Source organism: Eriocheir sinensis, chromosome 27, assembly GCF_024679095.1.
Source record: "Eriocheir sinensis breed Jianghai 21 chromosome 27, ASM2467909v1, whole genome shotgun sequence".
Taxonomy (NCBI): Eukaryota; Metazoa; Arthropoda; class Malacostraca; order Decapoda; family Varunidae; genus Eriocheir; species Eriocheir sinensis.
The window spans coordinates 7,560,389-7,704,567 of NC_066535.1; the positions used below are offsets into that span (position 1 = coordinate 7,560,389).

Here is a 144,179-nt window from a genome sequence, read left to right on the forward strand (position 1 = left end):
TCTTTACTCTCCGTTCTCTCCCTCACTCTTTTCCTTGATATTTCTGTGCCTTAGTAAATAAGATGTTTTCTGGATGAAGTAACAATGGCACATGTGATTTTATAGATTTCATTAGCAGCCAGTGTCTTAGTCATATAAACTGGAGACCCGCGAACTAGAAACATACTCACTTAATTGTGCTTAATCATGGTAGACCACAGGCACACACTCACACGCGCAGAGATCTGGGAAGGAGAAAAAGAGAGAGGGGAGATAACACAATTAAGCGGCCGCATCCAACACCCTTTCATTAGAGTTTGAAGTAATCTATCAAAAAAGTTATTTCGTAATCTAATAAGTATTTTATCAACGCTCCCATCACCTCGCGAGTAAATTCCAGCATCGAGGAGCTACAGAGAAGTGTGTGAGCGAGTTTCTTTGGCGCCGATGCTGATTTCACTACACCGTTGCGCAACCATTGATGATTTTACTCTTTGTTTTTTCGTTGTATCATTGCAGAGTTGTTGGCAGAGAAACTTTTAGTCAGTGGATTCTAGACGTGTTGACCTTTCACACAGTAACAGCATGTGTGTGTGTGTGTGTGTGTGTGTGTGTGTGTGTGTGTGTGTGTGTGTGTGTGTGTGTGTGTGTGTGTGTTTACCTATTTGTATTTACCTATTTGTAGTATACAGGGTCTGAGCTAGCCTCGGATAGTCCTGTCTCTTTGTCTACTTTTATCCAATCTTTCTTACTTTTATCCAATGTGTGTGTGTGTGTGTGTGTGTGTGTGTGTGTGTGTGTGTGTGTGCGTGTGCGTGGACTGCTGCCTTGCCCTTTTCTGTTCACCGGAAAAAAATATGAAACCAAATAATAAATTGTGGTAGGTCCCGAGTTGTTTTTTCCCTAGTTGAGAGAGAGAGAGAGAGAGAGAGAGAGAGAGAGATGGCACGTTCCCCTATTCAGCCTCGTGACTCATCAAACTCAAGATCTTAAAACTGTTCAAGCAAGAGTCTCCTTGACGATGTTTACTCTTGTTACCTCACCGCCTCCTCCTCCTCCTCCTCCTCCTCCTCCTCCTCCTCCTCCTCCTCCTCCTCCTCCTCCTCCTCCTCCTCCTCCTCCTCCTCCTCCTCCTCCTCCTCCTCCTCCTCCTCCTCCTCCTCCTCCTTCTCCACCTCCTCCACCACTTCCTCCACTTCCTCCACCACCTTTAATAAGGGGGATATTCATAAGGTTTTGTTGGTAAGAGAACAGGGTAGAACACGTAGTAATGGGTTTAAACTAGATAAATTCAGATTCATCAGGGACATAGGCAAAAATTGGTTTACTAACAGAGTGGTGGATGAGTGGAATAGGCTTAGCAGTCATGTGGTGAGTGCCAATACAATTGTCACATTCAAACATAGATTAGATAAATTCATGGACAGCGATATTAGGTGGGGTTAGATTCACGGGAGCTTAGGTTCAAAGGAGCTGCCTCGTACAGCCCTACCGGCCTCTTGCAGACTCCTACGTTCTTATGTTCTTATGTTTTCCTCCTCCTCTTCTTCTCCTCAGTATGGGTGATGGGGGGTGGAGGAGGGAGAGGGGGTGATGGAGATGAAGTGGAAGGCGAGGGGTGAAAGAGTTAGATACTTCCTTCTCGTGACACACCTCTCCACCACGTCCATCACCACCACCACCACGTCCATCACCACCACCACCACGTCCATCACCATCACCACCACCACCACGTCCATCACCACCACCACCACGTCCATCACCATCACCACCACTACGGTAACATTCCAATGGCACAATAGTAGTGACTGACAGACCACCAAACTTTCACTATTCCTACCCTTTCCCACACCACCACCATCACCACCGCCACCACCATCACCAAACTGAATAGTGGCTGGATGAAAAAAAGGTGAGTTGTGTAGTTAATGATAATGAGACTGAAAGGTTTAAATATAGGTTAGATGGATGTACAGAAGTTGAATGATGGAGAATATCTAGATCTCAGGAGCACTTATATGTAGGTCGATCAGTCTCTTTTAGTGGCCTTATATCATTGTGTATATCTATGTACTTTGGCTATAGTGTGTGTAGCCTCGATTACATGATGTGTAGCCCTGTGTAGTACCTTGATTACACGGTGTTACATTGGGCAGTCTGCGGGCTCCTTCTGAGTTCCGACGCCCTTACCACCCCCACCACCACCCCAGCCGGCCACCCCCTTCTACCGGCGCGTGACAGCCTTGCCTTAACCCTGACCCCTGGTGCCCATAACTGGTCCTCGCCGCGGTCACTGCCAGCTCTCGGCCGCGCCAAAGAAGCGACGCCCGGCTGTGGTGCCACTGTTTACCACCTCCTCATCCCGCCACAAGTCCCCGCCGCCAGTGCTATGCTTTAGTGTCATTTTTCATCCTCCCTCCACCATACGTCCTGTCACCGGTGCCAATATCTTCTATGTAATTACTTCCCCACCACCTTCATCCACTACGTCTGCTGTCCGTCACTTCACTACAGGTGCCAATATCTTCTATGTAATTACTTCCCCACCACCTTCATCCACTACGTCTGCTGTCCGTCACTTCACTACCGGTGCCAATATCTTCTCTGTAATTGCTTCCCCACCACCTTCATCCACTACGTCTGCTGTCCGTCACTTCACTACCGGTGCCAATATCTTCTCTGTTATTGCTTCCCCACCACCTTCATCTACTACGTCTGCTGTCCGTCACTTTACTGTTGACATCCACCATCCTCTGCATTTTGTCAGCGTACGTTCTCCCATAATTATTTTTCACCCTTTGTCATTGTCATTCCACCACCACCACCACTACCAAGATTGGCGAAAAAGAAGAGCAGTCATGAACATTTATCCTTGCCCAACCGCTATCACAAGCCCTAGATAGTAATTGAGTCCACGTGTGAAGAACGGCTACCCAAGAGTCTCTCATGTGGGTGGGGCTATCCATTTTCTTTTCCTGTTTTGTCCCTCCTGATAATGCAAGAGTTCACCAGATTCTTAATTCCTTCAGAGCATTCATCGTTCCCTCTTTGTCATCGTTATTACCACTCATCACCATCATCATTCATCACAAACATCACCATCATCATCATCACCATCATTCACCACAATCATCATCATCACCATTGCTCAGCACAATCATCATCATCATCATCATTCATCGCTCCCTCTCTGGCTCCATTTTTAAAGTTATAAGCCGTCGAGTCTGCCTCAGGGAAGGTCATATTTGTTTTACTGACCACTCACTCACCGACCCACTCCTTCCCTTTTTCACTTACTCACTCACTCCTCTCTCTTAACGGTGTGGCGAAGCTGGATGATGCGGAACTGACGCCAGCGGAGCAAGGTCACGGCGAGAGAGGGCCGGAGGCAAGGAGAAAAGGGTGGGGCGGCGGGGGGAAGGGCTGAGGAAGGGAGGCGTGCATGTATTCACGCTCACAAAGAACAGATAAGGAAGACATAAAGGAGAAGGAAAACAACGGTGATAGAAGATGGGAAGGGAAGCGACGGGGAGAAAAGGGTGAGGTGAGGGAGACGTGCTTGTATTCACATCCACAAGGAACCAAAGAAGGAAGACGTAATACAGGTGGAAAGCCCCAATGATATAGAAAGTGGAAAAAAGACGTAGATAGGGAGGGGCAGGGGAGTGTAGGGTTGAGGAAGAGATATGCACCTGTATTGAGACTTAAAAGGAAACAAGGAAGGAATAATCAAGAGAGAAGGAAACCCCCAATGATGGAGAAAGTGGAAAAAATGACGTAGATAGGGAGGGGCAGGGGAGTGTAGGGTATAGGGAGAGATATCCAGCTCTATTGAAACTTAAAAGGAAACAAGGAAGGAATAATCAAGAGAGAAGGAAAGACCCAATGATAGAGAAAGAAAATGGGAAAAAGACTTACGTAATGCATTGGCGTGAGTTGGAAAAAAAGGTGGTAAGAGATGCAGCCCACTGTCGCAGGAAAGCAAGGAAGGGAGAGTAAAAAAGGAAAGTATCGCCAACGAGAGAGAAAGCCGATGATGAAGAAAGGGTTGCATAATACACATTGCCAGAGTAGAAAGGGAAGCACCAAGGATAGAGAAAGGGGGAACGGAAAGGAAATACGAGGAATGGAAAAGAAAAAAAGAAATGAAGAAGAAGAACGCAGAAAAGAAGGAAGTGCCGAAGATTTGGAACAGGAGGAAAAGAGAGGAAGCAAAAGAGAAGTCGACGAAAAAATGAGATAAACCAGAAGGAAGCAAAGAATGAAGACAAAACGGAAGGAAGCACCAAGGATGTGGACAAAAGGAAGGAGGAAGCGAGACCCGTGACACGTATTTACCTTCCAAGAACAGACAAGGAGGTAACCAGGGAACGAGGGGGAAAGGAGAGGGGCGAATATGGGTTGGATGTGAAAGTTGGCATTTGTGGAACTCAGAGACGGCATTTGATCCTCCATGCACGTGGCGCCTCTCAGACACGGAGCAACAGACAGAGTGAGGGTCATACTCCTAAACACCTCAGCGCCCAACCTCACATATTTGACTGGGCTTTCGTATGTGTTGTGAGCATTTCCTGAGTAGTTTTAGGAGTCTGGTGGTAGGCTGACCCTTCTTCTTTACCTTGAACCTAAAACAATGCTCATTAGAACCCGACTGGTCTCTTTTTGGCCCTTGAAAATAGTTGATGTGAGAGGTTGAAGCGTTTGAGAGTGCCGCCCTTTGTCCCATTGGTAGGCTTGTCAACTTTTAGAGAGTTAACTTTCTCTTTCATTGTCCTCCATCCTCACGCTCTCTCTCACCCTCTCTTTCTGCCTCTTTCATTACCAACCCACTCTCTCTTTTTCCATACTTTCTCTCTCTCTCTCTCTCTCTCTCTCTCTCTCTCTCTCTCTCTCTCTCTCTCTCTCTCTCTCTCTCTCTCTCTCTCTCTCTCTCTCTCTCTCTCTCTCTCTCTCTCTCTCTCTCTCTCTCTCTCTCTCTCTCTCTCTCTCTCTCTCTCTCTCTCTCTCTCTCTCTCTCTCTCTCTCTCTCTCTCTCTCTCTCTCTCTCTCTCTCTCTCTCTCTCTCTCTCTCTCTCTCTCTCTCTCTCTCTCTCTCTCTCTCTCTCTCTCTCTCTCTCTCTCTCTCTCTCTCTCTCTCTCTCTCTCTCTCTCCTTACCCTCTATCACCCTTTTTCATTACCTATCAAACTCATCCCTTACCTCCCTCCGGTTGTCATTACTCACCACCCTCACCCTCCTTATCTCCCCCTCACCCCCATTTACTACCTACCCTTCCCATTTTTCTTCTCACTTTCTCTCTCTCCTTCGTTACCCTGCACCCTTTCTCCTGTTTCACCTTCATTATTAACCCGACATCGTGGATAATATAAGCCTAATATAAGACACACACTAACACCAACACCAACACCCATGCATGTAAGAGACAGAGAGAGAATGAGGGCATAGATATAGACAGAGGTAGGCTGAGACACAGAGACAGAGGGACAGAGAGTGACAGACATAGGAGACGAAAGTGAAAATGCCGGGTTGTTCTGATCTGTCTGTTCACATCTACACACATATTCAAGTACAAGAGAAACACTGAGGATAGAGAAGGAGAGTACAGATGCATTGGAACAGAGAGTGACAGAGATAGGAGACGAAAGTGAAAATGCCCGGTTGTTCTGTCTGTTTGTCCACAGCTACACACATATTCAAGTAAAAGAGAGACACTGAGGGTAGGGAAACAAAGATAGGCTGAGACAGAGGGGCAGAGAGTAGCAAAGGTGGATTTCGAAAGTGAAAATTCACCCAATATAAGACCGGCTGACCACGCGCCGCCGCCCCACATCTTCAAGGCAAAGCTGAAGGTCATATTTCTTTGTCGGAGCAACCAACACCTTTCTTTCTTCCTTACTACATTCTCTCTCTCTCTCTCTCTCTCTCTCTCTCTCTCTCTCTCTCTCTCTCTCTCTCTCTCTCTCTCTCTCTCTCTCTCTCTCTCTCTCTCTCTCTCTCTCTCTCTCTCTCTCTCTCAAAAAAAAAAGAAGTAATGGAGCCAGGGGATAGTGTCGTAGGGAGGACGGGCTAACGCTCCCCCTCTCCTCACCCTTTCCCTCCTCCCCTCAGGCGTATGGCTCCGTTGTTTGTTTGATCTTGGCAGCCTCTTTAGTTTTTGTTTTTATCGGAGGAACATATCATGGGGATCTTTATCAAATATTTTTCATCACAATCTAAAAATTTTCAAGTACGTATTTTTCATCACGATCTAAAAAGGGGTTACGGACGACTACATACACAGCCCTCTTATGCCGTGCTGTTTGTTGTTGTTGTTGTTTATCTTAGTTTAGCTTTCGTTCAGGGTGAGTAATACTTCTATGAGGAGGAGGAGGAGGAGGAGGAGGATAATAATGATAACGTGTACTCTTCTGCCATTCTTTACTGGAGCAACATATCATGAAGAAAATGCGGGCTGCTGGCATCACTCAGTACAAAGCAGCGTGATAGGGGACTCTGAATGTGACTGTGATTCAAATGGTACGTCCCCCTCCTCTTCCAACTCCTCCTCCTCCTATTCCTCTAACCACAACCTACAATATTACCTTTCCTTGCTCTTCCCTCCCTCTTCTTCCTCTTCTCCCTTCTCCTCCTCCTCCTCCTCCTCCTCCTCTCATCACAACCTACAATATTACCTTTCCTTGCCTTCCCTCCCTCCTCCTCCTCCTCTTCCTCCTCCTCCTCCTCTTTCTCCTCCTCCTCCTCTCCCCCCCTTCCTCTTCCTCCTCAATTTAAATATGGCGCACGTTTTCCATTTTCCTTTTTTTTTTACAGTTCAATGGACCGATAAGAAACGAACATGTGTGTGTGTGTGTGTGTGTGTGTGTGTGTGTGTGTGTGGAATATAGAGACCCAACGTGCTTATCATCCTCTCCGTTAATTTTGTTGTTTCATGGGACTGAGTTTATATTTAGCGTGCGTTTTGGGACCATAAGAGCTGGAGAAGGAGGAGGAGGAGGAGGAGGAAGAGCAGAAGAAGAGGAGGAGGAGGAGTAATATCAAAGTGAGATGTATGAACCCGTCACTTCACCCTCAAGAATAATGACGACGGGCTGTCAGTGTTGCCAGCTCGGCCGTGAATTCTGGCGCCCGGCGATGGTTGAGTGGTTAGCGTGCGGGCCCCGCATTCACCGCGTGATGGACGACGCGGGTTTGAATCTGCTGCTACCACCTGGGATTTTTCAGTCACCGCCGAGTGGCTTAAGACTACCCACATGCTGTCCTGAAGACCACCCATCAACCCGGACTCTAGAGGAAACCGTCCAAGTGAATCAAGAACGAACTCCGGGGCCGCATGAGCCAAGAAAAGATGGCGCCACTATAAAAAAAAAAAACTTGCCCGCGCCATGACGGGCTGGGGCCGTCTACCATCCAGGACCCTCAAAAAACCCTACTGGCGCTATAGGCTGGCACGTAAAAAAAAAGAAAAAGAAAAAGGAAGCAGCGAGTGGCGTCACGTCAGCGCCCGCTCAGAGATTTTCATTCCCACTGAGTCTTATGTTGGTGCCTCGTTTTCACCATTCACCGACGAGAGAGAGGTGTTGAAACTCCGGCAGGTGGCCAGCACTAGACCCGCAGCCGTGACCACCTCAAGAGAGGCAAACCTTTTTTTTTTTTTTTTCAAGAGTGGAGTATCAAGAAACTCTGGAGCCAAACTGATAATCTCTTTTTTGGCTTTTTCTGTTACATTTCCGAGAGTAGCAATTTTACCGCTAAGAATAAGAAAGAAAACAGACATCCAGTCCTAATGGAAAGGGGGGGGGAGGGCAGAGCTTGGGAGAAATCTGAAATTGCCTTCGAATTGAGATCAGCAGCCAAGAATTTTATTGCCATCATTCGTACAGAGAAGCGAAGAAATAAATATAAAAACTTTCTTCGACAGTGTTATGATTTGGTGCACTAACATAAACCGGCCTCTCGCAAACTTCTTATCTTCTTATGGTAAACCGCCAAGTCACTAGCAATTTGTCGACTATGTGAACCATAACCCTACATTGGGGAGGCGGTGACTGAATGGTTAGCTTTCCGGCGCCGCGTCCAGCGGGACGCGGGTTCGCGTCCCGCCCGCCGAAACAAGATGGGATTTTTCAGTCACCTTGAAATGGCCTAGACTACCCACATGCTATCCTTAAAACCACCTATCAACCCGAACTCTCTTTGCAAAGAGAGGATCAAAGATGAGCTGCGGGGGGCAGCATGAGCCAAGCGAGATGGCGCCATCATAAACACTTGCCTGCGCTCCAGCAATCAAGCTCTCCTGTTTCGAGGCGTCACCTTTGCGCTCTGAGGCACGATGCTGATGCTCAGCTGGTGTTGAAATGCCTGAAAAGGTAAAAAGTAAGCAGTCAGTGTGTCAGGGTCAATACAAGTCTTTCGCATGCCCTCAACGTTCCGCTCCACCGCTTGCCACTAGCCCGCGCCAGCATCATAACGCACACCCTCGCCCGCCACGCTAGGCACAGCCCCGCCTCCTCGCTGGGGAAGGAACGGAAACTATACGGAAATAAAAGGATAAATATAAAACTAAATAGATTTAAGCAAAATATTCCTAAGTTAATTACATTTTCTTGCAAAGCTAAATAATTAAAGGTATTTTGTTACCTCTGATAAGTTTTTTTTTTTTTTTTTTCCTTCTTTTGGTGCAATTTTTATGGGAACAATTAACGTGGGATTTTCCTCTCGGCTGCCGCTGCTATTATGTCTTGCGCCACCCAGGAGGCAATTGGGTTTATGTAACGCCATCACCTTGAATTTCTCCTTATAGCAGCAGTATAGCTCCAACATTACGGGTTAATACATATATTTTTTATACCTATATCATTACTATTATTATTATTATTATTATTATTATTATTATTATTATTATTATTATTATTATTATTATTATTATTATTATTATTATTATTATCCTCATTATCATTATTATTCAAACCAACTTGTTCACGGAAATTTGCAACTTCACATCTTAGTGGCATATTGTCAGCATTACTTCTTGAATAGTTGCTACATTCTTCGCATTTCAGATTCGTGGAAAAGTGCAAGTAATGGTCTGAAAACATCATCAGATAAAGCTCTTAGGAATTTTACAAAGCATTGTATGAAAATTTTACACTATTATTCTGAACCGTTTCCTCATTTGTTTTACGTTAAAGTGGCTGGAATAAGAGCAGAACTAAATATGTATGAAATAAATTCGTACATGAGAACAGTAGATAATGGCAGAGTCGACGTAATGACTGTGTTCACGTGATAACGAGAGCGCCGTGAGTGCAGAACAGTGACTGTCCACCAGACACACGCAGCATTCTTGATTATCTATTATGGCCAACAACAAATTTATCGTCTAAGTTTTTTTGTTTTTTTTTTTTTGATGATTTAGGACAGTTTTGGTGTGCTGAATCTAAAAATCACATTGGTTTTGCTCAGTCAGGTCAACATTTTTTTTTATCTATCGCCACCTGATTTTTTTTTTTTTTTTACACGTACGGGTATTTTCTATTTATATGAGGCAAAAAAAAAAAATCTTTAAATAAATAAACGAATCCTATAGAATTTACATGCTCCAATTTTTTTACCAACTGATAGTTTTTGTATTCTGTTGGGACGGCAGTCCAGGTTCACCAAGTACCCGTGCTTTATGTGCATGTGGGATAGTAGGGACAAAGCTCAGCATTACACGAAGAAGGACTGGCCAGTACGGGAGGAATTGGTGCCTTGCAGAGCAGGGAACGTCATAAACAACCCTCTGGTGGACAGAGACAGGATACTCTTCCCACCGCTGCACATTAAGCTCGGCTTGATCAAACAGTTCACCAAACCTCTGGACAAGGATGGCGGCTGCTTCACTTACTTGTGCCACGCTTTTCCAGGATTGACCATGGAGAAATTGAAAGCTGGCATCTTTGACGGTCCTCAACTCCGTCAGCTCATCAGAGATCCAGAGTTTGAAAACTCAATGAACGAAGTGGAACTGGAAGCGTGGAAGGCTTTTGTTATTGTCGTGAAGAACTTTATTGGCACCAAGAAAGCCAGGGACTACGCAGAACTTGTCACCAATATGCTGACTGCTTTCAGAAACCTCGGATGCAACATGAGCATCAAAATGCAGTGCTTATTCTCACATATGGATTGTGTCCTGAGAATCTGGGATCGAGCGACGAGCAGGGGGAGAGATTCCATCAGGACATGAAAGAAATGGAGACCAGGTATCAGGGACGCTGGGATGCAGTCATGATGGCTGATTACTGTTGGACTCTGAAGAGAGACATCCCTACCGCTGAGCATTCTAGGAGTTCGAAGAAACGGAAGTTCATGCCCTGAATTTTGAACAATGATGACATAATCTCCAATTTACATGTACTTACCTTTATCAATGTCTTCTATTCAATGTACACTTATCAATTTATGTAACATTTGTTAAATGAATTGTGATAGAAAATTATTTTTTTATCTTAAAAACCTACTTCGGATGAGCAACATTAACAAAAATCAACCGAAAATGTTAAAAAATGTAATCGATTTAGTTATAAGATTGGATTTTTTTTTAGATCGACTTAGCACAAAACCTTGACCTGATCGAGAGAAACGGGTGTCATTTTCGGATTCAGCGGTGGAAATTTGCCCTAAATCAGTTAAAAAAAAACTTAAGAGAACTTATAAAAAAAAATATTTTTGTAATCCATTGTTTATTTTCGTCTTTTCTCCCCCTTTGCCTCAGCGACTCCACGTTACTTTTTCCTAAACGTGTCTTACGGCGAAATACTTCTATTTTAAGCATTTCATACACAGCCCATTTGAAGCCTCTAGGGAATGCTAATCCGTGTGTGCCTCCCTCCGCTTGGTATCGAGTTGTCTGTCTGTGAAGTAACAAAACAGCTGCCAGACTAAACCAAGAACTGCTCTGCGTTACTGGGGGGCAGGCTATGTAATGGGCGGCCCACGCAGGGGTGACCGACACGCCCCACTCCCTCCCTACTCTAGCCTTAGAAAACTGAGTGATTTGTGTATATTTCTAATCCTAAAGCGTCCTTATTTTTCCATATGACGTTTATTATTATCATTTTCTTATCATTATTGTTATTTTTACTTTTTTTTACTTCCACTACTACTAAGACTAATAATAATAATAATAATAATAATAATAATAATAATAATAATAATAATAATAATAATAATAATAATAATAATAATAATAATTCTACTATTACTTCTACTACTACTACTTCTAATACTACTACCACCAATAACAACAATCACCACCACCACCACCACCAGTACTACTCTTTCGTTTCCATTCCAGAGGGAGAAGGTTCTTGGTAATGGCAGAGCGCAGGAACTAATACTCTTGCTCTCCTTTTGGGCGGAACCTCGGCGGTCGTTCATTACTATACAAGGTGAGAAGAGATCTGCATTCCTGCCTGAGCCGCGGAGAAGACTCGCTTCCTCCTCGCTCTGATTACCCTGATGCTATGGGAAAACACACACACACACACACACACACACACACACACACACACACACACACACACACTCTCCTCCTCCTCCTCCTCCTCCTCCTCCTCCTCCTCCTCCTCCTTCTTCCCACCCTTCCCCCGCTGAAGGAAACACAAGGCCTCGTGTGGTCTGGCTGGTCTGCTCTCACTCGCTTCCTCACCTGTTTCTCCTCCTCCAGTAATTACTTCCCCATACTTCCTCCCGCCGCCGAGTCTTCCGGGTCTCGCGCGCTTGTGTAATGGCCTAGACTGGCCTTGTTTGCCATTTTGCCGCCCTTGAAAACACGCAAAATATGTTAAAAGAGCATCCCTCGCGTGTGACTGAAGCGTGATTGAAAACGAAAGCGAGCATGGCAGCGTCGAGGAAGTACGCGGATGCATTGCCTGCCAGTGAGCCGCGGCACCGCACTTTCTTTCTAAGTGAGAGGCATGCCGGGGCGGAGGCTCGGCCCAGGAGAGAGTTAGTGAAGCTCTGGTTGTGGTGACGGCAGGTGCGTGGCGGCGGCTCCCATGCTTCAGTTGTGCTATTTATTGCCCTATTTCTGCTCCAACATGGCCCCCTGTCACCGTGTCCATCGGTCAGCGCCGGCAGGAAGGCTGTGAGCGGGTGGGGGGCACATTGGCCAAGGAGCGGCACGCGGCACAGCACTCCACCGCAGCCATGGTGAGTCATGGCCCCGCCGTGCAGCCTCACACGCGAGGGAAGAGGTGCTGGCGGGGCTGTGGTGGCAGAAGAGAAACAGAGATGGGTTTCCTTGTAGCTTCCTGTGGGTGTGGGACGCCGAGGTCAGGAGGCGGCCTGAATGGCGCGATTGGCTGGGAGAGCAGCCTTCCGGGCGGTGAGCCGCGTGTGTCCTTGGACAACTCGACCGAAGTATTAAATCCTGGCAGGACGAAGAGCACTCGCAGTGTAGCTTCAACTGGCTCTGTGTCGTCAACAGCGTCGCCAGGATAACTTAAAAGTGAGTTGACCTACTTAGTGGCGTGGCGTGCGTAGCCCCTGTGCGTGGGACTGACGAGCTCACGACGGTGTTTGGTGTTGGTCTGTGTCTTTTGTGTATTGCTGTGTATTGGTTTTGCTCCTTTAAGTGTGTGCATCACGGCAGAAATGTGTTGTGGCAACGATGTTCGTGGATTACTCTCTGTGGAAGCATCGTGACGGCTCTGCAGCCTGTCCACGAGACTTGAGTTTCCCTCGCTGGGGTGCAGCGAAAACCAGTCGGTGCACTTTCTCATGGGCTGCCGCTATGTGTTTGTTGGTCAGTGCGGCGGACCAGCGTGCCTTGGAGTGCTCTGCCTTACTTCCTTGTTTACCGTGACACAGCTCCCCACGTGCCTCTGTGGATATGCAAGCACGTGCGTGCGTGATTGTGTGTGTGTGTGTGTGTGTGTGTGTATCTTCGGTGGGCGTGGGCGGCTTGACGTGGGGCGTGACTTAGAGGAAACTTACGAGCCGCTCAGCGCGTATGATGCCCCGCGCCATGAATGAGATGAGCCTTTCATGCCCACGCCCTCGCCTTATCTCTCGGGGAAAAAAATTATATAAAGGTTTCCTTTCATTTGGCGATGTATTGCATATTAATGTACTCTTTTGCTATATTACCTGTGGGAGGTTGGCGAGGGAAGTGATGACGGTAATTGTGGTGGTAATGTAATGCGATAATGTGGTCGTGCAGGTGTAGTTGTGATGTCGGTTGTAGTGGTGTGGTGGTGCGGAGGTGGAGAACATTGAGGGGGGGAAGAGCTCGGTGAAGGAAATTATCCGACCCAGCCCTGTTTGTGAATTGCCTCACGATGACCAAAGATTAGGTGTTACAACGCCGGACGGTGCTCGGACCGGCGCTGAGGGGCCAGTTTGACAGATACAAGTGACAGCTGTGGCAGTGTGTGTAACCACCCGCCGCGCCCCACCCCGCCCCGCCCACCCCCTTTGCGCTGCTTCTCCGTCACCCTTCAGCCTTTCAGTACCTCAGGAACCAATAGAGACTAATCACAAAGTCCTTATCCCGATGATCCCTTTGGGCAAACAGCGAGAGGCCGTTACATGTCTCGTTTGTAGTGTTAATGTTCCCATCGCCTCAAGGTGTTGTATGCTGCTGATGGCCTGACGTGACACTCTTCCACTGTCCTTGAGCCCAAAGAAGGTGGTCACACACTCGGGTTGGGGGTTCTGTTCACTAGAATTGACCCTGTTATAACCTCGTCATCATCTTGCTAAATGCCGCCTCCTCGCACGGAAAGTCTTCTCCACGTTCATGCACGTCCCCGAGCTTGAGCCTTTGCGTGGTGTTCCCGTCATCATCGTTGAGGAGACAGCGGTGACCCCATTAAAGTCATGTTAAGTCACGTTAACAGCTGCCGCCTCGTATGGAAACTGCAATTGCTCACGCCTCCCAGCTGACTCCTTTGATCGGTTTGATCAGCATCGTAGAAGAAACTACTTTGACTCCGTTGCATGCATGTCATTAACGTTATTTATTACCTGCCTCCTTTTATGGAACTGCTCAGCTGCACGCACCAACCCCAAACCTGAGCCTCTGGTTGGTCTAGTGTTCCTGTCAGCATCGTGAGGATAGCTTTTTTTGCTCCATAACAGCCATGGCATCGCATTAATAGCTGCCTACTCGCTTGGATCGGCCTCGCTGCACACACGTCCCTCTGGTTGGTGTGTTACTTCCTTCAGCATCTTGAGGAGAGTTTCTTAATCATAACAGCCATGGGATTACATTAACATGCAGCTGCCTCCTCGCTTGGATCGGCCTCCCTGCACATACGTCCCTCTGGTTGGTATGTTACTTCCTTCAGCATCATGAAGAAGCAGTTTCATGCATGGGAAACGATCGTACAAGCTGATTGACTTAGACTGAAGGCCGGGCGGGACCAGCGTGGGAATGATGCCATGAGGGCGGCGGTGACTGTGAGTGCCGAGTAAGTGCACCGAGGAGGCTTGCGTCACCGGCGACAGCGGGGCAAGAAAACAGGAACTAGTGGCCTGGTTGGATGCTGCCCGAGGGGGTCTGAGACAACGTGCACTGCTGACGATGTGTGTGTGTGTGTGTGTGTGTGTGTGTGTGTGTGTGTGTGTGTGTGTGTGTGTGTGTGTGTGTGTGTGTGTGTGTGTGTGTGTGTGTGTGTGTGTGTGTGTGTGTGTGTGTGTGTGTGTGTGTGTGTGTGTGTGTGTGTGTGTGTGTTTCCTCATTTACAAGTTCTATTCATATCACCGGAGAGCTTCGTTGATAATACTAGAGAGTACTTTTAATGGTACTGGAAAATACCTTTGATAGCTCCGGAGAAAACATTTAATAGTACTGAAAATTACTTTTGACAGTACTGCAAGGTGTCGTGGGTAGCGGCGCCAAGTAGCTTCAAACAGAGAGAAGGAAGGGAATCTAAAATGCTCTCCCTCTCACCCTTCATACTTGTCGACTTTTTGCGGGCCCTAAACTATACTTCCCAGAACCATTGTCGAACGAAGAATGATATTTTACGCTGGAGTAGAATGACGACCACTTTTCCCTGTCCTCTAGCATCGAATATATTTATCAGCAGGTGCTAAGGTGGTGGAGTTAACATGTGTGTGTATAACCGCTTGCAGGAGTATTGATATATATTATTATATGGATAGATGCGTTTATGACGTCATGAGTGCGAGTTATAAGAGAGGAGGAGGTGTTAATGCATAGAAGAAGATGTGGGATATGGAACTAAGGACCTGGGTTTGATGTAAAGGCCCGAGATGTGGGTGATGTATAGTTCCTCACGTGGTAGTAACGGTGGTGGTGGTGGGTGAGCGGTGGATGCATAAAAAAGGGAAAGTCTTGGTCTGGATATGTGGATGTGGGTTTCGAGACTACAAACTAAAGAAAAAAGGAACATCGTTATGAGTAAATAAAACAATACGGCGGCAAACTACAAAAATGAAAAGCAGATGATAATATGAAAAGTGAAATAGAGAGAGAGGGAGGCGGTAAAAACATCCTTTCTCTCACTCTCACTCTCTCTCATACCTTAACAAGTCCCCCATTCAACCGTCACACCTTCTTTGACCACGACCAGCATTCCTTCTCTTCCTGCTTCATGGCTGTCAGGGCTGCGGGGCACGGAGAACGGATGGGCGGGGCGTGGGAGGGCGTTGGCGGGCGGCTTGGGAATAGTGTATATACTGTATAGTTGAGGGTGCGTGGGTGTCAAGGATGTGGGTTCATGCACGGGATTCGAAGTGGGTACGTATTGATAAGTATGTTGGTGGATGAGTCTGGGCTAAATGAATGATGTTTTAGAGCTTTGATCCGCTTGGGAATTTCGGTGGGAATAAGGATGTGTGGATTCCATGTGACAGCAAGAGAAGTGTGGTGGGGTGTATAGGATGTGCAATGGAGTGGTGTTGGAGGATGCGAATGAGTAAGAGGAGGATCTAGGAAACTATCTTGGTGTGAAGGCTGAGTGTGTGGTAGATGAATAAGACGTGACGTGGCGGTGGTAGTGGAGAAGGATATGAATGAGTTGTGTTTTGAGAATGTGGTCTGTGAAGGGATCAGGAAGAGGGGGACCATAAAAAAAATCGCATGGTGTGAAAATGCCATGTTGGTGAATCGATACAGCATGACATTGGCGACTGAACTGGAGGATGTGGAGGAGTTGGGACACGAGAATGCGGACTTGGATTGTTTTAAGAAGAAGCATAGATGGAGACAGATTTTGGGACTAAGGTTGTAGGTGGGATGTGAAGGCGAGTGTTGGTGGTTGCATAAGTGGGTGTTTAGGTATTAAGGAATCTGGCCTTGTATACGTTAGAGGCGTTTGTAGAAGTGTAAGGCGTAACGAGGTGGGACTAAGAACGTGAAGGATACTATGAACGTGAAATTCAAACATATTGGCACGAAGAGGATCAAGAGAAAAAGCAAGACGGTGAAAGAAGGTTTGAATGAGTCAGAACTTAAGAATGTGAACGGAAGGTATTGGAAAGAGGAGGATCAGGATATAAAACAGACAAGGTAGTAATGGGAGGTTAGAATGTGTTAGAACGTAAACTGAAGGTATTGAAATAGGAGGATCAGGATAAAAAGAAAAGGTATAAAGCTTGGGATGAATTAGAGCTTAAGAATGTGAACTGAACGTATTGAAAAGAAGCCAGGATAAAAAGAAGTTTGAATGAGTTAGAGAATAACAATGTGAAATGAAGGTGTTAAAAGGAGGAGAATCAAGAAATATAAACACTTGTATGAAAGCAAATATAGACTCTTGGTAGGAGACGAGGGAAGGAAGTTAAGATCTCAGGGAAGGAATAGCAAGAGGGCGGTTTGGGGCGGGGCTGATTCCAACACCAAGGCTGCTGATGTTGCTGTTGTTGTTGCTGTTGTTGCTGTTGCTGTAGTTGTGGGTGAGGGAGGCGCGGGTCCACATCCTGGTCTTCCTGTCTCATGTAGATAGCTGTTCAAGCGAGGAGATGTATGTGTATTTTTCTCTTCTTTCCTCCTCGCATCCTCCTCTCCTCTTGCATCTCTTCCTCCAACCTTCGATCTGCTTTTATGTCGCAGTCTCTTCAGCCTCGTTCTTTTTTTGCATATTCATAAACTTCTTTCCTCACATCCTCTCTTCTTCCATCTTTGTCCTATCTTCATTTTTCTTTCATTTTAGTCTTCCATCTCGTGTTCTCATATATCTTTACAATCTTCACTCCTCTTCCGCTCAAATTCATTTCATCCCTTTTCCTCTCTTCTTCACCCGTTTTCCTTTCATCTTACCTCCCTTCCATACTCACTTCCTCTTCCATCTTCGGTCCCTCTCACCCCTCCTCTCCTTCCATCTCCCTTCTATCCCTCTTACACCAAATACTCTCATATCCCTCCACCTTTCCCTCACGCCCACACTCTTCATCATTATTTGTTCCCTGTCTTACGTTCCATTTAGTTCCGTGTTTCAGTTTCACACTCGGTAGTTCTAGTCCAGATAAACACTATTCTTATCGTTTATTTTCTCGTCCTATTTCTGTATTGTATTGTTTTGTGCCCTGGAAAGATGCACACCTCTTTTTTTCTTCATCTCTCTCTCTCTCTCTCTCTCTCTCTCTCTCTCTCTCTCTCTCTCTCTCTCTCTCTCTCTCTCTCTCTCTCTCTCTCTCTCTCTCTCTCTCTCTCTCTCTCTCTCTCTCTCTCTCTCTCTCTCTCTCTCTCTCTCTCTCTCTCTCTCTCTCTCTCTCTCTCTCTCTCTCTCTCTCTCTATCTATCTATCTATCTATCTATCTCACTCATTCATTGACAGGCCTCCAAATCTACCTTAAGTTTCCTTTTCTCCCTTTCTACTTATCTATCTATCTATCTATCTATCTATTATCTATCTGTCTATCTCACATATACATTAGCAGGCCCTTTAATCTACCTTACCCTTCTTCTGTCACCACCAGCATCCTCCCATCCCTACCTCGCTCCGCCATTAAGGAGAAGAAAGCCTGAGCGAGCGAGGCCTGGGGATGACGGAAGCTGTTTCACGTGTCCTTGCATTAAGTTTATTTTTAGACGGCAATTGGCGGCGTATCGTTTCGTTTCTTTTCCTTTTCTTCCTCTTCTTAACCCAGCTCGATTGGTTGGTTGTTGCTGTTGTTGGCTCGTCCTTCCCCTCTGCAGGGTAAGAAGGTGCTGTGTGTGGAAATCTCTGAAGTTTGGTGTCTTATTTCAGGGTAGTTAAAAAAAATAATTTTGATGTATGGCTAGTCACATTTAGGTCTTAAAGTTGTATATCGTCACCTTTATGAACAAACTGCTTAAGTCTTTTTTTTAGGAAATCGGAAAGACCCTGTCAAACTCTAAATTATCATATCGGCAGAAATATTTAGGCCAACTCAAAAACACTCACACCCTGGCCTTACCCCAAAATCTGGAAATCGCTGAAAAATGACTGGCAGTTTCTTTACGAGGGTGTTGATATGGTTTTAAATGAAAATTGGAAGCTGAGGTCTATGAGCATCCAAATTTTTAACTATCTATCTCTATGTATTAATGGATCAGGCGGGTTAGCGCAGGAAAGATGGCGGCTGTGTTGCTGGTACTCACATCTGCATTTTTACATAATATTTGGGATCACTCTTCGGAAAGCTACTTTAGTGGGCGTGGGCGCAGGTGGGAGGGCCGTCAGGGGTGAAGTTACCATAATGCGTCGGTAACCTTGGGACTGCGCCGGCATGCCTTCTGTGGTTGTGTCCGTCGTGGTCGATGACCCAGCCGTGGTAGGCGTCACGGCACGTTGCTCTACACACAAGAATGGTGCAGAGGCGGGTAGCAGAAGCAGCAGGAGCTCGTTAAGGGTGCCTTTTAAGGCGTGAGAGGAGTGCATATTCATGTCACTTCGTACAGTTTCAATATTCTCGGTTTCTTGGTTTCTTCTTTCTTTCTTGGTTTCGGATAGCAGCCATTCTTTGTTGCAGTTTCAAGCAAACTTCAGGATGGGTGAGTGTTGTCTTGTGAATGTCCCGAGTCTGCAGCACTTAAGCTCTTCTCCCGCCAGTGTTATCAGTTACAGTGTCTGACACGATGCACGAGCGATGTCCTTGCGGCAGCGGGAGCGTGTAGGCAGAGTAAATGTCTGAGAGTCATGAAGTTGACACGACGCGGAGCGAGTAACATGAGTAGGTAGGAAGACACCTGCCGAAACGGGCGTAAGCTACTCCCGGTGAGGTATATATGGGGAAGCGAGGAGGGTGCTGAAGCCCTCCAAAGATCCTTCCCATGGCGATGCTTCAGGCATTTTGCTTCAGCTCGGTGGGAGAACCTGAGGATGTATTTTTCCGATTTCCCGTGGAATGATTACTGCTTCCATGAGAGAGACCCCTCTGTGTGTGCCCAGCGCATCACAGAGGTGATTGTCTCTGGAATGGAGGCACACATTCCATGTACTTTCTCTACTTCTCATGCTAAAAACCCTTGGTTTAATTACGCTTGTTCTCGTGCTATCCAAGATAGAGTGGCAGCTCACAAAAGGTACCAGAGCCTTCGCACTCCTGCTAACCATGATCTTTATATTTCTTCACGGAATCGTGCCGAATCTATTGATCGACTTACCAAAACCTCTTTCATAAATAGAAAATGTCAAAACCTTGCTTTTTCTAATTCTTCCCGAGATTTCCGGCATCTAGCTAAAAACATCATTTCCAACTTCACTTCTTCATATTTCCCTCTTCTCCTTAACCCTGACGGCACCACCGCCGTCTCATCTATCTCTAAGGCTGAACTCTTCTCTCAAACTTTCTGTAACAACTCCACTCTGAACGATTCTGGGCATATTCCTCCTACTCATCCCCCTTCTGACTCCTTTGAGCCTATTATTAAGATTCTTACGAATGATGTTTTCTATGCCCTCTCTGGCCTCAATCCTCAGAAGGCTTATGGACCTGATGGAGTGCCTCCTATTGTTCTTAAAAACTCTGCTTCCGTACTGACACCCTGCCTGGTCAAACTCTTTCGCCTCTGCCTGTCAACATCTACCTTTCCTTCCTGCTGGAAGTACGCCTTCATACAGCCTGTTCATAATAAGGGTGACCTTTCCTATCCCTCAAAAAACCGTCTTGTTGCTTTATTTTCTTGTCTATCTAAAGCTTTTGAATCAATCCTTAACCGGAAGATTCAAAAGCACCTTTCTACTTCTGATCTTCTATCTGATCGCCTGTATGGGTTCCGCAAGGGGCGTTCTACTGGTGATCTCCTTGCCTTCCTAACTGACTCTTGGTCATCCTCTCTTAGCCGTTTCGATGAAACCTTTGCTATTGCGCTGGACATATCAAAAGCCTTTGATAGGGTCTGGCACAAATCTTTGCTTTCCAAACTACCCTCCTACGGTTTCTATCTTTCTCTCTGTACCTTTATCTCCAGTTTCCTTTCTGACCGTTCTATTTCTGCTGTAGTTGACGGTCACTGTTCTTCCCCTAAACCTATTAACAGTGGTGACCCGCAGGGTTCTGTCCTATCTCCCACTCGCTTTCTGTTGTTCATTAATGGTCTTTCCAAACCGAACTGTGATATCCATTCTTACGTCGATGACTCTTCATTACTTCTTTTAATAGAAGACCCACCCAACAGGAACTGAACAATTCCAGGCTAGAGGCTGCAGAACGCTTAGCCTCAGACCTTACTATTATTTCCGATTGGGGCAAGAAGAATCTGGTGTCCTTCAACGCCTCAAAAACACAGTTTCTGCACCTATCCACTCGACACAATCTTCCAAACACCTATCCCCTATTCTTCGACAAAACTCAGCTATCACCTTCTTCAACACTAAACATCCTCGGTCTATCCTTAACTCAAAATCTCAACTGAAAATTTCATATCTCTTCTCTTACTAAATCAGCTTCCTCTAGGCTGGGCGTTCTGTACAGTCTCCGCCATTTCTTCTCCCCCGCACAGTTGCTTTCCATTTATAGGGACCTTGTCCACCCTCGTATGGAGTATGCATCTCACGTGTGGGGGGGCTCCACTCACACAGCTCTCCTGGACAGAGTGGAGTCTAAGGCTCTTCGTCTCATTAGCTCTCCTCCTCTTACTGATAGTCTTCTACCTCTTTAATTCCACCGCCATGTTGCCTCGCTTACTATCTTCTATCGATATTTTCATGCTGACTGCTCTTCTGAACTTGCTAACTGCATGCCTCCCCCCCTCCCGCGGCCCCGCTGCACACGACTTTCTACTCTTGCTCATCCCCTATACTGTCCAAACCCATTATGCAAGAGTTAACCAGCACCTCCCTTCTTTCATCCCCTTCACTGGTAAACTCTGGAACAGCCTTCCTTAGTCTGTATTTCCTCCTGCTTATAACTTGACCTCTTTCAAGAAATGTATCAAGGCACCTCTCCACCCGAAACTGACCTCTCTTTTGGCTACTCTTTACTTTTATCTTTTATGGGAGGGGCGAGTAGCGGGGTTTTTTTGTACTCTTTTTGTTGCCCTTGAACCGTGTCCTTTGATGTAAAAAAAAAAAAAACAGTTATCCGCCGTGTCTTGCCATTTAACGGATCTTGTCGCGGTTTCCATGCGCGACCACTCAGTAAAGTTGCAAGCAGTGTTTATAGCTATATATATATATATATATATATATATATATATATATATATATATATATATATATATATATATATATATAGAGCTGTTTTTATATATATATATATATATATATATATATATATATATATATATATATATATATATATATATATATATATATATATATATATATATATATATATATATATATATATATATATATATATATATATATATATATATATATATATATATATATATATATATATATATATATATATATATATATATATATATATATATATATATATATATATATATATATATATATATATATATATATATATATATATATATATATATATATATATATATATATATATATATATATATATATATATATATATATACACACACACACACACATATATATATATATATATATATATATATATATATATATATATATATATATATATATATATATATGATGGTCGGTCCAAGGCTTTTTTCCAGGTCCTGATGGTCAGGCGCAGGCGAGTGTTTATAGTGGCGCCATCTTGCATTGGCTCATGCTGCCTCCCAGAGCTCATCTTTGATCCTAGAATCTAGAGTCCGGGTTGATAGGTGGTCTTCTGGACAGCATGTGGGTAGTTTTAAGCCACTCGGCAGCGGCTGAAAATCCCAGCTTGCACCAAGTGGATTGAACTCGCGTCCTCCTGAACACGAGGCCGTTACTTTGACGACTCAGCCACTATATATATATATATATATATATATATATATATATATATATATATATATATATATATATATATATATATATATATATATATATATATATATATATATATATATATATATATATATATATATATATATACACACAATGAGTGTGTATGCGTGTGTCAATAGGCAAGATTTGACATGGCCCCTGCCGTGGTCACCTCATCCTTAGTGATCATGAAGGGAGTCATTTACCCCGAGGTTTCCGAGTAGCCAGTCACGGGCACGCTGCCCCTTGCTAATAATATGTTAATGCATCCCCTGTGATGGACGGAGTCATCAGAGGTGTGTAGGGGGTTCGATCAGAGTCTGGTTCTTATATGCGAGCATGTCCGTTTCGTAAATATAATTTATTCTATTGAATGTCCCAAAATTGCCAACTCCACAGTCCACGCACATGTGCATCGGATGCAAAAGAATATCTTGAAAACTTTTCTCTCGACCTTGATAAGCTGAACTTTACGAGGCGAGACGCGTTGTTTGTGTCACGAGACAACACTCACTCGTTTGGGGTGGAAACAGTGAGGCGGCACACCGCCACCCCGGCTCCGCCCTTCCCCACGTGTCCTGGCCTCGACCCCGCTCAGGAAGAGGCCTTCGGCGGCGTAAATGAGAGGAGTTCACCATCAGAAGTTTCTTCACCGTGACAGATCACCGCCTTACTCACCGTCGCAGTAGCGAACCATCTTGTCACTGGGTCTCACCACCAAAGGACCGACATAAACCCTTCGCTACGCACAACAGTTCCCGTACGAGGCTACTATGTTTTTGTGTTCCAGGATCCATCATCAGTGTCTTCTGGAAAACCGCAGCATCCGTGATCACAAAAAAAAAGACAAACTGTAGTCTGGAGCTGACGAGGAGGCGACCACCAGCGCCGCCAGTCGAGTGGAAAAAAATCTTTCCTCCTCAAGTGTTGCTGAGTCGCGCTCCTGCTGTGTTGTGCCGCTTTCTTTCTTTTTTTTTCACGGCACGCGAGTCATTGCTTTATTTTCTCTTCTCTTACGGTCTTTTTCTCGGCGTTCGTGCATGAATGTTATTGTTACTTGCAATGCAGCGTTGTGGCTGAAATTATACGTCGTGTGTGTGTGTGTGTGTGTGTGTGTGTGTGTGTGTGTGTGTGTGTAATTCACCACGGCCTGATCACAAGTTGGACTCGCAATCGCCAGTAAGTACCCGACACGAGCAAGCTCATGCTCATTATAGTCGATCTCTGGGTATTTCCTGGACCTCACACACCACACACCCCATCCCCCTTGCTCAAGGGGGGAGTGTAACCACTCCTAGTCAACGGAAAGAATCCGGTCTGAGGGGGCTCGAACCGCCGCCTGTCAGACCGTGAAGCCTTGCAACGCAGCGCTCTAACCGATTGAGATACCGGAGCGGAGTGTGTGTGTATGTGTGTGTGTGTGTGTGTGTGTGTGTGTGTGTGTGTGTGTACAAGCTTACCTGCCTACACACACACACACACACACACACACACACGCACGCACACACACACACACACACACACAAAAAAAAAAAAAAAAGTCATCATATATTATTACTATATTATATTTTTTGCACTTCGTCGCCCACCGGGAAAGTCACGTTGGGCGTAACCCGAAAGGACACAACCACCTGCACCACCCACGGCCACGCACCGAGAATTAACCAGTTACCTGTGCTTGGGAAGGACAGGAAGGGGAGGAAGAGAAAGACAAGCTGGAGGTGTCCGCGAGAGGAAGCCGTTTTCCACGCAGCTGCCTCGAGTAAACACTGCCCGCTCGCCTCTCCTGGAATCACTTAATTATCTAACCGCCTCGTACCTTTGTCCGTGAGGGTCTGCGGCGCGTGTATCCCGTCTGACTGTTTATATTCCTTCCCGTAAGGTATTTACTGGAGGTTTTTCCTCGAAATAAAAAAAAATTATAGACGTTCTTTGCAGTGAAGGAGACAGACACCATAAACAAAAAAAAATTTAGAAAACAAAAATGTACTCCTGGAAAGAAAGACAGATGCCGACTGAGAATGATCAGGGTGTAGGGTATCTTTTTATCTTATTTTACGGTATAGGAGAAAAATCAAACGCTAAATAAAGATGAATACAACAGTTCCCGTAATGTGCTGCTCCTATAAAGAAAACAGAAGCTGAGAAGAAGTTATAAAGCAAAAGTGATCCTGTAAAAAAAACAAGCCGAAAAATAATCAACAATTTGCAGAAGTGTCCGGATACCTTTTTATTTTACGGTATAGAAGAAAATCAAAGCACTACATTTAGATATATACAATAATGGCCGTCATGTCCTGCTCCAGTAAAGAAAACAGAGGCAAAGAAAGAATGATCAACCTAACTTTCAGAGGTGTCATGATTCTCGTAGGAAGGCGCATTGGACATCGCCTCCTGTTCTGCGACCCCGCCCCGTGTCCTCGCACCTCCCCCTCCTCCCTCCACCTGAGAAAAGCAGCGTGTCATTCCCTGATGCTGGAAACTCTCCCGAACAAGTATGAGAGGGAGGCTGCGGCGCCGCGTCCGTGCTCCCACACTCCCTCACGCGACGCACGCAGCCAAATGTCAAGCCGTCACGCGTTGGCTGACACACTTCGCATGGGTCCATTTCGTGGACGGCAGATTGATTGAAAAAGCCTATCATCCCCACGGGCCTCATCAACACCCACTCACCCGCCCCCTCATCTACCCCTCCCACACGCGCAAACACTTCGCCTGGGTCTGTTTCGTGAACGACAGATTGATTGAAAAAGCCTATCATCCCCACGGGCCTCATCAACACCCACTCACCCGCCCCCTCACCTACCCCTCCCACACACACACAAACACTTCGCCTGGGCCTGTTTCGTGGACGGCGGATAGACTGAAAAGGCCTATCACCCCTTCATCCACAGCCTCACCCACCCACCCACTCAGACCTCCCTTCCCCCCCCACACACACACGTAGCAACACACACACACACACACACACACACACACACACACACACACACACACACACACACATACACACACACACGTACCAGCACACACAATGAGCAACGCGAACCGAGTCGATTATGTATTGTTTCCCGCTTTCCCTTGCTTTCCTACGTATCTAATTTGGGCTTTTCCGATGACACTTTCTTCTTACTCATTCATTCTGATTGTCTGCATCTAGCCAGTCATTTAGGTCTGTTGGACATTTTTTTCTAGTTACTGTCTTCGCGGTGAGCAGCAACTGGGTTTGTCAGTAACAGTAATATTGCAATACTACTGGATGTCTTTTTATCGTGAAGGAATCGACTGTATTTAAGAACCCTTGGATAGGTAAAGGGGAGAGAGCGCCATACATTGTCACCTACAGTAGTATATACGACAGGGAGGAAGCCAGTCTGTTAGAGATGATGGGACCTCTCAGTCTACCTCCAGTCTGTGTGTGTGAGGCCAGTCTGTTAGGAATTGTGGGACGTCTCAGGCCCAGTTTCACAGTTCCCCATGATTGGTTAGTAATCTCCCAAACCAATACCAGAAGCTTCGAAATTTCCACGTATAGTGTCTGGTGTTTATATTTAAGTTCACAAATTTGATGAAACTATACAGGAAAAGTCTTGTGTATTTAGTTTGGCATCGAAGACCTCACCATGTTGGACTGTATGGGATTCTATAGTTTGGTTCAGGCTGTTACGAAGACTGTATTGGACTGTGAAATCGGCTCTCAGTCTACCCCCAGTCTGTTAGGGATTGTGGGACCTCTCAGTCTACCTCCAGCCTGTTAGGGATTTTGGAACTTCTCAGTCTACCTCCAGTCTTAGAAATTTTGGAACCTCTCAGTCTACCTTCATTCTGTTAGTAATTGGGGAACCTCTCAGTCTACCTCCATCCTGTTAATAATTGTGGGACCTCTCAGCCACCAGTTTGAGCTCTTTCTACTTGTTCCTATCGACATAACCTTCAACATTCTTACCTCGCTTGGGTGCCACGCTTCGGGTCACTGGGTTACATTTTGCATAGTCACACAACAACAAATTGCTTTTCCCACCTCTCCCTCCGCCAGTGTGCCAATAACCAGCCAGACACGAGTTTAAGTGTTGTTTGCAGCCAGGTATGTGGTCATGATACTTTTACGCTGGGAAGGAGAAAAACTTGTAGCCTTTGTGTGGGAATGAAGGTTAGGGAAGCGGGGAGAGGCGAAAAGGAGGTGGAGCAGGTGGGTGGGGGTGTCTAGTACGTAGGTAGAGCAGGTGCATTTACATTCGTGGTCGTCCAGGCAAACTCAAGGCCTCCCACAGTCTCTTGTCTAGTATAATAAACAGCAGGGGAAGGATGTTGTTGTTAGTGTGGCCGACGGCAACGCTGGGGATGGTACGAGATGCAATGTCTTGTTTGTTTTGATCTTGTCTCGTGTCCTTATACTGTGTTCTTTATGTATGCGGGGGAAGGGTAGAAGGTGTGTGTGTGGAGGTTTTTTTTTTGTGTGTGTGTGTGTGTTTGTGTGTGTGTGTGTGTGTGTACTCGCATGGTTACCTGGCTGTGGTCGCGGGTCGTCTGACACAAGATAAATCCACATCCTTCCTCCCCTACCACCTCCCTCCGCCCCTCCTCTCCTTCCCTCTCGTCCCTCCTTTCCTTCACCCCCCACCACCCGCTGCTCACAAGTAATTGGCAGGCCATTCTTGTCACCTGCTCGCCACGTCCCGGCGGCGGAAGTCACGCTCACACAACAGACACCTGCACAGCCCCACGGAAGGACAAACACAGACTCAGCCTCCTCAAGAAACAAGGAAAAGGAAGTTCTTGCTTTAAATCTATTTCCTGAGTGAACCGAGAGGCTGTGTGAATACCGTTTTCGTCCCTTGTTATCTGTGTCTTGGGAACAACGTAACACGGAACACGACACTCATAAGAAATGCTGAAAATTGATACTGATAAAATACAATAATACTGACACAGGGAAGTCCTTCATTCTGCCCGGTGCTCTTCAGGAACTGGGGATTTTGAGGAGGTTTGTCATAATATCGCGTCCCCCCCTCCGCCCCTCCCGCGCTCCACAGTAATGCGTTAATGTCAGTCGCCGCGTCGTGAGTCACGTGCGCCGGGTTAAGGAACGCCGCGTGGAGGCCGTGGCCGGGTCCCGTGACGGCTGGGAGTGTCCTCTTAACAGGCGTGCACCGCGTTTTGCTTGGCGTTCAAATTGTTAACAATCTCTAAAAGCTGAAACTCTAGTTGGATTTTCAGTTCATTGCTTTAAATTTTCACTGGACTTTACTGAACCTGTATCATCTTGAACGACCTGACACCAATACCAAACCGACCCGCGCGTCTGTCAAGTGCTGAGATGACTGTGTGTGAGGAGGACAAAAGCTTCAGGCAGGAAAATTTCGGTTTTGTGAATCCCTGTAACGGGAGATTCCTCGTCATGCCCGCGGGATTCCGACCACGAGTCACCCTGGCGCTCGGCAGACCTTCAATAGCCTTTCTCTCAGCCTTTCGCCTGCCACACCACCGCACGCCTCGTCAGGGGGGAAGGAGGCTGACGCTGTGGTTCTCTTTGTTACGCATGGACTGGGAGACCCGCCACGAGCACCATTAAGGCAGTAATAGACCTTGAATGCGCCTATAAGAATGCCCTGTTGTCACCTCTAAGGCTGGAAATACACTTGTTGATATACGAAGGAGATATATAATTAAGTTGTGAAGACGAGCGCGCGCGGACACACACACACACACACACACACACACACACACACACACACACACACACACACACACACACACACACACACACACACACTTAGTTGTTATAGTCTGAATTTGTACCCTTTCCTTCCTCTTCCTTGTACCCTGGTTCGTGTGTGGAGGACTGGTTTCCCGCCCCCCTTGCCTTCCCTGCCGCCCATCCCTCTCTCGTCAAGCAAGGGTGAAGGGCCTAAGTCTGCACGTGGAGTTTGAGGCTCAGTGACACACACACACACACACACACACACACACACACACACACACACACACACACACACACACACACACACACACACACACACACACACACACACACACACACACACACACACACACACACACACACACACACACACTCACACGCACACGGAAGTCTTCAGATGTTGCTGTGAGGGTTTTTTTATATCTCTTCTACTTCGGTGACCATCAAAATAAGCACAAGAAAACCAAGACAAAAAGTTGATTGTGTGATGTCAGTAAAGAGAGAGAGAGAGAGAGAGAGAGAGAGAGAGAGAGAGAGAGAGAGAGAGAGAGAGAGAGAGAGAGAGAGAGAGAGAGAGAGAGAGAGAGAGAGAGAGAGAGAGAGAGAGAGAGAGAGAGAGATGTATACCCACACATGTCCACGTGCTCGCCTTCAAAAAAGCCTAAAAAAAAAAACTCCTGTCCTGAGCCTCTCCCAGATCCACCCACCAACTACCCCTCTCACCTTATGTCCTAACTCGTTTCCGCCACAAACTCCGGCCAGAGGGGAGAGGGAGGAGGAGGAGGGGGAGGGAGGCAAGACGGTGAAGCAATATAAGGGATACGTGAAGGGAGTCCCGCCACGCCACGTCAGCCGCTTCGAAATCTTACTAATGGGACTGTCCGCGGAAGTGTGCGCGGGAGCGAGTCTTTGCTCTAAAAACGAGGCCCTGATAAAGGTTAAGCAAAAAAGGGCCCCAGCTGGGAGGTGAGAAATCTGACTGCATGGCTGACTGGTTAGGAAGGGACTGGGAGGGGGAGGGAGAGATTGGCAGGGTTGGGAAGGGGCTGGTTGGGTAGGGAAGGGGCAAGCTGGGTAGAGATGGGGGCTGGTTGGGTAGGGAAGGAGCTGGTAACTTGGGGCTGGGGCTGGCGGGTAGAATTGTTGTCTTTTTGTAAGGGGGAAGTCCCTGGGAAGCCCTTTGAGTGTGAGGTTGTGTGTGTGTGTGTGTGTGTGTGTGTGTGTGTGTGTGTGTGTGTGTGTGTGTGTGTGTGTGTGTGTCACTTGTTATTCTTCCACTCCATCTTTTTTCTCTCCTCCTTCTCCACCTCCTCTCTCTTCTCTTCCTTTTGTTTCTTATTCCTTTCTTGTTTCTCGTTCTCCTCCTCCTCCAGTTTTTCATTTCTTTCTCGATTTTCTATTCTTTATGCTCCTCCTCCTTTTCCTGTTTCAGCTCCTCCTCCTCCTCCTCCTCCTCCCTCACCCACACTGCCTTCCTTTACCCGAGTAACGGTGTCCGCTCCGGGAAGCAAAACAAAAACTTGCATTTATAATCGATTTTCTGACCCTACGTTTATGTTTTCTCCTTGTTGCGCGACCTTTAGTGACTTGCGTTTTGTTTTTACGTACGCTTGGTCAAGAAAATTGCTTAAACCTAATATATCAGAGCGAGGAAAAGCAGGCAGCGACATTTGAGGTGCTACGAGAAGGCCGTCCGTGGGTTGTTCAACTAGAAAAAAAATAGAAAAGAGAAGGGCGGGACATGGCTTTAGGGGGCACTAGTCTGTACCTACCGCCGCTAGACGAGAGAGACGGAAGAACAGCATTTGGCTAGATAGGTTTGGTATGTGTACACACTGGCCGCCTACTTGATATTCTGACCCTCGTTACTTCCTATTACGCTCGTTGCCTCAGCTTACCCAAGAGAATAACAAGACAAGCAGGGCAAGGGATTCTCTACATGCAATCGACGCACCCTAGTGTTAAGCAATGAAGAAGGAAAAAATACATACACACACACACACACACACACACACACACACACACACACACACACACACACACACACACACACACACACACATAGACAGAGAAAGAAAGAAAGAAAGAGAGAGAAAGAGAGACAAAGACAGAGACAGAGAGAGAAAGGATATAGAAGATAAAAAAAGAGAAAGGGAAAATTAAAGGAAGGGAGTAAGAGTAAGCGAGAGGTGGGAGAAACATTCATACACGGTAATGTACACACCGTTAGTGCTGACCCCGACGAGCCGAGGTGTGTGGGAAAGGAGGAAAGTGGTGGCGGTGGAAGGGGGGGGAGGGGGGAGGCGTTGGTCGTTGCACAAGACAGATGCTGAGTGACAGAAGGTGTTACTGCCCCCCTCCCTCCCTCCCTCCCTCCCCCACCACCACCGCTCATCTTAGTCATTATTTTTGTGGATGGGAGAGGGGGGGAGGGACTAAGGAGGACGGTGACCCGGGCCTGAGTATTCTTCCACAAGGGGATACAGAAAGAAAGAAAATGAAAGAGAGAGGAAGGAAATATCTCCCCGTATTGCAGATTTACTGTAGCACGGAACCCCACAATACATACAGAATTACGAGAAAATGAATACCAAATTAATCGATCTTAACTTAACCCAAGATCACTGGACTGTCTTTAAAATGCACATGAAGGTATAGAATGCACGAAACAACACGATATATAAAAAGGAACGAGGAAATATATGATACCAAAACAATCTATCGTGACCTAGCCTGAGATCGATGGACGGATTACAATGCACATCAGGTTATTTAAATCGATGGACGGATTACAATGCACATCAGGTTATATAAATGAGTCGAGGCGAACACACAGTAGGAAAGATATTATTAGCTCTCAGGGTTGTGCTGGTCACCCCGAAACAATATGACGGGAGCAGTAATAGGAAAGACATTGTTAGCTTGATGTTTGTACTGATCACCGTAAACAATATGATGGGGAGCAATAATAGCATATATATTGTTAGCTTGGATGTCTGTACTGGTCACCGCGGACAATATGAAGGTGGCATTAGTAGAAAGAAGTCATTGTTGTTGGCTTTGATCATCGTACTTTAGGCAAACAAAGAAGAATAAGAGTGATTGATGGCAATGCTAATGACGTGTTTTTTCTCCCTCTACAGGTAAGCATCGTTGTGTTGTGTTGTGGAGGGATGGAGGGGCGCCGCGGGGCTCCCCAGGTGCGGCCCGCCAGGTAAGTGGGATGGGCAAGGGGAGGGAAGGTTTCTCGTAAAGGAAATACTATTTTTAACCATGTTGAACCACTCTTGCATAATATAACGCCTTCAAGATGAACTGGGAACACCCCGTGAGAGCCTGTGCCTTGCTGTCCTCTGTTAAGTACCACAGTAAGGACACATATTTTTTTTCTCAATGGTACTTGACTCTTGCATCACACAACGCCTTTATTACGTCACTCGCACATAACACGTTGGGAAGGCCCCCGTGAGTCTGTGCCTTGTCGTCCTCTGTTAAACATCCCTGAAAAGAAACACATCTTTTTTAACAGTGGTACTTGACTCTTGCATCACAGAACGGCTCTAGTAAGTCACCATTGCACATAACGCGTTGGGAAGTTACTGTACGAGTCTGTGCTTTGCTGTCCTGTTTCAGTATGTGGGTAGACAGGAACCCTCGTAAGATATATACACTGACGTGGCTAAATTTGGAGTTCCTATCATTTGGCAAGTCTTCCTGTCCTCTGTAATACTTGTCGGAGCAGCGGGTTGTCTCATTCCTTTTCTATTACAACAAAGGAAGCAGCTCATGGGCAAAAGCAAACAATAAAAGAGCCAGCTAAGTATTGTTCCTATAAAAGTTAACAGATTTGAGTGGCCAGAAGAGAGGTCAATTTCGGAAGCTCTCGAACTATCCCACTCTGTAAAACAAAGAAAACTACCTCGCGGGTGCGGTAGGCAAAAACAAACAAAAAAGAGCCTACTTAATACTGCTCCTATGAAAGTAAACAGAATTATGTAGCCAGAAGAGAGGCCAACTGCAGAAACTTTCGAACTATCTCACTTCCATCAAACAAAGAAAACTTCCTCGTGAGTGGGGTGGGAAAGGCTGGCAGGAGGCGGCACGCAGCGGTAGGGTGTCTGGACGTCCTGGGAATGCCGATTAGGTCTGTTTCGTCGCCTCTTGATTGCACATGAAGCGTAACTCAATCAGACCGGTACAGCCTGAGGGAGCGGAGCAAGTGAAGGTAATGACTCGCATGGGGATGATGTTTTATTCCCCTACCGTAATAGCAGTCGGTGACGGGGAGATGCTGTGTACCGGAGGAGGGGAGGGGGGTGATGGTAGGCAGCCCGACACTGGATCGCCGACTCTTGATCTCCTCTCCTTCTTCCTCGTTTTGTCCCCCGACCGTAATAGCAGACGGTGACGGGAAAGGGCTAGATACCGAAGGAGGTGATGAAAGATGGCCTCTCCCCTTCTCTTATTCTCTTCTTTCTCTTCATTCTCGTCCTCCTTCTCGCCGTCTTCGTCCTCCTTCTCGTGTTCATCTTGCTCAGTATGAAGTAATAACGGCGAAAATGCAGCCACTTTATCTATCATCTCCCCAATCTCGACTTATTATGGGAATGTTATAAGTCGTGATCTGTATATAGACACTAAGCATTACTCTGTTTGCGTAAAATTTCCCATAGCAAAAGTCACGTATACGATTAGGAGAGTAAAGTAGCAAGAAGGTTAGTTGAGGGAAGAAGAATGGGAGGCAACACCACGCCGTCACCTTCGCCTTCGTGTTGGCTAGGAAGAAGACTATGACCGTAGCATCTGGTCGTCTCAGCCTCACTTCTCCCCGCCTTGTGTGTGTCGAGCGATGACCTTTGCTGCATGGAGATTGAGGGCGCCAGCGGGGCGAGGGAAGGAAGGCCCACGGAAAACCCTAGCCCACCGGCAGGAGCGGCTCGGTGGTGTCGACGGACGTACCCTGAACCTGCTTTCGTTACCAGCTCAACAGGTTAAAAGAGATATATCGTCGCCCTAATAAAATAATCGCCAAAGTCATTTTTCAGCAATTTCCAGGTTTTTGTCTACATCAATTTTTCAGCTTGTGACGCCCATTTTTGTATAGTTGCCTTCGTCATTCAGGGTTTGAGTGTTCTAGAATTGCCCTTTTCATTTCTGCCTAAAGCTTAAGCCAAATGAGATAATGACGGTTCTTTTCTGATTTCCTGAGAAGTAGAAAATAATGACTTAGGCGGTTTGTTTACGAAGGTGACGATATGTAGAAAAATAAATAACCGAAAAGCTGCGTCGTAAACCTGTTGAAGCAAGGCCCGTCACCACGCACCATAGCCCTGCATGGGTGTGTCGCGCAGTTGCCTACTTTACCTTTACCTCATCTTCGGTACTGACTTAGACAATGAAGAATAACAGGATGGCCTCCCCCTCACAAGCAACCTTGCCGCTGTGGAGTAATCGGTATGTTCACCAAAGAGTACGCATCGTTCCATTTAGTACTCACCAGGAAAAAATAATACTCTGGAAAATCGATCAGTGGTAAACAAAATTGGCTGATTCTCAAATAACGATTGGTAAGCTTTTTTAAAGACTGGATAGTTCATTTTTATACATCATTTCAATTTGCAGAGTGCTTTTGTTTCCTTTTACCGTGATATGCGTACAAAATGGAAGGACGGTGCGACAGATAGACGTCTCTTTTAGCCCCTCATCTATACTTTCTTATCTAGGAGCAGTGGTTAGCGGACTGTTATTTATCATTTGTGTGTGCCCTTGTGCTGCTTTCTTTAATGTGCTGAAAAAAAAAAAAAAGAATGCTGACCTTACCTATCCCAGCCATGAACCGAAGAAGAATTAACAGGTTTCAGGTGCTTCCGTCCGGCCAAACACACACGGCGGAACAAAGACAATTTCCTCCGTCAGGGTCTGGCGGAGTAATGGCCACTCGAACCGCGAAGGGGAACCCCCAAACGGCGTAAAGGGATGCGGTAATGATCGTCCATCCATCAGGTGTGGGGGGGTTGGGGGGGGGGGGGGTGAGGGGGGGGTATGTATGTATGTAAGAAATGAATAAGGGGGAGAAGGGAGGAGTCAACAACAAAAAAGTGGAAATTAAATTAAATAAACACACGAAAAAGAAATAAACTGTTGCAATAAGCACAAGAAAATTATATAGAAATACTAATTCAATGACTTCGACTGTGTGTGTGTGTGTGTGTGTGTGTGTGTGTGTGTGTGTGTGTGTGTGTGTGTGTGTGTGTGTGTGTGTGTGTGTGTGTGTGCGCGCGCCCGCGCGCGCGTGTGCATGTATTACTTTGTGATTCATTTTTGCGTGTTTTAGTGTCTTCGTAACTTATATTTTAGAATCGAACAAGACTATATATTTTTTTTAATCATTACTATGGTACTCACTTTCATCAGTTACAATATTCAAGCTATCAAACTGAACCATATAATTGGTATAGAGTGTGTATTTTGCTTCTCTTACACGGTAATATCTGCGGCTAATGTACTATCTGCCAGTCTAACTCTGCATGTCACGGGGAGGAAGACCTGTTGGACCGGTGTTGTGAGGAGGAGGGAGTCGAGATGTGAATCAACGTTTATTAATATGACTCCTTGATGTACGTTACTGAGCTAGTTTTTTATCCTTCTTGAAAGAGTAGTGGGTATGAGCATGTTTGACTGGAGGTAAGGGAGCAGAGGAAGTATTGAGAGATGGGATAGGGCTCAACGTTTGATTGGTGAAACAAATATACAAGTTTTGGAGTAGAAAAGAAAAACAGCGAACGGAATAGGGCTCAACGTTAAATGGAAGGTGAAACATATAACATACGAGCTTTGGTGTAGAAAAGAAAAACAGCGAACGGGAAAGGACTCAGTGCTTAATGAGAAGAGAAACATATACCATACAAGCTTTGAAGAATAAAAAAGAAACGTCGAACCAAGACAACAAAAGAAAATACAAGAGAGAAACAAACCACAGAGGGAAAGAAGGCAGCTACAAGACTATCTCCCATACCCTCAACACCTATACTGAACTAAAAATATCACACCTGCCAGTTGATGATAAAAAATATATATATAACTGGGAAGGCGTACTGCAGTTGATGAAGAATCCTTACTCATTAGCTCACGATTCAGTCACCTTCGTCCACGCCGCTGCTTGAGGTTATGGTAATACAAGTTTCCTCACCCTCCTCTACTCCTCACTCAGATGATTTTTCCTTCTTCGGTAACTCCTGATTCCAGCCCCAATCCAGGATCTTCAAGTAACCCCAACTCCAGGAAACTTCCTCATTCTCGGCCTCAGTATCGTCGTATTATCAGTTTTCCTCTTTCATGACCCTGTTGCGGTGGAATTTCCTGTAAACTTGTTGAGAGCCCCCAGCCAACCACCCAGCCTCAGCCAGTCAGCCTCTCCACGCCTCCCGGCTATCTTTATCTGTTTTTTTACCTTTCTCTTTCTTTCTTTTTCTCTTTCTCTCTCCCTCTCCTCCCGTGACTTGTCGGGGGGAAACAAACACACACACAATAAAACATATATTTGGTTATTCGTATCGCCACTTATATCTTCGTGACTTCCTACTTTGTCTCCACTCTAATACTAAGACATTTATATCGAGGACTGGTAATTGTTCTAGTTCTGTGCCTCTCGGCGTGGGTGGAAGGCGGCCGCGGGTGGAAAAAAGCCTTACAGAAATCAACCAGCAATAAATTCACAACACGCTACCTGCCGCTGGCTTGTCTTTGGCTGCCCTGCGGGAGGGAAAATCCAGAAGAAATCAAATTAGCTCGAACCGGAAAATAACGAGAAAAAAAGAAAAAAAGAAAAATAGTAACGAAGAAATAAATATAGATGATCCGTTGCCTCGATGTCTTCCTGTCTATATTTTGGGGAACAACATGCGGTGGTGGTTGCTGATGTTTTTTTTTCATAGTTTTGTTTTGCTCTCAGGCTCACTCATACCGTAAAAAGCAAAAATAAAAACTCAGCATCTTCATCCGCCTATCTTTTTCATCCGCTTATCTTTTTATCATTATTAACGAGAGCTGCGAGGTCCTCTTCGTCGTGTAATATCCAAATCATCTTGTTTACGGTAGTTCACCTTTTCCGTGTACTTGGGAGACTGCGCGGACCTTCTGAAGCGCCCTTTTGAATCAAGGAAAAGTTACCACGTTCCAAATGCCACTTGGCGCCCGTGTGTTTAGTAAAATTATCCGAAGCAGCACCGTCATGGGCAAGGCGGAGCAGCCCTGGCCAACCCCTCCGCCCCAGCCTCCACCCCCCCACCCCCCCCACCCGGACCATCACACAACTGCCCTTCAGAATGTTTTCCTGCCGGATAACCTATCTCCTGCAGGGAAGACTTAAGGAAAATGTTGCAATCAAGTTTCCGTGTTTACTTTGATGACTAGATAGCGTTGCTGTTTGATTAATTTTGTATGATGTATTCGTTGAATTCATTGAGTCATCGTTTTTTGACACTAGAATTTTATGTTACAAGCTTTGCGCATCATGACTTGCAGAAAATATTGTACTACCACTACTAACACTTATATTAATACTTACATGTCGTCTGACAAGTAAGGTTATAACTGGATCAGTCTTAACAGGATATTCTTACTACTCAGAGTCTTAGCGATTATTTAGACCCGATATGATTTTGTGTTCTCAGTCTCGTGCATCGTAAATATGCTGTGACATTAACTTTTTGCCCCCACGAACTTACCGACGCTTCATGATTCTTCATTATTCAGTTTATACATTTATTTTCCGGCGCACCAGAACGCTAACCTTTTCAGAACACGAGCCTAGATGTTGCCTCTCGACACACACACACAAAAAAATAATAACTCGTGGTAACCCAAGGCCTCGATGTGTCTTCTGATTGATCGACTGTCAGAGCCGTGTCAAGAAACATCACCTTGAGAATGAGTGGCAGCAGGAGAAAGCCGACAGACAGAAAGACAGACCACCGCTAATTGTCTTTAAGAGAGGGGAGACGAGGGTTGAAGGGGGAGGAAGGGTCCTTAGAGGGGCAGATGGTGCACAGACGAAGCAAATCAGGGGAGGTTGGAATTTATGTGTGTAAAGCGAGAGACTGAAATTGAAGAGGTTAGAAGAGATGCTGATGGTCCACGAGCGAAAATAGAAAGGTGGAAGAGACGAAATACGGTGAAATAGGAAACGCAAGGAAGGGTAAAAACAAACAAGAAGTGAGAGATATGGTTACGTGTGTTTAGGAGAATGGCGTCGAAGGCTGAGGGTGGCAGAGGGGTAAAGGGTGTATAATGGAGAAATAGGAAACTGAAAATGAGGCGTGTAAGGCAAGAAAAGACAGCGAAATAAGTAGTGCAAGGAGGAGGAGGTAGTGGTAAACTGAGGAAAAGAAGGGCGAAATAAAACATTGAAAAGATAATTGAATGAACATATTGCACTTGAATAGATAGATGAAAAGAATGAAGTCAAGAGGGAAGAAGCACGATACGGAAAAAGAGGAAAGTTTATAGGATCGAAGAGAAAAAAAGAAAGGGGAGACACAGGTGATGAAAGTCAGTAGGAGGGAAAAATATATAAAAATGCTAATTACGTTTTAAGAAGAAACCGGTCGTTACGAGACGGAAGGGAAGAATGTGAAAGGGACGAAATGAAAAGTAGGAAGAAAATACTCCCCGGGAAAAATGACGTAGGAGAAAAGTACCCAAAGAAAAAGGTTAAGAGTAAGAAGTGAAAGTTTGTAGGAGGGGAAAAAATCATTGCCAGACGGAAGACGGAGAAGAGGAAGAAAGGACAAAATCAAAGAGCAGGAAGAAAATACACGAAGGAAAGGAAGACAATAGAAAATTACCCGAGAGAGAGAGAGAGAGGGGGGGGGAGGGGAGTCACAGGAAGAAGTCAGGCACGTTTATAGGAAAAATTTAAGAAGAAAAAAAAGAAAAAAAAGACATGCACGTTTATAGGAAGAAATTAAGAAAAAAAATCATACACGTTTATAGGAAGCAAATTAAGAAAAAAAATCATACACGTTTATAGGAAGAAATTAAGAAAAAAAATAATCTTCAAGAAGGAAAAAGGGACGCAAATGTAAAATAGGAAGAAAACACAGCCAGGAAAGGGCACGGAGGAAGAAAGTACCAAAGAGAGAGGTCAGGCCTTGGTCAAGAAACCTACACTTTCATGAATCCTGACGTCACCGCTGGCCTAGAATCGTGCAGGTGGTCATGGTTGGGTTGTGAGGAGGAGTTGGTGGCAGGAGGTAGGGAGTAGCGGTCAGAGGAAGAGAAGAAGGCGCAGAGGTGGAGGAGTACGGGAAAGTGTCAAGTGATTGGGGCTAGAGGGCAAGGATTAAATGGTAAAGGGCTTGGAGAAGAAAGTAAGAGAGAGAGAGAGAGAGAGAGAGAGAGAGAGAACAAAATGGAATGAGTAAGGAATAGAAAGCAAAGGTAGACACAGACACAGGCTAGAGGATAAAGGGTCAGGATAAAAGATAGGGGTTGGAATAGGGAGTAGAGTGTTAAGGAGTAGGAATAGATAATGGTATAAGTAGGATAAGTAAACGACTTGAGTAGGGAACAGAAAGTAGGAGATAAAGAGCAATAAGGATAGAAAATAGAGGGTAGAATGTAGAGAATAAGGGATTATGATAAAAGACAACGGGACGGTATAGATAGTAGAGGATAGGAGTAGAAATAAGAAGCAGTGGATAGGAGGATAGAAGGTTAAGGATAAGGGATTAGGGCAAAAGATAAACGGTGTGGATAGGGAATAAAGAAAGGAATAGAGTGTTTGGGAATAGGGATAAAGAGTAGTTAGTTGTGTGGTAAGAAATATATTGGTAGGGAATGGAGTGAAGAATAGGGAGTGAAGGAGAGCGAAGAGAAGGAAGGGTAGGAGGTAATGAATGATGAGTGGTAAAAACAGTAGTGGGTTATGAGTAGAGTGTGTAAGGAGTATGGAATAAGGGGATAGTAAAGAGAAGGAAAGGAAGGGGAAAAGGGATAGAGAGTGAAGGGTAGAGGAAACGGAGGTAGGGGAGTTGGTGGAGAGATAAGTGGAAGGAAGACGAGGTGGATGGAGAAAGGTAGTGAAGGCATTCCTGAAGAGCGACGTCACCACTTTTTTTTTTTTTTTTTTTTTTTTTGCAGAACAGGAAAGTGATTGGGAGCATAACTATCGTCTCTCTCTCTCTCTCTCTCTCTCTCTCTCTCTCTCTCTCTCTCTCTCTCTCTCTCTCTCTCTCTCTCTCTCTCTCTCTCTCTCTCTCTCTCTCTCTCTCTCTCTCTCTCTCTCTCTCTCTCTCTCTCTCTCTCTCTCTCTCTCTCTCTCTCTCTCTCTCTCTCTCTCTCTCTCTCTCTCTCTCTCTCTCTCTCTCTCTCTCTCTCTCTCTCTCTCTCTCGGTTACACTCATTTGGCTCCTTTTTAAGTTTGAGAGAGTATGAAAAAAAAAGGCGAAAAACAGAGAAATATTAACTTTAGTGTGAGGTCAAGTAAAGTAAACCGATTAAAAAGTAGACAAAAAAAATAGTAGAATTAGGTGTGGAGAAACTTTTGACACCTGAGAATGAGTGTGAAATGTATTAAAGAAAGGAACAGGTCGGCATAAGGAGAAAGGGGAGGAGGAAGAGGAGGAGGAGGAGGGGGAGGGAGAGTAAGAGGGGGGGCATAAGATAAAAAGAAATTGGAAGTCGAAGAAGGGAGAAAGAAAGAAAGAAAAAGAGAAATTAAGAAAGGGGGTCAAAAGGAAAAAAAAGAAAAACAGCGAGACAGAACAGAAACATCGATGCGGTAGTATAAAGTAATCCTCAAGGAGATTTCGATGCGGCAGTATAAAGTAATCTTCTCGCTGCCTGTATAGCCAAAGTAGGTGTAGGATAAAAGAGAGCAGAGGTTGTAGGATGGATGGAGAGTTTGAAGGAAGAAACAAGAATCAGATGATGTATGAAGAAAACAAGACTGAGAGAATAACCTGAGGAGACAGAGAAGGAAGCTGGAGAGATGACGTCCTAGGGGAGGTGGATGGGAGGGCGAAAAAACTGGCAGGGCGAGGTGCTTGTATGGTCGCTGCGGGTATCTGGACTAACCCACCCAGCGACAGGGAACGTCCCAGGATGCCCCGATTAACTTTAAAATTTCCTATTTATTTTTTCGGAAAGAAGAAAAGCAAAAAAAGTTCTTCCTGCAAAACTGGTTTTCATTATATTCCCAAGATCTTTTTTCCCAGTGTCTCGTTCTTATGACGTTGAAGAGCTGGAGGAGGAGGAGGAGGAGGAGGACGAGGAGGAGGAGGAGGAGGAGGAGGAAGAGGAGGAGGAAGAGGAGGAGGAGGCTGGGAAGGAGGAAGAGACACAGAATGAATAGAAACGGAGAAGCAAAAGCAGATGAAATTGGAAAATAAGCAGAAGCAGGAGATTAGGGCAATAAAGAGGAGGAGGAAGTGGATGAGTTAGAGCAGAATGGGGAGGATGAAGAGGAGGAGCAAAACCAGGAAGAGAAGGACGAACAGCTGCAAGAGAGAGAGAGAGAGAGAGAGAGAGAGAGAGAGAGAGAGAGAGAGAGAGAGAAAAGGGGGTGAAAGAGGAAGAGAAGTCGGCGTGAGCGTGGGTTGGTGTTTCTGGCGGGCCGACCTGGGGGATCCCCGGGTCTGGCTCCCCTAAACGTGAACCTCTTCGGCCATTCTTACCATTAGTCTCCGTCACGGGAAGAACCTCCGAGGCGGCCTCCTCCTGTTAAACCTGACGCTCCTTGGCTCGGCTCAGTAATAAACTATTCACTCACGTCGTTTCCTTTATTTGATTTTATATTTTTACTTAAATTTATTGTTTTCTCTTTTTATTCATGCCTCAAAATTACTCTTTTGTTTACGTCATTTTATTTGTCTCTTGTTATTTTGCATTTGGAAAGGTCTCAAAATTACTCTTTGCGTTTTGTTTATCTGTTTTTATATATAATTTGAAAATGCCTCAGTCTTACTTTCTTGCTTAAGTCGTTTTATTTACCTTTGTTTACTTGGAAGTTTGAAATATTTTAAGACTACCTTCTTTCTTAGATCCTTTTCTTCTCCGACTCCACTCAATACAGCGTTTTCTAACACCTTCTATTATTAAATTCCTATATGTCTCTTGATGACTTTGTTATTTAGGTTCTTTTTTTCTCATGGACATGATGTCAATGTGGTTTTGGTCTGGTTGTGGTGTAATACTTTCGAGACATTATTTTTCTTACCTACTATTCATTATTTCATCATCCCTCAATAATAGCTTTCCTCTCCCACTTTATTTATTTTTTTCTTGTCTCTCTCCTCATTATCTTGGCCTCGACCGTACCTACCTAAGCCTCTTGTCCATACCAGCCAGTACCTTATCCATTATTTCCTCCCCCCCCCTCTTTCCCTCCTTTCCCTCCCTCCCCCCCCCCACCCTCTTCCCTTCCTTCCTCCAGTTTTTCATATCCCTTTAGTTCCCCCTCCATCCAAGGCCTTCTTAATAGGTCCTCTCCATCCCTCCCTCTCCCCCTTCCTTACTCCCTCTTTCCTCCCTCCCTTCACTTATCTCCATCCCTCCCTCTCCACCTTCCTTACTCCCTATTTTCCTTCCTCTCCTCCCTTCACTCATCTCCTGTCGGTGCTCCTTCCACCTTCCCCGCCACACAATAACCATTTTCTCGGGGCTCACCTCTGGGAGCCCGTCATCCCTCACCTTCCTACCTGCGTGAAGAAAGTGGAGGGGATCATCCCACGGAAGTTTTCCTCTTTACTCGCTGACCCACTGAGAGGAGAGAGGGCGGCCAGCTGCCCCTGCCTCCCTTTGAGTAGGAAACACGTCGTTTTTTTATAGCGTTCAAGCTCTACATTTAATTAATACGATAAATTCAGTTTCCTCGATGAGAAGGAATGGAAATTAGAAAAGCAATGAACCACAACTAAGCATTAATTTAGCACACTAAAACCCTCCTTCCCCACCCGCCCAGACTTTAAGTAAACCTTTCCCTGAGTGGGAATGACAGCACCGCGACGGCCGAAGTCTTCCTGCGAGGCGCAACGAACAGGAAAACACCCAAGTTGCTCGACAGCCTCCCCACTGGTGAAAAAAAATGACTCTGGCAGCCGCGTGGTGGCGGTGAGACTCGCTGGTCACTGGACTCTTATTGGTCGGCTGATGTTGCCCAGAGGAAAGACACTACAGTAATGGAATAAATATTACGAAGTCGTGTCCTACGGTTTTATATCTGAGGTGTTAATCAAATGCAGTGCTTCCATCTGAGCGAGAGAACAGAATGATTGGATCTGACCATAATCCTGGCTACGTACCCCCCTCTCCCGCCAAGCCCCCACCCGCGGCTATATGTACGTCACGGTTACGTCACTACCCTGAGTGGCCACGTCACAATTTGTGGGCGGCGCGAGGCAGCCTCACGCCTCACGCGCGGCACTGGGGAATCCCATTACAAGCTTGCGCGGTTGACCTCGGCAACTGGGACCCGAGCAGGACAGTGTTGTGCCTCGCGCCCTGCCATCAACATCACCACCCCGCGCCTCGCACGCAGCCTCCACTCACCACGCCGCGCGGCACACACACCCTCCCTTTTATGGTGCTCCCAGTTCCTACCTCCTGGGCACGGAATATTTACTTCATCTAGTCCTTACTTAGTGCTACCGGGACTGAAGTGGTTTATCTCAGAGACGCGTGTTGTCCTGGGCCATACGTGCCGCATTTCTTGAAAGTCAACAGTGAAAGCAGGTTCCGCCGGAGGAGCGTCGTCACTGTCGCTGAAGGCTGTCACGACAGGACTGGGAAGAGCATAACCCGTGAAGGTAAGACCGTGTCCCGCCCTTCTTTTATCAGTTGTCTTTCGCCCGGCAAGGAGTTAGGATGTTGCGCCCACTCTCAAGAGAAGTCACACAACACTTTGAGCGTGGTACGTTTCTTTGTTAAAGTGATCTTTCTTGCCAATCTTGCTCGACGTATAAAGTGGCTCGTTCGGTTAGTGGCCAGTCACCTCACTCACGAATTAGCACGCGCCGTTCACTCGTCATTTAGTGAACTTTTTGTCTTTTCGATGGTTCAAAATAGTGTTTGCAAGTCGAGACAAGCACGTTATCCTGTTATCAGTGTTCTCTTTTTGCATACGTTCAACTTGTTTTTTGTTGGTATTGAGTCTTATGGCTGAGGCAGGGCGTGTGTTGCCCCGACACGCATCATGTCCTCCTCACCTCCTGAAGTCCCTCAAGTTGTCAGTGTTTGCCCAGCGTCCCAATACCGCCGTTCTTCGGGCAGTCTCATCTCCTACAGGAACCTCGTGACTAAAATCAAGCAAACCCACGTTGTTATGACTGCCACCGCAGCAGACATTGCTTTCCATGTTATCAATTCTCGTTTATGAGTTTGTTCCAAATTAATCTCATCAATGGAGATTTGATATTTAACCTTAGAGGCGCTTTGAGCGTGACAAGGTGCCGGACTTCATGAGTGTTTCCTGGACGCATATTATTAATCAGTTGGGGGAAAGTTATCACGATGGGCCCTCCCGTGCTGCTTCCTTCCCCCTAACCACCAGCACCAGGGAGAGGAAGGAGGGCGTGTCCAGTGCATCATGTTCTCCCCTCGCCGCTCCTCCTCCAGCGCCGCCCCGCCCCGCCCCGAGCAGGGCCGCCGCTGACGTGTTCTCGGCATCATGACGTGTCAAAGGAATTGTTTCTGCAAAAACAATTGTGTTTTTACTGATATATTTTTTATCTATTTTCTTTGTGAATGTTCAACGGAAACAGATATTTTACTATCCCGAGCGCTCAACAAAGTAATTCTCGTTTGCCGGGCAGACTACAAACTCCCTAGGCAAACATTGCTTTATGATTAGTATTTTATTGCAACACCTAAAGATGTGGCTGTTCCTCATCAAGTCAAACGTCCAGTACATTAAGATAAAGTTAAAAGAATCATGTTATGAAAATAAACAAGAAACTCAGTAATGAGTCAATCACATAAAAGAAAACATTTATCAAAATTACATGGCAGAATTGATTTTCATCTAAATTACCTTCCTTTCTTGTATGTCCTGAAAACTATTTCATCCACTTTTTATCGTTATTAGTTACCCGTTATTTTTTTCCTTTCTCATATTTGTTGCTTTTGTCAGTTATAGTATGGCATTTCACTTCAAGCGCTGACCCTTCCTAAACTAACCACACTCACAAGTCCAGAGTTATTCGTCGCGGCGCCTGACTGAGAGAGAGAGAGAGAGAGAAAGAAAAAAACACGGCAAATCCTGAGCAGAATATCCTAATCGTAATGTTTTTGTCCATTGCCCTCTCTCTCTCTCTCTCTCTCTCTCTCTCTCTCTCTCTCTCTCTCTCTCTCTCTCTCTCTCTCTCTCTCTCTCTCTCTCTCTCTCTCTCTCTCTCTCTCTCTCTCTCTCTCTCTCTCTCTCTCTCTCTCTCTCTCTCTCTCTCTCTCTCTCTCTCTCTCTCTCTTTTTTGCGTTGCCCGTTCGGTCACTGCCTCCCAACAGCTTGCCCTTCCCTAATTCCACACGACTCACCTTCCTCGCCCAGTCTTTGAGTCGTCCTTTGCATCGCTTAGGCTGACAGGATCACGCGAGACACACGGCTCCTCCTAAACACATCATGATTATATTGTTTGGTTTGTCGTTTTGCTACGTCCAGTAAATTAAAAGTAAGGAACCACTGCTAGGAGTCGCCTTTCTGAGCCTGTCGTTCAGTGGTGTATATTTTGGTGTCTGTAGGAGACTCACACGGCAGATCCTGAACTCCTCTTCCTTCTCCTGTGACATCATGCCCTTTGGACCTCAATGCGCCTGGGTTCCCTTCCTCCTTCCCTCTTTTTTTCCCTTCTTCACTTCTCCCATTTCCGTATCATTTCTTCACTTCTTCCCTTCCTCTCTTTTCGTACTTTCCTTCCCCCTCGTCCTTCTCTTTCCTTCCGCACTCCCATCCCTGTATCTTTCCTTCATTTCTTTCCTCTGTCATATTTTACCTCCCTTTTACCGCATCCCTCATCGCTCTCTTTTCTTCCGCACTCCTCCCTTTCCCTTATCATTCCTTCCCTTCTTTCTTCCTTCTCTTTTCTTACTTCCCTTTTTCCGAATCCCTCATCCCGCTCTTATCTTCCTCACTTTCCCTTTCCTTGCTCTAATCTTTACCTCCCTCATATCCTTGAATCCTCCTCGTTCGCTCACCTCTTTTCCCTCTCTCTTCTTAACCCTTTCCGTTCGTTCCTTTACCTCCCTCCCTTACTACTTTTTATCTCATGATTTACCGTATATGCCTCCTTGTTGTTTTGTGACGTACCCAAATGCTTGTCTCTTTTTTCCTAATATTTTTATGTAAGGTCAATCACCTGCTTACACTTCTTTTTCCTACGTGAGACACATCAGGTGACAAGGAAGGACAATGAACTAAATGGCGATGCAGTGACGAGGAAGTTGTGGGGTGGCTGAGAAGGACGACAGCCTGAGAGACAAGCCTTTCATTGTGAGGCAAAGCACACACTATTGTCCTTAACGTAATTTTTATCTCCGCTTCTGTGGCTGCATAATCAACTCTTGTATTTGCTGTGAGCTGTTTCAGCATGTCGCACCTAACCTAGCTTTTTCTTCAATCACGCTGTGCGGCAAATTTTAACTTCTATTTTCCCCCCACTGCCTTAATGAGACTCAGTCGTGTCTCATGACAGTCACACAAGCCGCCGCCAGCCAAGCCTACCGAGGCTAGCATGTGCTCTGCGCGGGTGTGTTGGCGTAGCAGTGCAAACAGTATCATTGTCGTGCCTGTAGGCCGACACGCCTCGTGAATAAGGATTGCAACTGCAGGGGGAGGAGCGAGTTGTGTGAAGGAGCAGGGAAAAAACAGACGAAAAGAAATTTATGGAGGGAAACAGTCAGACCAGGAATTAGCACTTAAGCACGCACAGCTCGTCCGTCGGTCATTCGCTCCCGCTGGTTCACTAAGCATCTTGCGAAACTGCCTCTTTTTACTGACCAAAGGTTTGCCATTGTTTTTGTACCATTGTTTCCAGGTGAAACAGCTTGTAGATACTGACGCAAGGCTCGGGGTGTCGCAGTATTGTGGGATATTTCTCGTTTTAAATAGAAGGCGGGGCGAGCAGGGGCCGTCTTCCTCACGGGTGATAATTTGGTAAGACAGGTCAGTGTTTGTGGGCCCCCATGTTTTCACACTTCTTTTCCTGTAAGTAAATATTGGGGCTTGATGAAGAGCGCTACAGCGTGGCAACTCTTTCATGACGTTGCCAAAGTAGATGTTTGTTTATCTGTCAATCTCTCTCAGTATCGACAACCCCGGGTTGTGCAGGTCATGTAGCCCTCCTGTCTGCTACATGTTCCCTGACCTTCACACCCGTCAACGGTGTTTGTCCACTGAGATCGGTACAGTACGTCTAATAACTCACCAACTTGTTTCTCAACGAGTTATTTCCAAATTGGCTGCACAAGCAAGTCGAGTGTTCTCACCCTCGATGACTATAGCAATTCAATGCCTTGCTCATCAAGTCTCCGGCCCGTCGATCACTGAAAATAAAATGCCGTGATAAAAAAAGTATTCTTTCCAGAGGTGAAGTTGTTGCGTGACGTGACGCGGCCACCAAACCTTCAATGTTTTGTGCATGAAGGCCAGCGAGGCGCCCCCGACGGCCTGCCACTGTTCCTCTTGGCCTTAACAGAAAAAAAAAACAGATATGTTATCCATCGGCCCTAACTTTGACAGTAATTCAGACAATTGAGCCAACTGTATAGGTGATGAGAGAGAGAGAGAGAGAAGTGATGTTTAAGTTTATCTTCAATTTAGTTTTTTATTTGTGTAAGAAAGTGACGAAGGGGGAGAGGTGACCGGTGCCTCAGCGCTGCGCCATGAGACTGCTCGCTCGATTGATCCGTCGTGACTATTCATTGGAAGTCGTCCCCTTCGCCTGTGCCGGCGTGACGGGGACACGAGCTGCATTGTCTCGATGGGGATTAGGGCCCCCCCGACGACAAGCACAGCGCCACCCCTCGTGACGGACGCCATGACATTTTACAGCGTCTGTACTCTCGCCGCGGCAGGTTGGGCGGGAGCGAAGGATCGGCTCGCGGTCAGTCTTCTCCTCGCCTCGGAGTCTGCCGCGCGGGGTCTGGCTTGGCTTGGGAGCTTAACGTACGCCGCGCAGTGAAGCAATCCAGTGCAGTGTTTGTGCTTGCAGTGACGTGATGGACACAGCAATGAATACACCGTCCCGGCACCGAGTTTGTTGATTGAACAGTGAATGAAAACCAGCTTCTTAAGGCCGTGGGTGCTTGAAGTGATTCTCCTGCAAAAAGGAAAAAAAAATGTGTTTCTTTGTCATCAGCTGACTGAATAGCAAGATTTTTATGAGTGAGTCACCAGATGAAAGTGATCGTCGTCTTTTGGTGATCCCTCGCGGCCTCAGAGGACCAGAGGCGCACGGCGGGCCAGGAGGAGAGGTCGATCCCATGGCACAGGTTTGTTGTTGTTACCATCACGACGCTGACCTGAAGAACAGTCTGAAGGCACTCTACTCTGATGCCTCGGTGATCCTGACCGCGGGAGGGCGAAGGGTAAAGCAGTGTGGCGAGGGCGTGATTGGAAGTCACTTTGAGGTTCTAATTATAGCACGGAATGTGAAGTGTGGTCAGTGTTTGGGCTGCCAGGTGTGTGTTTGTAGCATTCCTTATAGTCTGGGGAATGTGCGTTTGTAGCATTCTAGTAGGTGTTTAAAGATTCTGGCGCCGCTTTTCTTTCTCATTCTTTCTCTCACTATTCATTGCCGTATATATCATTAATTTTCTCAATAGTTTTTTCTTTCTTTCAGAGCAAGACTCATATAAAGTTAATTACCATTCACTGTATTGCCTTTAAATACCCGACGAGCCTCTTTGTCGCCTGTTACATGTTCCGCCTACAGGAGTCGCCCTTCCACGCCTCCTTCATACATCTGTGCACACTCAGCACTGAATACACTTGAACACCTGTTCCGGCCTGGGACACCTGGCCTGTATGTATGCGTTGGTGCGTTATCCCAAATGTAAGCAGCCCTTGTTAAGCCTTCACAGGTGGATTGCGTGATTTGCTCTCCGGCATAGAAAACGATAGCTTGAGAACATTTCTATCTTTGGTTGGGTGACGCAGCCGACGCCGCGGCCGACCCCCCTGACCGGGGAGCGTGTGGGAGGGCGGGGGGTAGAGGGGCTCCCCTGTGACCCACTCGTTCCCGCTTTTGTTTGCCTCCATCATGTCTGCGTCGCCTGCGGATGGACGGCTTCTTCAGATTGTTTGCGATACTGATAGTCTCAGCTGCTGAACGAACAAGGAAAAAACAGGTTACTTTCTGAGTGTTTTTTCCTTTGACTACTTATAAACTTAGGCATATAATATACGACACCGATATCATGCAAAGTCGTCGCTCGTATCCGTGTAGCGGTTAGAGAAGTGAGGCGCCATTGTGGCAAGAACAGATATATAGATCAATGGTGGCAAAGTGAGAGTGGGAAATGGGAATAAATGGCAACAAAAGAGTAGCCAGGCTAAGCCCCGTGAACAAATAGGCACTGATGCGTGTTTAGAGTAGTGAGGTAGCTAGGAGCAGAAGGAGAGGCAGAGGAGTGAGGCAACACAAGGCATCCCGTGTATCAGCAGCAAAATCTCACGGCACAGGACGTTCAGGCCTCGAGGACATTCATCAGAGGCTACTAAGAGCATACTTCCGCTGCCACACACGACTCGCAGCAGCACGACACGAAGGAGGCGCCGCAGACCCTCGTGTCGGTGCGCATGAGAGCCGTCTATAATGCGGCTCACTCGACCTGCACCTCGGCTTTCAAGGGCGGGCCCTAAACACCGGCGCCAGCCACCCCCCGCAACGGCAGCCTCGTGCTGGGGGTGGTGGCATGAACCAGGGGTCCTCGTGGCCTGGTTAGACACACACCTTCCCTAGCCATACTGATGAGTAGCGGTAATGGGTCCATTAATTCTGCTGCATCAGCCTCGTGAGCGAACAACAACAGCAGCGGCAGCCTCCCCCGAGCTGATGACGGGGGTGGGGAGGCAAGTCTTCCCGCCTGGCCTGCTGCCAAGGCCGTCCGCATCGCTCGTAGAGGATGAAAGTGAGAGGTGTTGGGGCTGCACCGGCGGAGCTTTTTTATTCTCCTGTAAATTTATTTTCTAACAAATAATGGAACTGAGATTGAAGGCGTGTCTCTCTGAGGCATTATATAGTATTGCTTACTTTGATTGCCTGTGTTTCAGTACTACATGACTGTCGTGTCCGTCGCGTTTTTTCAACACTTTACAAAGAATATTTGGTTGACTCGCACTTGTCGGTAATAAAAGAAAAGCATTAACATCCTTGCAAGGCCTGTGCTCAGTGGCCGCCGCTGGGCCAGCAACCGCCGGTTAGAAACAGCCAATGCTCGACAGGTAGCGGTCCGCCTCACGCTGAGAAAAAAAAGTCTGGGAGCTTTTCGTGCGTCATGAATGAGGAGCCAAAGATCAGCAAGTCACACTGCGGGCACTGTGTTACAAGACCGTCTTCATTCTGGAAATACTGCCGCCTGAACCCCTGAGCGGGGGGCTCAGGGGCTCAGGCGGCAGTATTTCCAGAATGAAGACGGTCTTGTAACACAGTGCCCTCGGTATGACTTGAAGCTCCTCGAACTATCACCCTCACCCTCGCCGCCCAGGCCCCAAAACCGGTCCTTCCCTCTGACAAACAGTTTTTTTTATAACTGGGAATAGTTGCGCTTCACGCCAAGATGCTGAGACGATTATCTGCCGGGACAAAAACCCGCTGGAGCGTCTTCCTGAGGCTGCGCGGCCTTGTAACAGTTTCTTGACCGGCGGCGTCTGGGCACCGCCTAAGTAATACGTCACGCTAAGGATCACGTGCCCACTCACTCTCTTCATGACCACTCGAACCAAATGTCATATTTCAGAGGTTACATAATGACGGACAAATCCTTGATAACGGTGCAGGCGGCGGTCCAAAGGTAACCGCCTGGGACATCACGTTGCCAGGCGCGGCAGGAGGTTCGGTGAGGCTCGGTGCTAGGCCGCCCCGCGTGAGGGTTTCTGTTATTATACCTATCGCTCACCTCCACTCATTGGCTGCCTCGGTTATCTTCATCTGACAAGAGCTTCCCCATGACAACCCTGTCCACAAGCCTCAGGACACTAGCTGGCCCAGGACAACATGTCCGGCCGGCCAGTCTGTCCCGTAGTGAACTCTAGGGCTCACGGCGGGTGTCTACTGCGTCGATTCTGCCACGCAGGCGCTGATCTGCTGGACCGGGGGAACATTGGCTGCGGCTGTCACGGAATATGATAATGCATAGTATGAAAAACGTTAGTAAGAGTGTGTGTGTGAGAGAGAGAGAGAGAGAGAGAGAGAGAGAGAGAGAGAGAGAGAGAGAGAGAGAGAGAGAGAGAGAGAGAGAGAGAATAATGAATACAGGTAGAGCGTTGCTTGCTGTCTCTCGAGGCTAATCGCTATGCACATCTCATTAGCTTCTGCATCACTCCCGAGGCCGCGTCGTGTCGTTATGTCGCCCCGGTTACAAGAGAGGCTGCGGTGAGTTGTCATGTGATTGTAATACTTGTGCCGCCGTCCAGACGTGTTCGGGCCGCGTTTCGTCACCGCTCCAGCTGCTGCTCAACAACGTCCACTAGCAGCTGTTTCTGTTTCCCCATCTCCTCCCTTCCACCCTCCTCCACTTCTCCGGCCCTCCCCCAGCCCTGCTCGCCGCCCCCTTCACTCACACCACCAAAAGCAGCGAGCAAACAACACAATATGGGGAATTTACAACCTGAATTCCTTAAAGTCGTATAATAATACAAAGAACACAAGTTATAATCATGTAGTTTTTTGTGTGTGTGCGGTTTCACGTTTGGTTCCACGACGCGGTTAGTCGCTCCGGCTGACACCTCGAGTCGGCGAGGAGCGTAACATTCCTTTATTGCATGGGAGGAGTCGGCTAGCGGCTGGGGAGAGGTCGTGCGTGGCTCGCCGACAGACTGTTCACTCGCCCCTCTCCCGTGGCCGCAGACCTAGTCGTGTAAAGGTCACTCTACGGGGGATTGGTTAGGCCTCGATGTTGGCCATTAAAAAGTACACCACACCGTCAATGGCTAAGCTTCTGTGTTCCGTTCGCGCAATTCGCCGCCGCACCAGGGATTTTTTTTTTTCCGAGGAGTGAAGTCTCCGCCGCTCCGCTCATCTTGCTCCCTATGTTTACTTTACTTGACGCCTCGGATCTTTAAAAAAAAAAAAAAAATATGTTAGAATAGTTAGAATTGAGTTGAGTTGTAAAGTTCAAATAATGTCTTTGTATCGCCGCTGCTGACGGTATGTTTATATTATTTATATTTTTTCCTTGGAATATGAGTTAGTTATTTTTGTCTTGAATGTTTTTTTAGTAAGTAAGTAATAAGTGGCTAAGGGCCGGAGTAGAGAGCCCCTCCCACCCTCGCCCTCGCCCCCCGTCCCCCCTCAGGGCCGCGGCGAGAAGTGCGCCATGTGGGTCGACAACACTGTATTGCTTAACCCGAAGACCTTGTGAGGGTGTCTACTCTGAAAATTAGGAAAGAGCTCAAAACTATGTAGCTCAAGAGCTGGGAACAAAATAGCATGTGCATAATTTCACATTTTCCGCCTCCAGTCATAGCGGCAGCTTGTGGGTGGGTGGGTGTGGGGAGGGAAGGGGGGAGGGGGAGGCTCTTCATTGCGATCTGTGGGTGTTGATATCTACTGAATATAATGATCGTTTAGGATGATGTATTATTTATAGATTAATGCATGCCAAGATTGAGCCCCCGGCCACAAAGAATTTAATTTAGTATGTTTATTTTCCTCGTCTGCAATTTGAGAGTAAAGCCATCCTATTTTTGTTTTCTTATCTTAACAATTGCGAGATCGTTGTGCGCATCGGAAGGAGGCTTGTTTGAGCTGCAGACATTTTCCTGAAGCGTCTTTGGCTGCTCTTGCTGTCGTTTTTTTCTCGTCCTTTCTGTCACTGTCTTTTAAAAACTGGCTTTGAAATCGTATCCCCATCGGGTTCTCAGACAGACAGACACAAGTGCTTTCCAGTACATCTTTTCACAAGACTCTAATTTATCTTTTGGTGCAATGAATCGCTTGTCTCTTATAAAGTGCCTCTGAAATCGCCTCTCACCGCCTTCTCAGACACCCATAAGTAACTTTCAATCTCTTTTTTTTTTTTTTTTTTTTCGTGTTGTTGCGTTGCGCCGTATCTTCCTGGGCCTGGGGGGCCCTGATGTCGGCCCAGGCTCTTCTTTCAGGGGGGGCCTGATGGTCAGGCCAGGCATGGCATGGCGAGTGTTGTATAGTGGCGCCATCCATCTTGCATTGGCTCATGCCCCCCCCCTCGTTCTCTTGATTTGGGACGGCTTCCTCTAGAGTCCGGGTTCCGGTCTGGTGTTCAGGACAGGGGTGGGTAGTTTTAAGTGCGGTGGTGGAAAAAAAAAGTGGTGTGGGGTGGTGGCGTCCATCACGCGCATCACGCCTGAACGTGTCCACAATGTGGGCCCAGTGCTACCACCCTTCTACCCCCACCCATCTGTTCACAAGCATATATTTTTTGGCGTAATGAATCGCTCTAGTCTTCGTGGGATCCAGAGATAGACAGGCAAGGCTAAGAGTTCTAGTGAATTAATGGATCGTTTTAATTTGGGGGGGATCTAGAGTCAGGCAGCACAGAGTGTTCTAGTGGAGTATTGAATCGCTGAAGTCTACGTGGGATCCAGAGTCAGGCAGCGTATAGTGTTCGTGTAATGAATCGCTTTATTCTTCGTGGGATCCAGAAACAGGCACAGCAGAGTATTTTTGTGAAGTAATATATCGCTATTGTCTTCGTGGGATCCAGAGAGGCAAGACAAAGTGTTCTAAGGTAATGATCCGCTTTAGTCTTCGTGGGATCCAGAGACAAACAAGACAGATATTTATAGAGTAATGAACCGCTTTATTCTTCGTGTGATCCAGAGAGACAGACTGGGCAAAGAGTGTTCCAGTGAAGACAATTGCCGGCTGCCCTCTGCCGGTCATTAGGGTCACCTGTAAATGGGCTGAAACTAACGCCTTGCCTCGCTCGGCTGGAAACAATGGCTCCTCGGGCGAGGCTCTTTTATTTCCGTGAACTCCAGATGGGAAGAACTTTTTTTTCCCCAAAGAGAAACTCGAACAGAAATTTCAAAGCATTCAGTTCTTTACAGTAATCGGCCCCAAAGAGTCCACAGATCCACGACCAATGAATAATCGATATGTAAGCAAGTACCAGGTAATGTTGTGTCATCTTTCCCAATCCAGGCTTGCTATCTCTGTATTTACCTATCTATATATCCATCTGTCTGTGTGAGGTGTATATTTGTCTATCTATCTATCTATCTATCTATCTATCTTTCTGTTTGTCTGAGCTCGGAGGCAAGTGGATGTGGTAACCAGAGCCCTGCCTTTATTACAACTTTAAATTCTTTTGTCAAGCTTTCTGGACAGATTTCGATTCACTAAACAGTGACAAGAATAAACCGTGAGCTGCTTTCGGGTTGCTGGAAGGCCTGGGTCTTTGTTGTGTTGCAAGATTTTGGTTTCAATTTCGTTTCACAAAAACAGAAGTGAGAATATACTGTAAACTACTCTTGTGGGTGCCGAAAGGACTGGATCTGAATTGTAATGGCAAACTTTCGATAGTTTTCGATATATTTAAGTAGTAAGAATAAACAGCGAAGTAATAGTCTTGGGGAGTCGAGAGGGTGCGGCGGCGTGAATGGTCGAGCGGGAACAAAGAGCGGCGGAATCGTGAGTCACGCTCGGGAAGGACACTTGTACACACACCGACGCTGAGCACTGCCCGCCACCAGTCCTGTTAACTCACTCACACTCGCTTTTCTTGTCACTCCCGGATCTGATGGCGGGTAAATCACGCGGCCTCGTCCCATCCTCCATCACATTTCCACCGGCCATTTCTTCTGTCCACTTACTCGTACTCTTTATTCTTTCATTTTCTCGTTTCCGAATTTGGCACCGAGTTGTTCATGTCAGGCGAAGCGTAATGAAGATAATTAAGTATCTTCGTTGATTTGAGACGAGTTTGTATAATGCTGGGGTTTTTTTCATGTTTGTGAATGTTGCTTATGTATGCGTGTCTAATAACCTGGAAGCTATAATATGTTGATGGTCTTCAGCTTTTTTTTTTTTTTTTGTGTGTGTGTGTGTGTGTGTGTGTGTGTGTGTGCATGTGATCTGTTGTTTCACACAGGACGACCTTGTCAAGAACGAGATTGAAGCAGGAAACTGAAAAGATGTTATGCCTTGATTTTTTTTTCTCCCAGTCTTCAACTGCATAAATATTTCACGGGTAAAGGAAGTAAAGCCTATTGAAGTGTAAAGCTGTTATGTAAAGCCAGTACCCTTTCCTGCCATCGTGACGCGAACATGGGGGCTGTGCAAGGCTGGAAGTGAGGTTTTTTTTTTTTCTCACCAGTACCAGTCAGGAAGGCAATACTATGCACGAGTCCTTCTCAATGCTCTTGACGCTTTAGAAAATATGAATGGAAGAATACGGTATTTCTTATTCACATACATCGTGCCATTCTGACGGTATTTTGAGTAGTACAGTTCAATGAAGGAACAGTAATTAATCATGTTGTCTGCAAAAATAATGTGAGGGGCTTTAGGAATTATGAACAGAAGAATACGTTTTTATGGCGTGCTATTCTTACTGCATTCTGAGCAGCACACATGAAAATAGGAGCAATTATTCGTGTGTGGAGGAAAGGGGGAAACTATGCGTGAATGTCCTGCGTTTAAGTCTGTCCTTGTGTTCTCGCTAACGTCCTTGTCCTTCTCCTCCCCCAGAACCGCCCCATTCCTTATTCATATAGATCGTGTCATTCTCCCTATTCTGAGCAGTACACATGAAAGTAGGAGCAATTATGCGTGAATGTCGTGTTTGAGTCTGTCTTTATGTTCTCGCTAACGTCCTTGTCCTCCTCCTTCTCCCCCAGAACCGTCCTAGGGTCCCAGAGAAAGGGTGAGCAGGATGCGAGGCTGGTTCGACGCGTTCCGTTCAGACGGCGGCCCAACCCTCTACGCCTACAGCAACCGCACCAGCGTCACCGGCGATGTGCCCACCATCACCATCATCCTCCTCTTCCTCACCGTCTTCCTGGCCTTCCTCACCATCGTCCCTGGCATCAGAAAAGAGGTAAGGACATTGTGGCTTCTTCATGTGGTCTTGTTTGGGTTCCTTTCTCTTATTTTACTATATTTTGTCTTAGATCTGTTTTGTTTTTTTTGCTTTAGTTTAACGTTCTTTAGTATTCTGTTTTATTCGTTTCTCTGTTTCTCCCTCATTTAGACACTTTTTTTATATTCGCCTCTTCATGCTGTCTTTTCTTCCACCATCTCATCTCTATTATACATTATCTTCTGCAATCGCTCGTCTCTTGCCCTTCACACGACTAAGAAGTTTTCCTCACGCTTCCACTCTATCTTCTCTTTATATTAAGGTTCATTATTAGGACAGTCTTATGAATAACTACTTCCTTTTGTCCAAACCTTTTTACTTCATCCTTTATATGTTTTTTTAGATTTGTTTTATGAATACTTCCATGAATATTTAACCCTTTCTCATCGTACTAATTCAGTTTTCTGTGTTGTTGTTGTTTTTGTTTTTATTCTTTGATGTTTGACTGTGAAAATTAGTGATGCATTTTATAACTCATACACTCTTCTTTAGGGATGCTGTCTATTGGCCCCCTACCCTCCCCCCCCTCTCTAAACCCCCCACCCCCACACACACACACACACAGTTGTTCCCTCCCATGTTATAACGGTCTTTAATCTTTTTCCTGCAGAGATTCTCCACATTCTGCACAGTAACGCTCAGTCTGCTCACCGGCATCGTCATATGTGGTGAGTACTGCTTGCTGTATTATCGTTTTGAGCAGAGAACGTACGTAGACACACACACACACACACACACACACACACACACACACACACACACACACACACACACACACACATACACATACATAACAAACCAGGATTGATATATATCTTTGAGAGATTTATTCCTTCCCTCGATTTTAAGGTTCAGAAAGTTTGAATAGAGAAAGTAAGCGGTCTTGTCTCTTTCGTGTATCGTTCTTTATATACTTTGCGCAGCTATAGTGTATGCCCTCAACTTGACCTTACCTTGTGTACTTCATGTATCGTTCTTTTTATAGTGCTTTATTTTTGTTGGTGGATACAAGACTAGATGCCCTTCTCTTTAGTACGTACGCAAAATCCCAATTGTTGGTGCATATATCCTACCAGTATACCAAGCTTCTCCCTTAGCTACGCACACCAAAACCCAACAGTGATCTATTCCTGCATACGTACACTACCCTCTACAGCCGCCCCGCCTCACCGACGCCCAAGTTCTAATGCATCTCCCCCCTCCGACTCCTCCTTAGTGCAGTCTGTTTACATCTCAGTGCCGCGTGATCCAAGTCGTAAAAATAGACAATGGAAAGTCGAGTGGGAAACGTTTGCCTGGGTGAGGAGGAGTAGGGCGAGGCGGTGATTGCAAAGAAAGAGTTTAGTTGAGCATTTCCGCGAGGCGAGGTAAACTTTCTCATTCAGATCAGATGGAAAGGCAAAAAAGGATCGTACGTTTCTTGTCATGCCCACGAAACTATCGGCTGCCTGAGCAAAGATGGGATAGAGAATGACTGAAACCAGAGAGAACACGTACGCTGCTAACTGAATAAAGGGTGCACATGTTTAAGACCGTTCCCGTGCTTTAGGGTGAGGTTTACTTTCTTAGCGGAGTGTATACTTGTCTGGCCCACATTCCACCGCTCCGCCGCGCCTTGCACTTCGTTCTTTCCCCTTCTGTCTTCTCTGTCTTACGTGAACGGTCGCACGCCACCCCGAAACCTTTACCTTGAAACTTTCTCTTCAACATTTCCCTTGTACTCCAATGGGCGGGTTTGTCCTCTTCGCCCACCGGCAGAAAGTTATGCGCCGAACGTCTATGATTTTCCGTGGCAGTGGAGAGATGCGTTTGAGTGAAGAGAGGAAGGACGAGAAAGAAAGAAGGGGAGAGGAAGAGCAGACGGTTGATCCACCAGACGTGTGATCCGCCTCCTCGCACTGACGGACGGGCAAGGAAGGCAAGGCAAGCAGGGTGAAAGGATAGAGGCATACCGGAGACAATTCCTCGGTGACCTACACCAGACGACCGTGAGAGAGGAGGGGGAATGGCTGCCTACTCACTCACTCACTCACTCACTCACTCATTCACTCACTCACTCTTATTCACTCATTCATTAATTCATTCATTCACTGACTGCCTCACTCACTCACTCACTCACTCACTGGCTCTCACACTCCCTCTCTCACTGGCTCACTCACACACTCACTCACTGGTTCACTCACTCACTCACCAGTGGAAAACTAATATAAAGGAGGTGGGATGACTGGCTGACTCTTCACAAACTCAATGAACTCTCCTCCTCCTCCGCCTCCTCCTCCTCCTCCTCCTCCTCCTCCTCCTCCTCTCACACTCCTATTTTATTTCATGGAGGAGGGAAAATAAAGACCTTCCATTGATGTGCAAATTAAAACGCAAGGCAAATCATTTCCCTGTCTTGACTTACACTTTCTCTTATTTTTTTTATCTTTTCCTATTCACAAAGGTACTTATTACGCTGACTCGCCTCTCTCCTCCCTTCACGTTCATGCCGTTCTTGATTCACCAACGTATTTCTTTCGTTATCTCACACCAGTTCCTTGATTCACGTTTTTTATCCGTTTTCGCTCACAAAGGAAGGTGATGCTAAAACAGTTAAAGTACAAATTTGTTAAGCAGGAGTATATAATTTTCCTTCTCTCATGACCAGACTTATGCGTGCACTTCCTTCATTTTGAGATAAACTGTTTTTCTTTACTATTATTATCATCATCGGCTTCTTCTTCCTCCTCCTCCTTCTTATCCTTCTCCTCGTTCTACTCCTCATCGTATTCTTCATTCTACTTTGCTTCATCATCATCATCATCTCCTCCTCGTCTTCTTTCTTCTTTTCTTCTTCAGCATCATTATCTCCTTTCCCTCCTTCTCCCCTCGTCTTCTTCATTCTTCATGGCTTCATTTATTATTTATCACCACTTACTATTTTCTTACCATTCGTACCATTCCTTCTTCTTTCTTGGATCGCCTTTTTTTCCCCTTCACATCCGCCACTGAGATATATTTCAACACCTCACCATTTGTTTTGTTTTTTTCCTTCCGAGCCTATCTCATCGTGTCGACCTTTACGGCATTCCTCCTCTGATCGAGTTCCTTTGTTTACCTCACACTCGCCAGTCACTGTAATAATAATGCTCTAAACACGTATTTTCACCGTAATCTTCCTCTTTCGTCACCATAAAGCAACACAGTGCATCTCTCTCAAAACTTTGCCGATAACATCCTCTAAAAGCTTAACATATCTATTATATCTCACATTCGCCAGTGCAGTATACTCTTAACAACTTATTATGTTATTTTTTTCGTCGTTACCTTCCTCAAACCAACACAGCACATCTATCTCAAAAGATCGTCTGTAACATCCTCTAAAAGCTTAACATATCTATTCTATCTCACATTCACCAGTGCAGTATACTCTTAACAAATTACTATGTTCTTTTTTCATCATAACCTTCCTAAAACCGACACAGCGCATCTATCTCAAAAGTTCATCTGTAACATCCTCTGAAAGCATTATATATCTACTTTGTCTATCTCACATTCGCCTCTGTAATATACTCATAACAACTTCCTATGTTCTTTTGTTTTCATCGTAACCTTAAAAGTCACACACCGAATCCATCTCAAAAGCTCGCCTGTAACATGTCAAACAAAAGGTCTTAACATATTTATTTTCCTTCCCCAACCTTCCTCTGGACTCACCATCACTCTCGCACTCGCCTCCAATTTGCTTAAGCGTCGTATCATATCAGTTGTTGTTTTCTCTCCCTAACCATCGCGCCGCCTCCCTCCTTCTGGCCGACCCGTTAGTGCATGCGTGCGTACGTAACCTCTTTGCTATGCTACTTTCTCCTGACTGGCTGAGCTTAATCGGGCACCTGACGCGGCTCTCACTTTCTTTCGATAACGCTTGGTGAAGGTTGATTGGCCCGTCCTCCCCTTCCTCTTTCCCGCCTTCCTATTGTCTCTCCTCTTTCTCCCCTCACTTCTCGTCTTCCCCCCTCCCTTCCTCTCCCCTTTCACTTTTCTCTTCTCTTCTCTTTCCCTCACCTCTCCTCATCCCTCTCCCCTTAAACTCTCCTTCTTTTTCCTTTCCAAATCATTCCCTCCCTTATCTTCCTCTTATATTCGACTTTTTCATCTCCACTTTTCCACTATTATTTTTTCGTTTACTCTTGTTTGCCTTTTTCGTTCCCTCTCTTTCCCTCCCATCTAGCTTTTCATTCCTCCTCCTCCTCCTCCTCCTCCTCCTGAACCTTTATCGTCGTCCTCCCCGTGTCAGTTTCTCCGTGCTGTCATTTCCCTCATTACCTTCACTCTCTTCCAACTTCCTGGATAGTCTGCCCTTAAACAAAGATAATATCCCCGTTCTCCTGACGCCAACACGGGAGGGAGGGGGGGGGGGGGGAGCGAACTACAGGAGCGCGACGCATGTTAATATAAAGACCACGATGAAGAAAAAGAAAAACCTGAACACTAAAGAAAAGAAAATAAAAGAAAAAAATATATGTATGTGATGTTAGAGGAACGATTAAAGGGAGAGAGAGAGAGAGAGAGAGAGAGAGAGAGAGAGAGAGAGAGAGAGAGAGAGAGAGAGAGAGAGAGAGAGCAAAACTTCCGCATTTAAGTAGGTCGCGGAGGAGGAAGAAGGAAGGAAGGAAGGAGAGAGGTGGGAGGGAAGGGAAGGGAGGAGGAACGTGGCATTGGCTCGGTGGAGGAAGGAGGAGGCGGAGGCGGGGAGAAAGGGAGGGAAGGGAAGGAAGTGAGGCGGGTGGAAGGAGGAGGAGGCGGGCGAGTGGGTGTCAAGGCTACCAATCAGGAAGGAAGAGACATCCACTTGACTGGCTCTTCACCTTAAAACGGGTTCTGGAAATGCCCCGCCTTTCTCCGCCCCGCCCCGCCCTGCCCCATCCCCGCCCCATCCTCCTTCAGTTTTCTTTATTCACGCTAAGACCCACTCATCCAGACCCACCCAACTCCACTCCAGTTACATCCGAGACCCACGCAACCCCAATCCAGTCCGCCTCTGACCCACACAGACCCATTCCAGGCCATTCCAGACCCTCACAAAGCCACTCCAGTACCATTCCAGACACATTCAATCCCACTTCAGTCTCACTCCATCTCCACACAGTCCCACTCCACCCCCAGCCTTGATCCACACTACCCTATTCAAGTCCCTCTTCAGACCTACACAACCCCACTATACCCCAAACCCAGATCCACACAACCCCACCTAACCCCCCTTCACCCAAGTCTGACCTAATTCCACTCAAGACCAACTCCATAGCCACTCTAGATTCACTCCAACTCCACCAAGAGGCATATCCCGTAATCCACTTCCTTCATTCCCACTCCAAATTCAATCCAGGCTCATTCCACTTTCTCCACCTATCAACTCGACACAATTTTCCAAACATCTATCCCCTATTCTTCGACAGCACTCAGCCGTCACCTTCTTCAACACTAAATACCCTCGGTCTATCCTTAACTCAAAAATCTAGCTGGAAACTTCACATCTCCTCTCTCACTAAATCAGCTTCCTCGAGGTTGGGCGTTCTGTATCGTCTCCGCCAGTTCTTCTCCTCCGCACAGTTGCTATCCATATACAGAGCTCATCCCTATACTGTCCAAACCCCTTATGCCAGAGTTAACCAGCATCTTCACTCTTTCATCCCTTACACTGGTAAACTCTGGAACAATCTTCCTTCATCTGTATTTCCTCCTGCTTACGACTTGAACTCTTTCAAGAGGAGGGTATCAGGACACCTCTCCTCCCAAAATTGACTTCCCTTTCGGACGCTCCTCTCTAATCTTTTAGGGGCAGTAAGTAGCGGGCTTTTTTTTCAGTATTGTTTTCTTTTTTAATCCCTTGAGCTGTCTCCTTTGCTGTAAAAAAAAAATCCACAGCTACATACGTCATCTGACTCACCCCGGGGTCAATGAGAGACCGTAAAAGACGTGTTAGTAGTGTTATAAGGAAAGGGAAGTGCCGCCTCATTCGTGTGTGTTCTTGTGTTGTTTGTCTCCCCTGATATGGAAGGCCTCGACTAACGTGTGTTTGGGGGGTAGAGATGAGGAAGGGGGAGTGAGTGAGACGGGGGAAGGGGGGAGAGGGGAGGTCACACTTCATTCATCAACCCTCCACGTCCTCCATTCTTCGCCTTTACTTCCTTACTTCACTTCTTGACTTCCGCCACACACAGGAAATGAGGCCCCGATGTGTGTGTGTGTGTGTGTGTGTGTGGAAAAGAGCACACACACACACACACACACACACACACACACACACACACACACACATATACAGCAAAACAAACAATATCCCCAAGGTCGGCAGCTTATGAGGAAGTAGGAAGAAAGTGGGGAGGAGGGAGGGAGAGAGAGAGCGAAGGAGGGAGAGAAGGAGGCAAGGAGGGAGGGGGGAGCTGGCTGATGAGAGCTTTTCCCTTCCTCACTCCCGACGGCATAATGAATCGTTGTCGCGCGGAAATCGCCACACCGTTAGAACTCTCACTCCATCAAGGTGGTCGGAGTGAACTGGCTGGGGAAAGGGGAAGGAAGAGGAAGGGAGGGAGAGGGAGAAGTAGAGCACGATTTTGAAAGAGAAAGAAGTAAAAGTAGGAAAGAGAGAAGAATGAATTGGATGGGGAAAGAGAAGGAAGTTAAGGGGAAAAGAGAAGAAGTAGAATTAACTAGATGAGAAAAAGGAGAAAAGGAGAAGAGGAAAACAGAAGGAGAAGAATGAAGATGGGGAAAAGGAAAAGAGAGTGAGAAGAATGAACTGCATGGGGAAAGGGAAAAATGGAGAAGGAGAAATGAGAGGTAGAGGAATGAACTGTATATGGAAAGGGAAAGAGATAGAAATTTGGGAAAAGAGAGGGAGAAGAATGAACTAGATTGGAAAAGAGAGAAAAGGAGGAGATGGGAAAAAGCGAGGGAGAAGAGTTAAGTGAATGGGAACAGGAAAAGAAAGAAGTAAAAGGAGAAAAGTGGAAGGAAGAAGTGGAACAAAATGGTTAAGTGAGCAGGAGGCAGATAAAGAGGAAGAGGGGGAAGGGAACAAGGAGGAGAAAGTAAAAGAAAGAAAAAGAGAAGGAAGAAGAGAAAGAGGAAACGGGAGCTAGAGAAAGAAAAGGAAGAAAAAGAAAGAGGAGAAGGAGGAGGTGGAGTCGTGTAGAACTGTATAGGTCATTAGTATATAGAGCCACCGCCCCACCCGCTGCCGTCCTCGTCATTTGTCGGTGCATTAATGACCGTCCATCAGCTGATACGCGTTGAAACCCTGATTGATGGCTGACGATGATGATGATGTGGCTCTTGGAATCCAGGTGTTGCGTGTGTCTAGGTCTGTCTGTTGTTGTTGTTGTTGGTCTGTCTGTTGTTCTTCCGTTTTCATACTGTTTTCCTCTTGGTATTGTTTTCCTGGTTTTCCTTTGTGTGTGTGTGTGTGTGTGTGTGTGTGTGTGTGTGTGTGTGTGTGTGTGTGTTTGTTTGTTTCTTTCCAAATCCGTGTTTCTCTTGTTATTGTTTTCTTGATCTTTCCTTTCTTTATTTTACCTTTCTTTTTCTTTTTTCTTTCTTTCTCTCTTTTTAAATATCCGTTCCTCTTATTATTGTTTTCCTCCTCATTCCTATTTTGATTTCACCTTTCTTTCTTTCTTTCTAAATCTCTGTTTCTCTTGTTTTTTTCTGATCTTTCCCTCCTGTCTTTCTCCTTTCTTTCTTTCTTTCTTTCAATCTTTCTATCTAAATCGCTGCTCCTTTCTGCACACGCTCCTACAATGATAATTACAGAAAGAAAAAAAAAAAGCGCGAACACAGATTAAGTTCCCGCACTGACAATTAAAACTTCGTCCTGACACGGAACGAGTAAATCAAGTAGCAATCCATTCAGAGCAGCAGCATCAGTATAAATATTTATTTCCCTCATTAGCCCAGCTCGTCGCATCCCCTTACTTGAACCTCACGACCCTCCGCGAGCAGGAAGGAATAAATATTAGCGTGATGGGCTGCCTCTGAGCATCCAAGGAGAAGGTGAAGGAAAACGAGATCCGCAAAAACAAAAGCGATTGAGGGCAGGAGGAAGAAAAAGGGACGAGAGAGAGAGAGAGAGAGAGAGAGAGAGAGAGAGAGAGAGAGAGAGAGAGAGAGAGAGAGAGAGAGAGAGAGAGAGACAGACAGACAGACATACAGACACAGAGAGGAGACAATAATCATGAATATAGAAGGAAGGAAAAGGAGATGCAAAAGAAGAAAACTAAAGGACGAGAGAAAACATAACAGGGAAGAAAACATGAGGAGGAAGAAGAGGGTGTGAAAGTGTAATAATGAGTGAGAGAGAGAGGAGGACGGAAGGCGGAAGAGGTGAGAGAGAGCGAGAGAGAGACAAGGAAGCAGGAAGGGCAAGAGGAAGGACACGTCTTACGGAAGAAAATAACACTGAACGAACGAACACAACACAGTAAACATCAGGCAAACAACGAACCTTCGGAAAATTGCAAACATAACCAAAAAGAACAAAACCACTGATATGCAAAAAAAAAAATACTCTCGGCCGGGATCGTGATGGCGGAAAGAAGAACGAGGGAAAAGAATTAATATAGACGAGAGAGGAGGAAAAAAATCAATAAAAAAAGGAACTCGTCGGGCAGGAAGTGCGGATATTAGAGAGAGTGAAGGGGAGGCTTTGTTTGACCTTCCTTATGGTGATGGTGGTGGTGGTAGTGGTGGTGGTGGTGGTGGTATAAGGAAGAGGAGGAAGAAGAAGAGTAACTGTTGTTGTTTTAGCCATGGTGGTCGGCGGCGGTGGTAATGGTAGCTGTAGTTAGTAGTGTCATTTTTATTGCTGTTGTTGTTATTACTCTTATTGTTATTGCTGCACTATCGCTCATTGTCGCGTGTTGTCTGGCCCTGTTAGTGCGCCATTCAGCGGCCGACGAGGCCCCGGCGGCACTGTGGAGCAACGGCTGTAATTGTTATGGCAGACGTGAGGACCTGGTAGTTATCGGTTCCATCAACGTGTCGGTGTGAAAAGATAATAATAGTAGTAATAATTATGATAATAATAGTGATTAAATGGCATATGTGTGTGTGTGTGTGTGTGTGTGTGTGTGTGTGTGTGTGTCACGTGGACCATGCGCACTTCCCCTTCACCAGCCTAATACATGGCTCCGTTGACCCTCGGCCCGGCGCCTCGTGGCTGGAGGGCTGGAGGGACAAGGCCGCCGACAAATCGTGGCCCCGCGCGGTCACAGCACTGCGGCAGCGTCTTGCCCCATGCCGACAGAAAGAGTCTTGCCCACACACGCGGCTCTCGTGCGTTGCCGGCGTTTCTCTGTAGGACGATGCTGGTTGGTTGCATAATGGGCCATTTCCTCTGAGTGTATGGAACGCAGACTTGCATTATTTCTTAGCGTTCTTGTGGCGGCCATTGTTGGTTGAGCAGCGTGTACGGGGTCACGAAGACTGCAGGGCCGCTGTAACCAGACACAGAACAACTAAAGGATAAAACAATGAAAGCTAACAAGGAAAGCAAGAAGAGCTGTTACAAAGTCAAATCTCCGCAGTCTACAGTCTACAGCCTACAGTCTACAACGGCTGCAGGGGCGCCTCCTTAGTATAGGAGGGGTGAGGAGGACGCTGCTCAACGGTACAGATACGACGAGACCTTGAAGATAAAATCCTTTGCAACAAGCGAAAGGGAGATATATCACTGTCTCTGGCTAACCTTCACCCTGCCTCATGTTGTGGTGTACGGCATCGCAATGTGTCGTAAATTGTGTAGGTCAGACGCCGTATCTGCGCACAAAGCCCTACCTCAGGCGATCCTAAGTGAGGCAGCTCCTTAGTTGGGAGGTTTATTATTTATTGGCTCATATCTCCGTGCACTGCATAGCAACATGGTGGCGGGGAATGTACCGTACCCCGTGACTATTAGTGGACATGCCTCGCAACAGTACGCGTATAGGAAGGAGGGAAGGTGAGGCTGGCTTGTTGCAGACCTCAGAGCTTGGCAACAGAAACGTGGGAGCAAAGAAAATCACTATAATCGCTCCTCAGCAGCGTTTCAAGGCCATTGCGCGCCTTCCCGCCCTCGGAGAACCACGGCGAGCAACAGTGGTCGGCCTGTCTCCAATGGCTCCGACGAGACAACCTTTCGAAACCTTGAGGCAGTTTAGCGACTCTCCATCAGAGGAAGAGGGACGAAGCCTAATCAATCCCCTAACACACTGAAGAAGACGAAGAAGAAGGCTAAGAAGAACAAGAACAAGAAGGGGAGGAAAGGTGTGGACTGGGAAGGCGAGTCTGATATTCTTTCACAGTTTTCCATATCAGCGAAGGATCGTTCAGAGGGAAGGGAACGATACACGGTGGAAGTCTTTGGCTCTCACCGCAAAGCTTCACTCACAGGGTCTGGACTTTTTATTCATCACCTGTTGCAGCCAAAAATAGGGATTTGTACACCTGCAGAGCCACATTTTTCTTCCCCATTTTCCTCCTTCTTTTCGTCTTCCTCATTCTTTTCTCGCTCCTCCTCCTTCTACTCTTCCCCCCACTACAGCTCCTACTCCTCCTTCTCCTTACGTTCTTATGTTCTCCTTACGTTATTCTATTCTTTTGTTACGTTCTTTTGATCTTATGTACTACTATTATTACTACTATTTCTACTACTACTACTACTACTACTACTACTACTACTACTCCTTCCACTACCAGATAACTCGGTCCCTCGGTAACCTCGATCATTTATTTTCTTACCCCTTTCCTATCCCCTTCTCCCTTCCCTTTTATCATCCCTTGCCCCCCCCCCCCACCTACCCACATTCCCCTCTCCTCCCTCCCACGTCCTTCCCTTCACTTGGCGAGCCTCTACATGTGTTCATTACTTCAGGGATTTATTCCGGCACCCTTGCAAGTGTGTAATTATGAAACAGGATGAAAGAAGGGGGGGAGGAGAGAGAGAGAGAGAGAGAGAGAGAGAGAGAGAGAGAGAAAGTCAGTTCATTTATATATAACAAAGGTGAATGCGAACTGGGGGAAAAAATAATGATAATGGAAGAAACTAAGGCGGCCAAGAAAACAGAAACACAGACAAAGCAATCCAGAAAACAAACGTTATTCTTTCCTTCCCCTCCTCCTCCTCCTCCTCCTCCTCCTCCTCCTTCAGCTCCCCTCCCTCCTCCTTATCCATGTACGGTGATAAAACGAAAAAAAAAACATGACCAATAAGATTTTTTTTTACACACCTTTCTCTTTCTTTATTTCTCTCTGTCTATCTCTCACTAGTCTCGCTATTTCTCCCTCCTTTCCTCCCTCCTTTACTCCTAGAAAAAGAACCACGACTAATACGGTAACTTTATACACGCTATTTTTTTTTCTTTCTGTTTCTATCCGTCTATCCTATCTATCAGTCTCTCCCTCCTTTACTCCCTCCCTCCCTCCCTCCCTCGCGCCTAAAGGAACAGAGGAACACACTCACGCCAGCCACCAAAATAGCATTCATTCCTTTATTTTTTGCGCCTCGGTCGTTGGGAAATTCGGCTCTGTTATTCCTCTTATTTTTTCTTTTTCTTTTTGCACCGATGAAAAAAAAACGAGTGCAGTGGCTATTGAGTACGAAGGTGGTGGTGGTGGTGGTGGATGAGAAGGAGAAGGAGAAGGTGGAGAGAAAAAGGAGGAGGAGAAAGAGAGGAGGAGATGATGATGATGTTGATGAAGAAAAGGAAAAGGAAGGATGAGACGAGGAGAAGAAGCTGGTGATGAAGAAAAGAAGAATAAAGAAGACAAGAAGGAGAAGGAGGAGGCGATGATGATGAAGAAGAAAGGAAGAAGAAAGAAGACGAGGAAGAGAAGAAGATGATGATGATGAAGATAAAGAAAAGAGAAATGACAGAAGACGAGGAGATGAAGATAATGAAGAGGAAAACAAGGATGAAGAAGACGATGAGAAGGGAAAGGGGAGGAAGAAGAAGAAGCAGACTGCAAAGAAGGAAAAGAAAGAAAACGATGAAAATTATGACGGTGGAGCAGTGGGATGGGACGGGGGAATGGTAATAAGTAAAAGGAAAATGATAGAGATGTTTGCTGGGTGATAGTGGTGGTGGTGGTGGTGGTGGTTTCTATGGGTGTGGGTATCGGTAGAGAGATAAAAAGGAGACGCCGGAGGGGGAAGATAGGTAAAGGATGACCATGAAGACGCTGTATTTGTTTGTTTGTTTGTGCGTTTGTTTATTTGGGTATTTGAAGTATGTAAAACGATGCCGGAAAACTGTCTTGAATGATGATAATATTTTTTTTTCTTTCTTCCTTTCGTGACCAACCAACCAACAGGACTCTCTCTCCCTGCCTTTGAAGTTTATATCATAGGTGTGTGTGTGTGTGTGTGTGTGTGTGTGTGTGTGTGTGTGTGTGTGTGTGTGTGTGTGTGTGTGTGTGTGTGTGCCATAAAGGACCAGAGTCTACGTCATGCAATAAAAGAGTCGCTAATGTTCACAACAAGACCTCAGATCCTCGACAGCTCAGAGGAAGCCGCACACTCTATCCTCTCTGCCCCTCCTCGCCTCCGCCTCCCGCCCTTACCCTTACAGCCTTGCTTACAGCCTTCCTTAGCTTGGCCATAATCGCTGTCGTGCCCACCGCGGCCGCGACGACTACCTACGTGGGCTTTTTTTTCTCACATTGTAGTGCCCTGTTCACCTTGCTAGAAGCACGAGAGAGAGAGAGAGAGAGAGAGAGAGAGAGAGAGAGAGAGAGAGAGAGAGAGAGACGGGAGGGGGGGAATTAATCTTGCGAGGCACTCTGAGAAGGACAACTTGCGGCTCCATCGGTAGTCAGTCCCCCCACTCGCCGTTCTGCACCACGAGGATGGGGCAACATTTCCACACTTCTCTTGTGATATGATGTCTTGAAAGAGCCGAGGAGGTGAGGAATGAACCTTCCGTTAGGCCACAATGAGGCTGAGGACCTGACCCCATCAATGATCATCGGCTGGCGTAGGTGAAGAGGGTCAAATTCTAAATTCGTTATTCTCAGACGCTTCCGCCTCTCACATCAACTATTTCCAAAGGCCAAAAAGGAGAATAATCGGATTATCATGAGTGTTTTTTATACGTTCAAAGTACAGACGCTTTGTCTAACTACCACCAGGGTCATAAAAGTACCCATGGACATGTCGACAACTCCTACAAAAGCCTTATTAAATGTGTGTGGTTGGGAGCCGAAATCTTTTAAGAATATGACCCTAAGTCACCCATCGGCCGCAAACATTTCCTGCTATTACTAGATGCCGAGTAAGCCAGTCACCACCATAACAGTAATCACCAACACCTCGGGAGCTGCAACAAAGGCACGTCCCTCTTCACCCTCCTCTGATCCGTCTGGTGCGAGAGTCTCAGGTGAAGCACCAGGAACAAAAACAGATAGGACACTCACGACTCCACCTTGACATGAGACCAACAACAAGGGAAGCATTTTGAATCTATTTTAAGTCTCCCTGTGGCCTGAAACAGGATGGGAAGTGTAGAGGTCACCAGCCAATCACCAGTATTGTGTTGTTCACCGCCTCGCATGACGTTCGCGGCTCCAAGTTGAAAGGCACCAAAAATTTTGAGTCATTGGGGTTCACGCTACAAGGCCTTACAACGGACCGATGGCCTCACTCCGCCTCACTGGACGGATCCGGGGACTGATAGCCGCGCCTTCCTCTCGTTCATCAAAGCGAGTGTTCCCAACTTCCCACGTTCTGAGGGAGGACAAGAGCACATCAGTGTCTTGGTGGGAGTAGTCAGTCCATGGTGGCGGTGGTGGTTGATCAGGACAGTGGACGAAGGTAACAGGCAACAAACACCAGCCACTTTCTGGAAGGAAACAAGCATGCGTGGGCGTCCAGCACGCAGTTATTAAGGTCCGGCAAGGATATTGGAGGGTGGTGGCCTGAAGACGGAGAAAATGGATATCAATTCTCAACGAATATACAACAGGCGATGGGGTGAAGGCTAAATTTTTCGCTGAAGAAGGATGATCAACGCTGTATTCAAAATTAATTGCTATACATGGTTTATAAAATATGTACATATTGTTGATGTACGTCAGTTGTTTCCTTCCCCTTGTATACCTTTTCGATAAGTCTTCCTTTATCCTTCTGTTCCGCTCCTTTTCCTCTCTTTCGTTATTTCTTCTTTGTGTATGTTGTTTCTTTATCCTTACTCAAGACGATTTATCAAAAAAGTCTCCGCCCCCCCCCAAAAAAAAATGCTTATCATTCAGGAAGACGTTTCTGTGCATTATAGCCTGCTGACTTTGTTATTGGCATTGCCACTAATTACTGCTCTGTATGCTGCGTAAGGTTCCACATTGTGGCCACTGCTACTTTGCGCCTCGACGATAGCTGTTAGTGAAGCTTCAAACCGAAAAAGGAATTATTGCGGCCTTGTGAACGATGAGCTCTTCTTCATCTGCATAAAGTCTTGGGTAGTCCTTAACCTGACCAGCATCGACGTTCTGACCTAGGCACACCTTGTCTCTGGTCTGTCCTCGCTCACCACCTGCCGCTTTTTTTGTCGAGTCTTGAAGGTCTGAGAGGCGTCGAAGAGTATGAAGACATGCCAGGGTTGCTTGATCCTTTGTCTCCTCAATACTCTCCTTGTAAATGCGTTTGCTAGATTTATTTTATTCTCTTACCTCTTCTGTAGTCTTCCCATGAGCCTGCCACCTCCTCTAAGCTGGAACTGGAAAGAGAAGGTTCATTAAGTTTTCCGTGTTCTTTAAAATCTCTCAAGCCTTCTCATGAATTTCTGTTTGTCAGGAGGTCTTGTTGCATGGTTTGCCTTTTTTTATAATCTTCCCATGAGTGTGTCGCCCCCTTCATTGTGGTACTGAAGGGAAACAATGGCTCACCTTGATCGCTACTCGGCTATCCTTGATATCTTTCCAGCCACGACTGTACGTTGAGCCCACCAAGGAGCCCACTCATCCCTCCCTGGCTCTATTGTTCCCCTCCTCCACCCTGCTCACCAACACCCTGCTTCTACTTCTACTCCCTTTCCCGCCTCCACCTCGTGTCCACCCTCCTCCTCACACGCTATTTATCATCAGTTCTCCTACTTCTCTCTCACTCTCCCACACCATCCCTTTATCGCTCTCTCCCTCTCTTCCCCACCGTCCTCTGCCTCCTCCATTCCCTGTCTCTTGTCCACCCTCACTTCCCATTCTTTCTCCTACTTATCGCACACTCTCCTACTCCCGTCTTCTACCTCTCCTTCTCTCTCGTCTCCACCCTTTTCTTCTTTCTCACACACTTTCCATCTTCTATCTTCCTCCGCCCTCCTACTTCCCTTTCTATATATCCATTTATCTGTGTTGTTCTCCCTTTATCTCCCTCTCTTTTTTGTAATTCTCCCTCATCTTCCTTCAACCTCCCTTTGGTGTTCCTCCTTCCCTCACTCCCTTCCTCCCAGTATTTTCCCTCATTCTTTTCTCTCCCTCCTCCGTTCCCTCACTCCCTCCATCTCTCCCAGTGTTCTCCCTCACTATTTCCTTTACCTCCATTTCTTCCAGTGTCCTCCCTCACCTTTTTCTTTTCCTTCTAACTTCTCTTCCTCCATTTCAGCGTTCACCCTTATTATATCCTTTACTTACCCTCTTCCCAGTGTCCTCTCACCCTTTTCTTTCCCTTCTTCCTCTCTTTCCTCCCTCATCATTTATTTTCCTTCCTCCCTCCCATCCCTCCCAGCATTCTCCCTCACCATCCCCTTCCCTCCCTGGTGTTTCCGTCTCCCTGATCCCTTTACATTCTTGTCTGGTGATTCTTTCTTGTACGCCACCTCATTTTTTCTCTGTCCTTCCTCCTGTCGCCCTTCTCTCCCCTCCCATCCCCTCCCCTTCCTTTCCCCCGCCCTCGCCCCTCCCAGCCCCGCCACGCCAAGGCTGTCGTAAAACAAGGAGGTTGCCGTTGCCTTTCCCCAAGGTTGTCATCGTCGGTGGGAGCCTCGCCTCGCCTTGCCTTGCCGAGCCTTGTCGCTATAAATAAAAGACCTCATTGGGCTCTTGCTCGCTACGGCGCCGCTCTGAAAATGGGATCGTAATTTTGGTTCCGTCTCCCCTTAAACGAAATGATACTTATGTTCTTAGATATATTATTTTCGGGGGCTCAGATTATACTGCTTATTCATACGTTACTTTTTTAACATCGACTTATTCTTTTAACGAAACGAGACTGATGTTCGTATTATACATTACATTGTTTTTATCTTTAATCTTGACTCAGTTTATTGTTTATTTATACGTAACATTTTTTTTTCAATAACGACTCAGTCTTTTAACGAAACGAAATTAACCTTCATATATACATTTCCAGTCTCTTACTTCGAATTTTGGCTCATATTCCTGTTCATTCATATATAACATTTTTTTTTCTTCACACCATTTCACTGTCTTAACGAAACGAGATTAATGTTCCTATATGTTGTCGTTTTTGTGTGTGTTGATCATACTGTCTTAACATTGGTTGTACAAATGGCTTGGTCTCTCTCCCTCTGTGTTAGCAAAATGAAACTGTTGCTCTTGTAAATCACTGGTTTCAACTTTTTATGGGTATTTCATTTTGCGGATTGTGTAAAGGTGTCTCTTATATACTGATGGTTTGTACTTTATTGCCGTACTAAAAACTCGCCTCAGTAAAAACGTTCATCATTACTCTCTGTCTCCCTCTCGCCTCCCTCCCTCCCTCCCTCCCCGAGCCTCCCGTTGCCTCACCGCCATCAAGTTGCCTCACTAATAATAATGTCATCCTCTCACTAGTCACGCCTCACAGGGACGGCCGACCGCATGTGTGTAACCCGAGTGATCACAGTGATACAAGGTAGTAATTAATCGGTATTCAGGGGGACCTCCTCTAACGGGGTGCACAAGGGGAAGGTAACACTAATCAGTCTTAGGCTACAGACTGCGAAATGAATGACGGATGGAAGTAATGTGAATAACCTGAGCAATCACGGTGATACAAAGCAGTAATTATTTGGTATTCAGACGTTTTCCGACGGAGATGAACATTGAGACCACGCGGAGCTATAGCGGGTGCCCCCAACTTTAAAGAAAGGTCTCCTGAACCATAGTGCATTTTAGCAATTAGATCGGTTCAGTTCATAACTACTGGGTGCAGAATAAATGGGGGATATATAGTACTGTGTATTGTTTTCCCTTATGTTCGGTCCCAAGGTACAGAGAACAAAGTAAACGAAGGGTGCAAGTGTTATGAATTGTTTAGCGAATCCTCTAACAGAGGGTGAATGAGGCGTGTTCTTTCCATTTCTTATATAGTTTAATGTGCTCCGTCCGTCATGGCGTGAAGGCAGGATCAGTCACTAACCTCACCTTTCTTTCTTTCAGTGTGCAATGTCGGGTCGTCGTGGCACGTGGCGGAGGGCGTCATTAGGTCGTCATACCGCGCCTTTTCCTCACATAAGATCGATGCCAACCTGGGCGTCGCCATCGGCCTTGACCACGCCAATGTCACCATGCAAGTCATCCCGCAGCACAATCGCAGCCTCGACATCAACTTCAACGAACGCTTCAGCTGGGTCAAGCCCACCGACATGCGCCAGCGGTACCGTGAGGCGCTGGTCAAGGGGCTGCCCTACCCAATCCTCACCGTGGCGGAGTACCTCGCCGTGGACAACGAAGGCTTCGCATGGGGTCGATATTACCGCAGCGCCGGCTACTACTGCAGCATCTTCCTCTGGTGAGCCACTTTATTGAACCGCCGCGATGTTAGTCTGAAGGTGAAATGAGCTTGATTGAGGCGATAGGAAAGAATTGGTTTTCAAATAAGGTGGTGGATGAATGAGACAAAGGAAGAAGATATGTAGTTACTGTAAATACATTTGAAAGCTGCCAGTGGAGATTATATAAACCTTTAGATGATGAGTAACTGGTTCACTGGAGCTTGAATGTGTAGACTGACTAGCCTCTTGTGGTGTCCTTTGGTTCTTGTATCTTTATCTACAAGAAAACGATTCCTCAGCTCTAACGTTCTCTCCCTCCTCGTGCAACAGGTCAGCCTTCACGTCGTGGCTCCTGATGAACGTGCTGCTGGTGAACGTGCCTCGCTACGGCGCCTACACCATGATACTCACCGGCTTGCTCATGGCCCTCTCCTGCCTCATCTTTTACCTGCTCATGCCGCCCAAGAACCTCGACATCCGCTTCGAGGACGTCACGCTCACCTTCCGCCTTGGCTGGTGCTTCTGGCTCACGCTTGTTGTCGGTGAGTGTCCAGTTAGCTGCTCACAGGCCGCTCCTTTGATAACTATATTGTGCTTTACCGTGTGATTTCATTTCTAACATCTGGTAGCTATTTTGTTTTGCCCTTGTTATTTTTCACCATCAGTTTTCACTTTTTTTTATATTTCTTTACCATCATATGGCATGCGTTGTTGCAGAGCCATGTTTTCATCCTTCAGTCAGTCAATCAATCTCACAAGTCGCTCCCCTTATGAGTATTTACTGTCCCTTTATTACGTTACGCCCTTTTCCCAAGTATTTGGCTATGTCTGGTATTCTTGGCTGTCTCATCTTCATTAACTAATCCCGTCTTCTTCACTCAGGCTGCCTCGTGACGGTGTGTGGCCTCATCATCTCCATGGTGGACTGCATCTACCCACACAAGTTCTCCACCATCTTGGAAGTTGACTTCGACACGCCCTACGACCGCCACATCATCATCGAGGACTCACACGACACCAGAAAACGAAGGTTCAAGATTCCCCGCCTGGAGGAACCCCTCAACGCAGGCCTCAACGCTGGCTCCAGGCTCTTGCGCCGCCTCTCCAAGCGAGGCGGCAAGGAGTCAACGGAGGAGGCAGAGCCCAGGACCACCCCAGGCCTTGACAATCCAGGTTTCGAGATGGAGCCGCCGAAGGCGCCCTGGAAGTACCCTAACTTTATGATGAGAACAGACTCAAAGAAATCCACCAAGTCAGTCAACTTCCGCTCGGCGTCGCAGCGCTCACAACACTTCTTGGACATTCCGCAGCTGCCGGACTACGAGGAGAAGGTTCATAAACCCTTCCAGCGGTCCGACTCCAAGCAGAGCAGCATGTCCTCCATATCAGTCGCGTCCTCTCCCAAGAGTGTGAACTTCGAGGACCCGACGGAACCCGGGCCCAGCGTCCACCCAGGCGGCACTGAAGTCGAGCCGGTGGCGGTGTCTATCCTCCGGCAGGACTCCAGCCAGTCCGTCGCTTCTTCCTCTTCCTCCTTTGGCCTCGGGATGCTCACCAGAAACCAGAGTGTCCGCAAGGTTTCCAATGAAGAGAATCCTCATCAGCTGGTCACGAGGAACAACTCCGGCAACATCATCGTGTTCCACCGCACTGATTCCCGTGGTCAACTTCAAAGGTGAGTTCAGGGTTTACGGTCCTTCAATCTTTGAGTCATTCTGGGCTATCGCTGCTCCGTGGTTGACTCCAAAAATAAAGTTCTTCCTAATAGAGAAAATCCCCATAAGCTTCTACAACATCAATATTATAAAGGTGATCAGTGTAAGATTATTAATCTTGCAACAGACATCCATCTTGGGTCCAACTCTTATAACTGCTAAAGTTGTTCATACATGCAGCATCATATTACATTTCATCTTATTTCTCAGTTTTCCCATTTCCATGTGTGCATGAACTAACCGATCTGCCTCCTTCCCTCAGACTGAACGGGGAAGTGGTGGAGATCCAGACAGACGACTCAACCGATGTGTGGTGAAGCGGGCGGCGGAGGCTTTAACTTATGCCTCGTAGAGTCTCGCCACCTGCCCGGCATAGGCCACACCCGCCTCGCCAGGCATCCCCCGCCTCCTCCTCCCTCACCATGACCCGGAGGAAAAGGGGCATTTGTACTTTTATAAATGTGTGTCTTGTGGTACTACGTGATGTGATTTATACTCTGTGATTTTAATATAAATAGCAGCTCAGAATCATGGCGAACGTTATGAAAACGCTGTGATGACTGTATGAACTGAAGGAAACTCGGTGTTATCCTATACAGAATGTGACATAAGAAAAACCCAGTGAACTTAACTTATTTAAACTAATTATATAAAAAAAATCACTTATTGTGCTTCGACAGATTTGGAATGGTTCTAATTTTAATGCAACCCCAGTTTTATTTGTGTATCTGTAGCTTTTATTTAGACGGAGAACTAGGATGTAAAATTTTACTACTGAAAAAGAATGAAAAAAAAAATGCAATCTAGGACCCACCATGTGCTTGAGCCCTTATAAAGGAGGGCATGCTAAGAGTCTGTGTAGCAATGACGAAGCTCATAAACTTTTTTTAATGTGTCCAATGTATTTTATTTATTTACACCACTATTACTTGAAGTAGAGATACGAGTAAATGGTAAACTTGGGGACATAGGCTGAGAGTGACTTCAGTGTTCATCTCTGTCTCATTGGCCCTTGAGCCTGTGTCGAGTAAGACCACGGGCGGATCCAGAAAATCAATTTGGGGGGGCCCGATGGTAAAATTTCATAAGTTAGCGACAGCCTCAAAACATTGAAGACCAATGGATAGTGATGGCGGTTCTTTGCTTAAAATCCGCAGCTCCCGAGCAATCAACGTATATGTGACAAATGATTTTTTTCTTGTGTGTGTGTGTGTGTGTGTGTGTGTGTATATATATATATATATATATATATATATATATATATATATATATATATATATATATATATATATATATATATATATATGAAGTGCAATCAATATTTAAGCTGGCAAGCAATAACAAGAAACAATTCAAATTGTACATCCGACCAGTGAAAAGGCAGATCTGAACAGGTAGAAATCATCACCATACGAGCATTCGAAGAAAACTAAACGTTTATTTCGATATGTAAGCAGCAAGGGTGATCATAATACAGGTCATATATAAATTACAAACCTAACCTTTACAAAAAAGAGTTAATATGTAAAATTAGACACAGCTGAAGATAAAAAGGAATTCTTATAGGGCTTCTTTTACATGGGATTGAGGTAACACATTTGCAAAGATTGGCTGATCTAAAGAAATATATTTACAAATTCCCAAGTATTCAACAAGTGCCTCACTAAGCAAAGAGTAGTCGGCGGTTTTTTTCGCCGAATTTGCTTATCACTCTCTCGACTGAAATGGGGATATCATAGTGGACACAGAGGAGGGCAAGTCCGTTCAGGCGCTCTTGGCCGACGGTACTCCTCAGATAGGTTTTCAGCCTTTTCAATGCTGAGAAAGACCTCTCGGCTTCCGCGTTGGAGACTGGAAGCGTCAACAGAGTTTTCAAGAGAATGGCGAGATTGGGGAACATGCTGGTGCTGGCGTGTGCCTGGGCTTCTTTGATAGTTTGGAAGACCGGAACAGATAATGCCCAGCGCTCCGCTTCCGCCTTCACGAGTGTCAGGGATTCGATGTCGAGCTCGTAGAGCTTCGCCGCTTGAAGCACAGCCGCAACATCCGTTTCGGGGCCTTTGAGGAGTTGCTTGAGCTGAAGTGCGACAGGCACTGTGTCGTTGACGAACCGACTCTTCAACTCAACCAAGACGTGGTCCACGAACGGAATGTACACCGCCCGGCGGTAGTACTGCTCAGCATTCTCGCCCGGAACATTTGATCGCTGGGTCTGTCGTCCACAGAGTCGTGGCACAGGGATGGTGTCATGCGATGACCCCACCTCGATCAAAAGCTCTTCCGCTTTCATGAACACGTCGTGGAAATGATTCTCCGCATCTGCTTTGAACTTGGCATAAATGGTCTTGATGCCACGAATCGTGGCATAGGCTGACACCAGGTCTCCATCTTTTCTCTGAAAAGTTCGGCTCGGCTCGAGAGTATGCGCCAATATACACTCCATTTCAACCAGTCCAACGATAAAGCGGGGAACAAGTATGGCGATGAGAAGGAGCCCAGCGGTGGCGTCAAGTTCTTTCTCGAGAAAAACAGCGATGAAAGGCAGAAATTCAACGAAAACCAGCATTGTGTCATGCCTCTCAATCCACCTGGTGGGGCACAGGGGAACAAGCTTTTCGCACTTGGCCGAGGTGAGGTTGACAACCTCTGTGAAGCGAAGAGTGCGTATATTCGAAGAATGAACGAAGTTGTACACCTCGGTCAGTGTTTGAAGAGCGATCTTCACTTCCTTGACGTCACACGCCTTCGTCAGTACTAGATTCTGCCGGTGGTTAAAGCAGTGGATTGGCTTGGCCAGGGTGTACTCCTTCATAAGTACTGCGGCACACCCTTTAAATGTTCCCATCTTGGCACTTGCTCCATCGAAACCAAGTCCCCTGCACTTGGCCATGTCCAATCCGAGGTCTTCAACAGTGCGCAAAAGGAGCCAGGCTAAACCTTTACCGGTGAGGTCGGGCGTGCACAAAGGCAAGGAAGTCTTCCATATTTCCTCTTCGAAGGTCTGCACTGAAATTTACTTTCTGCTTGCATGTGAGGAGTGAAGTCACAAAAAAATTTTCCTAGGCCTTTAAATCTTGCTCTATAATATTCAATATACGATTCCGTAACTTAAATACTGAAAATAAATAAAGAAAATCCTGAGTTCCCCAGAAATGCAACAGAAAGGTACCATTTTTCGTTTTGACTCTTAGAAAGTGGACATTTTAGCAGATGGGGGGGGGGGTCGTCCGACACCCCCGGCCCCTCCTCCCCCTGGGTACGGCGTACTACGGCCCTGTACGAGTATATAGATTGTTAGATGAGTACGGGGCCCATAAGAGCGCGGGGCCCTGGGCACGTGCCCGTTGTGCCCTGGCCCTGCAGGAGAGTGAAAAATTACATCAGACACCGAAATTTTTTTAATCTTGCCTGAGCATCCCGTCCACCTCCGCATAGTAAAGCCCAAGGAACCTATAGAGGAGGAGTTTTTGAAAGTTGGGAGGACAGCGTCCAGAGTGGTCTAGCGGCGGCCGGCTTCGCTCCCCAGCTCTCTAGCTTTTTAGGGGCATCTTAAATATATTTTATGTTTTCTCAATTCATGGATATTTCAAATATTTTAGTTATTCTAATATTTTTGGGGGAGGGCCCGGGCTATCTGGCTCCCCACCCCTGTATCCGCGCCTGCATATGCCTACAGCCGACGACACATTCCGTATTATAGTTGCAGCACATTATAAGCGAGTCAGTTCTGTACCCACTATCCGCATACACTCGAGATTTTCGGGGAGGGCGGAGATTTTTTTGGGGGGGCCTGGGCCCCCTGGGCCCCCCCCTCCTGTATCCGCCCCTGATCATAAGCTGGGTAAGTTGGCTGCCAACTGCCCCGGGGCAGGATCGAACCCGGGCCCACGTACTAACCGCAGCACCATAATAACAACGACGACGACAACAATATTATTACAACGACTTGTACCCCTGGCACAGTGTGGTGTAGAACCACTCCTGAAAGCTGGACTTGACTCGTTTGCCTCTAGCAAGTTCCGTAGCACTCTTTGGAGACGACTGCTTGCTGTAGGTGCTGACTAAAAAACAGATACAAACTGTGGTCTTTATTCCTGGAGGCACTGCAACAACCATTACATAATAATCTTGTACTTTACTCCTGGTCTAGGCTGCGACACATCTCTCGCCTCCCTGCCTCCGTCTCACTCTGACCGCTCTTTTAACCCTGACTCTGACTAAGACGGGGATCCCCTTATCCCGTTTTGACGGCAACGCCGACTATTTTATTCCCTTCCTGATGACTTAAGCCTTTGCATCTGTGGTCCGAGGCCGTAAGGGGGTTGGATACTATGAGGTAAATGCTTCCCTCAGGTCACAAGCAGAGAAATGGCCTAGAAAACGGGATAGAGGGAGCCCCGCCTAACTAAACCTGCCCTGGTTTGCCCTTTATATATATTCGTATCCTCTTAAACTTCGCCGCAATAATGTGGAATACACTAAACTCATTAGATAATGAACGATTATGAAAGATTTTCAAGACCCAGTAAATTACAGTCGTATATCAATAATTCCAAGGTTAGCTTGCCAAGACCATTCATTCAGACTTGGATGACGAGTGTATCTCTACCCTAAAAAAAAAGAGAGAGAGAGAGAGAGAGAGAGAGAGAGAGAGAGAGAGAGAGAGAGAGAGAGAGAGAGTCGAATGCTCCCATGGTTCCGGAGCAGTCTGCTGAAGCCTGTTAGAATTTTAGTCGAAAAATTTATTTATTTTCACGATAATGATCACGTTTTCAGAATAGCTCGACAGAATTATTTTTCAGACGATATGTTATTATTCTACACACACTATCTAATCATTCTGAGTATAAGAAGGTAAGAAGGCGAAGTTGCATTTGGGGGATGACGAGAAGTAAACAAACCCTGAACAGAAAACGATCCGGGGACGTCACGAGGAGATAGGTGGTTGTGTGATTCATTTGGATTCGAGTCATCAGGACAGCACTTGTAGGCTTGCCGTGCTTGTCCGCGGCCACCATGGAGTGTCGTGGCAAAACAAGGGAAAGGAGTTCATCCGTCAGCAGGAAACAACAAGCCAAGGTAATTCTTAAGGAAAGGAAAAGCAGGAAGCTGTGGGGCCCGCCAACGCTGCCGTCTATGTGACCAGAGGGAGCCAGCGGAGGCCCGATTAAGACCTTGCTGTAGCTCACATGCTTAAACCTTTCGGGGCTCACATACCAACACTTGACAAGACTCTCGTAGAAGTTTTAGGTATATCCATGGGTAGTTTTATGAGCCCAGTGATAGTATGCCAAGGCTTCTGTATACCATGAACGTGAAAAACACTCTTGAGAAGCAGACTAATTTCCTTTGTAGCCTTGGGAAACATTTGTTGTGAGCCGATAGATGAGAGTGAGGGTGTTTTTTTTCCTTTACATCGTACCATGAACACCCCAACCATCACCTTTACCTTCGCCGGTGCTCCAGTTAAATGAAGGCAAGGATCGTGGAGCGCCTCGACCTCTTGCGCGTATTCTCCGACGCTTTCGACTCTCACACCAAATATTTCCAAAGGCCACAAAGGAGATTAGTTGGGTTGTCAAGAGTGTTTTTCACATTCATGGTGCAGAGGTCTTGCCACACTATCATTAGGCTCATAAAGCTACCCATGGAAATACTTTCACAATTCTATAAGAGCAATATCAGACGTGGGCTTGTGGGCCCCGAAATGTTTGAGAATACAGGCTTTGGTTTGACGTTGCAAATTTTTATCTCCACTCCTGTCAGACAGTTCGAGGTCCTGTCTTCCTCTGCCTCTTTTATCCTTCTCGACAAACAATCCTTTTCTAGCTCTCTCGATTTCAGAACATCTCCCAAGATTTTCAGCAGTTTTGTGACATTACGTTTATTTTGTTAATCTGCACCCAGCACACTGTCGGCAGATACTTTCGAATTATTTCACAGAGGAGAGAAGTGCACCAGTCTGGCTTTTGGGAATGAAAATATTTTGCTTCATAATGAACCTGATAACCACTTCAGTTGTGGTAGGTAATGTTTACCGTTCTTGGACGGACAAAACAATGCTTATCACCATATCATCGTACTGCTCTGACCACGAACTGAACGAACTTGATTAAACAATGCAACCTGAGCCAATTAGTAGTCTAGCACCCTCATGATAACTTGCCCCCTTTAAATAGTAGCCTAACTTCCTTAAAAATGCTTAGTCCCTCAACGTAAACTTAGCCCCTTTTAAGAATGGTAACCTAGCCCCCCAACGCTAAAGTGTACTTAATAACCTGTTACTACCTTATCATTACCGTTTTCATGCAAGGAGAAACTCGACTAACACATTCGGTAAATACTTCGGGTAGATTTACAGCAGCGTACCATTCCGCCATGAAGTACGAAACTTTTTTTATTCTTTCTGGTAAGGTCTGAAGTGTAATAAAAGATGTGATAACCGTTGCCGTCGGGAATTGGATGTTTTATTGATGGTTGGGACATAAAGGGAGGGGGAGGGTTAGGATACGCCAGAGAGAGAGAGAGAGAGAGAGAGAGAGAGAGAGAGAGTTACAATAAATCTTTTTTTTGCACACACCACACCCCTACGGTTCTTATATTACTTTTTCTCCCTGTGGTGATTGTTGTTTCCTTGCTCCTTTGGTACAGACTTGCCTTGCCAGCCTGCACGGTGCGGGAATAGTATCTCGTCTTCAATCACAGCGGAAATGACGTAGATTCAGTAGTGGTGCAGGTCCTTATCATGGTTCTTATCGGCATTATCACTAAGAGTCAACAACAGTTTCGTCATGCCGTTTCGGCTGTCAGTGTGTACAAAGATTATTTGTATTATTCTTTAGTTGTATGAACTATTGTTAAAAGGTGATATTTACACACATATACAGCCTAAAACACCTCAAAATGTATTATTCCATTATTGCCAGACCTAATCGATTGCTTCAAAGCCTCGTAGCAATAAAGAATAATACATTTATACAGTACATTCAGTACAAAACATTTAACTGAATACATTCATGATAGCTTATTCAAATCATACATATACGCTCAAAAAAACTTCATTCATAGCCCATTACATCTTCCTAAAACCTAATAAATGTATAATAATTGATACTTATTGTCGTCTAGCCTACGTGTTAAATTCAGTGTTATTTCGTTTGTTTCTCTCTTCGTTATTTTTGTAACTGTGATTGTAGTAATTCCTGTTAAATCCTCTTATCTAATCTTTTATTGCGGGTTTGTTATGTGGTGAAGAAACGTGATCGTCACATGAGGATAGTGTATGCCTCGTGTTCTTCCCGCATGCGTACAGACAAGGCTCATATCGCGGTCGTCATATGATCTAATTTTTCAAGCATCTTTGTATCGCTTGCGTCCTGTCGGTAATCAATCTTGTGTTCCATTATTCGTCATACTGGGGAAGTTTATCATTTACGTTTTTTTTTTTTTTTTCAAAGCCTTTTACGTGATGGTTATGATTATTGAAGAGAGCGATGTGTGTGTGTGTGTGTGTGTGTGTGTGTGTGTGTGTGTGGAATGAGTGTTAAGATTCAGTCAGGGTTTCGGAAAGAGTCGGAAGTAGAAAAATACCAAATCAAAAGTCATAGCCAGTAAGGGAAGGAGTGTTGAGATTCAGTAAGGATTTCGGAAGGATCGAGTGGGAAGGAGCTAGAAAGACCAAATTATAAATAAGCCATAAGAATGATTCTTAGGATTCATTAATTATGGGTTTTAGTAGGAGTGAGAAGTAAAGAAAGAACACATAAGTAGGCTAACGAGCTGCCCATCAGTTACGGAGTCAAATTGAGGCCTATAATTGCATGCCCTTAACTGCCCTGAATTTAACTCGATGTGTAGGACAATTAACTTGTTTCCCTTGCCTTAGTTTTCTTTCCCTCTCCATCCGGAAGGCTTGTTCATGATCACTATATATGGGTGTGAATTAGCAGCATAATCCATGTAGTTTCGTTTTAATCTTGTGACCTTGTAGCGAAACATTTACCGTACGCAGTTCATGTAGCTTGCCACTGTATCCTTATGTTTTATTTTCCTCGGTGCGACAGCTCTTATTGGTAGTTAAATGGTTAGACCGTATCCTTCTCTATAAATTTGTACCTACTATATGTTAATCCTTCAAACACGGATCTAACTGTGCCATACAATAAGCCACAGTTACATCAGTTAGCAAATACTGAGTGAAAGAAATCGAACTTGCATGACAACAAGATCACTCTAATACCAAATGATATTTCCACACCAATAAGTTACCTATGAAATGATATTTATTGTACATCGTACGGGGTGTGACCGACAGGCATTAACTTCATCCTCCCTTGTGGTATTATTTATTTATAACGATAATATATAAGTAAAACACGATACAGGAGAAATACGCGTTTAGACAACGGAGAGGATTGGCAGCTCGGCCTTGTGTTTACGTCAGTGTTGCCAAACTAGCGCGAAATAAGCTACTTATAGCATATTGACATCACAAACCACGTAAATTTCGTATTTTGCGCATAGCTGGTTTTTCAGTACATTTTGTTCAATTGGGTGCATGATCTAGCGCATTTCTGAAAATCCATGGTTATAGGTAAGGTGTGTGGTATGTCTGTGTGTGTGTGATGGGTCAGCAGGACAGCAGCACAGATGTCAAGGCCAAGTTCAAGGCCGCACCCAGTACCCAGTCCCCGAGACCTAGGGATTGGCGAGTGAGGAAAAAGTATATACATGTCCTGTCACACCCCGATCGATTTCATATCTTTCCCATATATAACCATGCAGTCAGCCCCTCACACCCACATCACAGCGAAGGATTCCTTAATTAAACCTTCTGGAAAGGAATAAGTGGGCAAAAACGAATCATGGAGGTGGAAAGCACAGGTAAGAAAAAAAAGGTTCGCGGCGATGAATGACAAGAATGTGGGTGTGGGTGGGTATCGTATATACAGTGGCACTGAGATCAGGGCCTCACCCAGTCCCCAGTGCCTAAAAATTAGCGAGTGAATTAAAGGAAATTTAATTAAACCTTCGAGAAAAGAATATAAATAAGAACTTAAGAACATAAGAACATAAGAACGCAGGAGTCTGCAAGAGGCCGGCAGGCCTGTACGAGGCAGCTCCTTTGACCCTAAGCTCCCGTGTATCTAACCCCACCTAATATCGCTGTCCATGAATTTATCTAGTCTATTTTTGAATGTGACAATTGTATTGGCACTCACCACATGACTGCTAAGCCTATTCCACTCATCCACCACCCTGTTAGTAAACCAATTTTTGCCTATGTCCCTGTTGAATCTGAATTTATCCAGTTTAAACCCGTTACTTCGTGTCCTACCCGGTTCTCTTACCAACAAAACCTTATGAATGTCTCCCTTATTAAAGCCCTTCATCCATTTATAAACCTCGATCATGTCTCCACGCACCCTTCGCCTTTCTAGAGAATGCAAGTTTAACTGTTTGAGTCTTTCCTCGTATGGCAAGTTTCTCAACCCCTGAATCATCTTAGTCATCCTCCTCTGCACCGATTCTAACATTTTGATATCCATTCTATAGTAGGGTGACCAGAACTGAACCGCATAGTCAAGATGAGGTCTAACTAATGCTAAATATAGTTTGAGGAAGACTTCGGGGCTTCTGTTGCTTACGCTCCTTGAAATAAATCCCAGTACCCTATTAGCTCGATTTCTAGCTTGAATGCATTGTGCCCTTGGACGGAGATCAGAGCTCACTAAGACCCTAAATCCTCTCGCACCCAGACCTACTTATGAGAGTGTCATTTAAGCAATAGTTATGTGAGGGTTGTTCCTACCTACACTCAGAATACTGCACTTCCCTACATTGAACTCCATCTGCCATTTATCCGCCCAGTCATATAATCTGTTGAGTTCACCTTGGAGAATACTAGCGTCCTGATCCGACTCAATTACTCTACCGATCTTGGTATCATCTGCAAATTTACTAACATCACTACTAATTCCTGTGTCTAAGTCATTGATATAAATAATAAACAAAAGTGGACCTAATACCGAACCTTGTGGGACCCACTCGTAACACATCCCCAGTCAGATCTTTTACCATTGATTTGCACTCTGTGCTTCCTATTGCTAAGCCACGCCTTGACCCAGTTCAAAACTTTACCCTCTACTCCGTGAGCCTGTAATTTAAGCAACAGTCGTTGGTGAGGAACTTTGTCAAACGCTTTACTAAAATCAAGATAGATTACATCATAATTTTCATCTCTGTCAACCGCCTCAAATACTTTATTGTAGAAGGACAAGAGATTGGTGAGGCATGACCTACCTTTTGTGAACCCATGCTGCGAGTCGTGAATTAAGCTATGTTTCTCTAAATGCTCCTGAATGTTCCTGGCTATTATGGACTCCAGCATCTTCCCTATAACCGATGTTAAGCTAATTGGGCGATAGTTTGAAGCAACTGACCTGTCCCCTTTTTAAAATCGGCGTCACATTAACAACTTTCCATAGGCTCGGCACATAGCCAGTATTTACCGACATCTTAAAGATGTCGGTTAGTGGGTCACTGATTATATCACCTAGCTCCTTTAATACCCTCGGAAATATCCCGTCAGGACCTGGCGACTTGTTCTTCTTAAGCTTATCTATCTCATCCTGAACTACTTGCCTGGTAATGATTATATCCCTCAATTTATCGCCATCCCCGCCCTCGTACACCTGAACTCTTTCCGGTATAGTCGTTCGATCCTCCTGTGTGAATACTGAAAGGAAGTAGTCGTTCAACAATGTGCTCATATTTTCGTAATTTTCTACTAGCTCCCCTGTGTTTGATTTCAGCGGTCCAATTTTCTCCCGTGTTTTTGTTCTATACATCTGAAAGAAGCCCTTAGGATTACTTTTCGCCTCATTTGCTACTTTGATCTCATAGTTCTTTTTTGCTATCCTGGTGTTTTTCTTAACTAATCTAGATAGTTCGACGTACCGGCCCCTGAGATGTGTTTCCCCATTCTTTATTTTCTGATAAATTCCCTTCTTTAACCCAATCTCGTGCAATGAATCATGAAGGCTGAGAGTATAGCTATATAAGGAAAAAAATAAAAGGAAAAAAGATTCCCGGCAATGAATAACAAGTGTGTGTGTGTGTGTGTGTGTGTGTGTAATTCACCACCACGGCCTGATGATCACGAGCTGGACTCGCATGCAATCGCCAGCATGGAAGTATCATGAGCAAACTCATGCTCATCATAGTCTATCTCCGGATACTACCAGGACCTCACACACCACACACCTCATCCCCTTGCTCAAGGGGGGACAGTAACCACTCCTAGTCTACGGAAATAATCCGGCCTGAGCATGACTCGAACTGCCGCCTGTCAGGCCGTGAAGCCTTGCAGCGCAGCGCTCTAAACGATTGAGCTACCGGAGCGGTGTGTGTGTGTGTGTGTGTGTGTGTGTGTGTGTGTGTGTCCTCCTCCTCCTTCCCTTCTTCCATCCCAGGTTCGATCTCCTTACTCTCCCCTTCCCCTGCCTCACCCTTCCTTCTTTTCATCTACTCTCTCTGTTTTTCCCTCCTTTGTCATCCTTTCCTTCGATCCATCCCAAAGCCATCATTTCCGATCTCACCCCTTGCCCTTGCCCCACCCTTCCTTTCTTCCAGCTCAGTCACTTTCTTATCTCTTTCATCCACTTACCTTTCTAACCCCTCCATCTTTTTCCTTTTTTTTCCATCTTCATCCAATTTATTTTTATTGTTTTCGCCTGATCCTTATAACATCCCAGTTGCCTTTTTTTTTTTTCTTTTTTTTTTTACTCCATCCTTTTCCTTAAAATCATGAATGTTTCTTGCACAGACCACCTCGATCCTCCTCCAGTCTATTCCATACCTCAATGCTTCTATATGGGAAGCTAAACTTTTTTTTTACATCTCTCCTGCACGTGGTCGCCCTCAACTTCTTTCCATGTCCTCTTAAGTTTCTCTCGTTCGACACACACACACAGGTCCTCTCTGTCCAAATGCTCCACTCGGTTCGCCACCCTGTACACCGCCTATCAGATCTCCTCTTTCTCTTCTCTCCAAGGTTGTGAGTGTGTGTATGTGTGTGTGTGTGTGTGTGTGTGTGTGTGTGTGTGTGTATCCTCGAATGGCTTATTATTATTGTTGTTATTAATATTAGTATTTATATTGGTATAGCAGCACTAGAAGCAGTGGCATTATCATTATGATGTAAAAGTAATAATGCTAAATACTATTATAATAACCATTATCGAGCTGCTATTACAATAATCAAAAGAGGGGAGGAGACGAAAACTTTCCTAGTGCATTTCTAGTGCATTCCACGCATCAGTCTAGCATTTTTACGTGCGACGCATTTGGCAACGCTGCTCGGCCGTGTTTACGTCAGTGTGTCGCGCTGCCTCGCCTTGTATACCCGTGTCGCGCTGACGTAAGGCGTCATGTGAGCCGCCGCCCCGCCTCTATTTCCGTTGCCGCACAGGGTAAAGGTCACTACAGGGCCTCGGCCATCACCTCGACACCTGCAGAGGGGGGCGAGTGAGTGCCAGTACCTGTGGGAGTGCCCCGTGCCTGGCTGTGAGGGAAGGACAGTGCTCGGGAGTTTGTCTCTTTGCAACGGGTCTGTTTTCCGTCACTGCCTCCAGTAATTTGACATTTCCGCTGCTCGCTGTGTGCGTCGCTTGGCACACACCCGGGCTGGCGGAGTGTGGAGGAACTCTTCCTGGCCACCCGTGGGCCTCGGGGCGTGCTGTGTCGGCCTGCCTGGTGTCCGGTGCGGGGTGAGTCAGGCCCAGCACGCAGCCAGGCCTTGGCGAGGACAGGCCGTACAGGGGAGGAAAGAGACACCACTGTACTGTACATAGTTTGGTATTTATTTCTTTTATTGCTGCTTTCTATTTTTGTTTTTATTTTGTTCCTTTACATGATAGTTTTTAGTTTGAGTGTTGTGCACATGAAGAATAACCATAGTATGCCCAGTGACCAATGCAATAAAAAGTGGAAATTTAGGAGGAGGCAGAGCTCTTCTGTTAGGAGGTTTGATATAGAATCACATCTCTTTCAGTACTCCTGATAGATTTTAGCTGTGGTAAATTGCGGGTTCGGTTCCATGGGCCTGAGACTTTGGTGACCTCGTTTCCAACTTAGCCTCCTTATGGGTAATATGAATTTCCCCAATGTGTATTTCACTATTGTGTGTGGTTGGCACAATGCTGTAGTGTCAGTGGAGGGACTATTTAGCTTGAGAAACACTTTTCTGTTTATGCTGCAGCTGTCCCCAAGAGTCATAAGTGATGAAACAAGCAGGTCATGTTGACAAGAAGAGGTTTCAGCGACACCTCTGGTCAGTGACGGAATGTAGCCTGTGTCATCTCATTTTAAAGCGAAATTGATTTGGTGAAAAAACAGTAAAGTAAGGTCATGTTCTGCATATATATATATATATATATTTATATATATATATATATATATATATATATATTTATATATATATATATATATATATATATATATAATGTGTGTGTTAATCAATTAATTATTTAATTTTTTCATTTTCAGGTTTATCTGATTATTAGGTTCCTCCACATCAACCAAAATTAATAGAAAATGGAAGTTTCAGTATATTGAGGTTCTCCAAGGGCTGCTGCTGCTGCTTATTGTGGCGTACAGCAGCAGTCCAAGGAGTAGCAGCCTGTACTCACCACTGAAACCACGGATAAAGTAATGCTTATTTTTTATTACCTTTGAAAGAAAAATGAGACTTATGAGCAAATTGATGAAGTGAAGCCCAACATTCAGTCCTTATTCAAAGTTATGGAGGCTTCCAACTCCCAGAAAGACTCAAGTGCAAGTAAATGTGTGGTGGAAGATGCAGGATCTGTGCAGTTTAGTGATAGTGGTACAGACAAATCTCATAGTGTAAGTGAAAATATAAAGATTATAAGTTCATGTGGAGGATGCAGTGCGAACGATATTCCAATGTCCCGGGAAAGCCCAGATGGCAGTTCAGACAGTTGTGAGTGGCCAACCACAAGCCCTACAGACCATTCATCAATTGTTAGAACAGATGGGTCCTCCCAATCTAAAATTCAAGATAAGGATAGAGGCAATATTACTGGAGCAAGACCAAAAGAAATTTATATGGTTCAGAAGCTGAAAAATGAGTCATCTGATTTAAGTGATGACAACAGTTTACCATATAAATGTACATCTCCTAGCTTGTTAGAGGTGAATTATGAAAGGGAAGGTGATGACAGTAATAGCCACTGTTCTCCCTTGAGCAGTCACAGAATACAGAGTGCAACATGCCTCCCCAGTGATGGCAGGCTTATGCCCACTGTTACCGATAGTGACCAGGACAGTGAACATGCAGTTGAAGAAACTCACCCACAGGCCCGGAGGAGAAGACGACTACGTTCACTGGAGCAGCCAGTACAACTGTCCCATAAGGCATTACTTAGAGGTGTTTTAAAGCAGAACTCTACCCACCACATAAGAAGAGAAAATTGCAAATGCGACTCTAACAAGCATTGTAAATCTTGTGTGAGAACTAAGTATTACAGTCACAAATCAGAGGCAAGTGAAATTGGAGATACGTCACAGGAGTTTGCCACAGATCCTGCTGCAGTGCCTTGCAGTAGCTCCAAGAAACATGATGGCCACCTACATGTATCAGCACCTGTGCCTGTCACCCCTTCTGATGAAGGTGCAGGTGGCATAGCTTGTAGTGCACCAATTAGCAGTATTAAGCAACACTCAGCACCTGGCAAGCACACAAAGAAAAAATCTCATAGTCGTTCAAGATCTGATGGGGCCCAAGAAATAGTGAGCAAACTGCAGTTCACTCATTCAAGTACAGATCCAAACCTTGAGAATGCCAGAAGCTTCCCAAGACTGGATGTGACTAAAGAACAAGGTGGCAGGAACATAACTATTCCAGAGAGAAAGCGGTTCATGGAAGACGGTGGCCACAGCATAACACCTGCTGCGGACAATGGCTTCTTCCCACGTCCTCAGCCCGGCCAGAGTCTGATTGAGTTTCTCTCTTCAAAGGAGTTCCATAAGCAAAATGCTGCTCTGGACAAGGAAAATGCACACTTCAATATTTCTGAGGCAGTAATTGCTGCCTTAACTCAGGTGAGTTTTTTGTTAATTAACATTTTCAAATGAACAATAATAAGTGTAATAACTGGTAGCTTTTGAAGAAATTGCTCTTGAAATATTTCATCTGAAGTAAGAATTGTGTTAGGGTATATAATTTTAGGAGGATGGACAGAGTTAAAAGAGCCATAGGGTTATTAATGGAAAAAATTCTAGCCTTAGCCTTTTCTGATTCCATATTTTACCATTTATTTTGTATTTTAGATGCAGTTTGATGCATGGCATCAAAAATTTTGCTCAAATTCCGGGGCAACAGAAGATAGTGATGAGGAAATACGCAACCTTCAAGCTCAAATTGATGAGAAAAGAAGACAAAAATTGTCCGGTGCTGTTGTGCCAACACCGCTTGCTGCAGAAGCTTCACTAACAGCAGATGAAGCCACTACTGCCTGGGTTTGTGCCTCTCCTCCTAACCCAGAAAGTAAGTTATCAACTTGTTAAATCTTAATGCTAAAAGATCTGTAATTATCAGTTCTATTTTGTGTCCACAATCACAGTTTAATATGCTTCCTTGGCCTTGAGTTAGGCCAGCCTTTATTTTTCTATCATCTTTTTTTCATCCACTTGCACCCACTCCCCACCCACAGGCCACAGACTCCTTCCATCATGCTTTGTCCTTCCTGCCACCCATCCAGTTCACTGTCACTTGATTGCCATGAGTGCCACCTAACAAGGTTGTGGCTCTTTACATTGGTTAAAGTTGGTACAGCCATATTGATACCAACTACATGTACCAGTACTTGATATGAAGAGATAGCTAATATAAAACCCTCATTGCAACAAACTCAATAAGTTATATAAGTTTGGGAATTTTTACATGTTCTACATCTTTTGCAGGTACAACTGATTACAGTGTGAATGAGTCCCCACCAAGCTCATGTTACAACAATGAATCAGATTTTGACTCAGATGAAGACTGGGAAGGTGAGCATGACTCATTCAGCATCTTCAGATTGACTGTCATCTTAGCCCTAACTTTTTTTCATGTACTTGAAAGAAAAAAAAATGCAGTATTATTCTTAAAAAAATTTATGCCAGTTCTTGCATCACCTACATTTGTTTTTCAGTTAACAATAAATTACCACTGAATTTATTAAATTCATGTGGAGACTGAAGGGATAAGATTCATGACATTTAGCCACTAAGCAGCAAATACAGTGTATGTTAGATTATATATTTAAAACAGAATGGGCTGTTATATGGACAAAAAAAAAGTTTTGTATTATTAAGTAATACTGAAGGATTTGGAAGAGTGGGAAGTACAAAAATGGAAGGTTAAGTTTAGGACTATACAGAATTTAATATGAAGAGATTTCAAGACAAGCACACACCCACACTGTCCTCCATCCACTATCACCAAAGCCCTTCCCATAGCTTGAACAGGCATGGTAATTGAAGGCAGGCGGTGTATTACAACAACTGGCTGCTTGTACAGTTTCATTTTTTCATTTTCATAATTTTTCCATGATGAGATTGGGGAAATTGTATTACCTTCATTGTATTGATACATAATCACCAATTTACTCACCATCTACCAGACACCCTGAGTGAGTTGTCTGGATCATCCATGAAGAGTGCAGAAATGTCTTTCAAGAGTGATCTTACAGCAGCAGAAAATGTTGCCATAAATTTACTGAAAAATTTCAATGAGCAAAGACTTCCCAAAGCCTCTGAGTTGGAATGGCTTGTTTCAGAGGAAGAAGCTCCCCAAAAGGTGTGTACTCTGTATTTCTCGCAAACTAGTTTTGTCCCATATTGAAGGGCTGAAGGATTTCACAGGTGTTTGAAGAGTATCCAACACAGATAGTTAGGTGGCTGTTAACATCTCGTCACTGATTGGACAGCAGCTTCAGTCAACCTGTCTTCTGCACATTTTAGGAAGTGGCATCACTACATAAGTTTTACTTGTAATCTTTGTAACTTCATTTGCAAGCTTTGAAGAAGGGACTGGGGATGGAGTAGGAAGCAAAGAACTCTTAAATCTTTATTGGTTTTAGAAGTTTGTCTATTTTAGGTGTAAGGTTTAACCAATAAGCTAGGGAATTACAGTAATATTTTTCATTAAGATCATGCATAATACTTGTGTAAAAAGCAACAAAAAAATCTGTACTGATTGCTAAAAGGAAAGGATGACTAGACTGGCTTAGCTTTTCTCCTCTCTGATTTTCTTCCTCTTTATTTACATAGAATATGTATATCCATCTATCTGTCTTTGACAGTACTGCCCTATTCCCTCAATAAACTAGTCCAAGCAGGTGGCTATGGCAGAAGTCTATAGCTCTCCATACACTCCCTCTTTGCAACATAAATCCCTCCCTGTCTTTCATTCATATGTATGTCCCTTAACCCCACCAGTCTTTGTGACCAATAGTGCCTTAATCACACCATGTCTTACTATTAAAGTGTCATAAACCTACTTCATAAATTTAGTAGTGTATTCATGTTACTTGCTTGTACCAACTCTTTGAATTTATTAGGTTGAATTCATAAGCAGGGAACTGCCTCTATAGGCAAAAATTGGCATTTTGAAAAAGGTCTGAGGCTCTATAAAGGTAGAAAAATAAAGGAAGAAGGATAATGTAGCATGGAAAATATTTATTGACTTTATTTTATTGGGATAGCTGCTGCCGCTGCCAACCAGCATTGCAGTCGGTCCTGAGGATGGAAGTGGAGCAGCAGCAACAGCGAACATCCTGCCTCAGCCACAGCTGCGGGGCACATCGGATTGGGCTCCACCTCGACCACAACTTGTTCTCACACTTTTAGCCCCCACAAAGTAAGGGTGCTGTTGTTGAGCACCAATAGCACTCCTTTGGGAGCCACTTTTTGGAATAAGAATACTCATCCATGACCTGCCAAGATTGCAGTTCTTCCATTTTTCTCTGACAACATTTCCTTCCTAAACTTCATCTCCCCATTCTGCAAGTATTCTCCATCACCTCTACTGATGCATGCATACATGGTGACATGTTTCTGCCTACAGGAGGTCTGCAATGATGAAGAATCAGGGTTGGCGGTGTGCTGGCTGTGGCATGAAGGTATCGGAGCAGCTCAGCAGACACTTTAGGTTCTGCAACTATCTTGGCCGCTATTTTTGCACCACATGCCACAGCAACCAAACCTCAATCATTCCTGCCAGGGTAATACACAAATGGGATTTCAAAGTGTAAGTAAGTTTGGATAATTTTTGAAAGGAGATTACTCAGTTATGTGTATGTACTTGTAGTAGTCAGTTTCACTTTATTTATTTATTTATTTTTATTTTATTTATTTATTTTTTTTTTTATTATTATTATTATTATTATTATTTTTTACAGCTAAGGAGACCGTTCAAGGGCGTAAAGAAAAATATTAAAAAAAAAAGCCCGCCACTTACTGCTCCTGAATAGAGGTCAAAGGAGTGTCCAAAAAGAGAGGTCAATTTCGGGAGGAGAGGTGTCCTGATACCCTCCTCTTGAAAGAGTTCAAGTCGTAGGCAGGAGGAAATACAGATGAAGGAAGATTGTTCCAGAGTTTACCAGCGTGAGGGATGAAAGAGTGAAGATGCTGGTTGACTCTTGCATAAGGGGTTTGGACAGTATAGGGATGAGCATGAGCAGAAAGTCGTGTGCAGCGGGGCCACGGGAGGGGGGGAGGCATGCAGTTAGCAAGATCAGAAGAGCAGTCAGCATGAAAATATCAATAGAAGATAGAAAGAGAGGCAACATGGCGGCGGAATTTGAGAGGTAGAAGACTATCAGTATGAGGAGATCACTGATTTGTTAATGTTCATTGCTCATATTTAAAGCTCTTCATACTCATGATCGTTTAGAGAAATTTGACTCTTAATCCCTGCCATGATGTCACTAAGTCATGTTTTACTAATCGATTGTCATTTTACTTAAGATATATGAAGCAGCAGTGCAACAACAATTATATGTCTCAATTTTAGGGTGCCTCACTAGAGCCTTTTCATTAAACTAAAAACTGGGAGTAATATTTTGAAATGCTTCAAGGCATGGCTTGGCAACAAGTGTCAGGGTTATGAAGAAATGTTTGGCCACAACAAAGTGGCTGGAAAGGCTAGCAGATCCCTCTATGGGACAACAGTAGGTGTTCCCAGGTCCCACTCAGGTGGACTGCACCTAAGAAAGTGGGCCCACTTCAGGCTCCTGCCACATGTCAGGGCCCATTTGATACATAAATGGACCATCAGCTGACCCACCCTTTCCAGGGACAGGATCCTACTGCTTGCTGATGTCTCTTAGATAGTACACTGGATGAGGCCTCAAAATATGAGGTACTGTCATTAGGTGGCACAGACCAGACCTTCCAAAGACATGTAAGGATTAACCAAATATATCAAATGAGGTGGTACCAAAAACATCCTCCCAAAGTTGACATTGCCCCCTTTAGAAGGTTGATTATTTTTTCACAGGTATCCAGTTTCAAACTTCTCCTTGGAGTTGATTGAAAGCATGAAATGCGATCCACTGTTCAATGTGAGTTCTCTAAACTACGGCTTATACAAGAAGTGTCGGCATCTTCAGCAGACTCATATATATCGCTTGCAGCTCTACCATGCACAGCCATACATCACCACCTGTAGCAGAGCACATAAGTAAGTATTTCTCCCTTCTATTCTCATTTTTAGATTTATTTTTCTTTTAAGTGTGCAGATATTTTCTGGGAAATGGCTGTGCGCTCTGGTGATTGTGCCTATTTTTTTTCCTGTAGATATAAATGATTACCTTTACTTTGTCAGTCACTGTTGGGTAATTAGGATGCAGGCCCAGTTTGTAAGGAAATGTGTGTATCATGCACGAGTAGGTAGGAAGACACCAACTGAAACGGGCGTAAGCTACTCCCGGTGAGGTATATATGGGAAGCGAGGAGGGTGCTGAAGCCCTCTGAAGACCCTTCCAATGTCCTCACTATCCATTTCCCTATTGTCTAATCAACACCAGAGAGTAGTTCAGCATACTCTCTAAAGACAGATCCTCTCTCTTTCCACACCGCACTACATTCACACAACATACACACCTTTTCCCAAAATTTTAAATTCAAAATGGCGCATTTATGTATTCCCTCGTAGTCCCCGCCTCGGGGGGGGACCACAAATTCCCCCAGGGAGGACTCCCCTTCTGGCTGCCGACTTGAGAGGTGTCTTAACTCCTCGAACCTCTTTCTCATCAATTTCTGCAACATTCACAGTCTTCGTTCTAATTTTCATTCTGTGGAACACCATCTCTCCTCTAAACCTCACCTTCTCTTCCTCACCGAAACACAGGTTTCTGAGGCTGCTGACAACAATCTCTACTCTGTTCCCTCCTACTATCTCTATCCTAAATTTCAATCCAAAGCTGGATGTTGCGCCTACATGCGCAACATCACTTGCTCTCGTGTCCACGACCTTGACTCTTCAGAATTTTCCAACATCTGGCTGAGACTTAATTGTCATTCTATTACTTAATACATCTGTGCTGTTTATCTCTCACCTAACTCTACTAACTATGTAAAATTCTTTGACTACTTGAACCCTAAAATGGAGCACATCTTGACTCACTCTCCCTTCACTGAAATCTCCATCCCAGGAGATTTCAATGTTCACCACCAGCTTTGGCTTTCATCCTCTTTCACTGACCAACCTAGTGAACTAGCCTACAACTTTGCTCTCCTCAATGATCCATAGCAGTTGGTTCAGCACCCTACAGGTATTCCCGACCATCTTGGAGACAGGCCCAACATACTAGACCTCTTCCATATCTCTAACCCTTCTACTTACTCTGTCAAACTTTTCTCTCTGTCGGGCTCCTCCGATCACAACTTTATTTCTGTATCCTGTCCTATGGCTCCTGTACACCCTCTGGACCCACCAAAGAGGTGATGCTTCTGGCATTTTGCTTCAGATCGGTGGGATGACCTGAGGATGTACTTTTCAGATTTCCCATGGAATGATCCACGAGAGATTCCATGAGAGAGACCCCTCTGTGTGTGCCCAGCGCATCACAGAGGTGATTGTCTCTGGAATGGAGGCACACATTCCACGTACTTTCTCTACTCCTCATGCTAAAAAGCCTTGGTTTAATCACGCTTGTTCTTGTGTTATCAAAGATAGAGAGGCAGCTCACAAAAGGTAACAGAGCCTTCGCACTCCTCCTAACCATGATCTTTATATTTCTGCCCGGAATCATGCCAAATCTATTCTTCGACTTACCAAAAGCTCTTTCATAAACAGAAAATGTCAAAACCTTGCTTTTTCTAATTCTTCGCGGTACTTCTGGCATCTAGCCAAAAATATCTCCAACTTCACTTCTTCATCTTTCCTTCCTCTCCTTAATCCTGACAGCAGCACTGCCGTCTCATCTATCTCTAAGGCTGAACTCTTCTCTCAGACTTTCTGTAACAACTCCACTCTGGATGATTCTGGGCATATTCCTCCTACTCGTGCCCCCTCTGACGCTTATGCCTGGTATTAAGATTTTTAAGAACAATATTTTCTATGCCCTCTCTGGCCTCAACTTTCAGAAGGCTTATGGACCTGATGGAGTGCCTCCTATTGTCCTTAAAAACTGTGCCTCCGCGCTGACCACCTGCCTGGTCAAACTCTTTCGTCTCTGCCTATCAACATCTACCTTTCCTTCCTGCTGGAATACGCCTTCATACAGCCTGTGCCTAAGAAGGGTGTCTGCTCCAATCCTTCAAACTACCGCCCCATAGCTTTACTTTCCTGTCTCTTTAAAGCTTATGAATCAATCCTTAACCGAAAGATTCAAAAGCACCTTTCCACCTCTGACCTTCTATCTGATCGCCAGCATGGGTTCCACAAGGGGCGTTCTGCTGGCGTTCTTCTTGCTCTCTTAACTGCTTTTGGTCACTCTCTTAGCCATTTTGGTGAAACTTTGGCACTTGCGCAAGACATATCGAAAGCATTTGATAGAGTCTGGCACAAGTCTTTGCTTTCTAAACTGCCCTCTTACGGTTTCTATCCTTCTCTCTGTTTCTTTATCTCCAGTTTCCTTTCCGGACGTTCTATCTCTGCTGTGATAGACGGTCACTGTTCTTCCCCTAAACCTATCAACAGTGGTGTTCCACAGAGCTCTGTTCTATCACCCACTCTCTTCCTGTTATTCATCAATGATCTTCTTTCCATAACAAACTGTCCTATCCACTCATATGCTGATGACTCCACTCTGCATTATTCAACTTCTTTCAACAGAAGACCTTCTCAACAGGAATTACAAGACTTCAGACTGGAGGCTGCAGAACACTTAACCTCAGACCTTGCTATCATTTCCAATTGGGGTAAAAGGAACCTTGTATCCTTCAATGCCTCAAAAACCCAATTTCTCCACCTATCAACTCGACACAATCTTCCAAACACCTATCCTCTATTCTTTGATAACACTCAGCTGTCATCTTCTTCAACACTAAATATCCTCGGTCTATCCTTAGCTCAAAATCTCATCTGGAAACTTCACATCTCCTCTCTCACTAAATCAGCTTCCTCGAGGTTGGGCGTTCTGTATCATCTCTGCCAATTCTTCTCCCACGCACAGATGCTTTCCATTTATAGGGGCCTTGTCCGCCCTCGTATGGAGTATGCATCTCACGTGTGGGGGGCTCCACTCACAGCTCTCCTGGACAGAGTGGAGTCTAAGGCTCTTTGTCTCATCAGCTCTCCTCTTACTGATAGTCTACTACCTCTTAGATTCTGCCGCCACGTTGCTCTCTTTATATCTTTTATCAATATTTTCATGCCGACTGCTCTTCTGAACTTGCTAACTGCATGACTCCTCCCCTCCCACAGCCCCGCTGCACTTGATTGTCCACTCTCGCTCATCCCTATACTGTCCAAACCCCTTATGCAAGAGTTAACCCGCATTTTTACTCTTTCATCCCTTACAGTGGTAAACTCTGGAACAGCCTTCCTTCGTCTGTATTTCCTCCTGCCTATAACTTGACCTCTTTCAAGAACAGTGTTTCAAGACACCTCTCCACCCAAAATTGACCTCTTTTTTGGCCACTCTATACTATCTTCTGTTGTGGGAGCGGCAAGTAGCTGGCTTTTTTTTTTTTTTTTTTCCCTACACTTTTTGGTGCCCTTGAGCCGACTCTTGTTGTAAAAAAAAGTAGTCTATATACTTACCTTTGCTTTAAGTTAATTGTTTGACATGTTTGTCCTCAAGTAAACTATTATAGGTCTCCATATACTTTATCAACATTGGATTAACCAACCAGACATGGGTAACAACACAGATTTCTAGTTACTGCAATAGTGAAATTGAGCTAGTTACCCCAACTCACATCTTTATTTATCATAAAACTATCCTTAACCTTGCATATTTCATGAATATGAAATTCCATGTTTGTGCAAATTAAAATGAACTTCAAGAACAAGCATGTTGAACCATATACTTTACTAATGGGACAACAGTTATATATCTCAATTTTAGGGTGCCTTGTGTAGGCCAGTTGGAGCTGCCTTGTGTAGGCCAGTCAGCCTCTTGCAGTCTCGCTATGTTCTTATAAAAACTTTACTCACTAAACTTCAAAAATCTTTTTCAGTGAGATGAAGATGGTGGAAAGCAGACCTCAACACTGGGCAAGTGATCCTCATGCTTACTCTCTGGAAGATCTGATCTTAGCAAAGAATGGTTCTTTAGTGGGCGAAGTGAAGAAACTAACCAAACTTTGCATCAATCATATTGCAAAATGCCAGGTATTGTGCATTGTGTGTGTATTTATCTAGTTGTAATTCACAGAAAATTACCTTCACTCTCAGGGTCCCATCTTTTGAGTCGACATCCTGCTCGCTGTCAAACCCATACATAACCTCTCATACATGTTTCATTATTTTCTCCTCATCCCATCCTGAAACACCAAATATACCTCGTATAGTTCATTTCCACTGCACGTATTCTCGATTGCTGTGCTGCATTCCATGTCCACGTCTCTGATTCATATGACAGAGGTAGCAGGATAATGCTGTTCCTTATTCCTCTCTTTATCTCCATTCTCACATTTCTTCCTTTCATAACTCTCTAACACACCTACTACTTGTCTGCCCTTCACTGCTCGTTCCCTCACCTCACCTTCCATACTTCCATGCTAACATAAAACTGTCCCTTAATATTAATTTTAAATTCAGTCACCTCCTCCATTCTCTCTTCCCCCAGCCTTATCCTACAGTCATCTCCTCCATTCTCTCCTCTCCTAGCCTTATCCTACACTTCATTATTCTCTCTGCTCTAACCTTGTACAGCTTTGCAAAAAAAATGGTCTGCTCTCTCACCCTCTCAAATACCATAACCTTACTCTTTCCAGCATTCACTTTAAGCTTTTTTCTCTTACACACCCTGTTAAACTCATCTACTATCCTCTGTTGTGTCCCCTCATTTTCTGCCAACAATGTTGTATCATCTGCAAACAGGCCTGCCAACAATGATTCCTCTGTACCTCTCACTTTCAGCTTTGAACCTATCTCCCCCACTCCAACTCTCACTTCTTTCATACAACTGTCCATGTTCACATTAAAAAGCCATGGTGACATCACACATCACTGTCTCACACCCACACCAATATCAAAACTCAATCTACTCACTATTCACGCATACAGAGACACTCACATCCTTATAGAAAGATGTGATCCCCTCCAGCAAAAGCCCTCCCACACCATATATCCTTAAAACATCCCATAAACCTTTCCTGTCAACCCTGTCATATGCTTTCTCTAGGTCCTTGAAAGCAACAAACAGCTTCCTATCCTTTTCTAGGTACTTTTCAACTAGCATGATCAGTGCAAGTATATGATCTGCACAACCCCTCCCTTTCCTAAAAAAAAAAACCTTGTTCATCATCATCTCATTTAAAACCCTTCCATACACTTTTCCTGTCACACTGAGTAGACTTATTCCCCTTTAACTATTACAATCAACTCTGCTGCCTTTCCCTTTGTACAGCAAAACAATAGCTTTTCTCCAGTCCTCTGCCACCTCACCTTGTTCCCCATGTTAGGCTACATATCCATAACATCCATTCCACAACTACACCTCCTCCATACTTCAGCATTTCTGCTGTTATCCCATCAGCTCCAGGGGCCTTTCCTACTATTAACTTCTTTATTGTCTCCTCTATCTCACCTCTCTCCACCTCACCCTGTGGATCTGGCCACCCTACATTGATCTTATTCCTACACTATAGTCGGTTCCACGAGAGCTGGCGATTTTCCTTCAGGGGTGGACTCGCAGACTTGGCATCATTGCTTGAGTGACAGTCTCTGCGCCGCTCATTGGCTGTTGTTTACTAGATCTAAGCTGCAGCAATTTCATTTGCCATGGCATAGCGTACTATCTCTCGCTTTCTGCTACCTCATAAAATCAACACTATTGGTATATAAATGTAGTTATTCTTACAGCACGATGAAAGAGAAGGTTCTTGCCTTAGGCTAGTGTTTACGTTATGACTACGTATCATCACTACACATTATGTTAGACTAAAAATATACCAAGAAATCCCACAATAAATGAGTTGACAAATGACATTGTATAGACTGTAGCCTGGCACTTTGTAATAGTAAAAAGTAGTAATAAAAAATCAGCCTTAACAGTCGCTTCAGTCGCTGGACATTGTCTGTTTATGTGCAGTTCCGACTTAGTTTTGTTATGAATGTCGTTACAGATTTATTTGTAATAGTTCAAAGAGCACATACTTATCAATAAAGGTATTATTACATTAGTTTTTATCGGTGCAATCTGTTACATTATTTCTCAAAAAGGGTTTCGGTAGGAATACAAAGTCAATATTATGCACTTTAGAACATGTTAAGAATTGGCCAATGAGCACGCAGTACTGTCACCCAAATAATGATACCATGTCCGCGAGTCCATCCTTGAAAGATTTGGCCCGCCAGGTCTCGTGGAACTGACTATAGTCACTTCTGTTCTCCCTCCTACTCTCTCATTCATTACAGTTTCATAGTGCTGCTTCCATACCTCCTTTATCTCCTCATTCCCTCTCACAAGTACCCCATCTCTCTTCTTTATGCTACAAATGTCACTTTTTCCTTCTCTCAGTTCTCTGAACTTTTTTCCAGAAGGTTTTTGTTCTGGTATTTTGCTGATATTTTCCTACCAAAATCCTCATCCACTCTACCTTCCATAACCAACCTCTTTACCAACATTTTACTCTCCCTGTACTTTCTCTCCCATCTCTCTCTCACCTCCTCCGTCACATTCCTCTAACATTTTCTTGTAGTTCCTTCTTTTCTTCTCATTGCCTCTTTTATCTCATCCGTCCACCACGCACTCCCTTTCTTTCCTTTTGCACATGACCTATACCCGACTGCTTCCTGAGTTGCCCTGACCACTGAACTCTTTAACATCTCAAACACCTCATTCACTCCTGCATTGTATCCTATCCCTGCTCTTGCTCTTCCAAGTATTTCCTCCACTTTCTTCCTATACATCTCCCTGTGGCCACTGTCATGCAATTTCTCATTTACTACTTCCTTCCTACCCTTTTCCCATTCCCTCTGAATTCCCATTTCTCTTTCATCCTAATTTTGGCTACTACTGTAAAGTGATCAAATCAATCAAACATTCCTGTCACAACATTTGCATCTATTTCATCCTGTCTCAACCTCATATCTACATATCTCATATCTTTCCCTGATCATTTACTGGCGCATATGCACACACCCATGCATACTTTACTATCCCTATCTTCCCTGTCATCCACACAATCCTCAAGCCACACCACCCATGTCCATCCACTCCCGACCACACTCGTGGGGAGGCCAGAAACGCACATCCCTCTCTCCCTACCCATACTACTCCTCCCTCCACAGCCACCCACAGCCTCTCCCTGCCATCACTCCCACACTCCACATCCTTTCAAATGTATCATACCTAACACATCAATCTTTCCTTTCTGGAATTCGTTTATCATCTCCCTTCTCTTCCCTTCCTCATTCATCCCTTTCACATTAATGCAAGCTCCTCTTTCTTTCTCTTCCTCCCCTTCCCTAGGACAGATGAAGACCCCCCCCTCCACCTTTAGCCATTTATTGTCCACCCCCGGAGGGGCCACTGGCAGCTGGCAGGGCTAGTGCAGTGCTCATTCACGGAGGGACACCAGATTGTTCAAAACTATTAGCATCCTACACCTAAAGATAAAAAGATAAAAACTCTTTGTAAAAACAATGAACCTCCCACACACAAAAAAAAATAATTACACCTTGAAACAATACTAAAATCAAAATGTGGTGTACTAACAAGGTCACCTTGTGAAGGCAGGATAGAGGATAGGGCTTGGGTACCACAGATGTGTCTGGTAGTCCAGCGAGGTGCTGCTAGTTCTCAACAACCTGGTGTCTTAGCCCTGCACATTGACACCTCCAACCTCATTGGTTATGATACTGCCACTGCGCAAAGTCTCGGTCAATCAAACTTAACTGAAAACTTAATTCAAGTTTTTGCAAATGGAACTCTCTCTGGTCAGGTTATTCCACTGGTCATGCATCTTTTGGGAAAACTACATTTCTTGACATCTTTCAAGCATCCTGTCTTTTTCAATTTCCTTTCATGTCCTCAATTTGCTCCCCCATTCTAAATCACCATAATAGTATTGAATTTCTTAAATATTTAACAAAGACAGCATTCTAAATTAACTTTATCGAATGACTACAATATTAACTTGTGTTGAACTGTTTTACAGGTCTGTGCTGGACGTGGATTTATATGTGAAATTTGTGGTGAAGGGGATCCCATATTCCCCTTTCAATTGGATTCTACTGCCTTATGTGCTACATGTAGTGCCTGCTACCACGTTGGCTGTTTCTGTCCCCTTCGCTGTCCTCGGTGTATCCGGCGTGAAACGAGGCACTTGTCTGAGGAAGGATCTTAAGAATTAGAAATTGTGCATGTAATCATTCAAGTTAGAAGTAACCAATGCAGCTTTGTGGGCCAGAAATAGAACTATTTCCAGATGTAGAGGTATTGTCAATTTTTTTTAATACAGTTTATGCTCAGCTCCCTCCAGGAACTTACTGAGCAAGCTACCATGACAAAGAGCCTACAGTGCTCTATGCTCATACACATCCTATGTAAAAAATTAATATATCCTCTCCCTCCTCTTGTCTAATGGTTGTGTATCAGCCATCTCTTCCCTTTTTGATTCTCATGCAACTTTTTCACATCTGCATTCTCAAAATATTACACATCACCTATTGCACCACTACATACAGGTGTTTGGAGGCTTACTGGATGATACAGTACAATCTGAGGCAAGGGCCTTGAGATCTTTCAAAATCTTTTCATGCAGAACAACAGCAGGTCCCATCATTAAGTATTACATTGGACTGGCGTGCCCTGCAGTTTAATGAACTCACTCGGCACGAATATGTGGCACTGTTGATACCTGTAGCCTACAGGGCAAAGATTTGGATCTTCAAATTGCTTGTGCTCCGTGTGTTACCCTATGGATGTGAGAAATGGACACAAAATAGTAACTTGAAGAAGAAAACTGTTATGTTTAGGTCAAATCAGCAATTACTTCATGAGACAATCCAGGCCTTTTACCTGCAGAGTCCATGCCAACTCTACCTATATAGGCATGTGACACTACCCACAAGATCCTACTCACAAGGTTGTTTCTGTAAGAGACTACCTTGAGTGGAGGAGGCTACTACACATGTCATTTGCTCTGTGGCAAACTTTGATAGCATGCTTTATCATAGGCCACACCATGATAGGTTATGAATACTGCATGTCAAATCTGAAGTAGATGTTGATCACTCCATTTAGGACTAGATTTGTGGAACTATGATCTGCCAGTCTTCAAGTGGAGCCAAAACATGAAATGGGTTTACTTGTAATATACACAATGTCAGAATCAGCATCAAGTACCATTTGCTATATAAAAAATTTGCATTGCCATGGCTCCCAATGATGAAGAGCGATGATTTTATGCATCAGTTAGCAATGCTTATATCATTATGTTCTGCAGTGCGCAGAGTTAGCAAAAAGCATTACATGTGTCCATTCACCACGTAGTGGACCAGACTTAGAACTGTTACTCTGAGATTTGAACTTTAATGGTGAGGAAGCAGCAGCTTTTGTGGATCACTAGAAGTGATTGCACAGATATGCTTATAACCAACTTACACCAAAGCACTTGATTTTAATTTAATTTGCCACATTTAAGACCAAAAGGGTATATATATATTGTGTCCTATGGATGACTGTACATTTACAATTTATAGTTATTTAGATCATAACTACAACACATATGACCCGTCTGCCATTTTTTTATTTTTGAGAAAATCACGTTTAAAGAAAAGTTTTCAAAATTGTCTTTGTTAATGAGAAGCTTGAAACAGAATTCATTTGACTACATAAAGAAAATTACCATGATAGCAAGAATCAGCCTTCCTTTCTACAATTAGCTCGAATTAGGGGTTTTGAGCCGAGCCCCAAACGGGGTCCACCGTTTCAGCAGACTGACTTGCAGGAGCCCCAAGCGGGGTCCGCCGAAGCAGCCGGGTTAAGAGTGGACGTAGTGGTGCTCTCTGAGATGAGAAGACTTAGCAATGAAGAGAACAGAAGTGGAGATTATACCTAATACTGGTCAGGTCAGAACAATAGTGCCTGTCCCAAGGGAGTAACTCTAGCAATTTCTAGGCAACTACAGTCCTCTGTTATTGGGGTTACTTTGGTTGAGTGTTTGATGCTGGGTTGAAGCACACTTTGGACTTACATCACTTATTGCAGTGTGTGCCCCTACCAAGATGTCGCAACCAAAGGCGAAAAAGATGTTCTTACGCCAAGCTCAACTCAGGTCGACCAGTGCCCCCTATGTGACACATCCATTGTGTCTTGGGCGACTTCAGTGCAGCAACTGGCACAGAGAGTTGGCTATGGGTTATGTGTCAGTCCCCATGGCTCTGACACCAGAAATGTAAACAGTTCTGAATTTGCAAAGCCCAGGAGGCTGAAAATTGCTTTCTCCAAAAATGCAAGTCTCACCACTTTACTTGGTATACCAGTGCTGATGGTATGGAAAATGCAATTGATCATACAGTAAACCCCGCTTAAGTCGGACCCAAATGACCCGGATAAGTTGGACACTCAGATTTTTTTTTTTTTTTTTTTTTTTTTGCACCAGTAGGCATTTTTTGCCCTTTGATTGAGTAATTTTAAACCCTACAGCTTATATACTGGCTAAAATACCCCTGATAGCTCTTACATCGTCCGAGTTATTTGAGGAGTTGTCTGAGCTGTTTGAGACGTGAAACAGGCGTGTGTGCCGGGGCACTGCTGACGCTAAGATCAGTGTTTACACAGCTGACTTAGCAAGCGCATGGCAGTGTCTCCCTCAGCTTTCGCTCGCTCTGTAGCCCCTATTGTTGCCTTTGTAATTCTACCATGGCTTCTAAGGGCAAGGCTGTGTCTTCCACGTCAGTTAGGAAGCTGAAGATGCTGTCGGTGGCAGACAAAATGGCTGTTATACAGGACCATGAGAGAGGTGTGTGTGCACGACGCACGCATGTGTGTGCACACGCCATGTATGTAGTACCTATTTACGTAATGCATTACACAGACCATTTCAACTGTTGGTGGTAATAGGCATGCAAAATGTGGGAAAAAAATCCCTTGGGATAACTCGGATTGGCCTTCCCCCCAATTGGTCTGACTTATGCGGGGTATACTGTATCTTCATTTGTACTCCTTGGAGGATCCTCCAGAACTGTAAGGTTATATGGCTGTGAAACATGGACACTGAAGTAAGCTGGAGAGGCATGTTGATACCTTGGGTACCAAGTGCCTTCACAGGATCATGGGGTATTGCTGGAATGACTTAGTGCAACTGAATCTGTTATTAGCTTAGTCCATGAATGTCAGTTCTGGCTATATGGGCACATGGCATGCTTCCCAGACATTGATCTTGCTTATGGGGTTGTTTCTGTACAAAACCACTGTGAGTGGAGACCAAGGGGATGCCCACCTAACTCATGGGTGGGGCAATTTGATCATTCCCTTGAGATGCTTAAAATGGAAAGGGTAACTGCGTGGAGGCAGCAAGTGAATGAAGTGACATGCCCCCTGGCGTATGCTCCCCAATAGTTAATTTGTGATCAATGAATACCTCTGAGCAAGGAAGCTCAAGCCATATAGCTCTGCTAGGTTTACAAGAGAGTGGACTGAACTCTCAACATCTAGGTTGCCAGGCAAACCCAAAATTCACTGAACCACTCAACCCCTGATCAAGTCCAGTATTATGTGTCCCCTTATACAGTAGCTTCATTATCTCACAAATTTATACCAGGGTGGACGTTATTATAAGTCAGTGGGGAAAATAAATGACTGGTTCCAATTTCCTGGCCTCAAATCAAATTTGGGGAATAAGTACACACCGGGTTCCTCTTATACACATATTTGGCATATGTGAATAGTACAAACAATTAATTTCTTTCTACCAAGTTCTCTGTGTGAGAATAGAAACTCACTCCTATGTGAATGGTGCAGCCGGTGCTATTTTAATATGGTGCATGCTTGCTCACATGACTCCAGAAATAAGAATAATTTGTCAAGCACCTTGCTCATTTGCTAGGCATATGTATTATTTATTGAAAATTACAAAATGTTAATTACACTCATTTTCAAGTTATTTGCTACACATTATAAAATTCTACTTAATAGTTTATTTTAATATAATTTCTCATTACACCTTTGCTCTTCACATAAATCATGTATGGGACCATCAGCAGTTAGCATTTTCTCGAAAATACTCACTGAGCAGCATATATACTTCCAACACTGGAGGTTTATAATAACAGCATGACATGTCTGCAAAAGCTACAGTAATAGGTTTCCATTCCACATGCTATGCATTTATGCCATGTGTGAGTAAATAATTATCTGTAACCTTGTGAATAATGTATGCAAACATAGCATTCAGCAGCTACAATGTAGTCATGAATAATGTATGCAAAAATAGCATTCAGCAGCTACAATGTATTCAACAAAAGTGCTATTGCCTCACCTGTTGTCATTAACCCTAAGGATCACAAGCTCATGGACTGAACACCAGACCCTTCCACATTTACTGCTTGATGTTAATAAGCACTACATTTGTGTCTGATGTGTCAGTCCACCACTCACTGAACAGCCTTTAGGACTATAGCTGCAGCGCTGGAGTCTAAGATGTGCATTATCATGCTCTGACAGCCTTCTGTCACACCGTGTCCAATATCGTGGATAATATACGATAGCCTAAGAATAGGAAATGGTTGTCAATATCAATATGCTACAGCAGTGACAAATGCTGTCATTTATAGTTGATTTTGAGTTGTAAATTATTATTAATGCAGTGGTTCGGTTATACTTTTCTCGACAGAGACAGCACCAGGGCTATTTATTAACTAGAATCAGTGACCTTATAAATTAACAGCTGTCTGCAGCATTAAAATTTGAAACAAAATCAACTACAATTTGTAGTATTCATCATTGCTACCTGCATACTATTGATGATGACAACTGTTTCTTATGCGTAATCAAATATTCTCCATGAAATCATACACACTGTGTGATAGAATATTGCCGGAGCATGATAAGGCACGACTGGCACTGCAACTATTGGCAGGTGAGGCGAGTGCTTTTGTTTTGACCTAAATTCATTCCCTCCTAAGCATTGCAAATTTGGATTTGATCCACAATAGTTATCTTTGGTCTTAAACTTTAAGTTGATAACAATTCTCTTCTTTAATGATTTATATAATAAAATTTACAACAGGGAATTAACAAATAACAACACTAAAGTTCAACAATAAAAACATAACCCCTTCATATCTATCACAAAACTACTGGCCTACAGATTATTTATTCTTTGCAAGCATATGTGCATCACCTGTAAAAAATAATATAAATGTACAGAATAATGAAAAAAAATTCAATAAGAGTAATTTGCTTTTTCATTACCCACCTATTTATCACAGTACGAGGTAACTCACCTGTGGCCAGCATGACATGACTGATGGCATCACACAAGAACAATGTAAATAACGAAGCTCCCAATATGCCACATCACCATGTCACTGGCAAGAACAAAAAAAATTTCATAAACGGCTAGAAATAGCGTTCAATGTAAAAAATATGTTAGATTTAAAAGCATCTGTCTCAACCTCCATTGGTACATACAAATAGGGAAGTATCATAAGGTAAGGCTGGGAGCATACGCTATAGCTGCGCGTGGTAGCAGTGCTCATCTGTCTCTTTAGCCCTTTGAGCCTATGGTAGGAGAAACCTTAACCTGACACAGGGCCAGTGTAATATCTAGGCTAGCACAGTTTACTGTCCTCAGGTTTCCCCACCAGCCCGAAAGGAAAGATGAACAGCTGAGTGGACTGCATGCCGATTGTCCAGGCTGGGATTCAAACTTGGCTTGGTCTGCAGATTTGTAGAGGAATGCTAACCACTGCATCACTGCACTGGTGACATTCTTCAGGGTATGCAATGGCAATCTTACCTCTTTGCAAAATGCTTGTCACCCTGTTTAACTGTGGGATGCTTTGAAATATGAAACTCAAAGCTGCAAAAGGGTGCATTGGAGTACACCCAAGGTCAAGGTGCAATTTTGCCTCAGGGGAACATCTGTACCGTCTCCGCCAGTTCTTCTCCCCCGCACAGTTGCTAGCCATTTATAGGGGCCTTGTCTGCCCTCGTATGGAGTATGCATCCACTCACACAGCTCTACGTGACAGAGTAGAGTCAAAGGCTCTTCGCCTCATCAGCTCTCCTCCTCATATTGATAGTCTTCTACCTCTTAAATTCCGCTGCCATGTTGCCTCTCTATCTTCTATCGATATTTTCATGCTGACTGCTCTTCTGAACTTGCTAATTGCATGCCTCCTCCCCTCCTATGGCCCCACTGCACACAACTTTCTACTCATGCTCATCCCTATACTGTCCAAACCCTTTATGCAAGAGTCAACCAGCATCTTCACTCTTTCATCCCTCACGCTTTTAAACTCTGGAATGATCTTCCTTCATCTGTATTTCCTCCTGCCGACTTGAACTCTTTCAAGAGGAGGGTATCAGGACACCTCTCCTCCCAAATTTGACCTCTCTTTTCGGCCACTCCTTTGACCTCCATTCAGGAGCAGTAAGTAGCGGGCTTTTTTTTGTATTTTTTTTTACACCCTTGAACGGTCTCCTTAGCTGTAAAAAAATAAATAAATAAATAAAATTGGAGACTATCAAGAAGTGTTGAACTGCCAGGATTGCTGGGAATCAGGACCAATATAGGGACCTGTTGCATAAGACTAGAGCTCTCCTGACAAGAAACAAGGAGATACATGTCATGAGGATGCCAAGGGTTATTTCAATGAATTAACACTGACCTGCCAACCAAGCACTGAAGACATCAACATCAATGCAGAGCTGGTCAAAGCTGGAAGGCAATGTGTTATAGTCGGTTCCCCCGATTCTGAAGCGTGCATTATCGCACAATGGCAAGCTGCAGCCACATGGCATGTCCCCCCAAAGGATGCTCAAGGACCTGTACACCACCTTCATCCTCCCCAGACTCCTCTATGCCTCTCCTGCTTGGGCTTCCTCCATCAACAAGACCCAGCAATGCCAATTAGAGAGAGTGCAAAGGCATGCTTGCAGTCAGATTCTGGGCAGTGCTTACACTAACTACGAGAATGCACTCACCCAGCTGAATATGCCCACCCTACAGGACCGATACCAGACAAACCTAACCAAATTCGGCAAGTCCCTCCTTCACAACCCCCGTCATAGAGATCTACTCCCACCCACTAGACCCATAATATTCTCGTCCCGGTCAAAACTCGCACAAACAGATATCGGCTTAGTGCGATACCAACGCTTGTGAGGGTCATTAACACCTCCATGATCACATGACCCCTCCACCCCAACACACACACACACATCACCCTTCCCCACTTCCCCCATTACTCACCACATGAAACTCATTGTATGGTATTTTTGTGTATTTTCAGCCTTATGGCTGCCTACAAATGAATAAACCATTTATTATTATTATTATTATTATTATTATTATTATTATACTGTATGCTAGCCTACACATAGTAAACAGTCGTCACTGTCAATAATGTGCAGGCAGCAATGACAAATACCATCAATTATAGTTGATTACAAGTTTTAAAAATATTAGTAATGTCGTAAATAGCTGCTCATAGCATGCTCATTTTTTTCGGTGGTGGACATCTTCAAGGCTGTTTGATAATCATAATCAGCGATCTAGTAAATTAACAAAACAGCTGTTTGCAACATTACTAATATTTTTTAACTCATAATTGACTTTAATTGACGGTATTTGTTATTGCTGCCTGCATATTATTGACACTGACGACTGTTTACTATGCATAGGCTAGCACACAGTGTCCACGAAATCGGACACGCCGTGTGGCTGCAGCCTGCCGTTGCGCGGTAATGCTCACTTCAGATTCGGGTGAACCGACTATAGTAGACTATAACGAATTTCCATCAAGGTGAACAGTGCTATAGTCTGTTCACTTAAGCTAGATTCCTGGCGCCTAGGCAGGTTGGTAAGCTTGCAGCTGATTGGCTGCCCCGCTCCTCCTAACACTCATCTCATGTCATCTTGCATGCTCGAGTGAGACATGTTTCTTTATTATATGCCATAGCTCAACTCATATACGAGCTAGCCAGTTTTGGTTGACACCATCAGACTCAGCAGTGACTGGAGAATCAAGATGTATTGTAAAAACTCAACAAAACAAAAAAGAAAATGGTATTACGATGAATTGACCTGTGAAGATGTTAAAAAATGTTTATAACATGTTTTAATTATGCACACTATTTTCAACAGTTGTTCATTGACTGCAGAAATATATTATTACGTTACGTAGGAAAATCTCTCATGAACACGTGTGATCAGAATGCAGATAAAGCTCTACGTATTGAAAACACAGTTATTTATAGCAACATTTCACTCGTCACAACCATCACGGCGCACGCGACACTCATTTTTTTAACATCATCATACAGCGTGTCTCGCGCGCCGTGATGGTTGGGGCGAGTGAAATGTTGCTATAAATAACTCTGTGTTTTCAATACGTAGAGCTTTAACTGCATTCTGATCACACAATCGTGTTCATGAGAGATTTTCCTATGTAATGTAATAATATATTTCTGCAGTCAATGAACAACTGTTGAAAATAGCAAGCATAAGTAAAACATGTTATAACATTTTCTTAACATCTACACAGTTCAACTCATCGTAATACCATTTTTTTATTTGTTTTGTCGAATTTTTAAAATACATCTTGATTCTAGTCACTGCTGAGTCTGATGGTGTCAACCAAAAACTGGCTAGCTCGTATATGAGGTGAGCTATGGCATATAATAAAGAAACATGTCTCACTCGAGCATGCAAGATGTGGTCCGACATGAGTGTTAGCGGAAGAGCGGAGCAGCCAATCAGCTGCAAGCTTACCAACCTGCCTAGGCGCCAGGAATCTAGCTTAAGTGAACAGACTATAGTAGACTCACCTGAAGTCTTGGAGGCCAGCCTTCTTCCTACAACAATTAAGCTAACACTTGCTGGCAGTAAACTGAGTTATCAAGTGCTCATCCTCCTCCAACTTCACCTGGATATCATTCCATAAAGATAATACCTTGGCAGTGACTAGGGAGGCAGACAAGCAAGTGTTGGCATTGGTGAAGGGCATTTGGGGACACCATGACAATAAATTTGCACTTGTGGCAGTTAGTTGTAATGTTTGGAATGGCGAGGTGAGCATATGGTGCACATTTTTTTCATTTAGTAATGCATGGGGTGAAGGGATACATAACGCTGAAGGAGAGGAAGGTAAAGTTTGGGGCATGTACTTGGCTGCACATGGCCTCAGTGTTCATCTTTATAACATTAGCCCTTGAACATATGGTGGTAAGAACCCATTATAACAGGACACAAGGCCAGTATGGCATTCAGGTCATCACAGTTTACCTTCCTATTACAGATTACCTTCCCACAGATTTGTAACGGGGTAATTTGAGATGGTTGCTAACCCAACCTTCTTCCCTCTTTCTCAATGAGACCTGACCTTTCTCCATGAATTATATCTTCCTTTTCCCTTGAGAGTTGACCCTTCCACCTAAATTGCTTCATGATACATACATGTTCATTACAAGGAAGCCCGACTCCACCAATCAGTGCCATGGCTGCTGCTCTTCTTGTGTATCTCTTTCTGAAGATATTAAAATAATATTTTGGAAAATTAAGAACAGAAACATTTCTTTCAGTTTATATTTACTGTATATGAACTCATTAGTTAGTCATATATGTAATTACCACAAACATCCTCAACAACAAACATAATATACCATGACTTGGAGGTTTCCCTTGGTGGCTATGATCCCTCAATGCCTGTGTCACGGAGACATCTCAGTCAGCAGTGTTCAGAGTCTGGATGAGGTGAGGCTCGAGGGGAGACTTTTACCACCACCTCCCCTCCACAAAAAATCCCACAATTTACTGCAAATGAAAAATAAATAAGAAAAATATATCATACATTTACAACTACCAATTACAAATGCTAGCAATATTCACATCAGATATACAGTTCACGTCTTGAGTGTGGCCTCATCCCTACCTTCTCTCTTGTCATCAGTCACAATATAGCAACAACCCCCCCTTGCGTCATTTCAACGAATGTCTAATTCAACTTTACACCACTGAACTAGAATAAACTATTTTTCAGCAAATGCTATTATGTCTGACTTTACACCACTCAGCAATGTAGCCTACACCAGAATAAAAGGATGCGAGGGCCAGCCAGCCAGCCAGCCGAAAAAAAAAAAATTTCAAAAATGATGAAAATGTAGAATAAACACAATGACATGTAGAAGGCCACTGACAAGTATGCAGTTAATTTTATTTTTGATCATATAGACACACAGAGAAGTTAAATTAATTTTCAAATTCACTGGTAGACTAGAATTGCCAGAACCAGATACTACCCATAACTTACTGACCCGAAACTAGCTTTCTTGACACACATGGTACACCTCATATTTTGCCTTGTTTACAAGCTGCCTGACACCCTCACCACTTCACCATCGCCACCTCACCCTTGCCGCCTTATTGCAAACATCAATTTAAGGCATTATGTCCGGTTTATGCCAAAAAAAAAGCGTTATGTTATGGCTTTTTGAACCTATTAACCCTCTCATGCATCATAACTATCCATTAGTTTTCTTTTCTGTGCCTATTTGTAGAATCCCTGCTCTGGCCAGCTCTAGGTAGTTTTACTGCATGCCAAAATATATTGTTTCTCAGTCAAGTTCCACCTCCAAAGATTGCACTCATCCCTATAAATAATATCTCAGTGGCTTCATTATTACTTGTAGTTTTACATGACATAATAAAAAAATTAAAAAAAACAATTTATAGGCCCATTTATGGATGCAACATAAAGTGCATATAAACAATTTTTCAACTTACCTCATGTTCCCACCTCCATAACTGAAAATTATCTGGGCCAACTTCTCAAGGTAAATGCAATGATAATAGTAGACGTCTACAATGATTCTTATGCTTCCTTCAGATTTCCGATGCAACAATTAGTACCATGAGATACTAGCGAAAAAGTAAAAACATTTCCTAAAACAATGAAGAAAGTGTGCTTTTTATTTGGCATTTATTTATTCATATTTAAAACTAATGATAAATCAACTTTAGCACATAGTGCAGAGCAGAAATCAGGGAAATCTCTAATGAATTTTGTTTTAAATTGCTCGTATAGTTTTACTGCGGTGGAATTTATAAGTAGACGACTATAAACTGGTGCACTTCATGCAAGCAAGAATGAGATAAATTCAATTTCACACCCTTGTAGCTGTATATTTACCTCAGTAAGCTGGTAAAAAGTATGTATTTCTGAAAGGCCACATGGCGCGAGAGGTTTAAAGCTCACAGCAGTGAGAGGAAGCGTCTTACTGGTGCGCCAAGATGGCAGAAACTGCCTATGTTTTTGCCTCGTTGTCAAAGCCATGCTGGTGGAGAGGGTGGCTACTTAGTTCATTTGGGTGAGGGTGAGGAAATTATGCTCAACCAGAAAATAATGCCATTGACAGAATATTTATATGACTGAACATGAAGACATATTTTTTTATATATCATTACAAATAAAAGAAAGGATAAATGCCATGGTATCACTTCGCTATGTTTGAATGTTACGCATTCAACACTTTTCCTGGCCGTATCTCAAAATGTGAGTTATGTACCTTTGCACTTAAATTTCTCCACCATTTTTCAACTGATTTCTATGAAAGCAACACCAAAACCATTCCTAGATTTGTAAGAATCAAAATATAGCGAGTTTTTTCTCGTATATGAAGTGACTGAATCATGGTGCATTTATGTCTGAATTTTTAGGGGGAAATTATGACCATGAGAAAATTTATATTCCGCAAACTAATGATTATTGATACAATATCTTGCTATACGTTCATTGGCCTAAACCTGGTAAGTGTACTATATAGTAATTGTTCCCATGTAGAGCAAAATTTAATACCATAGTAGAAAAAAACTTTAAAAAAAATGTCAAATTTTCCAAAAATTGTCATTGGTAAAAAATGGAAAGGTGATAGATTGGGTTTTTTGGGCTAAATGTTATGCATAGGGTGTCCCTTAAGTCTGGTATATAAATCATGACAATAACCCATTGAATAAAGAAAAAAGGGTAAAAAACAGCGTGCCCCCTTAATCTGTTCACCAAAAATATGCAAACAAGAATGAGGCGGATTCAAGGTACGGGATCTACTGATGGTAATGGAATGCATTTTATTAGCATTATGCTTCATGCCCCAAAGTTGACACCAAGTGATGATCATTGCTGAGTCCCTATTCAGAGATTCAGCAACTTCTCCTCTGTTCCCAGGAGAGTGAACAGAGGAATATGGAGTTGTATCATCCGCATATGAAACAAGTTTATTTTCGAGGTTAATGCCCAAGTCAGAAATAAAAATGTTAAAATTTTACGATAAGTTGAAGAGAGAATCAACATTAGTTCCTTGAAACAACTTCAAATGGTGAGTTTGAACATGCATATAATGCTCATCACTTTATGACATACGAATCTAAACCCCTGCAACAGCAGCCACAGAATAGTTGAGATGATATGTTCTTACCTGTCCTATAACTTTTGCCACTGTCACTTGTTGGCTAGAGGTTCCAGGTATACTTGTAACCAGGTGTACAATTCTCTGCCGCTTGGCAGCAGGTGGACTCGGGTTTGTATAAATTTCACCCATGTCTTCTGTGGCATCTGAGGGTAATATCTGCAATATGACTGGACCACTGCTGCCATCTGAAAAAAATATAGAATTTATCATCAGCAGCAGCAGCAGAAGCTATTATTAGTCTACTGCAGAACAACAGCCTTTCCCTAAGTTTTCCACCTCTCTCTGTTTGATGAATTTCATCCTGCTCTGGCAAATGCTCCAATTTCACCTCTCCATCTGGTCAGCCTGTCCTGACTTCTCTTACCATTTCTGGGTTGCCATTGCTTTCCTTGTCCAATTGTTATTATTGTTTAACAAAGCAAAGTTCCTCTCTTGCTATTGGCAGTACTTTCCAAAGGTTGTAACAACAAACACTACACTGCCCCTTAGTACACTATCCAATATATGTCCCATAAATTAAAGTTGATCAGAAAATTTCATGGTATTGAGTTTATAGAGTACAAAGTATAGTTTGAAATTTTGTCCAGGAAATCCAAAATCAGGAATTAAGGTGCAAGATATCGAGTCTATTATATATAAACAATCCTAAAAATTCAACTTTGACTAAGTACTGTTATGTGGAAAATTAAACTTCACTCACTAGTTAAAGCTGCATACTGTTCTGGGGTCAACGTGATAACTTGCGTAACATCTTGATCCTCTTTTACTTCAGTTAAATGTGATGGCGATGTAACAGACAAGCACGAAGCTGATGATGATGATGGTAATGATGATGATGATAATTTTGATGTTGATGATGACGATGATAATATTGATGTTGCTGGTAATGATGATGATGAAGATGGCAATGATGATACTGAAGGAACTGGAACTGATATTAGAGATGAAGACGAGAGTAAAGATGATGTTAATGATGAGGATGACAATGATGATGACTGTGGTGATGGTTTCGAGGCTGTGGAGGAGGCTGAGGAGGAGAGGGTCAACAATGGCACTGGTGGTGGAGGTGAGCGTGGAGGAGGTGGAGGCAGAGCAATGGGTGACAATGAGAGTGTGTGGCCTCTGCTGCTTGTGTCTGAGTTGGCGCCAGACTTGTTCTGCTCCTCCTCTGGATTCTTTTCCTTGGGCAGTGTGCTGCTTGGAAACAACGGCAGCTCCTGAAAGAAGAAAATTGTAAGTAAACTGTGACAAACAGACATGCAAAGACTGAACAAGCAGCATTTACAGTGAATGTCCAAAAAATCAATGAATATAAAAAAAGAAACTGATGTTAAGTAAAAATGCACATCAATGCCGTGTGGGAGAACTACTATAGGACAAAGTTTTGTAGTCATATCTGCATTATTTACAGGTGTGTATTTCCTCCCTTTGCCTCATTTTTTTCACAGCACTGTTTTAATACGATATTTTCCCAAAATTTGACCATTAGTTTGAGGCAAATTTCCATGCTTTACTACATAGCTGGCAACTCTTACTAGCATCTGAAAGTGAAAGTACTTGTTGCTTTTATTTTTTACCACAAAAATTATCTGAGTCATGGTGATAAGGGAAGATGGTTTGGCCATTTTAGTGAAATAACAGGTAAAAAAAGGCTACAGGATACTTTACTGGTTTGATAAGTTTGAGGGCCTGTCTCCCGGCCTCAGTGAGGTGAAGTGTTTGGCCATGAGCCACTGCTGAGGTCACCAGTGTGGATGAGTCATCCAGGGGCAGTAGAGCAGCCTGTGCCTTCAAAAGCTCCAGGGCAGCTGCATTTGACATTTCTGAAAATATACACAAACTAATGTAATGCCTAAAAAGCATCAACACCATGTTACATTATCATTATCAGAATATTAGCATCTAGGTGCCCCAATGAGCCATGGTATCGAGTAGGACTTACCCACAGAATGGTCAGTAGATTTTGTTGCTTGTGCTAGTTCTGCTAGAGTTGCAAGCACTGCTATATTCTGATCTAAAATGAGAATGATAAATTAGACAGGTCTCAAAACATTTTATAATTTATGAGCACTGCAAATATGCTGCAGCAAACCAAACAGTAGGATGGAAACCAGTTGTTACCTTCCAAATCATCATCCATAATGGAGTGTGGCAGCTCACTCTCAACGGTTGGTATACCTTTTTCATTGTCAATTATATGCTGATCGTCTGTGCTCTCACAAACCTGAGAATAAAAACCAAACAAGACATCTTACACCAACTCTATCACCACTAATAGTTTAAACATAAATAGAGCACCATTCCTTAGATTTCAAACATGTTTATTACTCTGTCCTAACAACCAGCTTTTTTGCCCCTAGTCAACAGTCCCTCTTACCACAATGCAGATGTGGTAGTGAACTAAAGAAATCAATCCACCTTACTATAAACTGATCATAACTCTGCAGTCCCTTTCCATGTGGCTTGTAACATAGGACAGGAGGGTAAAGGGTAAGGAAAAGAGGATAATAGGATGAACTGACTTACTCAGCCCTCTTTCCTCTCTTTTGCTTCCTCACCTTCCACCCTTCTATCCAATGTGATTATCTAATTATCTATCTACATCTCTGAAGCCTTCACCCTTCTCTTCACCCAAGGGGATGGCCACAGCAGAAGCATCTCCAAGCTGTATGGAAAGGGCCTACAAAGTCACAAGTTTAAGAGTGAAGTCCCTTTTGTCCACAACTGTACAAGTGCAACATTTAGATATTCCACTTACTTCCTCTACTAACGACTCTTCTGTATGAACTTCTTCAGTTTTACAGACAATTGGGATGTTTGATAACCCAAAGATAGTTTCCCCTTGGGCTAATTCTTCCTCTTCTACACTTCTCTCATCCTCTTGTTCTTCATTTTCTGTTTTAAAAGAAATGCCATCCTGAAAGGCAAAACAGTTTTAATAAACAATATAACTTCTTTTACTCACAATAACATCATGTATAATAATTATAAAAGTTTGTGACAGGCAACATGACTAAATGAAGCATGTACCTAATGGCCAAGGAGCAACTGAGACATAAGAATGAAGGAAAGTTGTAAATTCAAGCAAAAAATACTGACAGTGTTTACAAAGACAGCAAAAATCAATCAGCGCCATTAACAAAAGACCATTGAAAATGAACAACTATGAGTGAGGTGAAATATTGAAATTACTCTTGTGCCAATCAAACAATGTACCATACCTTATCTGATTCATTTTATTGTGGTTCAGATTACAAAACTGTCATGTAAAACTTGATCCCCACTATATCTGGGTTACTACTAATAAATTCTGCAGGACAAGGAGAAAAAGATTATATATGAACCTTAAACAACAGCCATTGTTTATTTAATCAAACCCGGTGCAGTCTGCACTGACGGCCATCATTTATTCAATCAGACTCTTGCACGCCACTAATTTGAATGTTAAGCTCAAATTTCGTTCTTTGCTGTCTGCCAGCATATCTGACCCACATGGATTTGAGATGAGATCATTAAGAAAAGGACAGGATGGAAAGTGAAGAGTATTCTGAGTACAATGATAACAGAGTTGAATACATCGTGAGGAGTGACAGCAGTAGTGAGAGTGATTTAGAGTGATGTTACTTCACTATCTATACTTAACTCTAGCCTAGCAAGTGCTTCCCTCACAACAGTGCATGGTAAGAAGGCTACGCATAAGGCATGTGTTGCCTTGACTGAAACACCCAGCTCTGAGGAGGACTAAAAGTGAGTAAAGTAGATGTTATCTAAATTATTTCCGTGTAAAGAACAATTCATATTATTGACATTCAAATATGAGAGGGAGGAAGTGTGAAGCATGCCACCACTGTGGCCAGCCTGTGTTGACATGCTGTGCGTCCTTGGTGGAGGCCCTCTCCAAGCTGCCCGGAGCTGCTGCTTTTACCCATATCTCAGGACAATTCAATGAAAACAATGCCCATCATTTAACCCCTTAATGACGTTGATGCCGCTGGCATCATATAGTTCTTTCAGACGTGGGCAACGAGCATGACGTCAGCGCCGGAGAGCAAGAAGCTATTTGGAATTTGAAGGACACGCGTAACTAGGTTTCTGTCGATGCTAAGTGACTAATTGGCACCTCTTTCATCCCTTACCACCACTCCGTGCTAAAAATAGCCTACAGATGCTGCCTACGCATCATGGAGTCTGCAGAGCAATTATGTTCCCTCAGCCAATCTGATTCTGCGGTCTTCCTTTAGTTTCTGCTCATTGTGTGCATGCTGAGCGTACTCTTGACACCCCCACTTATATACGTGATGTTCTAGATGAACCAATATCTTGTTCACAGGAGTGTTCAGAAGAGTGGGAAGCGGAAGTTGGATTTTGGGGGGAATCATGGAATTCCAGCCAAACGGTCTGTCCAAATCATAATCTGATTCACAGTTGAGTTATACGGATGATTTTCTACAACTTTCATTCAATGAAATAAAAAAACAAAAATTTACAAAAAAAATTTTTCGAGTTTTACTGCTACTTTGGCTCTCTGTAGGCAGAAAATTTCCGGGTCAAAGATTATAAACTATATTTTTCAGACTCCATCGTGATAAAATGAGCAACTTTTCTTCAATAAATTTTAATGTATGTTGCACCAATAAAAGGTTGGAGTTTTGGGGGGAATCATGGAATTCCAGCCAAAAGGTCTGTTCAAATCATAATCTGTTCACAGTTGAGTTATACGGATGATTTTCTACATTTTTTATTCAATGAGGTTCATTCCAGAATGAAACAAAAAAATTACAAAAATTATTTTTCGAGTTTCACCGCAACTTTGGCTCTGTAGGCAGTAAATTTCCAGGTCAAAGATTATAAACTATACTTTTCAGACTCCATCGTGATGAAATGAGCAACTTTTCTTCAATATATTTTCCTGTACGTTGCACAAGTAAAAAGTTGGAATTTGGGGGGAATCATGAAATTCCAGCCAAATGCAACAACCTAGAAGGAAACTAATTTCACAGCAGGGTGCACCAGAAAATTTTCTATAAAACATCTTTTAAGACTTTTTCTCAGTTTCAAAGTGTGTTTTTCGCTGACATTTGCGTTATGGGGGACCTCCTGAGAGAAACTTTTGCGGTTAAATGGGGTTAAGGGTTAAATTTCTATTTTGGACAAATTTACTTGTTACTGGATGACACAGAAATGAAGAAAAAAAAAGAAAAATAGGAGAAGCATGTTTTTTACAAATACCTGAAGTATCATGGTGATGGTATCATGTCGATTTTCAATGGCAAGATGTAGTGGAGTCTTAGAAAATCTGCAAAGATTTTTTCATACTTAAAATCATAGGTAACAAAATTAATCATAACTGTACTTCAGACCCACTGAAGCCCTCTAAATAAAAATTCACACTCTGATCATAGTCTTTTTGGAACTTTTCCTTTTTTATAGCGTTTAGGATTATATGAGGGACTGCCAAACAACAGAAAGTGTATGAGGCTTCCATATGATTATGATACACCACTGATTTTGGTCAAGGCAGACCTTCTAATTATTCTAACGGTTCAATTGAACACAACCATTAAACTCCACAAGAAAATTCAAATTATGATTGATGTTAGACAAAAATTATCCATAGCTTTCATGAAATTTGAGTGGGATAACATGGAAGTCAAGACTGATGGTGAATACCTTAACAAATTCAGAAATGGCATAAATAGTATTCAGTTTAAAAGTACATCTGATGTTCTTCAGCTTTTCTGACATAAAGAACTACTAATCAATCTCTATTCACTGAAGCACCATTGATTTTGACAATAACCTTAGCAGCTATAAACATGTTGAAATCTTCTGATGAAAGGATTTTTAAGTCCACAGAAACCGTTGCATTCACTTACTTGTTTGCTAAATATGTTTGAGCTTTGTACCGCAACAGGAGACGCACTATTGAGGTGTGCCCTCTATCACAAGCCCAGTGTAAGGCTGTCATTCTTAACTATGAAAAAAGAGAAAGGAAAACAAGTGATGATTTCAAATATCTCAAGATTTTTTGGCTGGTATTAATAATGCAATAAAATATCCTTTTAATGTGAATCTTTTCTGTTTAGTGCAAATCTAATTTGGCTCATGATTCTCTGCCCTATGCTACTGCTAAGAAGCTATGCAGAGGCAAGCAATGGGTGTATGTATTTACCTAATTGTAGTATAAAGGCTTTGAGTTAAGATTATGTTGTCCGGTATCCACATGTTTTTATCCAACTTCTATTCAAATTAATGAATTTCCTTACCACATCATTTCTGCATCAGATATATATATATATATATATATATATATATATATATATATATATATATATATATATATATATATATATATATATATATATATATATATATATATATATATATATATATATATATATATATATATATATATATATATATATATATATATATATATATATATATATATATATATATATATATATATATATATATATATATATATATATATATATATATATATATATATATATATATATATATATATATATATATATATATAATTTAAATCATTAGATATTTTAGCCTTGATAAAACACTTAAATCATTTTAAATACAATATATTTAATTTTGATTTAAATCATGACATATTTACTCTGATTTAAATCGATTTAAATCACTTGATTTAAATCAAAACAACCCTGCTATTGAGGAAGTTGAACTTCATTACATCCTTTCTACATCTTGCTTTCCTTAATTTGTTTTCCTATCCCCTTGTCTTCCACTATCCCTTACTAGCAAGTCTTCCTTGCCAACTTTTATTTCATTAAAGTGATGCAATAGAAAACAGATTGAACAGTTTGATGGTCAGCTGCAGACCATCAAGTACCAAACCACACACTCCTCACCATATCACAGGCGTTAACGTTGACTCCACTCCTGAGTAGTAAGTGTACAATATCTGTGTGCCCTTCCGTAGCTGCCAGGTGCAAGGGAGTCTTGTCAACCTGGAAGCATATTTATTCTTACTAATAGTTTTATTTATTCTTTATAGTAATTATCTCAAAGTCAAAAAGTACAAGGCTCTAAGGCAGGCAGGTCGGTTTACCTTATTGCGAGCATCTTTGTTCATCCCGGCACTCAGGAGTCGATCACAGGTCTCATAATGACCATTTTGTGCGGCCAAGTGCAATGGACTGTTTCCAATTGGCTGGTAGTGGAAAGAAATAAAGTAAAATTACATGATGGACAAAAATGCAGATGCATGTTTCTATTTCAAAACATCTACAGGTATGTACTGGGTACTACATTATCTCCATCCAATAGCCATAAAACCAGATCAGTATTATCAAAATAATGTCCATCCAATGGAATTTAAAACCATATTAGTAAACCATTCAAATCTTGCAATATAAACCACTCATCTATTTTACTGACATGTAAATCCAAGTAACCAAAGTAATATACATACTCCATCTGATGCAAATGGTGCTCCTATGGCCATCAGTCTTCTCACTTGACTGGTATCACCCACTTTGGCAGCCTCCAGCAGTTTCTTGCCCAACTCTGTCAGTGTGGTCACCTGGGAGGTGTCTCGCTGTAGACCTGACACCACAGGAGGGGGTGAGGGCTTACTGTTGGCCAGCCCTCCTCTCCCTACAAAGCAGAATATATATGATTACAGCAAAGTAGTCCACTAAAATAAAAACAAGATATATCTGAGGTTAGCGCAGGAAAACAATACTCTTCAACACATGATACAATCCCAGATTACTAACATCAAACAAGCATGAAAGGAATAATGAGATGTTTTATCACAACCACCCATAAGGAGACAATGTCCTAATAAACAAAACTCAATCACAAAATTTACAAAACATGACCTTTTAATACAATGGTTAAAGAAAAAAAATCTCAATGAGAAACTTTGAACACTGACTAGAAATGTTTTCAGTTAGTCATTAAAACTATCAGCCACTTTATGAGGGGCAGAATAGAGAATCAGCTAAAATTATTGTGAAGTGTGCTGCTAACTGCAAATGGCTTCAGTTTAACAATATTTTGATATTACTTCACATTCTGAGGTAAGATGTTACTTTCTGTACTAATGCATAAAACCTCTCTCATCCCAACAAGCAACTCACCAGAAACCTGTGTGACTGGCCGAACATTTCCCTGAGCTAGGGTGAGCTGGGGGGAGCTGCCACAGGTGCTGGTGGACGGCCCAGGATTATTACTGATTTCTAGATGTCCAGAATCAGTGAGCGTCAAGCATCCAGATGACAACGCCTTGGCTACCGTCTCCAATTCACTTTTATCAAGCAGCTGTAAATAATATGCAAGTTAAATGCATCACCCTATTCTAATCACAGGATGTCGGTAATAAGAGATGTAGGTAGTATATATAATGCTGACTAATCCTGAATACTACAACATTCAGACCCCAAGCCCCTCTTCTTGTTGGTAAAACTTCAGTCTTTCACCAACCTCACTCTGAGTTGCCAGGTCTCGCCAGTCACCACCTGGGCACACCGCCACTCCATAAGACGAAAAGGGTAACAACTAAGTATCAAAATTGTTTAAATCTAACAAATCAAAATAAAACTAACCCTCAACGGGAGGACCTTTGCCCCACTTCAACCCCACCATCTGCTACAGGGGGATTTGCCCTATCAAGCCCCCCTTACATTTTAGTTAATGGAAAAAATATTATCGCAGAAATGAGTAATTAGTGACAAAAAGGATTGGGTGTGTTGCGAATGAGTGGCAGAACAGGGAGAGATGGAGGCACTTCTGCTGCGGCCACCCCCTGGAAGGAAGTTCCCATGAGGGAGCAGGGCATCGGAGATATAGATATAGATAGATAGATATAGAAATGACACTAGGAAATGGTGATTAGCACATTGAGATATATCAGAAAAAAATCAAGTCAAGCACTTGAGTGAAGTTGGTAAAATATCTTTATGTTTTAGAGACAGCCTCATTATTTGATATATTATGCATACATTACTATATTATCGTGACGTGGTATGAGGATTTCTCTTATTGAAGCATCTGGCAGCCCTACAGTCCCTCCTACCACCACCACCATGGCGGGCGCAGGCGGGCATGACTGACATAAATATTTACAACAATTTTTTTATATCACAAGAACGAGTGATTTCCGACGGCAAAGCAATACGGCAATGTGTTGTTTGGACACGGAACCCTTCATAGAGCACCAAGGTGTTCGTGAGTGTGAAAGTGGTGACACTATAGAATAATACCCATTTTCGGTAAAACTAGGGAACAACTACTACTCCCCCTCCACCACCCCAGCCCCCCCTACCCCCCAAGACAAGCCTGGGGAACTGTGGGGAACTGGGGTTTGGGGGGGGGGGAAGCCAAAATCACTGAAAAATGGGCTTCCATAATATCCCTAGAAAAATCCCTAAATTAGGGAAAATTCCGTTCTCGAAAGTAAAGAAAATCCCTACCGTATACTCTCACACGCATGGGCTAATCGCTAACCAAGCATACCATTGCTAACCACCCCAAAACAGCCCCAAGCCATGACTCAAGGTCATCCAGGACTTGGGCTGAACAGGCCCGGGCTATACCCGGCCCTCAACACAGCAGCCGTTAGGCTGCATGTTCTAAAAAAAAAAATAACCACGCGTGGTGGACCTGGTCTCACATGCGTGGGCTAATCGCTAACCAAGCATATCATCGCCAACCAAGCGTACCATCGCTAACCAAGCGTACCGTTGCTAACCAATCGTACCATCGCTAACCAAGCGTACCGTTGCTAACCAAGCGTACCGTTGCTAACCACGCGTACCGTCGCTAACCAAACGTTTGTAGAAAAAAATATATTAAGACCTAGTGATGTTTCATAAGGTAATAATGAATGCGAGCTATTTTGCGGTGGTCGTTAGCTCGATTAATCCCTGTAGGGAACAGTGGTTTTGGTGGTGGACGGCCAAATCACTGAAAAATGGGCTTTCAAAATGTCCCTACAAAAATCCCCAAAATTGGGAAAAGTCCCTAGTCTCTAAAGAAAGGAAATTCCCTAACATATACTCTTGTAATATATTCCAATATAACGTAGCACCCGCTGCAGCGGGTCTGTTGACGAGTGTCGGGCGTGTAATTGGATGGTCAGCGTAGTTGAACCCCCACCCCACCACCCCCGGCGCCCCAATCCGAAGTCGAGCAACTCTTGGGAAATGTCATGTTTCATAATTACATATGGTACTGCAATACTGACAGTTAACCCATCCATTTCTTGTAAGTTGATACTAGATCATTTTTACCGAGTAGTTTAGGGTACAAAATAAAACAGATTTGTGACAGCTGTCATCCCGCACTGACGCTCCTGCTGTTAACTGACCCGGGAGTGACCTACCGACTGCTACGTATCACCCTGGCCTCCATTTTACTCAAACTCCACTAGAAGTATCACGCGTTGAACAATACCCGTTTGTTTTCTGACACACGCTTGTCACAGCTTCATGTGACCGTGAATCACAAGCGCACGTGACACGCCCGTGTCAATGTTGGACACGGTATTGGGATAGTAATCGGTCCTTTTGTCAACCTACATGCATACCAATAAAGAGGTTAAATACTCAGTTAAAACTTACCGAGAGATGAAGTAGACTGATATTTTGAGGGCGTGAGAGTGTCGGGCCTTCCATCCATTATGGCGGCTTGAAAACAACTAACTTCAGGAACCCACCATTAGGTGCCGCTGCTGAAACACCCTCGCGTAGTAAAATTTCACGAATGGATTCCTTTAAAATCAGAAAATACAAATAGCTGTGGCAGTAGTTGCTTTAATATATAGAAGAAAATAACATAGAACTCTTAAAAGACCATTTTTTGTCTGAAATCGTTATAATCCATGCACGTTCTGGATATTACTGACTTAGGAACTAGTTTCTGTGGTGTAGTACTGGCAGCTAAGAGGCTCAGTCTGCCCACAGAGCCCTTGTGTCATACAACAACACTAGACTCAGAAATTTTCAAGGCACCCCCACATAATCAAGCCGTTTACGCAGTAAATTGGGACGACCAGTAACTAAAACCTTCACAAATGTGAAGCAAAAGAAGTATCCTATGCAGTACCCATGCTATTTTTTTGGTATATTAGAAGCAGTTGTTAGCTAGATTAACCTCATTTTCCACCTATACCTTGTCAGCTTGTTGGAATAACCCAAAGTAAATAAAAAAAAGGGACAATTTACCGTTTCACCCAACCAACGATTTTCTGACGTGGTACATGTTTTTGTGGTGATAGATTTAGTGAATTACACGATTTTGTACCTCATTTCCGTCGCAAATGTCTACTTTTCGAGTTATGCCTCTTTTCAAGTTATGCCTATTCCCTTCCCCAGGCCTTCCGTGAAAACCTTGCACACTTTTCACACATCCGCCACACTGGTCTTCCCTTCCCCCCGGCGGCCCAGCAACGCCCACCAGGCCACAGGGCGCTAGCCGGGCCGGGGATTGGGGGTTACCATATTACTTTATCCTTACACAGCTAACAGCGGGCGTGGGAGTGTCCCGTCATGGTTTACTGCAGGGCGCCAAGACGCAGGGGGAGGGGGAGGGGCACTTGTAAACAGGAAGCCACCCTCACGCCATCTTGAACGGAAACACGTCCCCCCAGCACCGCCACTCCTCGCCCCGCCACACTCCCCGCCACTTACAATTATCTGGGATTTGTTCTTGTCCATCTCCGAGGTCAGCACCGGCCGCCATCAGCACCAGCAGCATCGAGAAGCAGCATGGCAGGAGAACCCGTGTGGCGTGCGCCTGTCCGTCCGTCACCCTCCCCAGGTGTTGTGGGAGGCAGCTTGCACGGGCAAAATAGCTCGCGGAGAGAGGTCCAACTTGCTTATTTTTTTTCTCTATTTACTCACCGCTATCGTTTACTTCAGTTTAGGCTCCAGTGTACGGCACAAACATCAGAACAACACTTTTATTAATCAAGAGAATGCTTTATAACAAACGAACATGGCAGATTTTAGAAAGAATTATTACCCCACGTTGATGGTCACTTAGCTCATGCTTATTTGGTCTGTTAGTCTGGTGTGTTGTTGTTTTGTCGACAATATCAAACATCACAAAGATCACAACTGGACAAACTAGAACAAAACCAGGCAACTTAAAGGGTAGTGGACAACAGAGCGACTTATTTCTGCGAGGAGTTATTTCTCGCAAAAGCGGCATGACAACCCTATATAATGAAGTGAACCTCGCTAATACGACTTTTTGTCTGTAGTCTTTCTCAGCTGGGTTGCAGTGAATAATGAAATGTTTCCTAGCATAGCAATGGTATGGAAGGACTGATCTGATGGTTTTATGTTTCTTAATTGTGATCTAAACCTTACACACGGTAGCTACATTTAAAGAAGCCTAGACACGACGGCGGGCTTTTCGATCTTATTACGGATAAGACTAATATACAGACATGGGTAGATAGATATAATTAATCTTCAGCCTTTCAGATGCTCGATATTATCATAAAATTTCAGTTTGGTCTGATAAATGTGAGATGCCCTTTAACTCTCATTCAAGAATAAAGATATACTTGCTCTGTAGGGGAGAGCGGTAATGATTCGGACAGTGGGATGGTCCGGACATACCACTTATTGTAAAGTGTATGGGACTGAGTGCTGCGAGATTTTGTGTGAATGTGCAAAACTTTGTTGCCTTGGCCCACGAAGGGACAACCACTCCCTCAGAGCTGTTATTTTCAATGCAAGTCCTATTTTATGTTTTTTTGCATCTCGTATGTAATATTTTCAGTGTGTATCATAAGCTCTCACTTCAAAAACGTGCCAATTAACGAGATGTAAATTATTTCGGTGACGCAGCGATGCACGGCGAAGGTGTTGCTGTATAACACGATCACCCAGCTCTCGTGTTGGTAGTGTGACCACACGTTTGCTTATTATAGTCGTGATGATTCGGACGGTTGATTTTTTCATGATTTTTATTAAATTTATATCAATTTAAACATTTTAGGTGTTGCAACAGTTATAAAAAGGTTAATTTGATTGATTTATATTCAGATATTATGCTTGTGAGAAGGAAGCCATAATACCAAAATTTTTAAGATATTTCTTGTAGTTCTCCTTTTATTTTTTTCCCCTCTAAATACTGAGAGGATACTTTTGTCCTTATACAAATGTTTTGTAGAAGATATAATCTTGTTTATTAGCCAATCAAACTTAAGTTATATTAATATTATGGCGAGTATTATGAGTGTCCATACCATCCCACCTCCCTGGCCGAACCATCACCATGGGTGGGGATGGTTCGGACGATTTAGAAACTTGTCTTTCATCGCCTACATCTGAAAACTGGAAATAGCTACGAGTGTCATATTAGCAGCCTAAAAAGCCAAATGATGTAGGAACATTTTGAGATCAACAAAATTACACTATACTTCTTAAACTTCTCTCTCTAAAAAGTGTCCGAATCATACCAGCTCTCCCCTACATAATTAAGTCCAACCCCACTTGGAATATGTGGTATGGTTTTGGTCTCCCCACTATGTGAAGGACATTGCTAAATTAGAAGGTGTTCAACGTAGGGCAACAAAATTGATATAAGCCAGGACTGTAAAAAAAAATGTTAAGTTTACATTAAAACGAGATATTATACAGGAGAGGACCACCATTCACTAATTACTTACATTTTTTAACTGAAATCTTGGCTGCATCTACTCGTGTCCAGTAATAAACGTGGGTTTTCTTAGACAATGGAGGGGGTCAACCCCTTCTTGCAATAACCATTGTTTAAGTGTTGCCTATCAAGTAGGGTAAATCAATGCTTAACACGTTTCCCAAAAAGTGAAATGCTACTGCAGCTTGTTGCTATTGGCAAAAATCTTGTAACCAGTTATGAGATCCTTGCTATTACTAGAAGAGTTCTATGAAGACATGGCAGAAGCAATGGAGATGCATAAAACCCACCTGTCAAGATTTAAGGGAGACTTATAGACCAAAGTTCAAATTAAAATTGTTGGTGAAACAGCAATTAGTAATTTTGAAGTTGTAGCAAGAAATGAGAGGGGAGATCAACTCAATGAAAGCAGAAAGAAGTAGGCTTAGATAAGCATTTATTTTCTCATAAGAGTTTATGGGAAACATGCCTAGAACTGCCCTAATGGAGTGATGAAAAATGCCACTTAATGAATGTCAAAACTTCAGTAGTCATGTGGCCACTCAGGAGGCAGTGCAGATTTAAAATACAGAAGGGTACTGGGATGAATGAATATAAACACCATACAGTACAACTGGAATGGACTGATACTTTCCAGTTGTTCTGTCTGCATATTTTAATACATTACTTTGGGAAACCATTCAACTTGTTTAGAGAGATAAACAAATATCTTTATTGCCTCTATATTCATTAAGTTTCTTGCTATGTCCTCTTATACGCCTCCATGGTCTAGTGGTCAGCGTGCCTGGCTTCTACTCCGCGGGCCCGGGTTTGAATCCCGGCCCGGGCAGTCGGCGTGCAGCTCACCCAGCTCTTCATCCTCCCTCTCGGGCTGGTCAATAAATGGGTACCTGGGGAAACCTGGGGAAGGTAAACTGTGGTAACCCAGATGTCACACTGGCCCTGTGTCCCGGGGTAATGGGCTCCCTCCCACCACAGGCTCAAGGGCCAATGTTATGGAGATGAGCACCAAGGCCATGCGCTGCTACAGCGTATGCCCCCAACTTTACCTTACCTTTATGTCCTCTTAATGTTACCTTTCAAAAGGAGATATAGTAATCATTTATTACACTTTGTTCTTTACCTGTCACACAAAGGTATAAGAAAGTCATGTCTTCCATTTTCACTTTTCTTCTAATGCTGGCAGGTTAATATAATGTTTTTCTAGTATTTTTATATGATCAGTTTCAGTGGCCATCATGTAATACTCCTTTCTCTCAAGTCCCCCCCAAATATCAAATATGGCTCTGCTGATGACAAAAATTAAGCATATGATCCTCTTTTCCTGCTCGGTGGCCCCTCCAAAGATTTCCTTAGAACAGACTTTCCTTTTCACAGGTCTGTTTTGACACACCATATTCACCCTCAACTGCTATGCCACTACAGCCTTCCTTTATCTGTGCTTCCTCCTACCTACAACTTCAAAGCTTTCAAGAGGAGAGTATCAAGACACCCCTCCACTTGATTCTGACTTTTGACCCTCTTTCAGCTATTCTTACTATCAGCTATTTGCAGAAGCTGTGCCAGTGTGATTTTTTGTTTAATCCTTATGATGCCCTTGAACTGCCTCTTTTACTGTAAATTAGTAATAATAATAATAATAATAATAATAATAATAATAATAATAATAATAATAATAATATAAATAATACAAAATAAACACTTACAAAGGTTACTTTTTCCAAACATAATGGCTTAGATTGATTAAGATAAATACATATCTTACATTTATTATAGTCTTACAGAATTAAAATTGTAATTTATCTTTTAATGACATGTAATAACTTTCAGTATCTAATTTCAAAATTTCAATGAAATTATAATAACAGCAAAATGCTTTTGGAAATATATTATAATTACACTGTGTATTCATTTGAGAGAGAAGCAACTATAGTCAGTTCCACAAGAGCTGGCAGGGCTATAAAGAGAGGGACTTGCAGACTTGGCATCATTGCTTAGGTGATGGTACTGCACGCTCATTGGCCAATCCTTAACTTGTACTAACGTGCATATAATTTACTTTGTATTCTTACAAAAACCCTTTTTGAGCTATAACATAACAGACTGCATCAATAAAAACTAATGCAATAGTATCTTTATTGATAAATATGTGCCTTTTGAACTATTATAGATAAATCTGAAACAACATTCATAACAAAACTAAGTCAGAACTGCACGTAAACAGGCAACATCCAGCGAATGTTAAGGCTACTTTTTTTTTACCTATTTTTCCTACTACTACAAAGTGCTAGGCTACAGTTAACACAGTGTCGTTCGTTAACTCATTTATTGTAAGATATCTTGGTATATTTTTAGTCCTGGTTTAGTCATAATGTGTAGTGATGCTGCGTAGTCATAGCATAAACATAGGCCAAAGGCAATAGCCTTCTCTTTTCTTTCATTAATCCTGAAATTTATTTCCATTATTTGAGGGTAATAAACTAATTAATAGCCATAAGGAAGAGCGATTATAAGAATAACTACATTTCCATACCAACAGTGTTGATTTAAAGGGATAGCAGAGAGTGAGAGATAGTAGGCTATGTCACGGCAGGTTAGATCTAGTAAACAACAGACAATGAGCGGGCAGACTGTCACCCAAGCAATGATGCCAATTCCACGAGTCCATCTCTGAAGGATTAGGCTCACCAGCTCTCATGGAACTGACTTTAATCTCATTCTGGAGAGAAAGAAAGTATGAAAGAGTATCATTGCATAAAGGAATTTAAACAGTTCATATTTTTTTCACACAATTATAATTTCTTTTTCACAGATATATAATATAGTTGCTTAAGCTATTTCAACAGATAATATCTTTGTTTATCACATAATGGAAACAATCATCACTTTTGTTTTCCATAAATGACTAAAAGCTTGTTAATATCATCCATGTAAATTTACATTATGCAACCTTATTCCTCTTCAGTTTAAATGCACATATCAATGAGCTATGCTTTAGTGATTTATTCTGCAACAGGGCTCAGAAAATTTGATTTACCCCTATTCCTTCATTATTCACCACTGCAAAACTCATTGACAATGAGATCTATCACATGTACTATACATTGAGGACTTCTTCATGGTGTAGTGGTTACCATGCCTGGCTACGAATCAGTTGGCCCAAGTTTGAGCCCAAAGCAAGGCATTCAGTGCCCATCTCACCCAATTGTTCATTCTCCCTTCTAGACTGACTGATAAACGAGTTCTTAGGGAAACCTCAGGAAGTAAACTATGGTAACCCAAATGTCACACTATCTCTGTGTCACAGGCTAGTGGGATTTTACCCTCCAGAGGCTCAAGGCAAAAACGGTAATGAGCACCGAGACCATGCACAGCTTATCTCATTCCCCCAACTTTACCTGCCCTGTCATCAGTCACCCCATTCTTGGAAAGGCACAGTGGGGAGCCAAAAGGGCCATATGACCACTTGGCAGCTTATTATTTACCAAAAAATTTGCCTTTTGTGATACTTGTATTCTATCAACAAAGTTATGTAAAATTTAGGCAAGAGACACCAAGAAAATAAAGAACAGACCATAACTGAATGCTCAACTGGACCCTATCTGATAAATCTTTAGTTTCAAAACTTTTAAAATTTCTTAAAAATATGGATAACAATAACAAGAAATTAAGACAATAAATACTTAAATGAGCTGACAATTTGTTTGGTCTGGTGTCTCTGTAGGCTTACTGCAGCCTTTCTGCCTGTCTCAGGAGCCATTAGTTACCTCTGCATGGTTACTGACTCCTGTTTCATCTCCCTCTGCAAATTACAAAACAAAATATATCAATAATACTTGCATTTTAATTCTACTTTGCAAAGTCATACTTTAGCTCTTTCTACCAAGATCTGTCTACAGCTCTGATATATGTCCCTCCAGGAAGTCCCTTTGAGATGAACATGGAATCAGCACTTCCAGGTCTCCTTGTTCATACACTCCCTTTTAGCAACATTCACCCACCCACTTCCTACTTCCCTCCTTCAAGTATCCTTCACTTATGTCAATCCACCTTACTATTGAGCTCTCTACCACACATTACCCTTCTATTTGACTCTTATAGACCCTCTTCACAAAATCATAGCATTTTTCACATTTCTGTTTAAAATGTCCGTGTCCCAATCAAACGCAATTTTATATTCATTAGGAGTTTTGTACTGGATTTATAAGATAAAAAAAATTATTTACCTTGTTTTGGAACAAACTTGAGGGAGTGTGAGAATATTCAGAACCGTGACATATTGCCGTCTGGACCATCCTTTACAAATTCATGGCCTAATCCATTACCACACTTCCCACACGAGACCTAGAAAAAGAATGTAATGAGTTAACCAGTCAATGAAGTCACCTTCAGAATTCCCACACACTATAAGAAAACATAAGTAAACAAATTAACAAATATTAGGCGTGGCACGTCCATGCAGTATATGTGAACAGACTCTGAGCCAGTTGCCAAACCCCTTTGAAGGGTTAACCCAATATCTATATAGGGGAAGTTTGGTAAATAAAAAATTAAAATCAGTCAGCCGTGCACAGCCTGTCATCTAGAGCCCTCTATGCCCAACTCACTACACTGAGCCTTGCACATCACTTGTTATTTTGCACCATTTCCAGCTTATGTTGATCTTGCTGATGCCCAAACACAAGTTTTAAATAATTCAACACTTTACTACAACAACTGATACAGTAAATAATATCGTTACAATATATAATAATATAACAATAATTTAAGGCACTAATATTAACCTCTTCAATCTCACAGTGCTGTCAAAGGTTGTTTCCATGAGTCCCAAGCTCATACTGATAGTATGTATTGAAAAAAAATACAATTCAGTTTTTTCATCCTGGGATATTCCTCCAGAAACCAAGGATATTTATACTATGTTTTGAGATATTCTCACAGTGATGTCCTGGGAGACTAAAGGTTAATAGTTCTTAGGTAATGGATATACAGACCAAGAATTGCACAAGAAGTGTTTAAGATGATGTTCCTATAAAGGTAACAGAAAAAATTGCCCCATAAGGACGATCAAATATATTAGTCCCAAAGGTGTCTTGATACTCCCCTCTTGAAACAGTTGCACTCATGGGTAGGAGGAAGTACAATAGTGCCTGCAATCATATAACTTTGGGAGAACTTATGTATACAGCAATAAAAATGTTATTTCTCTAACCTTTAGAGCGCCTAGCCTGTCCTCTTCAGGAACTTTTTTCAGAGAGTTGGTGTGGATGGGGCGAGTAAAGGCTGGCCAAGGAGTGCCATGCTCATACTTAGCTTGGCTGGAGAAGAGCTGGTTACTGCACTCTACACAAACGTACACACCTGCAACCCACTCATTATGAAGCAAACAGAAAAACACATCCTTACCTTAGTATTAGTTAAGGGAAAATAACTGTCCATTGAATACAGGCAGAGAGAAAAAAATAGAGGGGGAGAGACAGGAAGGATATTGGTAATGAACTACTAGTGCAGCACAGTCACAGACTTGTTCTATGATCAGTGACATTTCTTTTGCATTGTTAACAGTAATAGCCTTTTAAGAAGCTCCATATGAATGTCATGTCTGTTTCTGCATGGCTTTTAAGAGACTCTCTTTGACTGTTTGCTCAGAGTACTACTTTGCATTTACCTACCACAGTAGCTTTCCTTCCTGGCTTGTTTCCATCTTAGTGAAATGCATCCACTACAAAATATATACTGATTTGACTTTTTGATTACTCTCCATGGCTAAAATATATATATATATATCTATATATATATATATATATATATATATATATATATATATATATATATATATATATATATATATATATACGTATATATTTCTTGACAATATGTAAAGTACACCTGAAAAAAATGTCAAATCAATATACTATATTATCTATTCGAGCAAATTATTTGAGGGAAATATTTTGTAACGGAACTGAATGAGTTCATGCAATAAATATATTACTAAGATGTTACCTTCAATGCTAATTTACTTTCTTTTCTTTTTTGTACAGAATCTTGGCGAATAGTTTTAACAAAGGCTGGCCACGGCGTTCCATGCTTATATTTCATTCTACTTGAAAACAGTTCATGTCCACACCTTCGGCACACGTAAATGCCTGTAAAGTTTTTCTGTCAGTAACACAAACACATAACGCCACTTCAAAAATTCTCTCTAACACTTTCTTGAGTGGGGGGAATTGACTGAAAAATAACTGAGTGTATTGCATTAACATTTTTTCTAAATATGACTTTAAAGCCACCCCATATATATATATATATATATATATATATATATATATATATATATATATATATATATATATATATATATATATATATATATATATATATATATATATATATATATATATATATATATAGGGTTTCCAATAGTACGGTTTCAGTTTTATTCGGATTGTCATGTAAGAATTTTTTTTTAGAATTTTTAAATTTCCCGCTCGTCGCACCAAGTAGCCATGGTGTGAGTGGCAACACTGTTCTACCAAAACACCTGCTGAAAGCACCCCAAAGCATTCGAGATAGGTGTTCACCTTGCAGAAGAATTCAGATTTAGGAGAAGTTACGTTGAGGTACGGAGAGCATATCACGTGAATGAGAGCAGTGTTCACTGTATCTATCATAGTGTAAAAAAAATTCTTGCCGCAGTAACTGCCAATGCTCCAAGAGTGCTGCAAGAGTAAAGGTAAAGGCCGTCCTTTTACTAAGCCTCGTCATTGCTATGGTAACGGCGCCTCACTTGCTGCAAAATGGGGTACGCTGATCTTCCTGATGCAATGGAAGCACTTATGTGTTTGTTTGGGCCGCCATATTTGCTGATGACGGGGGTCCTGAGTCCCTAACCCCCGTACTATTTGAGGGACTACTGTATATATATATATATATATATATATATATATATATATATATATATATATATATATATATATATATATATATATATATATATATATATATATATATATATATATATATATATATATATAGAAGAAATTGTACGCTCTAGATTATAGGGTAGTTGAAAGGGTTAAAAGTGGTAGCCATTCGAGGCTTGCGTGTCAACAGGGAACCGTCATGTAATGTTTCATGATATCGGGCAGGTTTGACTGTGTCGCCAGTGACCAGTTGAGTGAGTGCCAAGGATGACTGAAACCGCTGTGTCGAACTCACGCCACGGTTTATTGTACAGTGGTCAAACCTGCAATGATATCATGAAACATTACAATGTGAGGTACACTACACCTTATCTCTACATTTTCCGGGATGGCAAATCCCTACAGTCCGACATATGAACATGAATGTAAACTTTATCCTTATATTCGTGGCAGGACAACCTGCATCTACTCGCCGTTAACATGAATGTACTTGTACACTTGTGGGAGGCAGAATAACCTTAGACGTTAAGGAAACGACACAATATTGTGGAATCAGGAGATACTTAGACGCTTAGACGATAACAGAGAAAGAGATACGCACAATGCGGGGTTAGTCAGATTACTCCTTCCAGTTCCATCAACGCCGTGTTAACGGTATGAACGCCAGCCTACTACCTTTGTCCTCCGCTCAGCCCGCCATCGGGATGACGGTTCCCTGTTGACACTCAAGCCTCGAGTAATGTATTTCACGCCCACCACATTAACCCCAGTAACCACGCTACCCTACATTAATCCTAGGAGGCATTACCCTTGACCCTAGTAGGTCCAATATATGGGCGAAGACGGTCCTGATAAGCTGCCGACGTAAAACATACACCACTGACCTTTAACCCTTTCACACACCATGGCTGCATTCTCATACATATATATATATATATATATATATATATATATATATATATATATATATATATATATATATATATATAATATATATATATATATATATATATATATATATAGGGAGGGGGATGATGGTGATGGTAGTGATGATGATGAGGATGCCGGGCTGGTGGTGGACGAAGGTGTGTTGGAGTAAGTACAGCAGTTCTGCTACCTAGGGGATGTGTTGGACTGTGAAGCAGGAGTGGAGAGAGCAGTGAGAGCAAGGGTAGCAGCTGCATGGGATAGATGGTGAGAAATAGCCAGTCTATTAGTGAACTGCAACATAGAATTGAGGAGCAGAGGAAGGGTTTACGAGGCCTGTGTGAGAAGTGTTCTTTTGTATGGAGCAGAAACATGGGCACTGACGAACAGACTGATGGATGTTCTGTGCAGTTGTGATCACAGGATGCTGAGATACATGGCAGGAGTGAGGTGGCAGGATGGAAGGTCAAGCGGTGAAGTGGCGGAGATGTGTGGGGTTGAGGACCTTTCTGTTAAATTGAGGCAGAGAAGATTGAGATGGTTTGGACATGTGAAAAGGGCAGAGGGGGGCGTGTTAAATGAGGTATAACTCGAAAAGTAAACATTCGCGACGGAAATGAAGTACAAAATCGTGCAATTCACTACATCTATCACCAGAAAAACATGAACCACGTCAGAAAATCGTTGGTTGGGTGAAATGGTAAATTGTCCGAGGCAGCTCAAGTGCAAAACTAAAACCACAACAAAAAAGTCTGCTAGATGCTGCTGAAAAAAATAAAGAAAAAGTAGACAGTTGCGACGGAAATGAGGTTCAAAATCGTGCAATTCACTACTTTTATCACCAGAAAAACATGAACCACGTGAGAAAATCGTTGGTTGGGTGAAACCGTAAATTGTCCAGTACCACTGACAGAAGTTGGGGCAGCATTTACTTTGAAACCGATATAAGGAAGTATGGCCTGCTATATAGAACCACTGACAGAGGTTGGGGCTGCTGGGCCACCAACACCAAGATTTCCACTTAACCACTGACAGAGGTTGGGGCTGCTGGGCCACCAACACCAAGATTTCCACTTAACCACTGACAGAGGTTGGGGCTGCTGGGCCACCAACACCAAGATTTCCACTTCCAATAACACATGACAAAGTATGACCTGCTATATAGAACCACTGACAGAGGTCATGGGTGGTATTTAATTCACTGTTGCGTCACTTAGTTTTCCATTTCCAGTTATATGAGAAGGTATGACCTGCTATATAGAACCATCGACAGAGGTCGTTGGTGGTATTTAATTCATTATTCTGAAAATTATATAAGAATTTAAAAACTGCTGGGCACCAACACCAAAATTTCCACTTCCACTAACATAACGTCACCGAGTGCTTGTGTAACCCATCGCTAGGTAATCCTCAAAGACAGCCACACTCACCTGGTTCAAAGTGGTCTTTGTACACCTCTTCTTTGACCCACGAACAAAACGCCATGGCTCTCTCTCCGCGCCTCTCGGCTCTTGGCACCAAAAATACTTCAGCTTTGGCGGTGGGCGGCGAGCGTAAACAGTAAACACCGTGTTACGAGAAATACCTCCTCGCAGAAATAAGTCGCTCTGCTGTCCATCACGCATGCGCACTGGGAAATAAACAGCTGGAAAAGACACTAACTTGCTTGTTTTCTTCTAATTTGTCCATGTGTGATCTTTGTGATGGGTGATATTGCCCGCAAGACAGCAACACACCAGACCATCGGACCAAACAAGCAAGAACTGAGTGAACATCAACCTCTGGATCTGGATCAACGTGGGGTTCTTTCTAAAATCTTCGCTATTCGTTTGCTGTAAGGCCTTCTCTTGATCAAAAGTGTTTATCTGATGTTTGTGCCATATATTGGGGCCGAAACAGGACAAGTAAACAATAGCAGTAAGTGAAATCTTAAACAAAAAGTAATGGAGTTGGACCTCTCTTTGCGAGCTATTTTGCGGCTGGGATCTGCACATGATCTTGATTTTGGTTGGACGTCACAGGTGACTTGGGATTTCTTCAATATCAGGACTTTATAACGGCAGTTCCTGTGAAAAGAAACAAAACATATAGAACAAACAGTATCCTATGTAAATGGGACAAAAATACTATTCCATACATCTTGCACGCCACGTACATTCCTTCCCTCCAGCATTCACTATGCCCAGGTATCAAGTATGTGCACCCACACTTATGGTAGGCTTAGTGCATCCTATGATCTGGTGGTGATGCGGCTAAGGCTGGGCTATAGATATTACTGAGAGGTCAGTGGGGCTGACCCTGTACCTTAATTGCCGCTTGTGTGCCAGGCCAGGGGGTCACACGCTCAAACACTATGTCCTGCAATGTTCTTCTATTAGTGCCTACCGCCCACAGGGCCACTGGGACCTGCCTGGGCTGGTGGGCTGGTTCATTAACAATAATGTACTTTCAGCTGTGCTTATACTGAGTATCATGGCATTTGCCTCTAGACTGCAGTCCATATGTACAGTCCCTTATGTCTGCTCCCTTGACTAAATCAAGGCCTTTATTTTTTTTTTTTTAGCACTTGTCCCCTACCATTGTATCCTTTTAGTTTCCTGGTGCTACTTATACATATGTATCCTTAGTTGTATGATCACACTCTGTACTGCCTGAGGGTTGGGATGGCATGCTCCTCCCTTCTCCTTTGTTGTTTTACTTGCAACAATAAACTATCAATCAATCATCAATCCAAGAACACTTTCACTATCTCAATCACTCGTCCATTCGTATTTCCCCTCAGCCCCAGCAGGAGTCAGTCCCTTATGTCAAGGCCTTTATTTTTTTAGCACTTGTCCCCTACCATTGTATCTTTTTAGTTTCCTGGTGCTACTTCCACATGTATCCTTAATTGTATATAATCACACTCTGTACTGCCTGGGGGTTGGGATGGTGCATGCTAGCCCCTCCCTTCTCCTATTGTTGTTTACTTGCAACAATAAAGTATCAATCAATCAATCAGGATATGTAATTAAATTAGGCAGCTGTTGGGTTGGCAAATAGCAGGTATGCAGTTGGTAATACAATTATTTGAGAAATATGTAGGAAAAGATACTGAGAAATATTGCTGTCTACCATATATCAATCTATACGTTTTCTCAAATTTCATTAACATTCATTTTCTACAACTTTACAGGGATAACTAATCCTGTCATCAATATCGTTATAGATAATATAGAAGTTGGTATAGTCTTTGTGTATTCTTACATATACATTGAGCCCTTTATACATTATTTATATTAACCATTGAATATAATTTTCCTGATCCAACAGTAATACTTCAATTAATATATCTATGTTAGCTATTTTAATTGATGACAGGATTAGTTACCTCTGTAAAGTTGTAGAAAATGAATGTTAATGAAACGAGAAAACGTAAGCATCGATATATGGTAGACAGCAATGTTTCTTAGTACCTTTTTTTTATAACATTTTTCTCAAATATTTATATTACTGTATACTATTTGCCAACTCAACAGCTGCCTAATTTAATTACATATCCTTAGCAATCAAAAAAGCGCAAAATCTGACATTGAATGAGTGACAAGATTAATAAGTGATGGTTTTCTAATACATTTTATATGGAGAGAGTGAACCAGATTGTATACGTGGTGCATTGTGGGTAAAACAAATGCTTAAGCTATCCTTATTATATAAGCTGAGCCACTGTAACACCTATATGAGAGACACGCGCCAGTCCTCGTCGACAGACCGACTTGGTCGGCTAGATTTCGATCGCCGACAGAGTCGGTCTGTCGGAACCCCGCGGTGCATTGTGGGTAAAACAAATGCTTAGTGAGCTATCCTTATAGAATACAAACCTTGCTCGCACCTGTCACACACTCTCAATACCTCTCGCTTCCTCTCATATGTCAGCTATTTACTACCTTTAAATGAATTTAATTAAATAACTGGATAATGCAATAAGGTCATATAGTGTTAAGATTGTTTCGATTTTAGGATAATAACAAATATTTTGTGTAAATACCAGGACACTTGACAACGCTGGAATACAACGTTGTCAAGTGTCCTGGTATTTATAAGAACATAAGAACATAGGAAAACTGCAAGAGGCCGGGTGGCCTACACAAGGCAGCTCCAGAATCCCCCCCCCCCCCTACTCACGATGGGTGAGGTATAGTTTCAGGGATTACAGGTAGAGGCTTGATCCTCGTTTACCTTCGGTACGGGCGTACGCTCCAGTACCCTGTCTCCTTAATGCACCCACACCTCACTGCCACCTGTCATCCCCGTCCATGTAGCTATCCAGTCTATTCTTAAAACAAGCTATCGTCCCTGCACTAACTATGTAATTGCTGAGTCTATTCCATTTCCCACCACCCTATTACTAAACCAATGCTTGCCTATATCTCTCCTAAATCTATACTTTTCTAATTTAAATCCATTACTGGCGCGAGTTCTATCCTGCTGGCTAATTCTCAGTACTTTACTTATATCGCCTTTGTTGTGACCCTTGACCCATTTGAATACTTCTATCAGATCTCCCCGCACTCTTCGTCTTTCTAGTGAATGTAAGTTTAGATGTTTCAACCTATTTTGATATGGGAGGTTCCTCAGCCCCTGAATCATCTTGGTCATCCTCCTCTGAACTGATTCTAGCAAGTTGATGTCCATTCTGTAGTGTGGGCACCAAAACTGGACAGCATAATCTAAGTGTGGCCTAACTAACGCTAGATAGAGTCTGAGAATTACCTCTGCACTCCTGTTGGTTACCGTCCTGTTAATAAAGCCTAATACCCTGTTAGCCCTATTCCTTGCACTAATACATTGCTTCCTTAGTTTTAGGTCAGAGTTCACTAACACTCCCAAATCCCTTTCACTTTTATACAAAATCTTTGTTATTATCCTAAAAACGAAACAATCTTAACACTATATGACCTTATTGGATTATCCAGTTATTTAATTAAATTCATTTAAAGGTAGTAAATAGCTGACATATGAGAGGAAGCGAGAGGTATTGAGTGTGTGACAGGTGCGGGGCTTAGCTGACCCCGCAGCCGCCACGCCCCGCCCACCAGCTTCTCATGGAACGTTATAATGTGTTTTGTCAATGATAAAAACAGGTGGCCTCGCGTGTCCTAAATGTATCATATAGTCTAGGAGCCAAATATAGAAAGTGACCGTGGCACGGAAGTGTATACAGCTGTTCTCTTCATAAAATGATTTTCTGATGTCTAGGCTAGGAGTGATTTCTAGCTTGAGTACGCATTTCAGGTATGGGGAGATTTTCTCCAAAATGGCCGCCAAGATGGCCGCCGGGCCCAAATTGACCTGCATCGAGAAACTGAAGAAAAACTGAGGCCAGTATCGCCTTTCAGTGTTTTCACACCATTTTACTTAACCCTCATTTTCATATATTTTTACTTACTTTACTGCTACAAATTTATTCCATTGCAATGCAGAATTTCCTCAGGAAGACGATGCTGATCTCACTTTTTCTTCTTGTCAATTTGTAGTGTCAGGAAATCGGGTAGGAGTGGAGTGCGTGTAGCTGTAAGCTTAGAGCGGTGGCGGCATCAATTAAGGCAGTGTATCCCGAAGCCAGCCTCAGACGCACTCTAGTTTATAATTTGAACTTTATGTAAAGTACTGCTTTGACAGTTCTTCGAGTGGCCACGTGGTGCGCTGCCCTTTTTTTTTTTTTTTTTTTTTTACATCTTTGCCTGTGGCGCCGGTAGGCTTGTTTTGGAGGGGCCTGATGGTATGGCCCAGCCCGTTGTGGCGCAGGCCAGTGTTTATAGTGGCGCCATCTTGCATTGGCTCATGCTGCCCTCCCGGAGCTCATCTTTAATCCTAGAATCTAGAGTCCGGGTTGATAAGTGGTCTTCTGGACAGCATGTGGCTAGTTTTAAGCCACTCGGCGGCGGCTGAGAAATCCCAGCTTGGTGGCACCGGACGGGGATTGAACCATTGAACTCGCGTCGTCCCGAACGCGGCGCCGTCACGTTATCCACTCAGCCACCGCCAATACGGTCCATTAACAGGGAAACTTTTTTTATATTTTAGGTTAACGCGTCTTCCATTTCCAACTCTTTGATCTCGGAATTTAATAACAAGAATTTGATATTTTCCACCTGACAAGAAATACTTAAAACAATAAAAATAAAAGTGTCATTTATGGAAAAAGTACAAAAATGCATAAATTAGCGGGAAACCTTTGGTAACATATACGTATTTAGGATAAATTGTATTATCTATTATTTACATTTATGTATCTAAACTGATCTACTATCCCCAGCTGAGTGGGGGAGCAGTTCTGTGCGTGTAGTATATCAGATATCTTATCAGATTTTGTCTTTCTGCACTGCTATTGCAAGTTCATGTATAATACATAAATAAAGTGTACGTTGAATTTAATTTGTTTATTTGTGTACACCTTAGTAGAGTCATTTTGGGGGTTTCACTGACACTGTTGACCTCTGTGTTTGGTTCTGGCGGTTGTGGCATGGACAAGAACCCGGAGTTGTGGTCACACCCACTAATGACATGTATTGAAATATTGATTTGCGACATGGTTTGGCATCAATCAATTGATGTTTTCGTTTCAAGCACACACCCTGGGGCATCATATAGCAACATATGCTGCTGCTTGGAGTTAGTTAGTCCTCTGTATCAGCACACTATACATCGTGAACATGGCGGTGTCAGCTTCGCTTGAAAACATAGGAGTTCAATGCCCTTGAAGAAATGCCTGTAGACGGATCTGTTCTCGAAGGTTTACCTAGCAGTAGGAAATATAAAGACATTCTTGATTGGCATCTGTTTCTGTCGACGCATGAATCGTTTACGCAAATGATCCTCTGCATTTGGGTGTCTACTCCAGGACGAAATCTACCATTTTCTGTCATCCGCCCCCCCCAGTTGTTGGGTCCCATCCTCTTCTTTCCATTCGCATTAAAGATAGAAAGACTCTCAGTGGTGACGATTGTGTTGCATGACATCAAGTTTGAGTGTCCCCCACACATCAATCAAACAAACAACGCCAGACAGTGCATGAACTCTGTCATTCAACGACTTGCTTTTTGAGTACACCTTTCATCCATGAACTCCTTAACTACTTCTTCTACCATCCTCCCTGGCGATCAACAGATCAAACGTAAGCGATTTTTGCTGCCTGAAGGCCTGAAGAAGGGACCGCAGTATGGTTTAACGTATCACATTCAAATTCTTCAAATTCTCTGAGACATGAACTGATATCCTGCAGCAGCAGTTCATTCCTTCTTTACTTTACTTGGTGCGCTCATCTCCTTTCTCTTTCTATGGCTTGGATTTGCGCTCTGATTGATGATTGATGTTGTTCACTCGATTGATGTTGTTCACGTTCCGGAGTATTTTTGAGCAGTTTGTTCGTTTTGCTAACCCTTTTTGAACGATTATTCAACGTTATTTCAATCCATATGTCTTATGACTCGTTCCATCAATCCAAATGTCGAATAGGCATTGACTGAATGCGAACATCCCTGCGCTGACATCTGCATGCCTGTTCTCTGCTGCTGCGGAGAGTTTTGCAGGACTGCGATGAAATCTGGCGATGAAATCTGATCGTGACGACCAATATATGTCGTT

The 144,179-nt window shown here is 43.7% G+C and overlaps 4 protein-coding genes across 17 annotated transcripts; 2 read left to right on the forward strand and 2 right to left on the reverse strand.

The window, feature by feature from the left end:
• The first annotated feature begins 11,988 nt into the window (after positions 1-11,988).
• LOC127004057 (dual oxidase maturation factor 1-like) lies at positions 11,989-75,611 on the forward strand. Of its 4 annotated transcripts, none has more exons than XM_050871341.1 (7): positions 11,989-12,171; positions 55,043-55,242; positions 55,895-55,952; positions 72,667-73,018; positions 73,332-73,543; positions 73,884-74,676; positions 74,979-75,611. In XM_050871341.1, the coding sequence occupies exons 2-7, from the start codon at positions 55,078-55,080 to the stop codon at positions 75,031-75,033; spliced, it is 1,635 nt and encodes a 544-aa protein (XP_050727298.1). In that variant the 5' UTR covers positions 11,989-12,171; positions 55,043-55,077; the 3' UTR covers positions 75,034-75,611. The 4 variants fall into 4 exon arrangements, with proteins under 4 accessions (XP_050727298.1, XP_050727297.1, XP_050727300.1 ...); XM_050871340.1 differs by lacking the exon at positions 11,989-12,171 and adding an exon at positions 12,303-12,469; XM_050871343.1 differs by lacking the exon at positions 11,989-12,171 and adding an exon at positions 31,204-31,222.
• A 4,058-nt stretch (positions 75,612-79,669) lies between these two features.
• LOC127004058 (run domain Beclin-1-interacting and cysteine-rich domain-containing protein-like) lies at positions 79,670-107,807 on the forward strand. Of its 8 annotated transcripts, none has more exons than XM_050871351.1 (10): positions 79,670-79,795; positions 88,265-89,842; positions 90,071-90,287; positions 90,704-90,790; positions 91,405-91,580; positions 92,488-92,642; positions 92,850-93,032; positions 94,284-94,466; positions 98,414-98,567; positions 102,563-107,807. In XM_050871351.1, the coding sequence occupies exons 2-10, from the start codon at positions 88,520-88,522 to the stop codon at positions 102,749-102,751; spliced, it is 2,667 nt and encodes an 888-aa protein (XP_050727308.1). In that variant the 5' UTR covers positions 79,670-79,795; positions 88,265-88,519; the 3' UTR covers positions 102,752-107,807. The 8 variants fall into 8 exon arrangements, with proteins under 8 accessions (XP_050727308.1, XP_050727304.1, XP_050727301.1 ...); XM_050871347.1 differs by lacking the exon at positions 79,670-79,795 and adding an exon at positions 87,054-87,189; XM_050871344.1 differs by lacking the exon at positions 79,670-79,795 and adding an exon at positions 87,095-87,574.
• Positions 106,429-126,884, reverse strand: LOC127004059 (cortactin-binding protein 2-like). 4 transcript variants are annotated; one of them, XM_050871355.1, is made up of 17 exons: positions 126,717-126,884; positions 123,168-123,348; positions 122,495-122,679; positions 122,132-122,233; positions 121,932-122,030; positions 120,918-121,015; positions 120,271-120,337; positions 117,800-117,958; positions 117,163-117,265; positions 116,984-117,055; positions 116,710-116,864; positions 115,742-116,258; positions 115,048-115,226; positions 113,766-113,910; positions 112,240-112,390; positions 111,406-112,103; positions 106,429-110,419 (listed from the first exon to the last, which is right to left on the reverse strand). In XM_050871355.1, the coding sequence occupies exons 1-14, from the start codon at positions 126,741-126,743 to the stop codon at positions 113,881-113,883; spliced, it is 1,974 nt and encodes a 657-aa protein (XP_050727312.1). In that variant the 5' UTR covers positions 126,744-126,884; the 3' UTR covers positions 106,429-110,419; positions 111,406-112,103; positions 112,240-112,390; positions 113,766-113,880. The 4 variants fall into 4 exon arrangements, with proteins under 4 accessions (XP_050727312.1, XP_050727311.1, XP_050727310.1 ...); XM_050871354.1 differs by lacking the exon at positions 126,717-126,884 and adding an exon at positions 125,649-126,509 and having other exon boundaries at positions 106,429-107,939; positions 112,034-112,103; XM_050871353.1 differs by lacking the exon at positions 126,717-126,884 and adding an exon at positions 125,649-126,509.
• Positions 126,885-129,126: 2,242 nt separating this feature from the next.
• Positions 129,127-138,387, reverse strand: LOC127004060 (methionine-R-sulfoxide reductase B1-A-like). Its single transcript, XM_050871358.1, has 5 exons — positions 137,984-138,387; positions 133,913-134,061; positions 132,927-133,044; positions 132,468-132,502; positions 129,127-129,600 (listed from the first exon to the last, which is right to left on the reverse strand). Exons 1-5 carry the CDS (start codon positions 138,036-138,038, stop codon positions 129,469-129,471), a joined length of 489 nt encoding a protein of 162 aa, XP_050727315.1. The 5' UTR covers positions 138,039-138,387; the 3' UTR covers positions 129,127-129,468.
• Between the last annotated feature and the right edge of the window lie 5,792 nt (positions 138,388-144,179).

Excerpts from the sequence above, each read along its gene's own strand:
- LOC127004057 (XM_050871341.1), top strand. The coding sequence starts at position 55,078 with ATGCGAGGCTGGTTCGACGCGTTCCGTTCAGACGGCGGCCCAACCCTC. Across the intron at positions 55,243-55,894 it reads TCCCTGGCATCAGAAAAGAG|AGATTCTCCACATTCTGCAC; the intron begins GTAAGGACATTG and ends TTTTTCCTGCAG. Across the intron at positions 73,019-73,331 it reads TACTGCAGCATCTTCCTCTG|GTCAGCCTTCACGTCGTGGC; the intron begins GTGAGCCACTTT and ends CTCGTGCAACAG.
- LOC127004058 (XM_050871351.1), top strand. The coding sequence starts at position 88,520 with ATGGAGGCTTCCAACTCCCAGAAAGACTCAAGTGCAAGTAAATGTGTG. Across the intron at positions 91,581-92,487 it reads AGGAAGAAGCTCCCCAAAAG|CTGCTGCCGCTGCCAACCAG; the intron begins GTGTGTACTCTG and ends TTATTGGGATAG. Across the intron at positions 94,467-98,413 it reads ACCTGTAGCAGAGCACATAA|TGAGATGAAGATGGTGGAAA; the intron begins GTAAGTATTTCT and ends AATCTTTTTCAG.
- LOC127004059 (XM_050871354.1), bottom strand. The coding sequence starts at position 125,702 with ATGGAAGGCCCGACACTCTCACGCCCTCAAAATATCAGTCTACTTCAT. Across the intron at positions 120,338-120,917 it reads CAAACATATTTAGCAAACAA|ATTTTCTAAGACTCCACTAC; the intron begins GTAAGTGAATGC and ends AAATCTTTGCAG. Across the intron at positions 113,911-115,047 it reads TGGCAAAAGTTATAGGACAG|CATGGCTTTGACAACGAGGC; the intron begins GTAAGAACATAT and ends CCTCTCCACCAG.